Raw genomic sequence first — 144179 nt, forward strand, 5'->3', positions numbered from 1 at the left:
GTACAGCCCCGAAAAAGTACTGGAAGGATTAAGATTTTTTTTAAAGTTTATCTCTGTTTAACTTTCTGGCACCAGTTGATTAAACAAAAAAAAAAAAAAAGTTTTCCACGGGAGTACCCCTTTAAATTCAATGGGAATTCTGCACGGATATTACAAAGTTCATTATTTTCCTTTTTGGAGGACCTTCAACAGGTGTTACCTCTAGAGATGAGCGAACTTACAGTAAATTCGATTCGTCACAAACTTCTCGGCTCGGCAGTTGATGGCTTATCCTGCATAAATTAGTTCAGCTTTCAGGTGCTCCGGTGGGCTGGAAAAGGTGGATACATTCCTAGGAAAGAGTCTCCTAGGACTGTATCCACCTTTTCCAGCCCACCGGAGCACCTGAAAGCTGAACTAATTTATGCAGGATAAGCCATCAACTGCCGAGCCGAGAAGTTCGTGGCGATTGGAATTTACTGTAAGTTCGCTCATCTCTAGTTACCTCTACAGCAGTGTTTCCCAACCAAGATGCCTCCAGCTGTTGCAAAATTACAACTCCCAGCATGCCCGGACAGCCGAAGGCTGTCTGGGCATGCTGGGTGTTGTAGTTTTGCAACAGCTGGAGGCACCCTGGATGGGAAACACTGCTCTACAGATTTTACATGCTGGATTATGATATGTGGACACAAGCTGAAATGAGAACATTCCCATAAATGCGGACTCTCTGCCAATTGAATCTCATTTTAATATCTCCTGACGTCAAGCAGCACATTTTGGAATAGGTACATGAAATAAGATGAATAGAGGCGACTATGAATGTACAAGGCATCGGGTACCTCCAGTCTATGTATTCCTCCCAGTCTTAGTATCTCTCCAGACATAAATGTGAGTGAGACATGAATTATCTATCTTTGGGACCCATAATTCAGGTTTTGGCTTCGCTCATAATACCCAAATGTTGGAAGGGGTTCAGATGGTGCCAAGTGGCCGCCATCCCCCACTCATTCCTTCTCCCCTGCTCCCTGTTCTCCAGTGCAAACACAGCTGTTCACCATTGTGCAGTGCTGGACTCACTCCTGCATCTCCTTAGTCCTGGCAGGGACTACCAACCGGAGCCACAGTGGAAAACCAACCCTGAACCCTTAGGTCTTCCTAGTATAACACAGACGTTGCCGTTGAACAGGTTTCTTCATTAACACGTGGCACAAACCTTTATGATTCTTTACCAGGGTTAACCAACTTCCACAAGGGTTTCCACCCTGGTGCCTACCTTCCCAAATGCTTTGCAGCCCGCCCTACCATACCACTGTGGGTCTCTGAAGGCCTACCTTTACCACAGCCAGCCCCTCCTACAGGCCACATGCAGCCATGTACCAGTCACTTAAAGAGTACCTCTCATGATCTAGTTATATTTTATAATCCTCCCAGTTCACTGCCCCCATCAGGATAAACCACCCCCTGCCTTTATTTTTATTATTTTTTAGTTTTTTACCTTGGTCTGTATTTTCTGCAATATCTCAGTCCCAGTAAGATTCACAGACAGTAGAAGCAGCAGGCGTGAAATCATCTGAAGCCATACAGGGGAGAACTTCCTCCCTCACTCTGCTACACATAGCCCAGAGCAGTTCAGTGTGTGAGATGAGCTCTGATTGGCTAAGGCTGCACCCCCCCCCCCTCAGGATTTCCTGCTTTTGGACTTCTGCCAGGCCAGCAGGAGTCCAAAGTCTGTGCAAGAGATGGGGGGAATGTGCTCTGGACAAGTAGGGAGACACCTAGTGGCAGCTTGTTTAAACACAAATAAAACAAAGAAAACTTTGTTGTTTTTTTTAAAACAAAGTACATTAGAAATATTTTTTTTATTTACCATAAGGAGTGCAATAGCAAAAATTAGTTTTAATGAGAGTGTCCATTTAAAAAGGGAGACTGCTTTGCAGCTCAGTAGGTCCTCGTAGCTACTTCAACACTAAAACAATATGTCCCAAAGTTTTTCTGTGTGATTCTCACACAGTTCATCAGGGGACTTCATTAAAGTGAAGAGAAGAGGGTATTTAGTAACACCAGCTAAGATGCATCACTGGGTTAAATAATACCGCTCCAAAATGAATTGACCTAAAGGACGTTTGAATGCTTCCATCCCCTTAGTCATAGACACTCGTCATGTCTGTTTGACGTAGTGGCCACTATGGGGAAACGCATCGGGACATATTGCTTTACACGTTACTGACACACATCCTATCTACTAGTTTCCACAATAGGGAATATATGAGTTTGTTAGTATAGATCATATTCAGTGGTAGTAAGATATTTATAAGGGCTCCCTTAGTAAGGGTCAGTTAACCACACATCTACAAAATAGTCTTTCTTTGGTTGCACAGACTTAAAGGGGTACTCCAGTGGAAAATAAATAAAAAAACTAAAGTTTTCAAGTCAATTGATGCCAGAAAGAGGTGGCAGCAGAGAGCACTGTGGTCAGACAGGAAAGAATTACACAACTTCCTCTGTAGAATACAACAGCTGATAAGTACTGGAAGGATTAAGATTTTTAAATATAAGTAATTTATAAATCTGTATAACTTTCTGGCACCAGTTGATTTAAAAAAAAAAATTACACCGTAGTACCCCTTTAAGCCCAAGTGGATGGAATACAACCACAGCAGGGACACCATTGGACATGTTCATCAGCCATGAGAATCATGTGAGGGAGTTCTTATGTTTAATTATGAATCTATTCTACAAGTCATTTTTACTATCACGGATTATTTGTGATTTTTGGGTCTTAATGATGATCTATTAAAGGAGTTATGTTTTAGCCGGGGCCTTTTTCAGTGATAGTCCATGAAAGGTAGTGGTGAAGTAGCCACAAAGACCAACAGTGGTGCAAAGTATTCTCCCTTTGAAAGTGGCTGGTGCATGGCTGCATGTGGCCTATAGGAGGGGCTGGCTGTGGTAAAGGGAGGCCTTTAGATACCCACATGTTTTAGCCGGTGCCTTTTTCAGTGATAGGGTTTTTTTATTCAGTCTAGTGGATGTTAAGTCTGATTTTCTGTGATTATTATTTTTTAACCTTTGGACCCTGAACACTCATAGTTGTGAACTTGCATCATGCCCATCGTGTGGTCTCTGTGCCACAACCAAAAGAATAGTCCCAGGCCCAATGGGGCAGTCACAGTTCCAGTCCAAGTTCACAACACTTACCAATATAATTCTTCCATATTCTTCCATGCAATCTATTTCTAATCACTAAGCCGGAGCAGGAATGTTTTAAGAATTACCCCATGCTTCACCAGCCCTTACATTTGGAGGGTCTCCACAGTAGGGTAGCCTTACTGCCATTCCTCAGGACAGAAGTTCCCTCTGATAGCCAAAGTCTCCTCAACTACCATGGCTCCTCTGTCTACTCTCTTCAGCTCAGGAGTCTCCCTCTTACTTTTTGAGCCATCTCCTGGGGGCTAGATACTGCCTTCTACTATATTCACACTGCATGTACAAACAGTTAGAGCTGCCTTCCCACCACTGTCTCTTACCACCTCCTTAACCCCTTAAGGACTCAGCCCATTTTGGCCTTAAGGACTCAGACAATTTAATTTTTACGTTTTCATTTTTTCCTCCTCTCCTTCTAAAAATCATAACTCTTTTATATTTTCATCCACAGACTAGTATGAGGGCTTGTTTTTTGCGCGACCGGTTGTCCTTTGTAATGACATAACTCATTATATCATAAAATGTATGGCGCAACCAAAAAACACTATTTTTGTGGGGAAATTAAAACGAAAAACGCAATTTTGCTGATTTTGGAAGGTTTTGTTTTCACGCCGTACAATTTATGGTAAAAATGACGTGTGTTCTTTATTCTGAGTGTCAATACGATTAAAATGATAACCATTATTACATACTTTTATATTATTGTTGTGCTTAAAAAAAATCACAAACTTTTTAACCAAATTGGTATGTTTATAATCCCTTTATTTTGATGACCTATAACTTTTTTATTTTTCCGTATAAGCGGCGGTATGGGGGCTCATTTTTTGCGCCATGATCTGTACTTTTTTTTGATAGCACATTTGCATATAAAAAACTTTTAATACATTTTTTATAATTTTTTTTAATAAAATGTATTAAAAAAGTAGGAATTTTGGACTTTTTTTTATTTTTTTTCGTTCACGCCGTTCACCGTACGGGATCATTAACATTTTATTTTAATAGTTCGGACATTTACGCACGCGGCGATACCAAATATGTCTATAAAAATTGTTTTTTACGCTTTTTGGGGGTAAAATAGGAAAAAACGGACGTTTTACTTTTTTATTGGGGGAGGGGATTTTTCACTTTTTTTTTTACTTTTACATTTTTTAACATTTTTTTTTACACTTGAATAGTCTCCATAGGGGACTATTCATAGCAATACCATGATTGCTAATACTGATCTGTTCTATGTATAGGACATAGAACAGATCAGTATTATCGGTCATCTCCTGCTCTGGTCTACTCGATCACAGACCAGAGCAGGAGACGCCGGGAGCCGCACGGAGGAAGGAGAGGGGACCTAGGTGGGGCGTTATGAATGATCGGATCCCCGCAGCAGCGCTGCGGGCGATCCGATCGTTCATTTAAATCGCGAACTGCCGCAGATGCCGGGATCTGTATTGATCCCGGCACCTGAGGGGTTAATGGCGGACGCCTGCGAGATCGCGGGCATCGGCCATTGCCGGCGGGTCCCTGGCTGCGATCAGCAGCCGGGATCAGCCGCGCATGACACAGGCATCGCTCCGATGCCCGCGGTTATGCACAGGACGTAAATGTACGTCCTGGTGCGTTAAGTACCACCTCACCAGGACGTACATTTACGTCCTGCGTCCTTAAGGGGTTAATACCCCCTCCTAACTCCTAATTATGGCAGAGCTGCAATGCTGCCTTGGCTGTCACCGCATTGGGCTCCTAAGTGAAAGTCAGAAGACTACGAACAATGCAAGAGTTCTATGGTGACACTGTTTACACCAGCGCGACAAACAAGAAAGAGGAACATCAGACCTAAGGGGGTAAAAGATAACAATAACAAGGATAACAAGGATTACCAACCTCACAATCCCCCTTCTGCTGCCAACATGACTGTCCAGTGTTGGAGGGCACAGTACCCCTGTGACGATGGATACTGGGGTAATAATTGGGGGTTACTAAGCCCCGGCCTAGTAATGGACTCTGTCTATAAGACGGTTACCACCACTAAGCCTAAAAATTAAAGTTAAAACAACACAACACACGAAAAAAATTTTTTTATACGAACAAACGCTTAGTGGTGGTCATTAATGTAGTCCTTGAATCCAAGTTAATTCACATCATACAGTAATCCCTCAACTTACAATGGCCTCAGGTTACAATATTTTCAACATACAATGGTCTTTTCTGGACGATTGTAACTTATACCCATACTCAACATACAATGCTACGGACAGTCCAGATCTGCAAAACGTGTCAATGTCTGGAAGATCCAACTAATCAGAATGGGCATTTCACTGGTAAACCCCCTGTATTACTGAAGTGCATGCACTGACTGGCTGTCTGGTAGAGCCCCCTACAGTACAGGGAGGTATAGCATGTTCTGTATTACTCTTTACCTGTGCCAGAGGGCAGCTCCATGTTACTTTTTTAGGACATTGCGTGTACTGTACAGGACCCTGAAGAAGCTCCTGTCCTCTACATAGACAGTGATTACAGCTCCCAGCAGATCTTTATTACTTTTATATGTAAGGATTTGCTTTATCTATATTAGTAATCTACTTATTTTTCTTTAATCATCACTTTTTCCTATTTTTGATGGTGGCTGCAGGACTGGACTTTGAGGTCTCTAACACTCTGGACACACACACTAGACAAGACTGCACTGGACCTCAGCAGGAAGCAAGAGCCAAGAGAGAAGAGAGAGAAGCTCCACCCAGGGCTTATATGAGGGAGACTAGCAGGGAGCCCATAGGTCACTCTTGAGATCACCTGGTCACTGGTACCTCCTGGGTAACAATCACATGACATATCACATGGTATAACTCTTAAAGTAAAATTACATTTTATAACACTTTACATGGTAAAACATATTTATAATGGGGAAACAAGTGCAGGGGGCCTTGAGGACACTGAAGGAGGCTGCTTGACAAGACGGCAGGAGCACAGTGTAACACCTCCCGTACTGGGCCACCACACGCATAATGTAAACAGACCCATGCTTTTCACCCTCGTTCCTGTCTGTGAACTTCTGTTGTAGCTTCACCTCAAGTGAATTCATCACTTAAGGCAGAACTACGCAAGAAAAGGCCTAAGCAGGAATGAGGGTGGACGTCTCTTTTCTGTATATGTAGTATACAGGCATCTATAGATGTAGCTGTATACCCCCAGCACTAGTTAAATTGGTATTCCAGGAAAAAAGCTTTTTTTTTTTTTTATATCAACTGGCTCCAGAAAGTTAAACAGATTTGTAAATTACTTCTATTAAAAAATCTTAATCCTTTCAATAATTATCAGCTGCTGAAGTTGAGTTGTTGTTTTCTGTCTGGCAACAGTGCTCTCTGCTGACATCTCTGCTTGTCTCAGGAATTGCACAGAGTAGAATAGGTTTGCTATGGGGATTTGCTTCTAAACTGGGCAGTTCCCGAGACCCGTGTCATCAGAGAGCACTTAGACAGAAAAGAACAACTCAACTTCAGAAGCTCATAAGTACTGAAAGGATGAAGATTTTTTAATAGAAGTAATTTACAAATCTGTTTAACTTACTGGAGCCTGTTGATATATATATATATATATATATATATATATATATATATATATATATAAAAAGTTTTTTCCTGGATACCTCCTTGCAGGGCTGGGGCATAGCGCTTAGCCCAGCATGGAGTTACAGTAAAGCAGCTGTCTATATACAGATCACTGCTTTACTACACATTCTTGCTGGGCAGGAGATATACTGCGGGTACAGCTCAGTCCTGATAACAGCAAGGACAGTATCCAGCGATGCGCTATGCACTGCTACATACTGTACCACCAGCGGAGGGAAGTATTGATGCTTTGCAATGCTATAAAATATTATAAATGCTATACAAGGAAATACTTTAAGATATTCTCGGGCTCCAGCAAAATCTATAGCCAAAAAAACTGCTATTTTCAGTTCAATTGTATTTTGTCCGAAAAAATGCCCAAACACTATTTATGGCCATATAATTAAATTATGTGCAAACAAAGAGCTGTTCTCCCATTGTATTAAACACAAATACAGTTGTTTTATTGCCCAAAAAGTGGCCCAAATTACTGGCAGCATAGCCTAATAGGTGAATACAAATGACATGCGAATAGCCTAGGGCAGTGTTTGCCAACCAGTGTACCTCCAGCTGTTGCAAAACTACAACTCCTAGCATGCCCGGACAGCCTACGGCTGTCCGGGCATGCTGGGAGTTGTAATTTTGCAACAGCTGGAGGCACACTGGTTAATAAACACTAGTCTAGGATGAAAGGCCAGGGTTTCCTAGGAGCTGTGATCTGCAAACTCTGGTTCTTCCGTTCAGAGGCTACAACTTCCAGCTGGTCAGGATGGCTGCAGACTGCCAGGGCATGATGGGAATTGTAGTTCTGAAGCAGCTGGAGCCGCAGTTTGCAGACCACAGTCTTAGATGTGTAACCAGATAGCAAGTGGCCATTCAGAAAGCTACCTGCCAGTTTGACACCTGCAGGTCACTGACTGCTCCACCTGCACATTGGTCACCCGCCTGTTTCCTGCATGCCCACTAACTGCCAGTTTGCCACCTGCTGGTCTGTTTGCGTCCTTCTTTTTGTCACCCAATTTGGTTCCTGACCTGCAGTGTTTTTCAAATAATACAACCCTTCTGGTGAGTGAAAAATCGGATTTCTAATTCGCCGACAAGCTGCTCAATATCTTTATTGATGTCGCACAATACAGTATGAATTTAGCGCTAACATTGATGATATAATATAACAAGATGGGGATGTGTTTATGAACATTTCTATACCATGAGATTGGTACTTTTTTAATTTATATAAGAGATCTATCATTATATAACCATATCATGATTTAAACTGTGGCAACACTAAGATAACACATCCTAGATCTGAATGAATGAACTAATCGTATGAAATACTTTCATCTTTACATAGTTGAATGTGCTGACAACAAAATCACACAAAAATTATCAATGGAAATCAAATGTATCAACCCATGGAAGTCTGGATATGGAGTCACACTAAAAATCAACGGGTCGTGCTGGAGGATGTTGCAGGCAGCAGATCATTCTCCACAGCGTCTCCAGACTCTGTCACATGTGCTCAGTGTGAACCTGCTTTCATCTGTGAAGAGCACAGGGCGCCAGTGGTGAATTTGCCAATCTTGGTGTTTTCTGGCAAATGCCAAACGTCCTGCATGGTGTTGGGTTGTAAGCACAACCCCCCCACCTGTGGACATCAGGCCCTCATACCACCCTCATTTAGTCTGTTTCTGACCGTTTAGTGGACACATGCACATTTGTAGCCTGCTGGAAGTCATTTTGCAGGGCTCTGGCAGTGCTCCTCCTGTTTCTCCTTGCACAAAGGCTGAGGTAGCGCTCCTGCTGCTGGGTTGTTGCCCTCCTACAGCTTCCTCCACGTCTCCTGATGTACTGGCCTGTCTCCTGGTAGCGCCTCCATGCTCTGGACACTACGCTGACAGACACAGCAAACCTTCTTGCCACAGCTCGCATTGATGTGCCATCCTGGATGAGCTGCACTACCTGAGCCACTTGTGTGGGTTGTAGCCTCCATCTCATGCTACCGCTAGAGGGAAAGCACCGCCAGCATATCCCATCCTCATATCCCATCCTCATATCCTGACCTCATATTTTGCCCTCATATGCCTTCCTCATATCCCTTCTTCATATCCTGTCCACATATCCCATCGTCATGTCCCGCCCTCATATCCCGTCCTCATATCTCGTCGTCATATTTCATCCTCATATCCGTCTTCATATCCCGTCCTCATATATCATCCTCATATCTAATTCTCATATCCCGTCCTCATTTCTCGTCCTCACATCCCGTCCTCATATCCCGGCCTCATATCCCGTCCCCATATCCCGACCCCATATCCCGTCCCCATATCCCGTCCTTATATCCCGTCCTCACATCCCGTCCTCATATTTCATCCTCATATCCCATTCTGAGTTATGATAAAGATATTGTAAGCCGAAAATAGAAGGGGATATGGCTTTGTGGGAGTGAGCGTGATTTGCAAGCCAGACCGGTACACAAAAAGGGTTTATGATAAAAGGGTGTGGCTTGATTTGTAGGTGTGGCTCTGCAAGATGGGGTGTGGCAATGCTTTGTCTGTATTATCCAATAGAGACAAAGCATTGGGTGAAAACTTTAACAAACTATAAGAAGCAGTAATCCAAAGATTAAGGTATTAAAAGTTATCCTCTATCCACGAGTTAGGGGATAACTAGCTGATTGTAAGGGGTCCACCGCATGGGAACGAAGGTCAGTTGTCCCCTGAGTAAATGGAGTAGCAGCGTGCATACTCAACTACTGCTCCATTCACTGTCTATGGGTTTTGGTCAATGTTCAAAAGTCCCAAAGAGATTAATGGCCGAGCATACACATTGCTGCTATTCACTCTAGAGATAATTGACCTTCATTCTCATCATGGTCAATTGTAGTCATGTGAAAAAGCTAGTCCTGTGGAAAAGGGTAACTTTTAATTTTGGAATTTCCCCTTAAAGGGGTACTCCGCTCCTGGACATCTTATCCCCTATCCAAAGGATAGGGGATAAGATCTCTGATCACGGGGGTCCCGCCGCTGGGACCACCGCGATCTCTGTGCAGCACCCAGCGTTTGTTGAAAAGGCTGGGTGCGGTCGTGACATCAATGCAATGCTCCTCAAGACATCTTACCACGCCCCCTCAATTAAAGTCTATTTGGAATAAGATGAAAATGTTCTGAACACTGGGGCAGCAGAGTGTCCCTTTAAAGGTTCTTCTTACATGAGCTTACAGTTTTCCAAATAGTAGGCAGCAATATACATGGAAGAAAGAGGCCCCATAGCAAAGACCAAAATGGGCCCCCATTATGGTGTTGGGTTTTAAGCTTCTGGACTGAAGGTCAATTTCCAACCCACTTTCGTTCTAATAATGTAAAGGAGATGGAACCAACCAGGGCTGCGCCTCCTTTCTCCAAAAGCCCCATAGGCAGTAGAGTGAGGTTAGGTTTACACTAAAGGATATCAACATATATTGTGATGTACTTTAATAGGCCCCTTCTTTTTCAATAGTCTGACCATAGTCACTTAGTGACTATGTTCAGGCTGTTTGCCGCTGGTATATGATTAATTACTCGGACACAATAGTACAGCAGGCCACACTATTAAATGCCAATAAATTATGGTATACTAGAGGGAAGCCTGAACATAGTCACTAGCTGACTACTTTTAGGGTAGGGTCACACATAACGGATCAGCAACATATTTTACACTGTAGATCCGTCAATGACCCAACCCTATATTGCGCCTCCAGCTGTTCCCTCAGCTCCGAGAAGCCACCAGGGGACTTACGAGTCACCACGTGCATATGCAGTGTACTCAGACATCATGGCCACTTTAAGATGTCTGTGAGTACACTGCGAGTATGCACAAGCCTGTGTGGCTGCTCAGAGTAGCGCATTGCTGTTGAGCGCAGGACATGGAGGGAACAGCTGGAGGCATAATATAGGGCCATTGGCGGATCCGCATCGTTTCCGTTCTGTGTGACCCTACCCTAACAGGCCACACTATTGAGTCCCCATAAATTAGCATATGCTGGCAGAAAGCCTGAACATAGTCACTAGCTGACTACTTTTAAACTATTGAAACAAGTGGGGCCTACTGCAGCACACCACAGTATATGTCAGCATCTCGGCCTTTTGGCTAAGATCAAGTGTAGTATCTGTTCTTATCAGTTTAATGCTGGTGGCAGGCGATGCCAGTATGGAGCTGGTGGGGATGGGTGCTGCATCGTAGGGAGCAGGTGTACCAGGGCGTTCCGGGGCTGGTTCTGAGGAATCAGCTTGACGGCTGCCCCGATGTGACCTGCTGACTCCGGGTCTCAGCATGAGGCTGAGAGGGTCTAGAGCCGAGGTGCTGAAACTCACTGGGAGGATAGACTCACTGAGTTGAAGCACGGGCACCATGATCTCTTCACCTTGTGGCACTCACCTCTTGATTCCCGGCCTTCTGGCTAGGATCAGAGAAATTTTTATAGATCCAGCCGGATGTCCGGCCAGTATACCTGCACATTCACTTATTTATTTCTTTTTGTCTCACTGTCACTTTTTGCGTGTTGTGTGTCCACAGGATTTGTCAGGATGCGGTAGCCCTTCTGGGTGTCCCTCCTGGCGGTCTAGGGGAGGTGTGTGTGTGGCCATTAGGTTCCGCACCTACCTGCAAACACCCTGGGTACTCCTGCTTAGGCAGGGTACCAACCGTTATCGGCTATGCGGGCAGATACCTTGGCTAACGCCAAGGGGGATGCCGGGAGCATTTGTGGTCCCTTAGTAGCTTCGGCGAAAAGGGACATCGAACCTGGAACCTCGCAGGTACCTTTTGGTCCGGAAGCTAAGGGTAAGGTTTGTTTGGGGGCCTCTCTCCTATCGGAGAAGGGCTTGCGATAGACCGCATCCTTTGTGCACGTTTTTTTTTTTTGTAACACGTTTGCACTTTTTCTTGCACTTTGGGTGACTCGAGAGCACGTTCCTCGGCTCTTAGATAAAACAGTATATGTCAGCATCCTGCAAAGAAAGGGATAACTGTGGAGTATTGCTTAAATGCAGTGTGAACCTACCCTACATAGTTCCAGGACTGTTTTGTATGGATTTGTTCACATAACATTTTTAACCAGTTTCTTAACCAGGGTGCCTCCAGTTGTTGCAAAACTACAACAGCTGAAGGCATCCTGGTTGTCAAACACTGAGCTAAACAGAGACCAATAATGTAATGTGAACAAGGCCTAAGAACTTTTCACAGTATGAAAACATCAACGCTTACAAATTCTCAACCATGCAAAGTGCAGCATCGCCATCTGCAGTGCAAATGCAGTACTGCATTTTCTTTATCAGAATAAATGTGGTGAACAGTTCCCCTCAGAAGGAAAGAAAAGACAAATGGAGAGCAAAGTCACTTAAAGGGGTACTCCGGTAGAAAATTAAAAAGAATTGTCAATTACTTCAATATAAAAATCTTCATCCTTCCAGTACTTATCAGCTGCTGTATGCTACAGAAGAAGTTGTGTTGTACTTTTCTGTCTGACCACAGTGCTCTCTGCTGCCACCTCTGTACCTGTCAGGAACTGTCCAGAGTTGGAGTAAATCCCCATAGCAAACCTCTCCTGCTCTGGACAGTTCCTGACACGGACAGAGGTGTCAGCAGAGAGCAATGCCATCAATCACTTCCCTCCCTGTCCAGACAGTCTAAGGCAGTGTTTCCCAACCAGTGTGCCTCCAGCTGTTGAAAAACTACAGCTCAAAGTATGCCCAGACAGCCTTTGGCTTTTCAGGCATGCTGGGAGTTGTAGTTTTGCTACAGCTGCAGGCACCCTGGTCGGGAAACACAGCCATAGTGCAATGTTCCCCCAACCTGTTGCTTTCCAGCTTCAATTCCCAGCATGCCAAGATAGCCTTTGCTTGGGAGTTGTAGTTTTGCAACAGCTAGACGCTCACAGGATGGGAATCACTGGTCTAAGGAACCTATCAGTATGTTTACGGAGCGTGTGAGGATAGTGGAAAACTTGCAGGAAACCATTAAAATATATTGAAACAACATACAAACTGTATAGTGAATGTTACCAAACCCAAGATCCCAGTTCTGCAAGGCCATGATGCTGATCACTTATCCACCCTGCTTAAAGCGCAACTGTCACCAATGTATTCTCCCCAGACTACTACTATGATATTACTGTTGAAAACAAATTCAGTGGTCCCTCAACATATGATGGTAATGCGTTCCAAATGGACCATCGTTTGTTGAAACCATCGTATGTTGAGGGATCCGTGCAATGTAAAGTATAGGACAGTGGTCTTCAACCTGCGGACCTCCAAATGATGCAAAACTACAACACCCAGCATGCCCGGACAGCCAACGGCTGTCCGGGCATGCTGGGAGTTGTAGTTTTGCAACATCTGGAGGTCCGCAGGTTGAAGACCACTGTTAGAGGAAGTTGTACTCACCTGTCCCCACCGCTCCGGACCGTCACCGCTCGTCACCGCCGCCCTGGATGTCGCCTTCCATCGCTGTCGCCGCATCCCCGGGGTGTCCCCGACGCTCCGGCAAGGCCTCTGCTTCCCTGGCATCCTCGCTCTCCGTCGCCGCCATCACGTCGCTATGCACGCCGCTCCTATTGGATGACGGGACGGCGTGTGCAGCGATGCGCCGGAGCCCCGAGGACAGGTAAGTGATCGTCAGCGGAGCACACGGGGCACCGTAAACGGCTATCCGGTGGCAGCTGAAGCAGTCTGCGCTGCCGGATAGCCGTTTATGCGATGGCCCCGACATACAAAAGCATCGTATGTTGATGCTGCCTTCAACATGCGATGGCCTCTGAGAGACCACTGTATGTTGAAATGATCATATGTCGGGGCCATCGTAGGTCAGGGGGTCACTGTACAATGCATCTACACCTTTAGCTGCGCTTTTTCCATACTTTTTTAGGCTGATAATGTATGGAAAAGCGCAGCTAAAGGTGTGGCTGCATTGTATTTGTATTCAACAGTAATATCATAGCAGTAGTCTGGGGGGAATAGATTGGTGACAGTTGCGCTTTAAGGGTACATTCACACGTATTTGATGCGCAGGATTTTCTGCTGCAGATTTCAATGTAAACTAAATGACTGAGCACAGCTTCTAATCTGCAGTTACAAATCCTGCGCATCAAATCTGCGCAGGATCCTGTACGTGTGAACGTACCCTAAACGAAGACGGTCATCCTGTTCACCCACACTAAACTCAATACACCGGGTTATAGTGCGGGTGAGCAGGAGACCGATGTAGGGTCTCTGACCAAGATACCTACCTGCAGCCTGAAGCAGTATCCCTCTGAAGGTCCGCTTTATTTTATTTTTTGGTGAATTGCGCACAGAAGGAGGGCCCGCCTGGTGAATTTGAATATTCATGGGAACTGGTCACGTGAGCACTCAGTAGGCACAAGCACTCACGTGAACAGTGCCCATGAATATTCAAATTCAGCCGGCGGGCCCGCCTTCTGTGCGCAATTCACCAAAGAAAGAAGCGGACCCCACTCCGGGCTGCAGGTACGTTTTTTAGTCAGAGACCCCGCATTGGTCTCCTGTTCACCACACTATTGAGTTTAGTGTGGGGGGACAAGCTGACAGTTGTCCTTTAGGGTACGTTCACACGTACAGGATCCTGCACAGATTTGATGCGCAGGATTTGTAACTGCAGATTAGAAGCTGTGCTCAGTCATTTAGTTTACATTGCGCATCAAATCTGTGTACGTGTGAACGTACCCTTAAAGAGGATATCCACCAGTGACAGTGGGGAAGATTTATCAAGACCTGTGCTGAGGAAAAGTTGACCAGTTGCCCATAAGAGCCAATCAGCTTGCTTTAATTTTTCAGAGGCCTTTTCAAAAATGAAAGAAGCAATCTGATTGGTTCTTATGGGCAACTGGTCAACTGGTCAATGACCTTAAATGGGAACTCTCATGAACTTTTTTTTCTATTGCACTCCTTTTGGTAAATAAAAAAATCTTTCTAATATACTTTGTTTAAAAAAAAAAGAAGTTTTCTTTATTTGTGTTTAAAAAAGTTGCCACTAGTTCAGAGCACATTTCCCCCCCATCTCTTGCACAGACTTTGGACTCCTGCTGGCCTGGCAGAAGTCCAAACACAGGGAGTGCAGCCTGGAGTGCTGAGGGGGGTGTGTCCAGCCTTATCCAATCATAGCTACTCTCACACTTAACTGCTGTTTGCTATTGGTTGCAGAGTAAGGGAGGAAGTTCTCCCCTGTATGGCTTCAGATGATGTCACACCTGCTGGGGAACGCCCCTTCCCAGTCTGTGAACCTGAACCTGAGGCTGAGCAGAAAATACAGAGCAATATCAAGGTGGAAAACTAAAAAAATAATAAAAATAAAGGCAGGGGGTGGTTTATCATGATGGGGGCAGTGAACTGGGAGGATTATAAAATTTGGCAAGTTAATGAGAGGTGCTCTTTAAATGTGTCCTAAATAGCTCCACCTATGGTGAATTGATGTCTAGTGGGTCAGCTATATGGGGGAGATTTATCAAAACCTGTGTACAGGAAGAGGGGAACAGTTGCCCATAGCAACCAATCTGCATCTACAGTACCAGGCGTCCTTAAAGGGGGATAGGGGATAAGATGTCTGATCGCAGGGGTTCCGCTGTTGGGGATCCCCACAATCTCTCCCGCAGCACCCACATGTCCTTAGCTGCACGGAGTGAAGATCGCTCCGTGCCTGATGACTCAGGATACAGGGGCCGGAGTATTGTGACATCACGGCTCCGCCCCTCATGATGTCACGCCCCGCCCCCTCAATGCAAGTCTGTGAGAGGGGACGTGGCGCTGTTTTTTTGGGGAAAAACAAACAAATAAACACAAAACAATCATTTGGCTGCAAACCTTAGAAACACGCAAGCAATTTTAGATGACGTTTTTGAGCCAAAGCCAAAAGTGGATCAAGCAGGAAGAAGTGTATCACTTACTTTATACAGGTGTAGCCACCAGCAGGAACATTAGCAGCACACTCCTTTAGGTGGTGCTCCACGCTATTGTGCGTCATGCAAAGTATGTACAGTACAATGTACTATCTATTGCCAGACTCCCTGCTCCTGTAGGTACCGTACAGGACTGTAGTAAGTGTTGGTGCATGCACACGACTGCATGTATCCCCCCAGTATATTCAATGAATAGGTGGGAAAGCGCCCAGCCTGGTGATTGTAGTAAGCGGCAATGGACACTATATAAATAATGCACTGCAACTCACATCAACTTGTTTATATCGCCTCTTTACACTAGGTGGCGCACCGTGCATTGTGGTTCCATCATGTTGCGCTGCCACCATGTGTGTTGGCGGTAGCTATATCCGTTTTTCCCACACTTTTTGAATCATCCGAATTATTCATTAATGTGTTACATTTGCATAGTTTTGCACCTGTGTAATATGCCTAAATGTACTTTTCTGCCTTTTTTTTAGTGGCCGACCATGTGTAGGACAATACATCACATACTATTACGGATCATTGGGGGTCCACAAAGTCGGAATTTCTGAACAAAAGCAACTTGGGGACCAGATAAGACAACATAACACTGTCCCCTGCATTGTTTCTCAGCGTCTACCTCCTGATACCCCTTTTTAAGAATCCGTGCTCAGTGTTAGTAGAAGCCACAGCCCGGAAAATTGCTGCAACTATATGTTTCTACATTTGGATTTTACTACAGTATTACTGCTTATACTTTGATGTGGTCATGTAGTTAGATGTTTCACCAGATCGACAGTAGTTCTGTGGTTTATCCTGGGTTCTAATATAACATTAGACTGGAAAAGACCTGAGCTTAACAAAAAGGGTCTGTAATTATTCCACAAAGAAATCTAAATTTGTTGCTTTCAGTAAGGCTAAGTTCACATGGCAATTGTGCTCTGACCCGTTCAGTGTCTATGCACAACTGGCGCTGTCATGTGATATTGACTTGAATGGGATCCGTTGGATGTCTGGTATTTTACAGGAATTGAGTGAAGAAGAAAATAGGACGTGCAGTATTTGTATCTTTGCTCACCCCCCGTCCTTCCGATGGACTCAGTGACTGAGCTCCATTTAGCGAAGTAGTGTAATCAAGTCCTAACTATAGGGTACAGCAAGCGTGCTTGACCAGCGCTTGACACATTCTAGAGTTGGGGATACCTCCTTATATAGTTACGTATAGTTGGAAGACAACCCATACAATTTTCGGCTTCTCGACCATCACCAGTGGCCACCACCACACGAGGATTCATATGGATCATGTTTTTTTGTTTTTTTTGTGAATAAAGGTCAATGGCAAAAGGATAGGCATCCTGCCAGCTATATTTACTGCTCAGGGCTGTAGACACTGTTGGATAGCTGTGAGGGTATAAAAACAAACTACACTTTTCCGGGAGCTAATAGTGATTATCAAACTTATAAAGTCACCTTTTTTATTTCACAGCCAAGTGTGAAGGAGGCAGAGCCGAAATGCTTAATAAGCCTCCTCACTTGCCTTCTCACTTGCCTCCTCACTTGCCCTGGCATGCCTTCTCACTTGCCTCTTCACTTGCCTCCTCACTTGCCTTCTCACTTGCCTCCTCACTTGCCCTGGCATGCCTTCTCACTTGCCTCTTCACTTGCCTCCTCACTTGCCTTCTCACTTGCCCTGGCATGCCTTCTCACTTGCCTCTTCACTTGCCTCCTCACTTGCCCTGGCATGCCTTCTCACTTGCCTCTTCACTTGCCTCCTCACTTGCCTTCTCACTTGCCCTGGCATGCCTTCTCACTTGCCTCTTCACTTGCCTCCTCACTTGCCCTGGCATGCCTTTTCACTTGCCTCCTCACTTGCCTCCTCACTTGCCTCTTCACTTGCCTCTTCACTTGCCTCCTCACTTGCCTCCTCACTTGCCCTGGCATGCCTTCTCACTTGCCTCCTCACTTGCCTCCTCACTTGCCTCCTCACTTGCCCTGGCATGCCTTCTCACTTGCCTATAGGGGACAGCATGTTTACTAGAAGATTTTGTCTCTGTTTTACCAGCCACATGGTGACTCTTTTGGGTTAATAGGACTTTTGTTTCCTCAGCTCAGTTACAATCATGAATACTACCGCAAATGTCAAAGCCCTGCACACATTAAGGCAGAACCCATCATTTACTACAAGGAAAAGAGCACATCTCATCCCCAGAAAGAGAAAAACGCCAAACACTGTGGAATATCTCCCGATGGTGCTGCTACCGCCACCTCAAGCTGAGTCTGTCCAACAATATGCCATTCCTCTAAATGGGTCCGGAAGGGTGGGTAATTCTGATGACTCTGCAAGGGAAATTATTCAGATCTGCAGCAAAATTGATCAGGTGGGTAAATGGTACGAATCAATGTAAATATACAGTAGATATATATACACACATACAGAACAAACTTTCATATGATGAAACTTGTTTTTCCACTATCCAAATAGATACTCTAGAGAGAGTTCAGAGAAGATACTAAACTATGCAAAGGAGATATGAATGTTCAGTTGGCCATATAGGATGGGTTCCCCTAATACAATATTTTTTAAGATACATTGGACATGGAAAGTTGTTTTAAATTATTGGAATGATTTTCCATGTTCAACAGGAAATAGTCCAGAGGACCAGTGGCATACACAAAAAAGAGGGGCAAAAATAAATAAATAAATAAAAATGGGCCCAATTTTACAGTAGGGCAAAAAAGTATTTAGTCAGCCACCAATTGTGCAAGTTCTCCCACTTAAAAAGATGAGAGAGGCCTGTAATTTTTTATCATAGGTATACCTCAACTATGAGAGACAGAATAAGAAAAAAAAAAAAACATAAAATCACATTGTCTGATTTTTAAAGAATTTATTTGCAAATGATGGTGGAAAATAAGTATTTGGTCAATAACAAAAGTTCATCTCAATACTTTGTTATATACCCTTTGTTGGCAATGACAGAGGTCAAACGTTTTCTGTAAGTCTTCACAAGGTTTTCACACACTGTTGCTGGTACTTTGGCCTATTCCTCCATGCAGATCTCCTCTAGAGCAGTGATGTTTTGGGGCTGGTGCTGGGCAACACAGACTTTGAACTCCCTCCAAAGGTTTTCTATGGGGTTGAGATCTGGAGACTGGCTAGGCCACTCCAGGACCTTGAAATGCTTCATACGATGCCACTCCTTCGTTGCCTGGGCAGTGTGTTTGGGATCATTGTCATGCTGAAAGACCCAGCCACGTTTCATCTTCAATGCCCTTGCTGATGGAAGGAGGTTTTCACTCAAAATCTCATGATACATGGCTCCATTCATTCTTTCCTTTATACGGATCAGTCATCCTGGTCCCTTTGCTGAAAAACAGCCCCAAAGCATGATGTTTCTACCCTCATGCTTCACAGTTGGTATGGTGTTCTTTGGATGCAACTCATTCTTTCTCCTACAAACATGACGAGTTGAGTTTTTACCAAAAAGTTCTGCTTTGGTTTCATCTGACCATATGACATTCTCCCAATCCTCTTCTGGATCATCCAAATGCTCTCTAGCAAACTTCAGACGGGCCCGGACATGTACTGGCTTAAGCAGGAGGACATGTCTGACACTGCATGATTTGAGTCCCTGGCGGTGTAGCGTGTTACTGATGGTAGCCTTTGTTACTATTGTCCCAGCTCTCTGCAGGTCATTCACTAGGTCCCCCATGTGGTTCTGTTTTTTTTTTGCTCACCGTTCTTATGATCATTTTGACACCACGGGGTGAGATCTTGCGTGGAGCCCCAGATGGAGAGAGATTATCAGTGGTCTTGTATGTCTTCCATTTTCTTATAATTGCTCCCACAGTTGATTTCTTCACATCAAGCTGCTTGCCTATTGCAGATTCAGTCTTCCCAGCTTGGTGCAGGTCTACAATTTTGTTTCTGGTGTCCTTTGACAGCTCTTTGGTCTTGGCCATAGTGGAGTTTGGAGTGTGACTGTTTGAGGTTGTGGACAGGTGTCTTTTATACTGATAACAAGTATTAACAGGTGCCATTAATACAGGTAACTAGTGGAGGACAGAGGAGACTCAGACTATGTTCACACTACGGAATTTCCGCCTGCAATTCCGCTTTGAAATTGCAGACAGAAATTACGCTTCCTAAAATGTATAGTATAGTGAATGGGTTTCAGTTTACAAATTCACACTTCGGAATTTGTGAACGGAAAATACGCTTGATCATTTCCGCCTGAAGAATGGCGTTGCTCATTCTTCAGGCGGAAATACTCGCAGAACACATCGCAATCTATTGGAGACTGCAGTGTCCACGCGATCCTTGCGCCGACTGATTTAGTAAGCGCTGGCCACACTCGGAATCTCTGGGCGGAAATTTTCTTAAAGAAGTTACAGGTCTCTGAGAGCCAGAAACCTTGCTTGTTTGTAGGTGACTAAATTGGTAACACGCTATGCGTGCAAGACGCAATGACGAGTGACGCCAGGGGGGGAGAAGGGGCAGTGGCGCCAATAGCAGGGGGAGAGGAGCCGGCAGCGACGGCAGGTCTCTGCACCTGCAAAAGCCGCTGCAGTTCATTGATTTAAAAATCATTGAACTGCAGCGGCTTATCGGCGTATAACACGCACATAGACTTTAGGCTAAAAATTTTAGCCTAAAAAATGCGTGTTATACGCCGATAAATACGGTATTTTCTACCACAATTTGCAAATAAATTCGTAAAAAATCAGACAATGTGATTTTATGGATTTTTTTTCTCATTATATCTCTCATAGTTGAGGTATACCTATGATGAAAATTACAGAACTTTCTTCTTTTTCCAAACCTGTGTGTCCCCATAACACGAAGGGTGATATCACACAGGTCTGAAACAACATTCCACACAAAAAAATAAAATTAAAAAAACACTCTTAATAAATCAGGGCCAATGTATTTTATCCCCTCTTTTATGGCCCTTTCCATTCCCTTTTGGTAGTTTCCAAGTTAAAACTACTGGGAATGCTGTCGAACCCACAAATAAAGGGACTGAGATCTTTTAATCTTCAAGCAGATACCAGGCCTACTGGGAGTTGGAGGTACGCTGGTTGGGAAACACTGCTCTATATGGGTGCACATCTACAGGAGCATCTATAGGAGCTTGTATAGGAGCCACATACAGGCCATCTAGTGGCCACACTAGTCAACCAAGATTTTACATTTAACTTAAAGGGGTATTTCATTTTTTTTTTTTATTTGAATGTGCTACAGGGAATCTAAAGTTAGTGTAGTTCATAATATAGTGTCTGTACCTGTGTGTGACGGTTTCCCAGGTTGCAATGCCACCAAGACCTGACTCACTAGTCAGCTGATGAAAGGGAGCCTGTCTGCTTCAATGGGTGGTGCGATCGCTTGGTGGGAGAGAGATCAATCTGCAACTAATGCAACAGCTGTAGGCACCCTGAATGAAAACCACAGGTCTTTTGATGGATGCAGCTCATTTATGTTTCAATGGGTGGGGTGGCTGATGTGTGGGAGGGAGGAAAATGGAATTATGGGATTTGTAGGCGGAAGAAAAGTCAAACAGGAAATACCAGTTAACAAAAAGCTAGCCACAGTGTTATGGTAATCTCACAACATAGCCATTTAGCTCCAAGACAAACACAGATCCTTCCTAAGCATGCCCATTACTGTCTGCCAGGTACGTACTAAAATCACCTTATGGTGGATAACCCCTTTCAAGGGGTACTCCAGTGGAAAACATTTTTTGTTAAATCAACTGGTGCAAGAAAGTTAAACAGATTCATAAATAACTTCTATTTAAAAATCTTCATCCTTTCAGTCCATATCAGCTGCTGTATACTACAGAGGAAGTTCTTTTCTTTTTCAATTTCTTTTATGTCTGACCACAGTGCTCTCTGCTGACACCTCTGTCCATGTCAGGAACTGTCCGGAGCAGAATAGGTGTGCTATGGGGATTTTCTCCTGCTCTGGACAGTTTTTGACATGGACAAAGGTATCAGCAGAGAGCACTGTGGTCAGACTGGAAAGAAATTCAAAAAGAAAATAACTTCCTGTGGAGCATACAGCAGCTGATAAGTACTGGAAGGATTACGATTTTTAAAGCAAAGTAATTTACAAATCTGTTTAACTTTCTGGCACCAGTTGATAAAAAAAAATGCTTTCCAATGGAGTACCCCTTTAATCATAGAATTCTCTAGAAAGTTAAGTAATTTGTGAATGTTTATTGCAAAATATACAGTGCATAGTGAAAGTATTCGGCCCCCTTAAACTTTTCGACCTTTTGCCACATTTCAGGCTTCAAACATAAAGATATAAAACTGTAGTTTTACAACAAGTGGGACACAATCATGAAGTGGAACGAAATTTATTGGATATTTCAAACTTTTTTAACAAATAAAAAACTGAAAAATTGGGCGTGCAAAATTATTCATACTTTGTTACGCCAACTTTTGATGCGATTACAGCTGTAAGTCGCTTTGGGTAGGTCTCTATCAGTTTTGCACATCGAGAGACTGACATTTTTGCCCATTCCTCCTTGCAGAACAGCTGGAGCTCAGTGCGGTTGGATGGAGAGCGTTTGTGAACAGCTGGAGCTCAGTGAGGTTGGATGGAGAGCGTTTGTGAACAGCTGGAGCTCAGTGAGGTTGGATGGAGAGCATTTGTGAACAGCTGGAGCTCAGTGAGGTTGGATGGAGAGCGTTTGTGAACAGCTGGAGCTCAGTGAGGTTGGATGGAGAGCATTTGTGAACAGCTGGAGCTCAGTGAGGTTGGATGGAGAGCGTTTGTGAACAGCTGGAGCTCAGTGAGGTTGGATGGAGAGTGTTTGTGAACAGCTGGAGCTCAGTGAGGTTGGATGGAGAGCATTTGTGAACAGCTGGAGCTCAGTGAGGTTGGATGGAGAGCGTTTGTGAACAGCTGGAGCTCAGTGAGGTTGGATGGAGAGCGTTTGTGAACAGCTGGAGCTCAGTGAGGTTGGATGGAGAGCGTTTGTGAACAGCTGGAGCTCAGTGAGGTTGGATGGAGAGCGTTTGTGAACAGCTGGAGCTCAGTGAGGTTGGATGGAGAGCGTTTGTGAACAGCTGGAGCTCAGTGAGGTTGGATGGAGAGCATTTGTGAACAGCAGGAGCTCAGTGAGGTTGGATGGAGAGCGTTTGTGAACGGCAGTTTTCGGTTCTTTCCACAGATTCTCGATTGGATTCAGGTCTGGACTTTGACTTGGCCATTCTAACACCTGGATGTGTTTATTTGTGAACCATTGCATTGCAGATTTTGCTTTATGTTTTGGATCATTGTCTTGTTGGAAGACAAATCTCCGTCCCAGTCTCAGGTCTTTTGCAGACTCCATCAGGTTTTCTTCCAGAATGGTCCTGTATTTGGCTCCATCCATCTTCCTATCAATTTTAACCATCTTCCCTGTCCCTGCTGAAGAAAAGCAGGCCCAAACCATGATGCTGCCACCACCATGTTTGACAGTGGGGATGGTGTGTTCAGGGTGATGAGCTGTGTTGCTTTTACACCAAACATAATGTTTTGCATTGTTGCCAAAAAGTTCGATTTTGGTTTCTTCTGACCAGAGCACCTTCTTCCACATGTTTGGTGTGTCTCCTAGGTGGCTTGTGGCAAACTTTAAACAACACTTTTTATGGATATCTTTAAGAAATGGCTTTCTTCTTACCACTCTTCCATAAAGGCCAGATTTGTGCAGTATACGACTGATTGTTGTCCTATGGACAGAGTCTCCCACCTCAGCTGTAGATCTCTGCAGTTCATCCAGAGTGATCATGGGCCTCTTGGCTGCATCTCTGATAAGTCTTCTCCTTGTATGAGCTGAAAGTTTAGAGGGAAATGCCAGGTCTTCGTAGATTTGCAGTGGTCTGATACTCCTTCCATTTCAATATTATTGCTTGCACAGTGCTCCATGGGATGTTTAAAGCTTGGGAAATCTTTTTGTATCCAAATCCGGCTTTAAACTTCTCCACAACAGTATCTCGGACCTGCCTGGTGTGTTCCTTGTTCTTGATGATGCTCTCTGCGCTTTAAACGGACCTCTGAGACCATCACATTGCAGGTGCATTTATACGGAGACTTGATTACACACAGGTGGATTCTATTTATCATCAATAGTCATTTAGGTCAACATTGAATCATTCAGAAATCCTCACTGAACTTCTGGAGAGAGTTTGCTGCTCTGAAAGTAAAGGGGCTGAATAATTTTGCACGCCCAATTTTTCAGTTTTTTATTTGTTAACAAAGTTTGAAATATCCAATAAATTGCGTCCCATTTCATGATTGTGTCCCACTTGTTGTTGATTCTTCACAAAAAATTACAGTTTTATATCTTTATGTTTGAAGCCTGAAATGTGGCAAAAGGTCGAAAAGTTCAAAGGGGCCAAATACTTTCACTATGCACTGTATTTTCTGGGCCATGAATACCACTATTTCATTGGTTACTAGGGTCCATTATTTTAACCAGCTTAGAAGTATTGGAGTATTTTTGAGTATTTTTTTTATGATTCTTCTTTCTAGTACACTATAGATTTGGAAAATATATATGGAAAAAAGAAAGGTGAGGTGCCTGAAGACTCTTCCCATGTGGTAAGAATGAAAATTAGCGTGTTTCTTGGAAACTTTATTTTAAGTAAATTAAAGAAGTACTGTGATGCCTAGGGGATAAGTGTCTGATTGCGCCTGAGACGCCCCCTCCATGTATCTCTATGGGACCCATCAATGCCCATCGATATTATGCCAGCCCCAACCTTGAACATTTGCCTGCTGTGCTTACATAATGTCCCTATAAATGCCACATCATCACCTATTGCCACCACAGTACTCCTTTAATTCTGTGAAATTTACTTTCATGGTGGCTATAGGTGATGATGTGGCATTTATAGGGACATCATGTAAGCAGGCAAATGTTCAAGGTTAAGGTTGGCATAATATCACTTGGCTACTGCTACTACTACTAATAATCATATTGATTGGTCACTATTGATGTGACCTCAGCACCTCAAAATAATAACACTGGGTATATGAGGACTGAGCTGAAATAAATGAAGCCGAATTTCAATGGAATGTGCGTTCAAATGCTTGTAACTAGCTGCGGTCTCCTGCTGTGGGAAATCCACTGCAAGTTACTCTACCATTCACTTCTTTGGGTCCGCCGAGAGGCCACAACAGCAACAGATTTACAGATTGTCGGAGGACCTGAGAAAGTGAATGGTAGTGGAGCTCGCAGCAGATTTCCCACAGCTGTTAACCATGGTGTGAATGTACCCTCAGGGTGTTAGTAGAAGGGCGGAGCTTGTAAAATTGTTAGCAACATTTGTATGTCACTTCTTGGTTGACAAAGTAAAATTGTTCGACAAAATTTCTTTCCACTGTCAGGGGCGGCAATTTTCCGCCTTCCTGTCCACCTGTGATTCTGCCGCAACTGAACTGGACACTACAATCAATGTAGAACATAAAGTAAGAAAAACATAATTCTTATGGCTTTATTCATATAATAGAAATGATCAGCTATTAGGATATATTAGGTAAAATATGATATAAATGGCATTTAGACCAGTGATAGTCTGACATTTGTTTTCTGCTTGTTACCGCTAAAAAATTCTTCTTCCCTGTACTGTCCCTCAATCATTTTGCTATAAGTTGATAATATATATTATATAATTAATTATGTATATTGTATTTATACTGTCTAATATTGTATATTAAATTGGATTCATAAATTATTCTCTTAAATTTTTTTCTCAGATTTTGGAATCTTTGTTTGAGGTATGCACATCAATATACATTGTGAATATGTAGTATAGCAGCTCTGTATTGGACAATTCTTTCTGTGTTGGCCAAGAGGAGGATTGGTGGAGTAGTTCAGGGCAGATAGGGGGTAGCAGTCCCTCTAGAAAAGTCTCTTGTATGATTATGGTAGCTTTGTGGCTGGCTAATCCTAAATCTCCCCCTGTGGACCTACAACTTTTGCAAATGGGTGTCTGCACAGTAATGAAGTCCTTGACTACCTGTGTAGTGTCTCGGGGGGTGTATTCATGTTGGTATGTGCAATAGACTCAGCCCAGACATGTGGATAAGAGTACATTCACACCACAATTAGTCAATAAAGGGCCTGGATCCAGCTGGGGGGAGTGAAAACCAGACGCTCCTATACCCCTGCCAGACCCGGTCCCCATCTCATCCATTTGAATCAGCCAAATGGAGTCAGATAGTGACTCCAATATGGTCAGATAGTGACTCCGGTTGGCTCATTTTTGCCCTATATCCGGTTTTGTGACAGGACTCATAAAACAGGAGTAAACTTTTCTGACAATCCACTGTGCACAACCATACAGCATATACTCCTTACAGCAGTGTTTTTGCCTGTCAGGGCATGCTGCCTTACAACACAGAGTAGTGAAGTTACAGTCTTTTGGATTCTTGAGATTGGGTCCCAGTTTCCTTTAGCTGCTTCGTAAGTCTGAATATGCTATTTGCACTTTTAGTGTTGATAAATCCAAATAGAATAATCCTTACTAAGAAATGTCCTCAAAGCTTAACTGGGGTGAATATTCTTAGAAGACTTTTACTCATGGTTAGTGGGTTTACGATACCCTGTTGTAGGGTGTAAGACAAAATCAGTCATTGCATGTAAGCCACCCTGTACTAACTCCAGCTGAAAGCCCACAAAGAGTTCAGTGTTGTCAGAAGAGTCCTTGCACAGCTGTTTCCTCTTCTGGCTAAACAATTCTCCCTCTCGGAGCAGTAACATATTGTAGAAACAGATATCCTCTCAGCATTGACTGGCTATCTGAAACCTCCTGAAACACCGCATAGTGCCGTGATCACTGTGACCGATCCAGAGCTGACTCAGCTTAGACAGAGCAAGTGCTAAGTTAAGTTGCTTCAAAGCAGGATTTTCTGGTAGGAAACTGTAAACTAGGTATAGACCTCCTTTCCTCACATGGCATAGTGGGACACAGATATGATTTGTCTGCTTACTAGCCTAGTATCAGAATGGGAGACACAACCTTACATTCCTCTGGCCAGAGCCAGACTAACTCGTTTCAACTGGTTCCGCCCTTTGGGGAGAGGGTTGGACTTGGGAGAACATTCTAGTAGCTTCTAGCAAAAGCTTGTCTGAGGGAAATTTATGTAAACAAACCTCATCCATCCTTAAAGGGGTTATCCAGGAATTTTTTATTTTTTTTTTATATATATCAACTGGCTCTAGAAAGTTAAACAGATTTGTTAATTACTTCTATTAAAAAATGTTAATCCTTTCAGTACTTATGAGCTTCTGAAGTTAAGGTTATTCTTTTCTGTCGAAGTGCTCTCTGATGACACGTGTCTCGGGAAATGCCCAGTTTAGAAACAAATCCCCATAGCAAACCTCTTCTAAACTGGGCGTTTCCCAAGGCATGTGTCATCAGAGAGCACTTAGACAGAAAAGAACAACCTTAACTTCAGAAGCTCATAAGTACTGAAAGGATTAAGATTTTTTTCATAGAAGTAATTTACAAATCTGTTTAACTTTCTGGAGCCAGTTGATATATAAAAAAAAGTTTTTCCCTGGAATACTCCTTTAACATGACATCTATCAGTGGTGGCAGTATAGAGAAAACTCTTATCCTAATACCTCAGTGTATGCAGGGATAGCAGAATAACAAACAATATGACAGATTATACACTTTGAACTCACAATATCCAGACAAATATTTAGTTATTTGCAAAGATTCCACATCTATATGACAACTAGTGTTGAGCGGCATAGGCCATATTCGAATTCGCGAATATTCGCGAATATATGGACGAATATTCGTCATATATTCGCGAATATTCGCATATTCGTTATATTTTCGTTTTATTTTCGCATATGCGAAATTTCGCGTATGCGAAAATTAACATATGTGAAAATTAGCATATAGGAAATTCGCATACTCTACAATTCGCATATGTGAAAATTAACATACACTAATTTTCGCATATGCGAAATTTCGCACGCCAGTCTCGCACAGTAGTATTAGAGCCTTCTTTACACCACACAAGCTGGAAGCAGAGAGGGGGTGATCACTGTGATGTGTACTGTGAAGAAAAAAAAAAAAAAAAAATGAAAATTCGTAATTACGAATATATAGCGCTATATTCGCGAAATTCGCGAATTCGCGAATATGCGATATTCGCGAATAATATTCGAATTGCGAATATTCGCGAGCAACACTAATGACAACCAGTAGACTACAGCAGCTTGGAGATTGGTACAAGGACACTACAATTCTATCAAAATATGCATGTATACATATGTGTATTATATAGTCACTAACTATCATATCATCTCTGTGTTAAAGGGTTACCAGAAAGAGGTGCAGCTTTTAGAACAGGTGATTGTTTTCCATTATATTATCTTTATTTTTCATCTTGTGTATTATAGTTATATAAGCATATATAACATTTCTAAGCCCTCATATGCAGTTTAATATGGTTTTATTTTATATGAAGCCATAATAGGGCACCAGTCGAGGTTGGGCAGGGATAAGTGCAGCCCTGGACTGACACACTGGACTGGTGCCTTTTGGGGTGCCCACTTCCTTAATAGGGTGGCCCCAACCACAGAGCTGGTTCCTACACTACTAAGGTGCAGGACGTAGCAAAGTCAAAGTAACGAACAGAATACATAATTCAGGAAACAGGCCGAGGCACAAAAGGGTTAGCCAACAATAGTACAGCAAAAGGACGGGAAAAGCACAAACAAAGGTATAATCAGAGTCAAACAAGCCATCTTGGTAATGGAGAGAGTGTTGCAGTACAGATACAATAAGCAACAGAGGAGTCAGAGTATGAGCCAAGAAAACATATAGATACACAGGAAATAGCAAAAACCTCAGCAAGGGAAAAGGAAGAATCCTTCATTTTAGGCAAGTGTCTGAAGTGCAGCTGAAATAGACCAACTCAGGAGGTGTGGTCACTAAGGACAGACACAATGGACTTGACTAGTCCACAACTCCTCCTGCTTGGCACTGGCATCGTCACGGCAATGGGCAATGCTACAGCTGTCAGAGCAAGAGACAGGCAAACCTGTTACAAGAAGTGCCTAGGACCTCTACTGTACCCTCATATCCCAGCTCTGTCATAAGGAGTAAAAAAAAAAGGGCCATAGAGGTACTTTCTTTTGGCAGGAATCATTCCAGCATACTGCAGAGCATTGTACAGCAGCTCTGATATGTGCATGTGGTCTAATTCTATTACATAGTATATTCTATTATATCCTTCCACACCCACAAATAAAAGATATCAGCCCCTGAGGGACATTTTCACAGACACACTTTCCCCTTATTACACATGCACAGAATGCTTTCATAATTTAGTTCCCATTGCTTACATATTCCATAGCGCCCTACAGAGATGGTCACCACTTACATACATCCCTGTCCCCAATGCGGTTTACAATCTAATTCCCCTATCTTAGATATACATGCATTAGGGCCTGTTTCATACAAAGTCAATGAACGTATGGGTATGTATTTGGGAGGAACCTGGAGGAAACCAAAATAAAGATAGCAAAAAAATGGCTTTAAATTCAATTAAGGACTACATTTGTTGGTTCTGTTTGAGGGCATTAAATTAGATATACTGAGACAACTTATTTAGGGCAAGTTTACAGGGGCCTCCCCTCAGATTACGGCTATTCTGCATCCTGACTACCTGATGTGGTTTCTGCATGGAATTTATGTCAATGATAATTTTGCACAACATGGATTTTAAAGGTGTATTCCAGGAGAAAACTTGAGTTGTTCTTTTCTGTCTGGCAACAGTGCTCTCTGCTGACATCTCTGCTTGTATCTGGAACTGCGCAGAGTAGAAGAGGTTTGCTATGGGGATTTGCTTCTACTCTGGACAGTTCACAAGACACGTGTCATCAGAGAGCACTTTGACAGGAAAGAACAACTCAACTTCAGCAGCTCATAAGTACTGAAAGGATTAAGATTTTTTCAAATAGAAATCATTTACAAATCTGTTTAACTTTCTGGAGCCAGTTGATATATATATATATATATATATATATATATATATATATATACATTTTTTCCTGGATAACCCCTTTAAATCTCCAAAGTTTCCCATTGAAAAATGCGGCTTGCAGGTGAAATTCTCATTGACTTCAATAACACGACTGTTCTCTCTCTGTATAGTTTACCAGAAAGAACAACACAGTCTTACAGAGGGAAGTTAGGGAATTGTAACTTTGGAAAATGTTTCCTTTTTGGAAATTTAATAAAATACAAAAAATAGAACATGTACACTTGCCCTCTTTGTGCATATTTTTGACTCTCTGATGTGTCATGGCTGCTCTTGGGGCCCCAGCGATGTATACGATGACCACAAGTGATCCGTGCTGTATTTAATGCGTGAAAAGCAAAAATGGGAGTCATTACTGGTGGTTGTCAATTATTACCCAGTCTGTAAATCATTATTGCTTATCTGAAGTCCCTGTTACTTTTTGCTATATTACAGCTAGGTAATAAAGTTATTCCAGCATATAGTGATATTCCGACATCTCAAGACAGTGTAACAGCGCTTATTTCTAGACTGATGGAAATTCTCAAGAAATTTGAGGAAATGAAACATTTATTTCCATACCTTCCGAAAACACATCCCCAGGGACATTTTCTTTCGTCTCCTCCAGTCAGTGCGTAAGTACAAGATATGTGGAGCGGCTATCGGTGCTGTTTTCCAATATTTTTGTCACATTGTTGGTAAATGTGGTAAAATCTTTTCCTGAAATAAAAAAAAATCAATAAACATAACAAAACCATGGTAATAAGAGGACTGTGATAGTTCTTTCAGTGGCAATTTATTAGCATTTTTCCTGTAGCAAAAAGAGATGATTTCTCTATATTTATTATTAATGGAGTTTCACGTTGAATGAATACCTCCCACATCACAGGGTTTGGGGGTTCTGGAAAATCCACATACATTTTCCCTGGTGCACTGCGCACATAGAATACATAATAGTATGTACAGGAGCAAGGAATCCTTTCTTGTATACAGGCTTCCAGCTCCTGTATAGTAGTGATCGATGACACATTCACTGTATACATCACCGTTCACCTGTATAGCACAGTAGGTTTATTGGGATACAAGAGCACCCGGCCCACAATGGCTGCTCACATACACTCATGCCTGGTAGTAGGGGTTGATGCTGACCCACATGAAATCAAAACCACGATCTGAAAAGTTGAGATGTGGGAGGAGCAAGTGTAGGCAGGGAATGGATGCTTCGAAATTCTTCTGTCATACTATACATTATGCGATATGGGTTACACTGTAGATGGGAGACCATTTTTCCGATTGCCGCAACTGGAGCTGCAATACCAGGCTCTTCATCCCTTACCCAGCACAGCTCTATTTATTTGCTAGCGGCTGTACCAGATTATCCCACTCACTGCAATACCAGGTATAGCCACTAAAGCATGTATGGCGCTGTGTCTGCTAAGTGATGAACAGGCTGCGGCTCTCATGGGAGAACTGTGACCCCATCAATCAGCAATACAATATTGATGGACTGTCCTTAGTAAGTTTCACCTATATAGATGTCTAAACAATCTTTTTACATCGAGCTTAGATGATTTGGTTGTTGTAATAAATGTGAAGTCAATTCTTAATCAGATTAGTGAAAATTGAGTTGAACTGTACATAAAAATATTTTATTTTTTGTTAGAGAGGAGAAGAGAGGAGCTCATATCTTTGGACCAGATTTACAGTCTGGATGGGAAGGTAAGATGGAGAAAAAATAAATAATAAACTGCTCCTTCTTAACGCATTGTGTTTACATTACTAACTTTGTAGGGTTCAAATAACGGTTTGTATGTACGTTAATTAAAGAATTCCAGCACTCACGGTTAGAAGATTCATCTTTTTTCGTTTATTCTGAAACTTCTGTAGTTTTAAGCTGTTTACAGATGGTATGCCAGCAAATCTATTGGATGTTTGCCGACATACCATCTGTAAACTGCTTAAAAGTACAGAAGTTTCCTAATAAACGAAAAAAGATGAATCTTCTAACCATGAGTGCTGGAATTCTATAATGAACGTATATACAGCCCATGCTCTTGTATTTGTATGATTCTAATGTGGAATTGGTGAATATCCACACCTGGGCGATAACAAGTGTCTACACAGAGACTTTCACTGTTTGGAGTTCAAATAACGGTTGTGTCGCCCGTCTCAAGTGTATGTCATATGCATGGAAGGACAAGCATGGGTCACTTTGACTTTAGTGGCCCAAACATAGTCAACGCCAAAACGTAGGTCCACCACTTCCGGAGGACCTGGGGCAGAGAGGGGGCCTGCCCGACATAGGAGCACACTCGTTTGCTAATGGGAAATCCAGGACACTTGTCCAGGATCCCCAGGTGAGCCAGCAGCGCTTTTAGCTCTATGCGTATATACAGTTGAGAGCTTCCGCTCAGTGTGAGTCCCAAGACCTGCAGCCTATCCTGAGAGGAGATCATGACTTCTGTCCCAACACAGTGAAGGCCTGATAGTATCACTCATCGGTGCCTGCACTGTGAAGAAAGCAAGGTGCGGCCAGGCTGTACTGCGGAGGAGATTGCTGCATGGGACATTAGATGAGCATAACTTTAGTTTTTTCCCCATTTTATCCTGGCATCTTGGGGATTGGGGGGGGGGGGGGGAGAGATATTTGACTACCTACCTGGATAGATTCCTGGCTACAAACCTAGCTACTTGGCTACCTACATGGCTACCTACCTGGCTACCCATCAACATAGCTACCTGCTTACCTACCTGGCTACTAACCTACTTACCTAGCTAGCTACCTACCTGGCTACCTACCTTCCTGGCCACCTACCTAGCTACCAACATATTTATACAGCACGTCTCCATAGGCACAAGGAGCACTAGGTACGCCACTGTGTATATATGTATTTCATTGGACTCAACATATTAATTTAGTAATGGTTGTACCAGATTTTCCCACTCACTTACATCCTGTGTAGTCAGTGGTGTACCTAGTAGCTTCTGGGCCCCAGTGCAAAATCTGTAATCTGTAACAGGGCCCCATGTGTGTATAGCAAATTGGCCTATATAGTGATGTTAAAGGGGTATTCCAGGAAAAAAAAACATTTTTAATATCAACTGGCTCCAGCACGTTAAACAGATTTGTAAATGACTTCTATTAAAAAAATCTTAATCCTTCCAATAATTATCAGCTGCTGAAGTTGAGTTCTTTTCTGTCTGGCAATAGTGCTCTCTGCTGATATCTGCCTCAGGAACGGCACTGAGTAGAAGAGGTTTGCTATGGGATGTGCTTCTACTCTGGACAGTTCCCGAGACAGGTGTCATCAGAGAGCACTTAGACAGAAAAGAACAACTCAACTTCAGCAGCTCAAGATTAAGGATTAAGATTTTTTAATAGAAGTAATTTACAAATCTGTAGCCAGTTGATATATATATATATATATATATATATATATATATATATATAAAAAAAAGTTATATATATATATATATATATATATATATATATATATATATATATAAAAAGTTTTTTCTTGGATAACCCCTTTAATGTAAAAATAAACAGCCATGGCTGTTATATAGAGGCATGTAGGATGACAGAGGAAAAAAACAGGTAATCTGAACAAGTACAACATCCATATTTTCCAGCCATTTAGAGGTTAAATTATACAATTTATGGCACACAGCTGCATCTCTCCTTCATAGGGTATAGTAAAAATAGAATATATACTGTATTTATGTCATTTAAAAGATGAAGAAAAAAAAAACTATCAAGACACAAAAAGTCTGCAAAAAACTGACAAAAAATGTTGCATGTATATAGTAAACTGGGTAAATGAAAGATATTAAGGTGTGATCACTCAAGGGCCCATATAACCCTGAAGCCAGCCCTGGGTGTATACAGAGGGATGGCCTCTCTACTCATCACCATATATATGTACAGTCATAAGAGGTCACTACTTATGTTGTTTTTAGATCACAAAGAAGACTCAGAAAGTTTGGTTAAGGCACTTCAGGGACTAATGACTGATACAGATACTCGTAAGTTTTTCTTTGTTTGTATTTTAAGATTTATTTGGCATGTTGAGTGTTGATTGTAAAATTAATCTTTAGTTTTTTTTTGTTTTTTTCTTAGAGTAAAATTAACACCTGGGTAAAATTCACATATAATCAGATTTCCAACCCTTTTACCACTGGGAAACCTCAGAATATTTCCTCCATTACTTCTCCTACACCAAAGAACCATGGTGTAGTAGGATTACGGAAAAGTGTACATAATACTCAGTCAGTACTATGTGCAGGAGATTTTGTCTAAGGCAAAGGAAAGGTTTTTTTTTACACTAAGAACAGTAAGGATGTGGAATCCTCTGCCTGCAGATGTGGTTTTATTAGAGTCTGTACAGATATTTAAACAGCAAATGGATGAATACTTGCAAAAACATAACATTAAGGGATATAGGCCCTGTTTTTTTTAGCATGTTGTGATGCCCGCGCTGTAGCATGTTGCAGAAAATTATTTCCAGTATAATAATCAAATATACCAATTACCACAGAATGGGAAAGGGCTAAAGAAGTTTTTACCTTTTAAAACTACAGCTCCCAGTATGATCTTAAGTATGTGGTAAGGTTATGCTGGGAGTTGTTTTTCCACCCATCATTACTGCAAAACTTACAAATGACTCCAGCTCTGATGGGACAGCCAGGCAGCATACACAAAGATATCAGTGACTACAGGTGACGTCTTCTCTATAGTGAGGAGAATACACAATGATATCAGTGACTACAGGTGACGTCTTCTCTATAGAGTGGAAAATACACACTGATATCATTGACTACAGCTGATGTCTTCTCTATAGTGAGGAGAATACACAATAATATCAGTAATTACAGGTGACGTCTTCTCTATAGTGAGGAGAATACACAATATCATCAGTGACTACAGGTGACGTCTTCTCTATAGTGAGGAGAATACACAATGATATCAGTGATTACAGGTGACGTCTTCCCTATAGTGAGGAGAATACACAATAATATCAGTGACTACAGGTGAAGTCTTCTCTATAGTGAGGAGAATACACAATGATATCAGTGACTACAGGTGACGTCTTCTCTATAGTGAGGAGAATACACAATGATATCAGTGACTACAGGTGACATCTTCTCTATAGTGAGGAGAATACACAATGATATCAGTGACTACAGGTGACGTCTTCTCTATAGTGAGAATACACAATGATATCAGTGATTACAGGTGACGTCTTCTCTATAGTGAGAATACACAGTGATATCAGTGACTACAGGTGACGTCTTCTCTATAGTGAGGAGAATACACAATGATATCAGTGATTACAGGTGACGTCTTCCCTATAGTGAGGAGAATACACATTGATATCAGTGACTACAGGTGACGACTTCTCTATAGTGAGGAGAATACCCAATGAAATCAGTGACTACAGGTGACGTCTTTTTTATAGTGAGGAAATGTATGTGCCCCTCATATAGAATAATAATGACCCATCTTGTGCCCCTACATATAATTATGACCCTTTCTGTTCCCCCCCACAAAATAATAATGCCCCCCTGTGCTGTGCCCCACACATATAATGCCCCCTGTGCTGTGCACCTCATATATAATGCCCCCTGTCCTGCCCCCTCAGGGGGCATTATTTTTGAGGTACACAGCACAGGGGGCATTATATGTGAGGGGCACAGGACATGGGGCATTATAAGTGAGGGGCTAATGTCAGTGGGGCATTATATGTGGGGGGCACATGACAGGCTGATGGCGTCCCCACCTGCAGTGGATGGCGTCCTCTCTGCTCACATGCTGACAGTTCCCGCTCCACCATGCTATAGTACAGGAGGGGCAGCAATCTCGGGGGGGGGGGGGGGTGCAAACAGATATCTTATCCCCTATCCTTTGTATAAGATGTCTGTGGGCAGAGTTCCCCTTTAAGGGTGTGCCTTAGATCTTTGCCACATAATTTTTTCCACCATGTTTTCATATTTTGACAGCAAGTACAGGGCAACCTTAATTAAAGTCAATGAGGTCTGTTGGTCAGTCTTACACCAGATCTGGCACAATGTCATGGTTTCTATGATAAATGGAACCTATGGCACCAGGCTGCACAGAGCCTTATAGAGGTGTTTCCCACCGCAGCCAGATGAGGTCTTGAAAAAATGTGTTTTAAGGTTTGCTACCAAACATTTTTTTTCTACTTCTATATATTATCTATGGCACCAGCTGTTAAGTATAGGTTATATGGAGATCTGTCACAAAAACATCAGAGCATATAAAAAGCAGATAAGGACATAACTACTCCTCATCATCCATCTACCTTACAGCTGAATTTTATCAATCCTTTTTATGTATAATTGTATATAAAATATCGGTTCATTTTTGAGCTATAAATGCAATAGTCTCTAAGGGAGATTGATCAAAATCTGTGCAAAGGAAAGGTTGACCAGTTGCCCAGTTGCCCATAGAAACCAATCAGATCACTTCTTAAATTTTTCAGAAGCCTTTAAAAATAAAACAATCGATTTGATTGTTTGCTATGGGCAACTGGTCAAATTTTCCTCTGCACAGGTTTTGATCTCCCCCTCTAATTCTATACCGTAGGTTCAAAAGAAGTATTGGAAAAGATTATTCTTGATGTTGGTCAACTATTTGATGCCCAAGCCATGGAACTACAGAAGTAAGTAGGCAGAGTTACCCTGCACTAGTTCATTCTGCTATACTTGTGGTTTCCCCCCTGGTGCAGTGTTCCACCCTTTTACAACAATAGCCCAAAAAAACTATAAAATATGATGTTAGCTCAGTGACGATGAAACTAAAATTACTGATTAACAAACAAATTGATCACAATTGATTAAAAACCAACAAAGATCAGAAAATAACCATATGTTTTGGAATTGTCAATATTCAGCATCTATAGTGTTTGATCTTAGATTAAAACACAAACCTACAGGTATAATAGAAATAATAGGTTGTCACCCCGATCACTGTCTGCAGGAGTCATACTAATAACGCTATTATTGCATATACACATTGAGCTGCAGGTCCATGCCATCTTGTTATGGTATGGCCACATGGAGGAGGACCTACATTCTCTATGTCCTTTGTGAACAATGACCTCACATGTCACAACCCATGATCCCATGGTAGGATACCAGATTGCCATGGTCACAACCAAGAAGAAGGCTCCAGGCTAAACCAGTCGTGTGGCCCCTTCTTTCTCAGGATTGGTAGAGGTCCCAGAGGCCGGACCCCCATTGAACATAAAGGGGAGGGGGAGGGGGAATTTATTAAAGGGGTTGTCCTACAATTACAAGTTAATTGTCCCACTAGGCTCAAAGTAATGATTTTCATTGTACTATATTTTTGTTCTGCACAGTATAATTTTTTTGTGTATCATTTTATTTTTTGATCTAGGCTTGGAAAGGACCACAAAGAAACTGAAAATGTAAGACTCAAATGTCATAATATAAGTTCTATGTGTACATTAAAGGGGTACTCCACTGCTAGACATCTTATCCCCTATCCAAGGGATAGGGGAAAAGATGTCTGATTGCGGGGGTCCCGCCGCTGGGACTCCACGCGATCTCCCACAGTACCCGCCGTTCAGAACAAACTCCGGGTTCTGGATGTAGTGGTCGTGATGTCACAGGCACGCCCCCTTATGATGTCACACCACGCCCCCTCCATTCATGCCCCCTCCCATAGACATTAATGAAGGGTGTGTGTCGCGATGTCACGAGAGGGCGTAGGCCATGACATCACGATCATGGTTGCCCGCTCCTCGCGTTTCGAACAAAGTTTTCAGAACGCTGGGGCACCGGAGTACCCCTTTAAGGCTTTTCCTACTGAAGACACCTAAAAGTGCCACCTACATAGATGTCATTTTCTCATTCCATATGTAGATGTTCATAGATATTTGATTTGCCAAATAAATTTGAATTATTATTATTTATTTGTATAGTGTCCTTTGTTGCTGTTACAAAACATGAACTGACAAAGTAAATGGCAGCCTGATGTAGAGGAAGGGAGGGCCCTGCCCGCATGAACTTACAAAATACAAGGGAGGAAGACAGCTGATCATCTGTGAGACGTTAGAGACGCGGACTTTCACAGGGAAATACAGTGGCAGCAGGGTTATTGTTTGGTGTAGCCTGTCCTGAAGAGATGGGTCTTCACGTTTTCTTTGAAGGTCTTGATGGTGGGTGTGAACTGGAGATGTCAGGGTAGCGAGTTCCAGTGCATGGAAGAAGCGTAGGAGAAATCTTAGAAATAGTTGCGTGAAGTTCACAAGGGGAGAGCGCAGGTGGAGGTCTGGAGAAGTTTGTAGGTTACTTTAAACTGAATTATTTTTTTAAGAACCGAGGCAAGTGCTCTCTATCACCCAAAGTGCAAGAAGAAGTGCAAACGTGTCACACTTAAAAAAGTGCACAAAGGATGCGGTCTATCTCTAAGCCCTTCTCCAACAGGAGAGAGGCCCCCCAACAAACCTCCCCTTCACCTCCGGGCCAAAAGGCACCTGCAAGGATCCAGGTTTGATGCCCCTTTTTGCCGAAGCTACTAAGGGGCCACAAATGCCCCTGGCTTCAACCTAGGCGTTAACCAGGGTATCAGCCATGGAGCCGTATACTGATGGCATCTCGACCGAAGCCAAGATGCCCAGGGGTTGCAGGGAGGTGAGGAACCTGATGGCCACACATACCTCCCCTAGACCGCCAGGAGGGACACCCAGAAGGGCCATCGCATCCTGACAAATCCTGTGTACAAACAAACACGTAAAAGTGGCACAGTGACAAACAAAAAATAAATAAGTGGATGAGTGCAGATATACTGCCCGGTAATCCGGCCGGATCTATAAAGATTTCCCTGATCCTAGCCAGAAGGCCGGGATACCAAGGGTGAGTGCCAAAGGTGAAGAGTGTGTGGTGCAGTGCATTCACTCAGTGAGTTATAACACCCATTGAGTTTCGGCACCTCAGGGTCACCACTCCCCAAGGCACAAAAGTACCTCGGCTCTAGACCCTTCCAGCCTCATGGCGAGACCCGGAGGGAACAGGTCACATCAGGGCAGCCGTTGAGCTGGTTACATTGCACCAGCGCCAGAATGTCCCGGTACACCTGCTCCTCCATGTAGCCATCCATTCCTACCAGTGGACTGCCTGATAAGAACAGATACTACACTTGATCCGGGCCAAAAGGCTGAGAAGCAACTTAAAACTGAATTCTTTGTGCAATTGGTAGACAGATAAGGGATTGTTAGAGGGGGAAGTAGATTAGAAGCGAGGGGACAGGTGGATTGTTAGGCATTAGAGTTGAGGAGAGATTGGAAGGGAGCACAAGTGTTTAATAGAAGTCCACAGAGGAGGATGTTGCAGTAGTCCAAGCAGGAGATGATGACGACATGTACCAGAAGTTTAGATGAGTCAACGTTCAGGAATGAGTGGACACTGGGATCCTAGATGGAAGGGAAATTACATCTGGAATAGAGAGGTAGATTTGAGTGTCATCGGCATAGAAGTGAAACTTGAAACAATGGGATTCTATTCCAGGCCAAAGTATAGATGGAGAAGAGTAGGGGCCCTAGGACAGAGCTTTGGGGACTCCAACCGAGAGAGGGTTGAGTGGGGAAGGGGTGTCAGCATGGGAGACGCTGAATCTGTTATATGCAGCTATAGTGTCATTACTGTGTGATTATCCATCATAAACCATCTAAATGCAAGACATTTACTTAGAAAGATAACAAGTTATATTAAAAATTATCATTGCCCAGTCAAATTGACCCGGTGACTCCTAAAGGAGCACTCTAATACCCTATGGGCTGCCTAGTGCAGGATCTGAGGGGATAGCACTTGATATAAGAGTTTATAAAGCACCAAAGTGATGTCATGTGTTCTTTTACTGATTATTTTTCTGTAATTTGTTATTAATTGAGTGTTGTATATACGGTAGATTACGTTCTGTTCATTATCAAGATTTGTACTTATCATGGTCATGTATAAGTAATATTTGTTTATTCTCATAGAAATATATCAAGGTAAAGGCAAACTACCAAGCTCTCCTGCAAGAGAAAAGCATGTTAGAAATGGAACTAAAAAAACGACTTACTTGGCAGGTATGCTTTTAAGCAGTTATAATGCAGTAATAAGTGGTAAGGGTGTGATTGAGAGCAGATTTTATAACCCATGGGGCAGATGGCTTTAACCCCTTGTATTCGTGACGCCAGGGCGTGGTTTAACCTCTGCACCACCCAAAGGTATGCCGCTGGATCCTGGGCTAGGCATGGGGCAAATAATGACTCAGACGCCAAGTTACGGAACAACGGCAGCTTTACTAAGGTAGACAGGTGTAATAGTCTTGACAGCTCAGTTAGGCCCAAGGAGGTGACCAGTAACTTCAGAGACTTGCGGGTTCACTGGGACTTGTAGTGGATTTGGACAATTTGCTGCAGGCCCACGCTGACTTTATGCAGACTGATCTTGACTGACTTGACTAGGACTGACTAGACAGACTTCACCCCATATGTAGCTTACCAGGTTTTAACGTTCACCTGTGGGGTACTGGATTGGTAGAAGCGTGGCTGTGTGGTCAGCCTTGGGTTTGCTCAGGACACCAGACACTTTCTCAGGACTTGACTCTTCCTCAGCATCTTCTAAACTGAATCTATCTAGCTCCACCCCTGTATAAATGGGGGAGACTTTGGAGGGGTCCTATAGGTCACCCACAAGTCATCTGGTCACTGACACCTTCCCTGGTTACAAGACTTAGTAACAACATTTAAAGATGCATAACATTATACATACATTGCCGTAGATAATACAATCGGTCTGGCTTCAAGGAGAATGCTGGCTCCACGTGGCGCAGGATACAAACGGAATGAAAATCAGATCAAATCGAAGTAATTTATTTCCCAAGATGCAACGTGTTTCGCTGCGGGAAAGCAGCTTCATCAGGCATGACAGGGAATGGTTATTTTATAGGAGTGGAAGTTTGTCATGTCGGTACAAGGAAGGGAGAAACGCTTTGCATCTTGGGAAATAACTTACTTCGATTTTATCTGATTTCCATTCCGTTTGTATCCTGCACCACGTGGAGCCGGCGTTCTCCTTGAAGCCAGACCGATTGAATACCTTGCTAGCCAGAGGGCTGTGAATACACTACCCCTTGATGCGCTTACCATTGTTGTGTATGATGCCACACAACCACATCTGGTGAGCTGCTGTCTTATTTCACTTTTATACTGATTATCTCTCTTTTATCACACCAAGAAGCGCTCTCCTTTTTCTCCCCTTTAGACCATTTATACTACTATTGTTAACCATTTATACTACTCAGCTTATGGGGGGGGGGGGGGGGGGGGGGGCTTAGGGGACACTGCAATAGAGTCTGCCAGATAGGACAGCAAGGTTACAGGGGTACAACTCCTGCACTGGGCCACCAGAAATACATCTTGTTTCTTGGGACATATGATCCACTATCGATCTATCTATTTATCTAATAACTATATAATGGCCCTGATTACTAAGAATGTTGTGTAGGTTTCTTTGTGGGTTTTAATTCCCTACAATTTTTTTTCCACCGTTTTTTCTAAGGTTTCCCTACATTGCACTTTTTCCTACATTTTGCTTTTTTTACACATGCTCTGATCTGTAGGGTTTTCCTCAGCCGAAATCCACCACATTTTTAGTGGAAACCTTAGTAAATATGTTGTGTTTTTGTGAAAATGTCAGGGACACGCCCCCTTTTCCCAACGGCCATGCCCCTTTTTCGCGTTTTCTCAGTAAAATGGAGAATTGGTCGGGTTTTTTTCATTTTTGGCGCAATGAAACAGAATTCTGCCGCAATGAGACAGAAATTTGGGCGCAATGAGAGCATTTTGGCACAATGAGACAGAATTTGGCGCACAACCCGACAAAACATGTCAGGTTTACAATAGTATATCAGGGCCAGTATGTCTTCTATTTTATCTATCTATCTCATATCTGTCTATCGGGAAGCTGCTGCATCAGAATCCCGGCCAAATTTTCTGTAGTGTGCACATACCTTTACTTTTGGACACTGGGAAGATTCACTTTTGTACAATTATTTTCTTATTTTTGTACGAATAAATATTTGACATATCAATGTGAACAGATTTTACAGACAAATATTTTTAAATGATCATTTTTTTTGGCAATTATATTTATTTTTGTCATCTTTTAGGCGAACCAGAAGTCTTCCCCTATAGTCAGCACACGTTTGGAAGAACGAATAGAAAAGGATACAGAACCAGTTCCATCTACTGTGACAGCCAGTGACATAAACCATGAGTAAGAGTTTATATCTCATCTAGAATTGTTATCAATCTCTATTGGAAGTAGATGTGACGGCCATCAGCCTTAGTGAAGGCCATCCATCGCTGATCGGCATTGACTTCAAAGGGAGCTGAATTGCTGTAATGTGGCATTAGCACTATACAATGAATGGTGCATGGCTTACGGCCCTGATTAGTGTATGGTGTTGGCCCCCAAACAGCTAATTGTGGGGGTGCTGGGTGTCGGTACCCGTCCAAATAGCAATTAATAGGCCCTCAGTCATTTAAGTCTGAAAAAACCCCTAAAGTAACCAAATATTTTCATTCTGACATTACATAAATCCAGGATAACCATAAAAGTCTTATTATTATTATTATCTATTATTTATTTTTAAAACACTCTTGGTTCCATGGTGCTGTACATATAAATACAATTAAAATACATATTATATCATTAAATCAATGGACATGAACAAAGTAAATCACAGACTGATACAGAAGGAGAAAGAACACTCCCATTGAGGGCTTACAGTCTACAAGGTGAGGCGAGGGATACAGTAGGTAGGGGAAGTGGCCATTTACAGTGCAGTACAGTGGCAGTATGGTTATTGTAGGTTGTGGGCTGTTCTGAAGAAATGGGTTTTTGTGTTGCTTTTGGAGGTTATGATGGTGGCTGAGTAATGGGTTTGTTGGGGTACTGAGTTCCAGAGTATGGGGGAAGCTCTGGAGGAACATTGACGGTTGTGTGAGGAGTGAATAAGAGAAGAGCACAGGCAGAAGTCTTGAGAGGATCGGAGATTATGTGATGGGCGGTATCGGGAGATGTATGGAGGTGACAGGTTGTGGATGGCCTTCTATGTCATTGTTAACAGTGTAAAGCTGGGGACCCCCACGATCTTGGCAGCGGCACCCCAGACATCCGGTGCACGGAGCGAACTTCTGGTGACTGGTGATGCGGGGCGGAGGCTCGTGATGTCACGGTCACGCCCCGCTCAGGATGTCACGGCCATGCCCCCTCAATGCAAGTCTATGGGAGGGGGCGTGATGTCCGTCACGCCCCCTCCCATAGATTTGCATTGAGGGGGCATGGCCATGATGTCACGAGCGGGGTGTGACCGTGACATCACGAGCCTCCGCCCCGCATCACCAGTCACCAGAAGTTTGCTCAATGCACCGGAGCGTGACTTCATGAGCCTCCAGCGCTGAACCCGATGCTCTAAAGGAACGCCGGGTGCAGCATGGAGATCGCTGGGGTCCCCAGCGGCGGGACCCCCGGGATCAGGCAACTTATCCCCTACCTTTTGGATAGGGGATAAGATGTCTAGGGGCAGAGTACCACTTTAATCTAAATTCACTGGGCAATGAGTAGTCCGTGAAGAGACTGGCAGAGGGGAGAGGCAGAGAAGAAACGAGGGGTCATTAGGCAGCAGAGTTAAGGATGGATTGGAGGGGAGAAAAGGTGTTAGGCCACAGATGAAAATGTTACAGTAGTCTGAGCAGAGGATGATGAGGGCATGTACCAGGAGTTTTGTTCAGAAATTCAGGCGGAGGCGGCAGGAAGTGGTAAGGGTTTGCATGTTCGAAAGACAGAGCAGAACTGAAGGTTATTCTGAGGTTTATGGTTTATGAAATCATCGAAATAATCCAGCCTGGTGACTATATTACAAATGGCAATAGTCACTTGTTTGTTTGTCTTTATTTTCAGATCAGAAAGAGATATCATTTTTAGCTGTGGATCAGAAGACCATAAAGAAGCTGAAGAATGTACAAAACTATCTGACAGTCAAGACAAAGCTGAAGTACAGGTAGTCATTAATGCAGCTTTACAACATTGTTGGCTTATCAATACTGTTCATACATATACAACCTCAGAAGTGTAACATGAAGCTCTCTCCTGAACCCCTAAAAATTGGTAATAGATCCACTTATCATGTGCAAAGGGACCTTTTGGGTTCCCCTTAAACCCAATGGCCTGGATATGACTGAAACCTCTCCACCAAAGCTACACCCCTATATCACATTTGTCAGACATTACTCTTTAATTTAGAAAATTAAAACTATCATGCAGATTTTATAATGTATTTACACCAATTTTTGGGCATACCTCCATTGAAAATGATCTTGTTCAGGTCGAAAATCATATCTGTGGACTCTGTCCAACAACAGATTTTTGACAGGTGTCATATAGCTTATAAGGTATCTGTAAACTATATTCTGCTAGGAAAATATGGAAAATTCAATTATTTGACCTCACATACTTTTGTAGTCCTGTTGAGCTGTGTGTCAGGAAATTTTACTTAGGTGTGAATGAATCTAAGGGGTGTTCTTGTCTTTGAATGTATTTAAATGGGAACTCTCATTAAAACTAATTTTTGCTATTGCACTCCTCATGGTAAATATAAAATCTTTCTAATGTACTTTGTTTTAAAAAAACAAATGAAGTTTTCTATGTTTTATTTGTGTTAAAAAAAAGCTGCCACGAGGTGTCTCCCTACTTTTCCAGAGCCCATTTACCCCCATCTCTTGCACAGACTTTGTAGTCCTGCTGGCCTGGCAGAAGTCCAAAATCAGGAAATGCAGTCTGGAGTTCTGAGGGGTGTGTGCAGCCTTAGCCAATTATAGCTCATCTCACCCTGAATTGCTCTGGGCTGTGTGTAGCAGAGTGAGGGAGGAAGTTCTCCCCTGTATGGTTTCAGATGATGTCACGCCTGCTGGGGAACACCCCTTTCCAGTCTGTGAATCTGGCAGAAAACACAGAGCAATATCAAGGTAGAAAACTAGCAAATAATAAAAATAAAGGTGGGGGGTGGTTTATCATGATGGGGGCAGTGAACTGAGAGGATTATAAAATTAAACAAGATCATGACAGGTCCTCTTTAAAGGAAAATGGTCACCTGTTCACCCGCACTAGAACCTGATAACCGGGTTATAGTCTCGGACTGCTATATCTACCTGCAGTCCGGAACCCAGATCCTCCAAAGGTTCCCCTTTTTCCTGCGCTCACTTACGCACTGAGGCAGTCCCGTAGTTCATAAGCACCGGCACATCACCGGTCACATGAGCGCTCGTGCCTACTGATGACGAAGGCTGAAAGCAATATACAGCTGGTGATTTTCATAAGTGCAAGGATGTGGTTGAGAGTTCGGACAAAAGCACAGTTTTATTGCAGTTTCATCCTCTGGGTGCTTTTACTGATAGTTTTCTTGCTGGATCAGGCTTTGCTTTCACAGAGGTCACTTACTCCCACACAGTAGTGAAGAATGAATGCTCCACTTGTGTACGCAATTCGTCACATAAAAATGTACTTGACTGGCACCACTGTTAGTAATGTGGATTATGAGACGTCGTTCTCGCATTACATTATAGTGACTACATTTAATAAAATTTCCAAGGATATTTTACTTAATTTCACACATGCATCTTCAATGTAGCTGTCAGGTGACTTGGTTGCATATCTTTTTTCCCCCAAAAAGATCTTTTTTAAGCAAGGGCTGAACTGTAACATATCACTCACTGTACCACAATGAGAGCTTAAAGCGGTTATCCAGGAAAAAAACCTTTTTTATATATATCAACTGGCTCCAGAAAGTTAAACAGATTTGTAAATTTCTTCTATTAAAAAACTTAATCCTTTCAGTACTTATGAGCTTCTGAAGTTAAGGTTATTCTTTTCTGTCTAAGTGCTCTCTGATGACACGTGTCTCGGGAACTGCCCAGTTTAGAAGAGGTTTGCTATGGGGATTTGCTTCTAAACTGGGCGGTTCCCGAGACACGTGTCATCAGAGAGCACTTAGACAGAAAAGTACAACCTTAACTTCAGAAGCTCATAAGTACTGAAAGGATTAAGATTTTTTAATAGAAGGAATTTACAAATCGGTTTAACTTTCTGGAGCCAGTTGATATGTATAAAAAAAAGTTTTTTCCTGGAATACCCCTTTAAGTGAGATTGCAATATTCTACCTGCAATAGCATTGGGCAGGGTAAGGGTATTTAGTTGTGTTTGTGCAATTTTTGCATAAAAATGCACCACTGTTTCCCAGATATGTTATTATATCTGTTTTATCCTCATAAAACTGTGCCTTAAAGGGGTACTCCGTTGCTCAGCGTTTGGAACAAACTGTTCCAAATGCTGGAGCCGGGAGCTCGTGACATCATAGCACTGCCTCCTCATGACGTCCCGCCCCTCCCCCTCAATGCAAGTCTATGGAAGGGTGCGTGACATCCGTCACGCCCCCTCCCATAGACTTGCATTGAGGGGGCGGGGCATGATGTCATGAGGGGGCATTGCTATGATGTCACAAGCTCCCGGCACTGGCTCCAGCATTTGGAACAGTTTGTTCCGAACGCTGAGCAGTGGAGTACCCCTTTAAGGTTAAAGTATTAGTGTATCTGTGTAGCAGAAGAGTTGCACATGTTGTGTCTTGAAATGAATGAGATCCTAATCGCATGTGCAAGTATCAAAAGTGTCAATCACTATATTGTTATGCAACAGTCATGTGAACTGAACTGTCTTAGGTCTCTTCCTACTAAACTCGATTTCGGGCTGACACATTTTATGGGCATTTATATTGATGATTTCTGAAGGGGTAAAAGGCAACAAGTCCAATTACCATTGCATCTAATATATGATTTGTACTTTAATATTGTTATTGTAATTTATGCTACTACTTCAGGATTCATGATTGTTTTGAAATAGCTTTTTATTATCCATCTAGGAAAAAGCAGCTTCCCCTACAGGTTCTTCTGTATCTACACTTCACAAAAATAGTGAAATACAGGAAGAAAAGGACACAGAATTTTCTGAGATCTCATATACCTATGATCATGATGATCTGGATCAGGGGTAAGTCATTCTATGGGCATGTGGTTTTTTGTGATGCTGTTGATGCTAGGAATGTTGCAAGTAAGGAAAAAATGACAACTGTTCTTAAAAAGGTACTCCAATTTCCAGCATTCGGAGTTCCGAATGCTGGGTGCGGACTTTGGGGGGTCGCCATGCCTCCTCGTGAAGTCATGCCCTGGCCCTCATGATGTCACGTACCGCCCCTTCAATGCAAGTCCGATGTCCCGGTACCGTACCTTGTACCGTACCTTGTGTGCTACGTCCCCAAAGTCAGAGTTCCTATGTACCGGTAGGATCCTCCTGGTTGGATAACCCCTTGTCACCTCTTCCTTCTTAAATTTTATTGTGTTTGATGTATATAAATTGTATATATTTTATTATGTGTATAGTACTTCCAGGACCTTAGGTCATATGATCACTAAGTCTAATGTTAAGTTAAGCTTAAGGACCTTACAGGGCACGTGATGTGGTCACATGATGTACCATAATGCTTTGTGAAAGGACTGACAGCTGGTGGGAACCAATACGCTCTAAGCCTGCCCCTCTCCATATAAGGAGCTGTTAACCAATCATCACTCTCTTGCTCCTGGGCTGCAAAGCAAGCAGCATCTCTTGGGTTCCGGACTAGCAGAGAGAGAGGAGGTCCGTGCAAACCTACAAGACAAAACTAGGCCTGAAGACTACCAATTCAGGAATTTACTAAATGTGAGTCTACCAAATCTAAATCCCGTTAATCCTGCGTGACTGCCAGACCTAAATAATTCCCTTAAATCCAGCGGAACCCAGACTCAGAGCTTATATACTACAAGGTCCCAACCAACTGTGAGGAACTTACAGACTACTCTTCTGTATAGACTGTTTGCTGTTATCAACCTGCATAAAAGCTGCAGTAAAGTTATCTACAGTTTACTAAACCTCCGGTTGTGGACAATCCTTTATTCCACCCTATCAGAAGAACCCGCACCCTGGCGTCACGACAGTTAAGGGTTAATCCAACACCCTTTCATCACTGCACAGCTACACCCCCTACATCCTACACCCCCAAGCTACCACACAAGTCTATGGGAGGAGGAGTGACAGCCATCATGCCCCCTCCCTTAGACTTGCATTGAGGGGGCATGACCGTGACGTCACAAGCCTCCGCCGCGCATCGCCAGTCATCCGCCAGTTCGCTCCGTGCACCGGATGTCTGGGGGGCCGCAGGCGAGAACACGGGGGTCCTCAGCCATAGGACCACTCCAATCAGATATCTTATCCCCTATCCTTTGGGTAGGGGATAAGATGTCTAGGGGCGGAGAACCCCTTTAAAATGTTAACAATTACATAGAAGGCCATCCACAAACCTGTCACCTCCACACATTTCCCGATACCGCTCCTCACATAATCTCCGATCCTCTCAAGACCTCTGCCTGTGCCCCTCTCTCCCCATCCACGAGGGGGTGTGGCGACCCTGAGGCCAGCACCCAGCGTTCAGAACTAAATGTTCCGAATGCAGGGGAGTGGAGTACCCCTTTAATCGAGTGGTTCATTTTAAAAACCTTTGCATAGCGGGGAAGTCTTTCACCACAGCTAGACATAGTTTTTAGGCTTGTTCATGTTTAATAATTGCCCTCCCTCTATGGTGGTCTATGGCTTACACTGGGGGACTTAACGTAGACTTGGTCTACCAGGCTTACATCCATATTATGATGCAACATTGTTCCATATTAGGATAATAAACCCAAAATAATATTGGATAAAGGAGAACTAATGTGTGAATTTAATAACTTGAATATAAGAACAGAATTTCTTTGTCCAGAGCCAGGAGAAGGGATAAAATCAGTATGGATCTTTAAACGGGTACTCTAGTGGAAAACTATTTTTTTCAAATTACTTGGCTCCAGAAATTTAAACAGATTTGTAAATTACTTCTATTTAAAACTTGTGGTCAGGCAGAAAAGAAATTAAAAATGAAAACTTCCTGTGTATTATACAGCAGCTGATAAGTACTGGAAGGATTAAGATTTTTAAATAGAAGTAATTTACAAATCTACAAAATGAATCTAGGAAACGGGGAGGGCACTCAGGAAGCAATATCACCTCCTACGATTTCCAAAATGATCCTCGGCGACCTGTCTCAGTGTCTCCTGCGGGGTGCACATACACGAGCATAAAGCATCAAATACAAAATAAACGAAGAGCACGTGCGTGCACTTACTTATATGTCAACAACAAACATAGGATAGGTGATTTAACCCTTACTCACCCCCATTTGCCAGGGGCGGGTTTTATGTTTAAAGTCCTATACAAGTCTATGGAAAATATATGTTACTGCATAACTTCCAAACAGCTGGAGATATTTCGATAATACTTGGTCACATGTTACTTATATGTCCACTTAAAATATAGGATAGTTTATTTAACCGTTAACTACCCCCATTTGTGAGGGTCGGGGTTTTTGTTTAAAGTCCCATGCAAATCAATGGGAAATGTATGTTCCCACATAACTTCAGTACGGCTGAAGATATTTCAAAACCTGGTACACATATTACTGGTTGGGATATGAGGACGGGATGGGAGGTCGAGATAGGAGGTCGAGATAGGAGGTCAAGATAGGAGGATGGGATGGTCGGGATAGGAGGTCAGGATATGAGGACGGGATATGAGGACGGGATATGAGGACGGGATATGAGGATGGGATAGGAGGACGGGATAGGAGGACGGAATAGGAGGACGGGATAGGAGGACGGGATAGGAGGACGGGATAGGAGGTTGAGATAGGAGGTGGAGATAGGAGGACGGGATAGGAGGTGGAGATAGGAGGACGGGATAGGAGGTGGAGATAGGAGGACGGGATAGGAGGTGGAGATAGGAGGACGGGATAGGAGGTGGAGATAGGAGGACGGGATAGGAGGTTGAGATAGGAGGTCGGGATAGGAGGTCGGCATAGGAGGTGGAGATAGGAGGACGGGATAGGGAGTTGAGATAGGAGGACGGGATAGGAGGACGGGATAGGAGGACGGGATAGGAGGTCGAGATAGGAGGACGGGATATTAGGACGGGATAGTAGGTCGAAATAGGAGGATGGGATAGGAGGATGGGATAGAAGGATGGGATAGGAGGTCAAGATAGGAGGACGGGATAGGAGGACGGGATAGGAGGTCGGGATAGGAGGTTGGGGTATGAGGACGGGATATGGGGTTGGGATATGACAACAATATATGGGGATGGGATTTGAAGTCAAAAGCTTCCTCCTTTATTGATTTTCCTCCCCAACAAGGATGAGGAAGGAAAAACCGGGCAACGCCGGGTACTTCGCTAGTATATATATATATATATATATATATATGTATGGGAAATGTATACAGGTGGTGATGGCTATGCAACATGTCAAAACATGGTCCTACATTGCCCAGTTTTCTACCCAGTTGCTTGATTATTTATCTTAATTTATGCATTTTTTTTCCAAACATGTTTATTATCTCAATAAATTTTAATTATGTGGTGTCCCAGCACCAAAGGCTGTCCTGTGGGCTAAAGATCGTCTCAGGCATCCCTGCTGTCTATATGTTGTGCCACTGCTCCATTGTCTGACCTGTTATAATGTGATCTATAGTTGTGTTATGTTATGAATTTATTTATGCACTGTACCTTAAGGGATTGTGGCAGAGGGACCAGGTGACCCTGATGCTCCAATGGGAGACCCCCAAACCTTGCCCTTATGTAGTGTAGGGAGGAGAGGAGCTGTTCAGTGTGTGTATGAGGAACAGAGTTGAGAGAGGGAGTTTGGTGTGAGACGAGAGTGTGTTCCAGCTAGTGAGCTGAGATACAGAGGTGAAGCATAGGGAGAAGAAATCTACTAAGTTCCACAGCCACACCAAATCTCAGGAATAGACCCCGGCGCTCAGGGGAATTGTCAAAGCCTGGCATTAAGCATAGCTCTTGGGGAAAATCTCTACTTCAGTCAGTCAAGTTATGTCTATCAAGTCAGCATGTGCAGCTAATAATCTTAAAGCTGCATTCAACAGCAACTACAACTCCCAGCAAGGCAACAGGCTCCCCGGGTTCCACTCTGCCCATCCCTCTGCACCAGAGACTGTATTGTTTGAGATCTGCTACCTCCAGCAAAGTAAAGATAGTTATCCCTAACCTTGCATCCGTTTATTCATTACCCTGCACCTGGCCCAGGAGAAGCTATCTAAACCTCGGACCCTGTAAGTTAACAGTGCCCTGGTGTCACAAACTGACAATTATACCTTACACCCCGTGACTACTACATTTAGCTATTCTGCACTTTATCCTGTATTGTCTTTTGATGCTGTTCAATACGTATGTTACATCTATTACTTGCAGGGACATATCTATGTCTACTTCTGCAGAGCCAAGTGATCCTGATGTGGTGGAATCCGAGGTAAGAGAAACAGAGAAACCAAGAAAAATGTGTGCAAAAATCTTCATGTGGATTGACTGCCATCATCCTTGGCATCTACTTACTGTAATGGACACATAGCTACAAACGTTTAAATGTGGTTGTCCCCCAGCACACCCCTAGCAATGATGCTATCTCAGTCTATTCCAGACAAATCCACAAGTATAGAGATGGGACAAGGAAGGTTGAGAACTGGTTTATAAAAATTACACAGTGAAATACAAAGGAGAATGTCACATAGAATTTACAATCTACAATGGTGATATAATAAAAAAAATAAAAAAAACTTTACAAAAGTTTCTACTGTTGCCAGCCACATACCCCACAGCCGGTAGTAAAAGGTGGCTTGTAGATACAGTCGGAAGAATATACAGTTTGGGCAACTACAATACTGGAAGACACTGCTAGTACTGGTTGCCAACATGGATGGCTAAGGCGTATATATGAGTATATATGAAACAAATTATGGGATAAGATTAGGAGGAAGTAGATCCTGTTGTGTGAAATCCAATATTGAACCGACAGGGTACTGGTGGCAGGTGAGTACAATTTTTTTTTTCACCCCATCGTAAACACATACAAATATAACCCCTGACAACTCTGTAACCTTTTAGATGAAGAGGTCATTCACCAACAAATAGCATTAATAAAATGATCCCGTCTCTGTTCTCGGCTCAGTGAGTATATTTTGTGTTATACAGGAAAAGGGGCAGCCAGATGATAAAACTGTGTTGTCTTCACTAAATCAAAAGGAAGTTACAGAGGAAGGTGACAATAAAGTAATAATGAAAAAACAAAAATTTAAGTCTCTAAAGAGCAGAGGAGGAAGGAGGGTCAGCAAAGTCTCTACTAAAGCAAAGGGCGCCGGTCAAGCTGGTAGAAAATCTAGCAGGATCACATCTACATCTACTCCAAGTGGGAAACCAGAGGATGAGTCATTCTCAAAAACCAAAAACCGTCAGGATCCAGAAGTGTTCACCAGTGTTTCTAACCAAAGAAAAACCGGGTCAAAGTTATCTAAAATCCCATCATCCTCAGGGAAAGAAAAGGCTAAGCTTAATGGAAAAGATGCTATAGTGACCACTGAGGCTGTTGTTCAGTCTCATAGGGCAAAGGAGCCAGCAGATCATGAACAGAAGGGAATACGAGGAGGACGAGAGTCAAGGTCTGCAGGCCAGCAGCAAGGTAGACAACAGGGCCTCAGCTCCAAATCAAGACGCCTCTCTGAAATCAAAGATAAAAAGTTAGAAAATGGTAAACATAAGGATCCTACAGGAAAGCGGCAGGTTAGTTCTAAGTTATTGAGTTGCTGTCATTTTTCAACTTTTAGTTCCTTGCTTTTTTCAATATGAATTATTGGAATAAGTCACATTAAAGGGGTATTCCAGGCAAAAACATTTTATCCCCTATCCGCTGCTGAGACCCCCCGCGATCTCCCTGCAGCACCCGCATTCTATGCGGGTGCTGAATCTCCAGTTTCGGAAACCTCCGTGTTTCCGGGACTGGGGACGTGACGTCACGCCACGCCCCCTCCATTGATGTCTATGGGAGGGGGCGTGACGGCCATCACGCCCCCCTCCCATAGACATGAATGGAGGGGGCGTGGCGTGATGTCACGTCCCCAGTTCCACAAACCCGGAGGTTTCCGAAACTGGAGATTTAGCGCCCATAATATATAATTTGATATCCCATAATATCCCATAATTTGAATGGAGGGGGCGTGACGTGATGGCCGCCACGCCCCCTCCCATAGACATGAATGGAGGGGGCGTGGCGTGACGTCACGTCTCCAGTCCCGGAAACTCGGAGGCTTCCGATACTGGAGATTCAGCACCCGCATAGAATGTGGGTGCTGCAGGGAGATCGCGGGGGGTCTCAGCAGTGGACCCCCCGCGATCAGACATCTTATCCCCTATGCTTTGGATAGGGGATAAAATGTTTTTGGCCAGAATACCCCTTTAAATAGTGTACAAGCAAAATAAAATGCTCATGTCCAGTTTCGGAAACCTCCGTGTTTCCTGGACTGGGGACGTGACGTCAAGCCATGCCCCCTCCATTCATGTCTATGGGAGGGGGCGTGACGGCCATCACGCCCCCTCCCATAGACATGAATGGAGGGGGGCGTGGCGTGATGTCACGTCCCCAGTCCCGGAAACCAGGAGGTTTCCGAAACTGGAGATTCAGCACCCATAATATATAATTTGATATCCCATAATATCCCATCATTTGAATGGAGGGGGCATGACGTGATGGCCGCCACGCCCCCTCCCATAGACATGAATGGAGGGGGCGTGGCGTGACGTCACGTCTCCAGTCCCGGAAACTCGGAGGCTTCCGATACTGGAGATTCAGCACCCGCATAGAATGTGGGTGCTGCAGGGAGATCGCGGGGAGTCTCAGCAGTGGACCCCCAGCGATCAGACATCTTATCCCCTATCCTTTGGATAGGGGATAAAATGTTTTTGGCCAGAATACCCCTTTAAATAGTGTACAAGCAAAATAAAATGCTCATGTCGCTGCTGAGATTTCTTGCTATTGACCAATAGAATTCTGCCTTCCTGTATGGCAGAACATTGAATTTGCTTCTATGAGTGGACAATGCTGTTAGAGTTGCCTATCACTAATCCCTCATCAAGGCACAGAGCTGCAATGATGAAGAGTTAAAGACTATGAACACTACATTTCTGAACACTTTAATTATTGCATTGTGCTTATTGGTGTAAGCAACAGTTTTGAATGAGACGCGCCTGCAATATCCTGCACAACCACTATAGGTTAAATCTGATTTATAATGTGTTACGCCCTTCTATTTACCTCTGTATATGGGAAGAAGTGGAATAGAAAGGGGCGTAACACATGACTGCGGATTCGGGATGTTCGTAGTCTGTTACAATGAAAACACTATGGGGGAGATTTATCAAAACCTGTGCAGAGGAAGAGTGGTGCTGTTGCCCATAGCAACCAATCAGATAGCTTCTTTCATTTTCCACAGGCCTCTTTAGAGGCCTGTGGAAAATGAAAGAAGCAATCTGATTGGTTGCTATGGGCAACTGCACCACTCTTCCTCTGCACAGGTTTTGATAAATCTCCCCCCTATGTTTTTCTTTTTTTCCCACTTAAATAGATAATGAAAGTTATTCCAGAATATCAGCCAGAAAAACAGATGACAAGCAAGAAAGTGGATGCCGATAGGTAACTTTTTTTTTTTTTTAATCACGACTCACACAATTGGAAATAGTACCTTATTTATCTAACATTTTGTTACTCCTATAGGACAGGACCTGCATATACTGTCCTAATGCTGTAAACCACTAGTGTTTAACCTACATTATGGGGGCCACCCTCAAATTCACAATAAAGGCCACACTGTAGGAGCTCACACCTCTTTGCTGCAAATGTGACACAACACAGAGAGGGTCTCATACCAATAAAAAATGTATTGAAGATTCTATTAAAGGGGTATTCCAGGAAAACTTTATATATATATATATATATATATATATATATATATATATATATATATATATCAACTGGCTCCAGAAAGTTAAACAGATTTGTAAATTACTTCTATTAAAAAATCTTAATCCTTTCAGTACTTATGAGCTTCTGAAGTTAAGGTTGTTCTTTTCTGTCTAAGTGCTCTCTGATGACACGTGTCTCGGGAACCGCCCAGTTTAGAAGCAAATCCCCATAGCAAACCTCTTCTAAACTGGGTGGTTCCCGAGACACGTGTCATAAGTCAGGTGCTGAAAGGGGGCTTGGCAGCTTCGTCTGTTATGTGTGAAGCCAGCCCCCCGATGACACTACCAGCACATATTTGCGTGCATTCATAATCAGGCAGATCCGCAGCTTGTGTATCAGGTGATTTTAGGCAAGTCATGTGATCAAAGAGAGCATGGCTGTGCTGCAATGACCTATGTGTGGGAGAAAAATAAGTCACCTCCCACCTTGAAACAAATGATCGTGGGGATTGTAGTCTGAGAAAGGCCACAGAAACAGGAAGTAGCAACAAGCCAGCAGCATGATGGGGGACACAGGACAGGGACATTTACCACCAACACAAGCACAGATCCTTGATAAGCATGTCCATTTCTGTATGGCACTTAATTACTAAATTCACCTTATGTTGTTATATAACACATAGGTGTTATATCTTTAATGTATATAATATATTCAATGGTTAATTGTCCAGAGGATACATTTCCACCGCACCTTACTGATGCAATTTTTCATATAACAAAGAAAAAGTAGAGCAATGTACTTGATGTATTCAATGGGTTACTACCTATGAATATCCCTTGATTCCAAGTCTGTCATACAGTGGTATTCAGTCCATATTCATTTTCCTGCATTGATCAAATCCTCACATTCCTGCACCTAATTCTGATCAATATGTTCTTCAGTGCTCAGTACAGATAACTTAGTGAGTTCATATCAATCAATATCCGCCCTGATCTTCAGTGCAGACACTTGAATAGTTGGTTATACAGTGGTCCCTCAACTTACGATGGTAATCCGTTCCAAATGAACCATCGTTTGTTGAAACCATCGTATGTTGAGGGATCCGTGCAATGTAAATTATAGGAAGCTGTACTTACCTTTCCCCGACGCTCCGGACTTCTCTGCTTCCCCGGGATCCTCGCTCTCCGCTCTCCGTCATCACATCACTACGCACGCCGCTCCTATTGGGTGATGGGACGGAGTGCGCGCGACGTGATGACGACGATGGAGAGCGCCGGCGATGGAGGGGATCGTGAAGATGATGCTCCGGAGCCCCGAGGACAGGTAGGAGACCATCACCGGAGCACACGGGGCACCGTAAACGGCTATCCGGCAGCTATACCCCGCAGGAAGCCGCGGCCAGCACATCCCCTCCATGTATCTCTATGGGGTACATGGGGGGGCGTGACGACCGGCGCTCCGTGCGGGGTACAGCATGCCCCCCTTCCAGCCGTGCAGGAGATAGCAGGGGGCCCAATGCTCGGACCCCGCTATCTATAACTTATCCCCTGTCCTTGGATAGGAGATAAGTTATTTTTTACCAGACAACTCCTTTAATAGCACAGTGTTATTCAACACCGCACTCTGCTCTAATCTAATTAGAAATATATAATAAGAAAAGAAAATAATATTGGGGGCAGGCCGCGGGGGGGGGGGGGGTGCAAGGCATTGAGCTGTGTGAGGGGCCTCGAAATTTCTGATGGCAGCCCTGAGCATACAGCAGCTGATAAGTACTGGAAGGATTAAGATTTTTAAATAGAAGTAATTTAGAAATCTGTTTAACTTTCTGGCGCCAGTTGATTTAGAAAAAAAAAGTTTTACTCTTTAGTTTAAATTCTTCTCACTTTCTAGAATCTTAAGAGGGACCTCAGGTGATCGCTGCATGTCAGCAAGGTGCTAGATTTCGGGTGATCACCATAGGAGGGTTATACACAGGTCATGTGCAATAATTGGTCATTTCCAGGCCAAAATAGGCACTTTTGGAGGTCCTGTAAATGCATGTGTAATTATTGAAAAGGCTGCATTATATAGTATATGTTTTAATGAAATCAGATTATATTATAAGATGTTCTTTTTTTATTTATTTAATGTAGCTTCCCAAAACGACGTGTTGTTAACATGGAGGGGAACAGATACCATTTTACTGGACATAGTGTTTCCAAGGTCTCAGGTCCTGACCAAGAGGGTTCATTTAAAGACATTTCAGAGGATGGGAGAAGTATAGAAGAGTACAGAAGGCTTCAGCCATCTACTGCCGTGGTCACTACAAACTTACCAACACATCCTAACATCCCCAAACCACATCCTGATGACATGGATGACACCCGCTCAAGATTTCTCTCATCAGAAAAGGTATAAAGGGAAAATGTGTGAAAATTCAAAAAGCATTCTGCAGATCAAGACAGTAAAGAATGCCCATTATAATATGTTAATCTGACCGGACTTCAATTATCTAAAAATAAGACTAAGGTGGTCATAAAATCTAAAATATGGTCACAGTAAAACATATCTAATCCTTAAAAGGTCACTGTCAATATGCTGACACATCATAAATGATGAAGGTCACAGTAGTACTCCCACCCTTGACATCTTATCCCCTATCCAAAGGATAGGGGATAAGATGTTTGACCGCGGGGGTCCCGCCGCTGGGGACCCCCGCAATGTTACATGCGGCACCCACCTGTTTCTTGTCCGGAAGCGCTGGAGGTCCATGATGTCAGGACTTCGCCCCCGTGTGACATCACGCCCCATCCCCTCAATGCAAGTCTATGGGAGGGGGCGTGAAGCCCCCTCCCATAGACTTGCATTGAGGGGGCGGAGTCATGACATCACAAACTTCCGTTCCCGTGGTTGGGTCCCTGACCCTCCAGCGCTTCCGGACAAGAAACAGGTGGGTGCCGCATGCAACATTGCCCAGTGGCGGGACCCCCGCGGTCAGACATCTTATCCCCTATCCTTTGGATAGGAGATAAGATGTCTAGGGTGGGAGTACCCCTTTAAGACATCATCACAATATGCATCATAATACTCATCATAATACCTTATTTTCGGTATGCGCCAATTGATCTGTCATAGAGGGCAGGTCCCAGATCTCTAACCCAATGCAGACCAGGGGAAACGCTTTCATTTAATGCAAACCGTATCCTATTAAGTGGACCCTTGCCTAGCCCCACTTTAATATCATCTGGACTTACAATAGATATATTGGGGGAGATTTATCAAAACCTGTGCAGAGGCAAAGTTGCCCAGTTGCCCATAGCAACCAATCAGATCGCTTCTTTCATTTTTCACAGGCCTTGTTAGGAATGTGAGAAGCAAGCTGATTGGTTGCTATGGGCAACTGGGCAACTTTGCCTCTGCACAGGTTTTGATAAATCTCCCCCATTATCTTTTTTTCAATTATATTTTCTAGATGGCAAATTACAGAAAAAGATTAGAACAATAAATGATAAAATATTAAATTTATGTGATTTTAATTTCAATAAATGGAATTGCAATGTGATTGTACTCACCCCCCCCCCCCTCTAACCACCATCATAATACTGCTACCAACCCCACAGCCAACCCCCAGCTGCCATATTGCTTGTGGAAATTACACTGGTATATGGCAGCTACAGGGGAGGGAAGTGTCCCAGATATCTGAGTGATAACAACAGGTCATAAATAGAGATTTGTGTTGTCACCCAATGCTTCCATGAACTCACCGCTTACTCACTGTTCTGGAAATATTAGGAGATACTCAGATTTTTCGCTTTTATCTTTGACACCAAGTCATTCCCAGCAGTGAGCCCTCTATTTTTGGGGGTCTGGCCATAAGTAAACTGTTGTGATACATGACAAGTTATATATACACAGATAGAGAATGACCCATCTCTCAAGACTGGGGAGGTGGGGAATGTTTGCGGGGACTACCCCCATGACTACTTACCTGAATCCCCAGATTTTTTTTATTTTATTTATAATTTTGCTACAATGCTTAAAGGGGTACTCCGCCCCAAGACATTTTATCCCCTATCCAAAGGATTGCGATCTCCCTGCTGCACCCAGCATTCGTTTAGAGCTCTCGGGTGCAGCGCCGTAGGCTCATGACGTCATGGCCACGCCCCGCTTGTGCAATCACGGCCACGCCCCCTTAATGCAAGTCTATGGGAGGGGGTGTGACGGCCGTCACGCCCCCTCTCATAGACTCGCATTGAGGGGGCGTGGCCGTGATTGCATGAGCGGGGTGTGGCCGTGACATTACGGGCCTCCGCATAGCCAGTCATCCGCTCCGCGCATCGGATGTCTAGAATTCTGCAGCCAAGATCGGGGTGGGAACCCCACGATCAGACATCTTATCCCCTATCATTTGGATAGGGGATAAGATGTCTAGGGGCGGAGTACCCCTTTAAGGCTTTCAGAGTGAGTCATAGTGTTCCATTCAGCTCACTGTACCTGTTTTTATGCTGTCCGTGGTTTAGGCAGCATTAAACAGGTGACAGGTTCCCTTTAAGTGTAATGCAGTATTGCTTTAACAGACTGGAGGATTCCGGTATTTGTCTTTAAGCTTTGCTGGCCCCTTTCCTTAAAGATACTTTTTCTTATTTAGTTGCTAACCACATATTTCCTGTGTAAATTTCAGATACCAGACAAGGAAACAGCACAAGGTGGAAATCAGCTGGAGCCATCAGAGATGGTACAGTATAATCCTGAACAATGCATATTTGTGTAAAAGGCTTCCTTTCTCGGGGGCTTCTGTACAACTCCTTTGTGTTAACTGTCAGGAAGAAAAATAAAAACTTTACTCCTAAAGAAACAGATCTCTTCCATCCCATATCCAAAACAAGGAGCTTAAAGGGGTACTCCACTGGAAAACATTTTCTTTTAAATCAACAGCTGCCAGAAAGTTAAACAGATTTATAAATTACTTCGATTAAAAAAATCTTAATCCTTCCAGTACTTGTCAGCTGCTGTATACTACAGAGGAAGTTCCAGTATTTATCAGCTGCTGTATGCACCACAGGAAGTTATTTTCTTTTTGAATTTCCTTTCTGCCTGACCACAGTGCCCTCTGCTGACACCTCTGTCCATTTTAGGAACTGTCCAGAATAGGAGCAAATTCCTATAGCAAACCTATCCTGCTCTGGACAGTTCCAGACATGGACAGAGGTGTCAGCAGAGAGAACTGTGGTCACAAAGAAAAGAAATTCAAAAAGAAAAGAACTTCCTCTGTAGTTTACAACAGCTGATAAGTACTGGGAGGATTAAGATTTTTTAATAGAAGTAATTTACAAATCTGTTTAACTTTCTGGCACCAGTTGATTTAAAAGAAAATGTTTTCCAGTGGAGTACCCCTTTAATCTCATTCTAAGAGAACACTGATGGTCTGCCTGGCCTATGTTACTGTCACTTTAAAAAACCTTTAAAAGCTTTAGTCGGTCTTGGTCTGGGTGTTCAGCTCCTCACTGATCAGTAGATAGAGGTGGGAGAAGTGTGCTGCTGAACGCTTTACTCCCTAACTTCTATAGTTTACTAAGAATAGGTTCTATAGTTTACTAAGAATAGCATTTCACACCCCAGTCTTTAGTAAAGCCCGAGCAGCCATAGCATTTTGCCAATGCATTAAAGGGGTACTCCGCCCCTAGACATCTTATCCCCTATTCAATGGATAGGGGATAAGATGTCTGATCACAGGGATCCGCTTCCCATAGACTTGCATTGAGGGGGGGCGTGGCCATGACATCATGAGCCTCCGGCGCGGCATCGCTAGTAATCCGGCACAGAGTTCGCTTCGTGCACCCGATGACTGGGGTGTGGCAGCAGGGATCGTGGGGGTCCCCCTCTTTAGATAGGGGATAAAATGTCTAGGGGCAGAGTACCCCTTTAAGCTGGCTGGTGTATACTGTAATAAATTAGATGTAGGGTTAGGCAACGTCCACTTGTACCACAGGTCATGCCCAGGGGCGAGTGGTGGTAAAGAGCAAAAAGTCTCAGATTTTTGAGCAAACGAGAGCTTGTCCATAAAATGTGTGACTTTTCTACAAAATAATTCACCCCTAAGTCTGTGGGCCCGTCATCTGCAAGGAGTTAGATAGAGCAGCAAGCTGGGGAGTGATCTAGTGATTGGGGGAGTCTGAACACCCAGATCCAGAATGATACCGAAATTTTCACAAGTCTATGTGAATAAAAGTTATAGTGATCAGAATACGAGAATAGAAATCATTTTCTTATGTTTTATTGCCTTAAAAAAACACTAACAAAAAGGATATAAATAATATAAATGATTAACCAGAGAATTCAGATACTAAGTTGTTATTTATTATGCATATTAAACATCTATAAAAAAAAAAAAACACTAAATAAATAATATTTTTTTCGAAATATTTTGTATAGTAATTGTGCCATTGAAAGAAAAACTACTCATCCCATAAAAAATAAAATAAAATAATTTAAAAATTAAATTAAAAAAAGTTATGACTCTTGGAAGGAGGAAATGTGAAAAAAAATACCATTCCCAAAAGAGGCTAAACTCTGCTCAATACTGGTTTGTCATTCAAGTGATAATATAACCAGGTGACAATCTGTAGAAGATGTTATGGTTTCATATTGGTAAATTAAGAATTTGTATTTACTGGTGACTATTGTTATTTCAGAAGGAGATATAAATAAATATGTATGTATGTATGTATGTATGTATATATATATATATATATATATATATATATATATATATATATACAAAAGAAAACTTAGCACGTTGAAAGATTTATACACAACATTGTTAATTTCTGGATTTTATTTAAAGGAAAACTCCTTTAAAGGGATACTCCGGTGGAAAACTATTTTTTTCAAATCAACTGGTGCCAGAAAGTTAAGTAAAAACTCTTAATTCTTCCAGTATTTATCGGCTGCTGTATATTCCACAGGAAGTTGTGTAGTTCTTTTCTGTCTGACCACATTGCTCTCTGCTGACACCTCTGTCCATGTCAGGAACTGTCCAGAGTACAAGCCAATTTCCATAGCAAACCTCTCCTGCTCTGGACAGTTCCTGACATGGACAGAAGTGTCAGCAGAGAGCACTGTGCTCAGACAGAAAAGAACTCCAAGATATACAACCAAAGAAATACAACTTCCAGTGGAGCATACAGCAGCTGATAAGTAATGGAAGTATTAAGATTTTTAAATTGAAATAATTTTCAAATCTATTCCAAATGGAGAAAGGACTGGGCACTGCCTGTGTGGACAATATTAGAGAGCAATAATATGACAGGGGCTAAGCCGGGGTGAAATGTCCTTAGCAGTCCAAGAACATATATGGTGCTACATGAGCATGAGTATTAAAATATGATATCAAACTTGGAGAAAGGAAAGTCGGAGCACACACCTGAATGTCCTGCTGCAACGATTTATTCAGCGTTCATGAATGGAACATAGACATTACTTTACCCTGTGTCATGAGCAGAACTGGGAAGGCAGGAGCGTGCACCCGGGTGACAGCTGCTGTTTCACGCTGTAAGACATTTCATCAGGCCACCGGTGTTAAATCTACAGAGTACCCCTTTAAAATTGTTTTGCTATAAATGGGCGGAGCATGGCAGATATTGAAAGTGAACTAACTAGAGATGTCATGTACCCTCCCCTTAGGACCTGTGATAGGTTTAAAGGGGTACTCCGCCCCTAGACATCTTATCCCCCCTATCCAAAGGATAGGGGATAAGATGTCTGATTGCAGGGGTGCCGCCGCTGGGGACCCCAACGATCTCTCCTGTAGCACCCCCGTTCCTCAGCTGCATAGAGCGAGGATCGCTCCGTGGCTTATGACAGGCGATACAGGTGACGTAGTATCGTGATGTCATTGCCCCGCCCCTCATGATGTCATGCCACTCCCCCTCAATGCAAGTCTATGGGAGGGTGCTTGGCGGCAATCACACCATATTGGATAGGGGATAAGATCTCTAGGGGCGGAGTACCCCTTTAAGGTCTCATGCACACTGAGGAAATTCATCAAGGAATTTCCTTGCAGAATCAGCAATGCCCAGAATTGATTCTGACAAATGAATGAACGTGCTTGTTCTTTCGGTGCAATCCGCATCCTTGTCAGAAGTCCCACTATGGGACTTCCGTAGTATGAACCGAGCATCAGAATCCCATCGATCTCAATTTTATTATTCCGCCGGGGTAAATATATGTATTATTATTATTATTATTTTTTTTTACCTTCTAGAGTGATCTCCATTTTCAGTTCTATGTTCAGACGGGTAAATATCAGCTTCCTCCATTGGAACACAGAAGACAGCAGGTATATTGCAAGATACTATTCATTTTACCCTCATATTAGATTGGATAATATTTAGTAAAATTAGAAATTCGAGGGGAATACTATCTGGAGAACATTTGTCTTTTCATAACTAGGTGTAGTTCATTATAACAGAATCACCATAAAGGTGTTTTTAGCTGTTGTAAAACTACAACTCCCAGCATGCCCGGACAGCCGTTGGCTGCTGGGAGTTGTAGTTTTACAACAGCTGGAGGCACACTGTTTGGAAAATACTTGGCTAAAGTTTGAGACTCCAAGCCTGGTAAAAGAAACGTCACCGATGTAGTAAGAAGGGAATTGGTGCATTTTCGGAGCGGTAAGTAGATTACTGATTTGCTTTTTTGTTTTGGAAAGTGAGGGAGAAATCGTAAAGAGTAAAAAAAGTAGCAAGCTCCGATGTCCGTCATTACCGGCAGATGTCAGCTGATGATAGCAGCGGGGATCTGCTGGTTATGATGCGCGCCTGCGCCATATTCCCCTCACCCGACCCATGATGTTACCGGTACATCATGGGTTGGGAAGGGGTTAAAAATCTTCTCAGTGGGACCCATTGTAGGGCCAGTCCTGGCACCACATGAATATCATAGGGGTGCTACATCCTATTTCAATATACACGAGCTACACCAAAAAGACAGAACCAAGGAATGGATGAACACACACCATAAGAAAACATTTCATGGATAATAGATTAATTAACAAAAACAACAACATGTAATTAAGCAGCTTAAAAACAGTAATACACAACCCCAATTAAATAAACGTGGTCATCACCACTAGCACCAATAGAGTATGAACCAATAAATATACCTAAATAAAGAATAGATAAACACACCCATATAGTCCAATTGTACAAAGAACATGTTACCCTACCACAAACATTGTAATAATAATGTGCATCAGTGCCACACATGAAAAGAGGCAAACATAGACTTGTGCAAAAGAGTAATAAGACCTGGTCTTTTCAGCAATGAAGCGATTGTGCAAATATTTGCAACAAATTTACACAAAACACCATTTGTAAATGTTTGATAAATTCCCCCCAAGATCCATAGTGCCATCTAATGGACAGTGATGTATTGCATCATCCTGGCAAGAGTTGAGCGGATCTACTGAAAGATTTTTGACACTTGATTCCAAAAAAACGGACGTCGATTCTTGTGATCTTGTAAAAATTGCTCTGCTTTCCAGTTCCTCAAATAAGTCATTTTGGACGTCTCCGGGAATTCAGAATGCTTGGAACGTGAAATGATTTGACTACACTACACAAATCGAAAACCGAGTCATTGAATTCAGGTTAATCTTTTTGTAGATTTGCTCAACTCAAGTCCTAGTGTGGTGTCCACAGGGTGTTAGTCCTGTTAATGGGAATGGTATACCTGATCAATTCGTGATGCCAGGGCACAGTTATCCTATACACGGTCCAAGGTATGATGCAGCTTCTCCTGGGCCAGACATAGGGAGTAAATGAACACATCGATGTCAGGTTACGGATAACTGTCTTTACTGAGCTGGTGCAGATGGTAATATATGGACAGCTGGCTTTAGGTGAGAGAGTGCCTTGCTGAGACTCGTGGTTCTTACACCAAACAGATTAAAGGGGTACTACCGTGCTGACAACTTATCCCCTTTCTAAAGTATAGGGGATAAGTTACCTGATCGCACAGGGTCCCGCCGCTGGGGACCCCTGTGATCTCGCATGCAGCACCCCGCTCTCATCAGGCCCCGGAGCGAACATCCGCTCCGGGTCTGATGACAGGGCAGGTGATCATGACATCACAGCTCCGCCCCCTGTGATGTCACACTCCGCCCCCTCAATGCAAGTCTATGGCAGGGGGCGAGACAGCATCAGACCCATAGCGATGTTCGCTGATGAGAACGGGGTGCTGCGTGCGAGATCGCGGGGGTCCCCAGCGGCGGGACCCCGCGCGATCAGGCAACTTATCCCCTATACTTTAGATAGGGGATAAGCTGTCAGCACGGTAGTACCCCTTTAATACTGACTTGTGAGATGGAAGATTGATTCCTGGTAGCTAGGGTCCTGTCAAGGTACTGAAGACTTGTCCGCAGAGGCATGAATTTCCTCCTTGCAAGTAATCCTTGCAGGATGACCAGTTGAGAGATTAGATTTAAAGTAGGCCTCTCCTCAGAGCACACAACACACAGCACACCCGAGCTAAGCTGTTGCTCACAAGCCACACTAGGGTGAACTGACTAACTCCTCCCCTGCACCTCACTATACAGGTGAGATTTTTGGGGGTTCTCATTGGCAGGCAGGGTCACATGCTCACAATTTAAAAGGTAGAGTTCACATATAAAACATATATACATATAACAATAATGGAGTTAATTTAAGAAGCTATATTATCTCACATTATAGTACATACATCATTAATTTAACTGTAGAACTCTAGTGGGCCCAACAACTTGTGCTGCCAAGCTGCCCGAGACAGTCCAAAGCCACAGGACAGCTATTGGTGCTGGGACACCACACTGGCAAGAATTATGCACTCATAATGCCAGGTTCCCACAGTGCAGTTTGGGGCAGCTTTTGGTGCCATGAATGTATCCTGAGAGGAGGACATACACCAGGGCTCAAGTCCTGCAGGAATGCATGGAAATGGAGTTCCTACAATTTTTTCACAGCAGGTACACCGTTCCCATTAGCAGGAGTCCTGTCGGACCAGCCCTCGAGTGCACATCTGGGTTTCCACACTTTTTCCCCAGCACATGACCCCTGGATATAATATAGAAAGTAATAGCAATTATCCTCTGGTTGAACAAAGTGATAGTATTTGGTGTTAAAGGGGTATTCCCCAACATATTCATTAATTGTGTATCTACAGGCTATGCCATAAAGGGCTAATAGACATAGTCCCGCTGCTGCTCAGATATTTCTCTAACTCCCATACAAGTAAACAGAGAGAGCTAAGGCACAATCAGTCACCTCTGGAGGTGGGTCTGGGGGACCCCACTTCTCAATGAAGGTGCAGGTCCCAGAGATGGGAGCAGCATCCATCAGATATTTATGGATATGCCTTAAATAACCCTATAACATTTTATTTTGTACTTACTTTCTGAGGGTTTCTGTACGATTGCACGATGGACACACTTTGGGGGTTACCATGAATTATTGCAATGGTTGCATCACTCCACCCCAAGGAAACACCGAGGTTGTGCGACTGTAATAGTAAACCATGATTGTATTGACATACTTGCATGCTTGGAAGTTGCCTTGAAGCCCCAGTTACTATGTACAGTATCTGCCTATCCATCTATCTATCTCTCATATCTATCTCTCATATCTATCTATCTATTTATCTATCTAAAGAAGTGTAAGACAGCACTGGGGATCGACCTCTGTGCAGGTGATTACCCGAGCAACCAGCCCAGGATCAATTAGAAAGAGTCCCAGAAAACACAGCACAAGTCAGATGGATCATGATAAAAGCTGGAAATCTTTATTGTCCTCTTCTCAAATGCAACGTTTCGGCGGTAATAGCCATTATCAAGCATAGTGCAAATGGATTAAGTGCACATATAAATACACCTCAGATACATTTAATTGGATAAAAAACAAGTGATACAAATATGCAATTAAGTATAAACATACCTCCTATACATACAGTGGGGATCAAAAGTTTGGGCACTCCAGGTAAAAATTTGTATTAATGTGCATAAAGAAGACAAGGAAAGATGGAAAAATCTCCAAAAGGCATCAAATTACAGATTAGACATTCTTATAATATGTCAACAAAAGTTAGATTTTATTTCCATCATTTACACTTTCAAAATAACAGAAAACAAAAAAAAAATGGCATCTGCAAAAGTTTGGGCACCCTGCAGAATTTATAGCATGCACTGCCCCCTTTGCAAAGCTGAGACCTGCCAGTGTCATGGATTGTTCTCAATCATCATCTGGGAAGACCAGCTGATGTCAATCTCAAAGGTTTTAAATGCCCAGACTCATCTGACCTTCCCCCAACAATCAGCACCATGGGTTCTTCTAAGCAGTTGTCTAGAAATCTGAAACTGAAAATAGTTGACGCTCACAAAGCTGGAGAAGGCTAAAAGAAGATAGCAAAACGTTTTCAGATGTCAATATCCTCTGTTCAGAATGTAATTACGAAATGGCAGTCATCAGGAACAGAGGAAGTTAAAGCAAGATCTGGAAGACCAAGAAAAATATCAGACAGAACAGCTCGCAGGATTGTGAGAAAAACAATTCAAAGCCCACGTTTGACTGCACAATCCCTCCAGAAAGATCTGGCAGACACTGGAGTTGTGGTACACTATTCCACTATAAAGAGATACTTGTAAAAATATGGCCTTCATGTAAGAGTCATCAGAAGAAAACCTCTTCTATGTCCTCACTACAAAAATTAGCGTTTGAACTTTGCAAATGAACATGTAGACAAGCCTGATGCATTTTGGAAACAAGTTCTGTGGACCGATGAGGTTAAAATTGAACTTTTTGGCTGGAATGAGAAAAGGTATGTTTGGAGAAGCAGGGGAACAGAATTTAACCTCTTAAGGACCCAGGACGTATGGGTAAGTCCTGGGTCCCGGTCCTGCGATGTAACGCGGGGTCACACGGTGACCCCGCATCATATCGCGGCGGACCGGCGTCATAGTGAAGACGGGATCCGCCTCTAATAGCGCACGGCACTGATCGCTGCGCCGCGCGCTATTAACCCTTTAGCCGCGCGCTCAAAGCTGAGCCGCGCGGCTAAAAACAAAAGTGAAAGTTGCCGGTTAGCTCAGGGAGCTGTTCGGGATCGCCGCGGTATAATCGCGGCATCCCGAACAGCAGTAGCACAGGAGGAAGTCTTCTTACCTTCTCCTGTGCTGTCCTATCGCCGAATGAATGCTTCAAGCCTGAGATCCAGGCTTGAGCATTCAATCGCCGAAAACACTGATTGATCTATTCCTATGGAGATGGATCAATCAGTGTAAAAGATCAGTAATTGCAATGTTATAGCCCCCCCTATAGGAGCTATAATATTGCATAAGAAAAGTGTAAAAAAAAATCATTAACCCTTTCAATTATCCCTTCCCCTAATAAAAGTTTGAATCACCCGGCATTTCCAAGAATAAAAAAAAAAACAGTGTAAATAATAATAAAAATAAACACATGTGGTATCGCCGCGTGCGGGAATGTCCGAATTATAAAAATATACCGCTTTTTTAACCACTCGTTCAATGGCGTATGCGCAAAAAAATTCCAAAGTCCAAAATAGCGCATTTTTGATCACTTTTTATACCACAAAAAAGTGAATAAAAAGTGATCAAAAAGTCTGATCAGACCAAAAATGGTACCGCTAAAAACTTCAGATCACGGCGCAAAAAATTAGCCCTCATAGCGCCCTGAACACAGAAAAATAAAAAAATTTATAGGGGTCAGAAGATGACCATTTTAAACGTATACATTTTCCTGCACGTATTCATGATTTTTTTCTGAAGTGATACAAATTCAAACCTATATAAGTAGGGTATCATTTTAACCGTATGGACCTACAGAAAAAAGATAAGGTATCATGTTTGCCGAAAAATGTACTGCGTAAAAACGGAAGCCCCCAAAACTTACAAAATAGTGTTTTTTCATCAATTTTGTCGCACATCGATTTTTTTTTACCGTTTCACCGTAGATTTTTGGGTAAAATGACTAATGTCATTACAAAGTAGAATTAGTGACGCAAAAAATAAGCCATCATATCGAATTTTAGGTGAAAATTTTTAAGAGTTATGATTTTTTAAAGTTAAGGAGGAAAAATTGAAAATTAAAAAACGGAAAAAGCCCGGGTCCTTAACCCCTTAAGGACCGGAGGTTTTTCCGTTTTTGCATTTTCGTTTTTTGCTCCTTGCCTTTAAAAAATCATAACTCTTTCAAATTTACACCTAAAAATCCATATGATGGCTTATTTTTTGTGCCACCAATTCTACTTTGTAATGACGTCAGTCATTTTGCCCAAAAATCTATGGTGAAGCGGGAAAAAAAATCATTGTGCGACAAAATTGAAAAAAAAAAACGCTGTTTTGTAACTTTTGGGGGCTTCCGTTTCTACGTAGTACATTTTTCGGTAAAAATGACACCTGATATGTATTCTGTAGGTCCATACGATTAAAATGATACCCTACTTATATAGGTTTGATTTTGTCGGACTTCTGGAAAAAATCATAACTACATGCAGGAAAATTAATACGTTTAAAATTGTCATCTTCTGACCCCTATAACGTTTTTATTTTTCCGTGTATGGGGCGGTATGAGGGCTCATTTTTTGCGCCGTGATCTGAAGTTTTTAACGGTACCATTTTTGCATTGATAGGACTTATTGATCACTTTTTATTCATTTTTAAATGATATAAAAAGTGACCAAAAATGCACTATTTTGGACTTTGGAATTTTTTTGCGCGCACGCCATTGACCGAGCGGTTTAATTAATGATATATTTTTATAATTCGGACATTTCCGCACGCGGTGATACCACATATGTTTATTTTTATTTTTATTTACACTGTGTTTTTTTTTTTATTGGAAAAGGGGGGTGATTCAAACTTTTAATAGGGGAGGAGTTAAATGATCTTTATTCACTTTTTTTTTTCACTTTTTTTTTGCAGTGTTATAGGTCCCATAGGGACCTATAACACTGCACACACTGATCTTCTATGTTGATCACTGGTTTCTCATAAGAAACCAGTGATCAACGATTCTGCCGGATGACTGCTCATGCCTGGATCTCAGGCACTGAGCAGTCATTCGGCGATCGGACAGCGAGGAGGCAGGAAGGGGCCCTCCCGCTGTCCTGTCAGCTGTTCGGGATGCCGCGATTTCACCGCGGATATCCCGAACAGCCCACTGAGCTAGCCGGGATGCTTTCGGTTTCACTTTAGACGCGGCGTTCAACTTTGAACGCCGCGTCTAAAGGGTTAATAGCGCGCGGCACAGCGATCAATGCCGCGCGCTATTAGCCACGGGTCCCGGCCGTTGTTAGAGGCCGGGCCCGACCCGCTATGACGCGGGGCCACGCCGTGGCCCCGCGTTATAGATCGGGAGTGGACACATGACGTTCCAGTACGTCATGTGTCCTTAAGGGGTTAAGGGGTTAATGAAAAGAGCCTCTGTCCAACTGTTAAGCATGGGGGTGGATCAATCATGCTTTGGGGTTGTATTGCAGCCAGTGGCACAGGGAACATCTCACGAGTAGAAGGAAAAATGTATTCAATAAAATTTCAGCAAATTTTGGATGCTAACTTGATGCCATCTGTGAAAAAGCTGAAGTTTAAGAGAGGATGGCTTCTACAAATGGATAATGATCCTAAACACACCTCGAAATCCATGGGGGATTACATCAAGAGGCGTAAACTGAAGGTTTTGTCATGGCCTTCACAATCTCCTGACCTCAACATAATTGAAAATCTATGGATAGACCTTAAAAGAGCAGTGCGTGACAGGCAGCCCAGAAATCTCAAAGAACTGGAAGACTTTTGTAAGGAAGAATGGGCAAAGATACCTCAAACACGAATTGAAAGATACTTGGCTGGCTACAAAAAGCGTTTGCAAGCTGTGATACTTGCCAAAGGGGGTACAAGATATTAACTCTGCAGGGTGCCCAAACTTTTGCAGTAGCTACTTTTTTGTTTTCTGTTATTTTGAAAGTGTAAATGATGGAAATAAAATCTAACTTTTGTTGACATATTATACGAATGTCTAATCTGTAATTTGATGCCTTTTGGAGAATTTTCCATCTTTCCTTGGCTTCTTTATGCACATTAATACACATTTTGACCTGGGGTGCTCAAACTTTTGATCCCCACTGTACATAGGATCTAAAATCCTGATATATGCAAAACAATATAACAAGAATAAAGTGCTCAGTATAATCAAACATGTAAACACAGCATATAGATTTCAGATACCTTTATTGTCAGCCATATATAGCAATTGGATTGCCCGTCCATTCAGCCGATCACCTATAACTTCCACCGAAGGGTTTGTAAACAACAAAATTGACACATTAGCGTACCGTCCTCCAATAGTAGCGTTTACTCGGCTCAAAATAAAACATCCATTCTGTACCAAGTCTGCGCTGGCAACAGTGCTAGTCATATTGAACACATTTGCCCTGATTTACTAGGATAGAAGTGTTTATTCTGGAGTAATTTCAATATCACTCGTCTTTTTTTTTTTCAGGCTTATTTACTATTCGCACTTTTTTTTGTGTCGCACTAGTCAATTGTATCGCACAAACTCAGAGCTAAAGAAATTAGTTGTGTGAGTCAAAATGGTTTAGACTTGTTTGTTTAAAAGTATTCATGTGTTATAATTTTTCAAACATTACAACAATTATCCTTGTTTATCAGCTTTGGTGTTAAATTGATTTAAACCTAATACAGTGACCCCCCGACCTACGATGGCCCCGACATATGATCAAATCGACATACGATACTTTTTTATGTCGGGGCCATCGCATTAAGTGCTATCCAGCAGCGCCAAATGCTTAAGCTGCTGCCGGATAGCAGCTTAATGTTCCCCGTGTGGTGCGGTAAGTATTACTTACCCCTCCACGATGCTCCGGGGTGCCCTCCGGGTCCAGCGCTGGTCTTCCGGTGTCTTCTCGGCCCTCTCCGATGACGTCAATACGCTGCTGCGCACGTCATCCAATAGGAATGGCGTACGTAGCGGCGTAATGACGTCGCTACGCATGCCCAGTAAGGCCTTGCGGAAGACAGCAGAGGACCGGAGAAGACAGCAGAGGACCAGAGAAGACAGCAGAGGACCGGAGAAGACAGCAGAGGACCGGAGAAGACAGCGGAGGACCGGAGAAGACAGCGGAGGACCGGAGAAGACAGCGGAGGACCGGAGAAGACAGAAGAGGACCAGAGAAGACAGCGGAGGACCGGAGAAGACAGCAGAGGACCGGAGAAGGCAGCGGAGGACCGGAGAAGACAGCAGAGGACTGGAGAAGACAGCAGAGGACCGGAGAAGACAGCAGAGGACCGTAGAAGACGGCGGAGGACAGGAGAAGACAGCGGAGGACCGGAGAAGACAGAAGAGGACCGGAGAAGACAGCGGAGGACCGGAGAAGACAGCAGAGGACCGGAGAAGGCAGCGGAGGACCGGAGAAGACAGCGGAGAGCCAAGCGGAGGCTCGGGGACACCATCTCGAGCAGCGGGAACAGGTGAGTACAGCTTCCTATACTTTACATTGCACGAATTCCTCAACATACGATGGATTTGACAAACCATGGCTTGTTTGGAACGAATTACCATCGTATGTTGAGGGACCACTGTATTGTAAATATGTTAAAAAGAAAAAAAATTAAACATTAACTATCACAAAAGCATTCAATATTTTATTCATAAAATTGTTGAACTGTACAAAATGTTTTCTGGTTAGAAAACAAGTTACTTGAACACACCACAATGGTAAACAGTCCCTTGTTACAAATCACAACATTTTTTGATTTTCGCTCGTCCTCTTGGTTGTCGGTTATTCTGTGAGCCAAACTCACGCTTATTCTGGAGTGATTTTTGAAGTACTTCGAGTATTTTCAGCTTTTTGTCGGGAACACGCCCATTTTTGGTTTAACCACGCCCATTTCAGAGTAAAAAAACAACACTGAGTGTTTTCAAAAGTGTAGGTTGTGCAGCGTAAAATTTGGGCGCAGAAATAGCTGCACAGACGGTGCGACAAAAAATGTAGGCGAATAAACCGAGAAAAAAAGTTGGGTGGACTTTAGTTAATCAGGCCCATTGTGCCTGCGCCAGTAAAGCACGCAGGCGCATAGCTCCCTGCTCATTGTACCCGATCTAATCACATTGATAGCATTGCGCCTCATGCGGACTCTATTACGGTGTCCCCTGAGTCCCTCTTTAATCTATGTTATGTAAATGGTTAATTATACATTGTGTTGTCTATTATAATGTCTTTATACTGTTATGTGCCTTTAAATACTGTTACCAAGTGCTGTAACCAAGGAAGGTACCAGTGATCATGTGACTAATAGGGTGACCTGTGGGACCCCTCCAGAGTCTCCCCCATATAAACCCTGGGAGGAGCTAGTTCAGTCTCTTGAGTTCTGAGGTGAGTAAAATCAAGTCATGAGAGAGTGTCTGGTGTCCTAAGGAGGCCCAAGGTCTACCAAGCAGCCACGCTTCTACTAATCCAGTGCCTAACAGGGGAATGTCAAAACCAGGTAAGCCACATATGGGGTGAAGTCAGTCTAGTCATGTAAGTCAAGATCAGTCTGTACCAAGTCAGCATGGCCCTGCAACAAATTGTCCAAATCCACTATAAGTCCCAGCGAGCCCTAGAGTCTCTGAAGTCACTGGTCCCCTCCTTGAGCCTTACTGAGCTGTCAAGACTATTACACCTGTCTACCTCAGTAAAGTTGCCGTTGTTCCGTAACTTGGCGTTGGAGTCATTATTTGCCCCGTGCCTAGCCCAGGATCCAGCGGCATACCTTTGGGTGGTGCAGAGGTTAAACCATGCCCTGGCATCACGAATACAAGGGGATAATGCCATCTGCCCTTAGGGTAATAACATCTGCCCTCATCATACCCTCACCACACATCTATCTATCTGTCTCTAGCCTTCCATTGAAGACTTGTCTCTACTATTGTTGTTGTACTTTACTTTCCATAATCTTCTTCCCTGCAGCGGTTCGGTCAGGACTCGGCACCTTTGCTGATCAGACAGTCTCCTGGGACATTTGACGTTGCTGCCCTGATAAACTGGATGAACACACATTATGTTAGTAATATTAGTTCTATTAGTTAGTACTAATATATAGTTTTTAACAATCTTATCCTTTAGTTATTTGCAGCAAACTATAACAAACTGTCCCCATCTGTGTACTGTCGTGTGTTTGCTCCATTTCCTTCACACAATAGGGGGAAGGTGCGGTTCACTTCCACTGAGGTGAGAGATGAATATGTCAGATGTAAATCACAGGATGGACAAGTTATCTGACATTTATTCCAGTCCCTCCAGGCTACAAACACCATTACATTATGTGATACATGTTCTTCACTATTGTAACGGTTTGTTTTCCACATTCATTGTAGACTATTTTATTGAAGCAATTCTGCCCAGTGTTTATTTGAGGGCAGCATACAGAGGAGAAGACACTGGGCTCGGGGATATATAGATTCCTATGGTTTCTGTGGGTTTAGTATTGTCATGGAGAAGCCTGGTGCCAGGAGGGAGGGTGTCTGTGAGTCCTTCTTCATCCCGCCCCCACAGAGTGATTGACAGCTCTCATGTAGGAGTCTCTATATGTTTTTACAAAAGCCAGAAGTGGAACCAATACACTTATAATGGAATATATAAATATATATATATATATATATATATATATATATATTGTAAGGAACCGTCCTCGGGGATAGCTCTGGGATTGTCCTGGTCACTGCCAATGTTTCCTCGCAATAACTCGGCAGACAACAGTTCAGGATACAAGTCTGGCACCTCGCCAGCTTTATTTATACAGGATGCAGGCAAAAACAAAACATAATACAGGAACAAAATAAAGTCCTAGACGGTCTGGTCACTGATTACAACTCTCAGCATGCCCTGTCTAGTAACTGGTGAGCTAGCAAAACATATGATGCCTGCAAGCTCCAGCTGTGTGTCTCCCCCTTACAGCGGCTTACTGCTTCCAAGGGAGAGTCAAGACTACACTGGATCTCCTCCTTATATACACCACCCATTTCTGCTGCCTCATTCATTAAGCCACAGGTGAAGGTTTCTCCAGGGTGAGCCAAGGAAATGCACCCTTTCCTTGCCACTTTATCACATATCTCCCCCCCCCCCCTTTGCTCAGACCACCGGGCACACAGAGCACCTGTGCCTGGAAGGCAGAGTCCACCTGCCTTTCCTTTTTCTTGGACATTTATTGTCCCACAGACACCGAAGACCTTACATTTTTTCTTCCGCACTCTTATTAGCCCCTACGTACACGTCTCTGCTTCAGTGGATTTCCCACCTGGTTTTAGCTTCAGGGGACTTCTCAAATAGCTTCTCCTCAATCTTAGCTTAAGAGGACTTCTTACAGGGCTTCACCTCAATCTTAGCTTCAGAGGACTTCTTACAGGGCTTCTCCTCAATCTTAGCTTCAGAGGACTTCTCTACTTTCCGAGAAAGCATCCCTGTATCCAGTAGCTTTTGCCCAAGAAGCCTTTCGTGAGCCAATTCAACCATAGCTTGGTCTCGGCTCTTTTCATATTTTCGCTGCTTACTCTGGAGCTTAGTGGACTTCACTAGCGTGCAACTCTGTCAAGTCCCTGATAGTATCTTCCGAAGATAACAATTGTTTTCTCAACTGCTCATTGTCCGCCAGCAGAGCCTCTTGCTCATAGAGTTGTGCTCCCAGCAAATCCAAGGCATCCGCATAGTACCTACTGCGCATTTCGTTCTGCGCTTCCAGGCTCTGCACTTTGTGTGCCAACAGCACTTTCTCTCGCTCTAGATCTTCTATGGCTACCAGCCTAGCCTTGTAGTCACACCGTAGAGCATGATATGCTCTATGCAGAAGACTCACTTCTTCCGTCAGGAAGGTAACCTGCTTGGCCAGTATCTCGACTTTATTCTTCTGGCAGGTCACCAGACTCTGGGAGCAGTACAGTTCATCCTGCAAAGCTACAATGTCACTTTTGTGGTGCTCCGTGACTTTTTCCAGTTGAAGCTTCGCTTTGTGCTCACTCTGAAAGTCTGCAAGCACTTTGTCCCTCTCCTCTGTCATACACTGTACCTCTTATTCTTTTTCTGACAACTTCATAGAAACCAACTGCAGGGTTTCTTCCAGAACCTGGATCTGCTCCAGTTTCATCCCCAGGTCAGCTCTTCGTTTCCGAGACTTTTTACTGACAGTGGTCCCCTCACTCTCGCTGTTGGGCCTTGAGTCATTCTCTTGTCCTCTGTCAGACACTCGAGGTGACTCTTCTCCATCTCCTTTACTTAGGACTCCGTCTGTGACTGTAAATGCAGCATCCACCTCCACCTTCCTCAATTTTGGCTTTTCCATAGCCCTCTCCGTAACCTGACTTGCAGACTGCTCTTTAGCTCCCCTAGTGGTCTGGCACACTCCCACCTGACAAACACCTAGGATCTGCGTACACTCCCCATCCTCAGCCTCTGCTGAGTTTCTTTCCCCTGCTGTATGGTGCAAGTCAAGTGTTGTGACCCTATCAGGTGTTCCTGCTCTAGTCACCTGACTATCTTCCCACAACTGTCAGAAAAACTGAAAATCCTTCCCCAGTACTACCTCATACTACCTCATCTATTGCAACCTTGTGATCTATAGTACCATAGGAAGAAGAAATACATACATCAATCATTTTATAACCCCAAATTCCAGCTTGCATAGACATTACAGTGTCTTTACATTACATTACAGTCTGGCTTTCTGCAGCTGGTCTTTGCCAAACTGATCACACTTTTATGGTCTAACAAAACCATCAACTTGTTACCATCTATTGCCAGCTCACACAGGTTTTCTTTTGTCCTGCTAGAGGTGGGAATAGAACTCTTTACATCGGAACACATCATCACAATTTTTTCAACAAAAACATTATTTTCCTGCATGGGTTCACAATTTATGGCACCATTCACACAGTCCATCAAAGACACCTCAGTCTTCACTACTTCTGGCACCTTCGGGTGCAAAGTTTCTGGTGCACTCTTGGCATCCCACAATGGCCAAAACTACGGAAAGTCTCTGCCCAGGACAATTTCCACAGTAAGTCCCGCACAAACCTCCATCACATGGTTCACTGTCCCAAAAGATGTAAAAAAATTAATTTGAACCATCTTACCGGGCTCCGGTCGGGACTTCACACACGGAATTACCTCAGGGATGATCCGAGACACAGTCTGATGACAGTCCAAGTCCACCCACAGTGGGATTCCGCCCACAAACAACTCGCAGGTCCTCGGCTGCACCCTGGCGACCACCGGTTGTGGCCCACGTCGGTTGCTCCCGGCAACAGCCTGCTGAAGTCCTCCCATTTCCAAAAATCGTGATCCGTTGCCCCTAGCAACGTTCCACCATAGACTCCATCTCATGCTTGTATTCCTCTGCTGGGCTCCTCTGACTTGCAATCATGCAGGGGGTTGCTAGCAATGGCTCAACTCCAACACGACCGTTGGTTGCCCTTGGCAACGTGATGCCCGCATCCTCCACCAAATGTAAGGAACCGTCCTCGGGGAAGGCTCTGGGATCTTCCTGGTCACTGCCACGGGACACGTTTCCTTGCAATAATTTGGCAGACAACAGTTCAGGATACAAGTCTGGCACCCTGCCATCTCTATTTACACAGGTTGCAGGCAAAAACAAAACATAACACAGGAACAAAATAAAGTCCTAGACCGTCTGGTCACTGACTGCAACTCTCAGCATGCCCTGTCTAGTAGCTGGTGAGCTACCCTCATCCAGTAAAACATACTGTATGACACCTGCAACCTGATTACTCACAGTTCACACTTCACTTGGGCCACTCACAGCTCCGGCTGTGTGCTTCCCCCAGCAGGGTCCGTGTCTCCCCCTTAGGCTAAGTTTCTACTTGTTTTATTGTGCTGCAATTTTTGGGTAGAAAAAAACGCATGAAAAAAACGCCTGAAAAAGTGCCAGTGCAATTTCCTGCGTCTGGCGTTTTTACATTTGTGTGGAAACTGCAACTTGGCAGGTTTTTTTTGGTACCCAAAATTTGTTGGGTACCAAAAAGAAAAAAAAAGGATGCAGCAGTGATGACAAAAAATTTATTAAACGAAATGTATATATTTTATAACAACATTTTTATTATTTTTTAATAAAGTGTGTGTTTCACTTTTTTTCTCTATTATTTACATTTTTAGGTAGTACTACTACTCCCAGCATGGAACAGACTGTTCCATGATGGGAGTAGTAGTACTACCTCAAAAAACATTAAAAAAAAAGAAAAAAAGTGAAAAACACACAAACTACATTTTTATTATTGTCGGCTACATTTATAGGTCCCCGCCCGGCCACATAAATTGATCCCTGTTTAAAAAGTAATAAAAATTTTGTTACAAAAAAGATAAATTTCGTTAGATACAATTTTTTCCTTCACTACTGTATTTTTTTTTTTTTAATGGTACCCTACGAAATTTTATTAAAAAAAGGTATCTCCATCACTTTTTTGGAGTGCAAGTCCAAAAAAGAATAAAAAACGCCTGCAAAAACGCCAAAGTTAAAACCCACATATTGTTTTTTATAGACTTCTATGGGAGAAAAATGCCACGATTTTGACTAAAAAAAACGCCAGTCGCTCAACATGCTGCGATTCCCGAGGATCTGAAAAACATGAAAAAAAGAGTTAAAAAACGCCAAAAGGATTAGAAAAATGCCAAAGTGAAAAACGCCAAGTGAAATAAGAATTTAGCGATTTCGCATTGATTTGCAGCTAACATCTGTCCGCAGCGTTTTTGGCGGAAAAACTGCCATGCGGCAGAACTTGCGTTTTTCTTGGCGTTCCCCCCCCCCCCCCCAAAAAAAAAAACAAGTAGAAATTTAGCCTAACAGCGGATTACTGTTTCCAAGGGAGAGCCAAGACTACACTGGATAGACCTCCCATTTCTGCTGGCTCATAAACTAGGCCCCAGGTGGAGGTTTCTCCAGGATGAGCCAAGGAAATGCACCCTTTCCTTGCCACTTTATCGTAATATATATATATGTAGATAGATAGATAGATAGATATAATAATAATGTTATAATATAATGAATGTAAGTAAAACTATTTTGTGTGTTTGGCCCCCTCCTAGTTTTGGTAAAATACTGGCCAAAAATGAGGCTCAAAAAATGTCTAAGAAAACTGTGGGATCAAAGCCTTAAAGGGGTTCTCCAGTGCTTAGACATCTTATCCCCTATCCAAAGGATAGGGGATAAGATGCCTGATCACGGGAGTCCCACCGCTGGGGACCCCCGTGATCTTGCACGCAGCACCCCGTTTGTAATCAGTCCCCGGAGCACGTTCGCTCCGGGTCTGATTACCGGCGACCACAGGACCGGCGACACCTCCGCTCCCGTGTGACGCCACGCTCCGCCCCTCAATGCAAGCCTACAGGAGGGGGCGTGATAGTGTGACATCACACGGGGGCGGAGGCGTGACGTCACATGCCGCCGGCCCTGTGGTCGGGGTAATTAGACCCGGAGCGAACACGCTCCGGGGACTGATTACAAACGGGGTGCTGCGTGCAAGATCACGGGGGTCCCCAGCGGTGGGACTCCCGCGATCAGGCAACTTTCCCTTATGCTTTGGATAGGGGATAAGATGTCTAAGCACCGGAGAACCCCTTTAAAACATTTGAAGGGAATATAGAATTGGAGAATGACAATGTTTGAATCAAGTTTTAGTGTTAAACTTATTTCAGAATGTCTAATTTTGTGAGTATATGTGTGTGTGTATATATATATATATATATATATATATATATATATATATTTAGCAAATTCTAAAATCTTGCAGTATTCTTTTTGGCCAGTAAGCCTGATAATAAGCTGACACTTCCTGTTCTGTAGAGATAACTTTTTGTCGATCTCCTTATGGGTGTGTTCACACTAGAGTAATTCCTCTTGAATTCTCCGCTCCATATTAATGCTCATCTCCTCTGCCCATTGACTTCAATGTTTTTTCCAATGTCCTATTCAAACTGTGGAAATTCTGCTAGCAGAATTCCGACGCTGAATTCCTTTCCGCTTGAAGAAAGAACATGTTCATTCTTCAAGCGGAATCCGCGAGCAGAATCCAATAGAAGTCAATGGTAAAAAAATATTCTGCCCAACATCGTTTTCGAGCGGAATTCGAGCGGAATTCAGAAAAGTAGATTAAATAGCCTCCTCCTTCAAGATATGTCGGGTTTACAATAGTAAATAAGGGCAACTGTCTTAGTCACATGTATTCAGTTAGGACAGTGTTTCCCAACCAGGGTACCTCCAGCTGTTGCAAAACTACAACTCCCAGCATGCCTGGACAGCCTTCAGCTGTCCAGGCATGCTGGGAGTTGTAGTTTTGCAACATTTGGATGTACCCTGGTTGGGAAACTCTGATCTAGAATAGACATATGTCGACAGGCAATGCCATATTGAGGTGAACATTTACTTTTCTTCTCTTTTTACAGAAGTTTGGATCTTGCCCGAATATAGGTTCTACAACACAAGAGAAAATATTACCAGTATGTACAAACCCTAAGAATTTGTATCAGGAATATCAGAAATAGTTTTTATAAAAAAAGACACCTGAGTTTTAAAAAACTTTTGAGGTGTCCAAGGATATGTCAAAAATGTTAATTGTCAGGGTCTGGGTGTTAGGACCCCTACTGATCACTAGAACAAGCAGGAAGTGGGGCACATACAATCTCTGTGAAGGCCCGTGGCTTGTGATTCAGCCTGCTGTGTAAAGGGGGGGGGGGGGGGGGGTCACAGAGCCTCAGTGTACAGAATATGTACATAAAATATGTCAGCATGGAAGCAGCCTTAAATGAGCACAGTCAGATTAAAAAAACTTTTTATATATTGTACATCTTGGCAAAACATGAACCTTTCTAATATACTTCATAAGAAAATGTTATTTCCTTTTTATAGAAATCATGGCTTTGTCCAAGCTGAAGCACAGGTATAGACAAAGTGCAGTAAGTGAGGGTGGGCTAGCACTCCTCTGTGCCCTCTCTTGCCTGATAGCACTCCTCTGTGCTCTCTCATGTCTGATAGCACTCCTCTGTGCCCTTTCTTGCCTGATAGGACTCCTCTGTGCTCTATCCTGTCTGATAGCACTCCTCTGTGCTCTCTCCTCTCTGATAGTACTCCTCTGTGCTCTCTCCTGTCTGATAGCACTCCTCTGTGCTCTCTCTCCTGTCTGATAGCACTCCTCTGTGCTCTCTCCTGTCTGATAGCACTCCTCTGTGCTCTCTCTCCTGTCTGATAGCACTCCTCTGTGCTCTCTCTCCTGTCTGATAGCACTCCTCTGTGCTCTCTCCTGTCTGATATTACTCCTCTGTGCTCTCTCCTGTCTGATAGCACTCCTCTGTGCTCTCTCATGTCTGAGAGCACTCCTCTGTGCTCTCTCATGTCTGATAGGACTCTTCTGTGCTCTCTCCTGTCTGATAGTACTCCTCTGTGCTCTCTCCTGTCTGATAGTACTCCTCTGTGCTCTCTCCTATCTGATAGCACTCCTCTGTGCTCTCTCCTGTCTGATAGCACTCCTCTGTGCTCTCTCCTGTCTGATAGCACTCCTCTATGCTCTCTCATGTCTGATAGGACTCTTCTGTGCTCTCTCCTGTCTGATAGTACTCCTCTGTGCTCTCTCCTGTCTGATAGTACTCCTCTGTGCTCTCTCCTGTCTGATAGTACTCCTCTGTGCTCTCTCCTGTCTGATAGGACTCCTCTGTGCTCTCTCCTGTCTGATAGCACTCCTCTGTGCTCTCTCCTGTCTGATAGGACTCCTCTGTGCTCTCTCCTGTCTGATAGCACTCCTATGTGCTCTCTCCTGTCTGATAGCACTCCTCTGTGCTCTCTCCTGTCCTATCAGACAGAGGAGTGCAAACACACCCTCACTTACTGGACTTTGTCTGTGCCTATGCTTCAGCTTGGACAAAGCCATGATTTTATAAGCCATGATTTCTATAAAAAAGGAAGTATATTAGAAAGGTTAATGTTTTGCCAAGATGTACAACATATAAAAAGTTTTTGTATCTGACAGTGCCCATTTAAAAATATGATCATGTTAGTAGGGCAGCATGAGACCACCTGCTATTTTCCCATAATCAGTCTCTGTTATAAGTAGATACCCTTGCTTATAGGGTTTTTCCGATGGTGTCCACATTGCTACCTCTCCATTGTTGGAGAGGCTTTTGCTAATGAATCAGGCAGATCTCCATAACTCCATGGACATCTGTCTGCATCAACCAACAGCCGTAATGCCAAAGATACAATCATTTGCAACAACCCAACGTGTGGACCTTACAGCAAATATAAGATATTGTTAAGAGCATCTTGCATCTTTAGCTGTCACATTTCTGATGGCCAACATGGATAGTTGGGAATTTCTGAGTTTGTCTCTTACCTGGTTGGCACAATGTCAGTAAAGAGAAAATAAACACATAGTATAAATTCCTTTTTCTCTGCAGCCGCTACTTGGGAAAAATATTAAACTACAGACAAAGAGCTTGAAATGTCATTCACCCAGGACACTCATACAGCGACACAAAGTAGTAAGTGCTCATAGTAATAAGTGTTCATAGTAGCAGTGGTAGTAGTTAATAATTAAATTTGCACTGTAGTTTCAAACAACTTTCCCTTTATTTAACGGCTAATGTGATTCCCAATACATTTATAAATCACTTTATCAATCAAAAATGACTCCTTACCCCAGAAAAGTAGTAAAGTCTTGGCCACAGGGTTTCTCTGTTGCCTGCAATCTGCTGCCTGTTGTCAGGAGAATTCTGTCTATAGTAACAGCTAGATTAGGATAAATTACAGGAAGTGGGGGATGTGGTTTACTGTGTGTTTTGTGCAGAAGAATGAGAGCCTGAGAAAGTCCTGTCTGTAACACTGGGCTAGTCTGCCTGCTTAAGATGATGCACACTGTGCCTGAAAGGTAAATCAAGGCTTCCTGTCATCTCTGACCACCCATAAAGCTCAGGAAATCTGTTCCTTATGTAAATATGAGGGTACCTACTGCTGTATGTCCATAGCGCCGCATTATAAACTCCCCCTCCCCTTAGCTTCTCAAGAGTAGCAGCTCAGTGCTTAGTGTAACTATTTCCTTGCTGTGATCCTGCTTCTGTTTCTTTCCTCTTTGCTCACATAGCACATTACCAATCCCATGCATCTAATACTGTACTGTGTAAATCAGCTCAGCACAGTGCCAGCTTGTTCAGATCCAGTGCACATACTCCAGCACAATGTTATGGCATGGCAGTGAGGAGTATGTGCCTTGATTGGCCAGAGAAGTAAGGGAAAGGAAGTACCTGTTTGTGTGTATTACTGGCAAACTGCCCAGCTCTGGTCCTGCCCTATGAAATGGAATGAAAAATAGATGTACATCGAGGAGGGTATCAAAGGCTCAATACCAGCAATGAAAGCCCAAACATCACATTGTCACCAGAGTTAATGCAGGTTTTTTTTAAATCTTTGAAAACAACAGTTAAACTTTTAGAATCCTTATGTTACACAATATAGTAAACAGTTAGGTCAGTATAAACTGCAATAGTAATATCTAGTATGGGATCTGAAAGTAAAGGGGTACTCCACTGGAAAACATTTTCTTTTAAATCAACTGGTGCCAGAAAGTTAAACAGAATTGTAAATCATTTCTATAAAAAAAAAAATCCCAATCCACTTTTCAGCTGCTGTATAATACACAGGAAGTTCTTTTCTTTTTGAATTTCCTTTCTGCCTGACCACAGTGCTCTCTCCTGATACCTCTTTCTATGTCAGGAACTGTCCAGAGTAGGAGCAAATCCCCATAGCAAACCTCTCCTGCTCTGGACAGTTCCTGACACAGACAGAGGTGTCAGCAGAGAGCACTGTGGTCAGGCAGAAAGGAAATTCAAAAAGAACTTCCTGTGTATTATACAGCAGATAAAAAGTACTGGAAGGGTTGGGATATTTTAATAGAAATAATTTACAAATCTGTTTAAGTTTCTGGCACCAGTTGATTTAAAAGAAAATGTTTTCCAGTGGAGTACCCCTTTAACACTGTAGACAATCATACACCCCATTCACCAAATGATATACTCAATAATGTGAAGATCTTGGGGGTCTTCTGATCTGCTTGACACTTTCAGTACCTACAAAGATTATTGTCATCATCCCAACCTCTATGAAATAACATTTTATACACAGAACAGAGTAGATCACAAGTACAAATGTGAACAGCCATGGTTTAAGGTTTCTTCATTGAAGAACCTCAGATAAACAATATATTGGGGATATATCATAAACCCTATCCTTGATTTTCAGTGTGATGTTTTGATTGTGATTTTTATGACTGCAGAGGTGGCAATTGCATCCGGCCTTGGTCAGAGCGTAGATAAAACCTACACAACGGCTGAGGAGCAGCGCCAAATCCTCTTTGCTGATACAATTTACATACATGTTGTTATATTTTCTCCCTTGGCCCAGATATGCCTAGATTTGTGAATCAGTAGACCATTCACATCTCGATTTTGCTACACAGTTTCCGTATACGTTTTTAATCTGAAAACCGTCTGCAACCGTATAGAAAACCTTATACATTGACCTACCATACAAAAACTTACACAACTAGATGTATCCGGTTGTGTAAGTATTTGTACGTGTATGTTTTTTTTTATTTTTTCCCGTGCACAAAACCGTGGTAGATTATGCTCTTTTGCACAGGAAAAAAATAAATTAAAAAAATTTAAAAAACTTACAGTTCTGTACTGTTTTTTTAAATTTTTGTATAGTTCACTCTGCAGCCGCCTGGAACTCCTGCATTGCTGCGGTACTACTACTACTCCCATCATGAAAAAGACTATTTTCCATTATGGGAGTAATAGTTCCTCCTGCTGCAGGAGTCTGCGGGCAGCTGGGGATACTACAGTAGTGCTTGTACTACTACTCCAATCACAAAGCAGAGTCTGTTCCATGTTGGGGATGGTATAACAAGGGCTGAGGGATTGATCTCATCGGGTCTCACTTCTAAGACTCGCTGCCATCATAAGTTATAAACAAGGGGAGTGGGCGGCATGCTTGCCGCTCCCCTGGTTTATAACTTATGATTGCAGTGGGTCTCAGAAGTGAGATGATGCAATGTAATCAATCGCTCATCCCCTGTACTGCTACCCCCAACATGGAACAGACTATTCCCCATGATCATGGTAGTACTACAAGAACTATTGTAGTCTTCCCAGCTGCTGGCTGGGGGCCACATCTGCACAGGAGTGTAATGATCCTTTGTTACCACCTGTACTTCTGCCATGTTACTAAGGTAAGACTAGACCATATATGGCTCAGCAAGAACTGGTTAAAGGTGTACTCTCCCCCCCCCCCCTCCCCCAGACATCTTATCCCCAATCCAAAGGATAGGGGATAAGATGTCTGATCACGGGGGTCCTGCCACTGGGGAACCCTGCGATCTCCTTGCTGCACCCGGTCTTCGTTTAGAGCGTTGGGTGCAGCGCCAGAGGCTCGTGACATCACGGCCATGCCCCCTCAATGCATCTGTCCATCACGCCACCTCCCATAGACTTGCATTGAGGGGCATGGCCGTGATGTCAAGGATCGGCTCATGTCCGTGACGTCACGAGCCTCCGCCCCGCATCGCCAGTCATCCGGCACGAAGCGAAGTTCGCTCCATGCACCGGATTTCTGGGGTGCTGCAGCAAAGTTCGCAGGGATCCCCAGCGGCAGGACCACCACGATCAGACATCTTATCCCCTTTCCTTTGGATAGGGGACAACATGTCTAGCGGAGTACCCCTTTAAAGATTATCGGACTCGGAAAGACTCCTTATAAAACCATTATAAGTCACACGATTTCTCAAAGTAGTTCTTCTTAAGACATGTCTTTGACTTCATGGTTGGCTGACAGAACAAATACTGGGAACGTATTTCCTGCGTGAATAATAGGTCTCTCTGTGCTTTTCAGAGTAAGGTTCAGGCTGATGAGTTTCCTTTATATGACAAAACCTTCTCACAAAGTTTCAGTACAGGACTATTCATCCAAGGTAACAACCATATTAATGTTCTGAGATACAGGGGTTCTCAATCAGGGTGATTTGTTCCTTAGAAACTAGTTACTGCAGTGTTTCCCAACCACAGTGTCTCCAGGTGTTGCAAAACTACTACTCCCAGCATGCCCAGACAGCCAAACTCATAGAGCAATATCCCCTCTGGAAAAATTTGTCTAGAGGTTAGCATCAAAAGATATGTAAAGTCTTACAAACCATACAATGCCCCACTATGAAAATAGATATTGAAACCCTATCCTGAATTCATAAGGTAGCTTCCTGTCTGGAACATTTTTCCTTAAAGGGGTACTCCACCCCTGGCATCTTATCACCTATCCAAAGGATAGGGGATAAGATGTTAGATCGCCGCGGTCCCGCTGCTGGGGACCCCGGGGATCGCCGCTGCAGCACCCCGCCATCATTACTGTGCAGAGTGAGCTCGCTCTGTGCGTAATGACGGGCAATACAGGGGTCGGAGCATCGTTACGTCATGGCTCCGCCCCTCATGACATCACGGCCCGTCCCCTTAATGCAAGTCTATGGCGGGGGGCGTAACGACCGCCACGCCCCCTCCCATAGACTTGTATTGACGGGGCGGAGCCATGACGTAATGATGCTCCGACCCCTGTATTGCCCGTCATTACGTGCAGAGCGATAGCGGGGTGCTGCAGCGGGGATCCCAGGGGTCCCCAGCAGCGGGACCGCGGTGATCTAACATCTTATCCCCTATCCTTTGGATAGGGGATAAGATGTCTAGGGGCGGAGTACCCCTTTAAAGGGGTTGTCCAGGAATAAAAAAACAGGCCTTTTTTCTTTCAAAGACCTCTCCTTGTCTGTCTCCAGGTTGGGTGTGGTTTTGCAACTTGGCTCCATTCACTTCAATGGAACTGAGCTGCAGAACCACACCCAACCTGGAGACAGACAGGGAGAGGTCTTTGAAAGAAAAAAGGTTTTTGAAACCTGGACAACCCCTTTAAGGGGAGCTCCAAAAGACATGTAACATCCTATAGGCTATGCAATGCTCCACTGGGAAAATAAATATAAATGTCATAACCTATTAACTCTACATAGGGCAGCTGCCTCTTTTTGAAGAGAGAGCGAAAAGACATGTAAAGTCTTATAGGCTTTACAATGCTCCAAACACATACCCTAACCCCCTAATAAGGAGCGCCAAAAGACTTGCAAAATCTTATATGCTATGCTCCACTGGAAAAGTAAATATGCAAACTCTAACCTATAGGGTAACTCCATCTGGAACATGTCTCCTTGAGGAGAACACCAAAAGACTTGTAATATCTTATGTGCTATGCAATGCTCCAATGAGAAAATAAATATGCGATTCCAAACCATAATACATAGTTACATAGTTACATAGTTAGTACGGTCGAAAAAAGACATATGTCCATCAAGTTCAACCAGGGAATTAAGGGGTAGGGGTGTGGCGCGATATTGGGGAAGGGATGAGATTTTATATTTCTTCATAAGCATTAATCTTATTTTGTTCCAGGAATGTATCTAATCCTGTTTTAAAGCTGTTAATTGTTCCTGCTGTGACCAGTTCCTGAGGTAGACCGTTCCATAAATTCACAGTCCTCACGGTAAAGAAGGCGTGTCGCCCCTTGAGACTAAACTTTTTCTTCTCCAGACGGAGGGAGTGCCCCCTCGTCCTTTGGGGGGGTTTAACCTGGTTTAACAGTTTTTCTCCATATTTTTTGTATGGGCCATTAATATACTTATATACGTTTATCATATCCCCCCTTAAACGTCTCTTCTCAAGACTAAACAATTGTAACTCCTTTAATCGCTCCTCATAGCTAAGATGTTCCATGCCCCATATTAGTTTAGTCGCGCGTCTCTGCACCCTTTCCAACTCCGCAGTGTCCCTTTTATGGACAGGTGACCAAAACTGAACAGGATATTCCAGGTGAGGCCGTACCAATGCTTTATAAAGGGGGAGTATTATGTCCCTGTCCCTTGAGTCCATGCCTCTTTTGATACATGACAATATCCTGCCGGCTTTGGAAGCAGCAGCCTGACATTGCATGCTATTCTGTAGTCTGTGATCTACAAGTACACCCAGATCCTTCTCTACCAGTGACTCTGCCAGTTTAATCCCCCCTAAGACATACGACGCATGCAGGTTATTAGTACCCAGATGCATAACTTTACATTTATCCACATTGAACCTCATTTGCCAAGTGGATGCCCAGACACTTAGTCTATCCAAGTCATCTTGTAACATATACACATCCTCTATAGACTGTACCGTGCTACAAAGCTTGGTGTCATCTGCAAAGATAGAAACAGAGCTGTTAATACCATCCTCTATATCATTGATAAATAAATTAAACAACAGCGGGCCCAGTACTGAACCTTGGGGTGCACCACTAATAACCGGGGACCAATCAGAGTACGAATCATTGACCACCACTCTCTGGGTACGATCCATGAGCCAGTGTTCAATCCAGTTACAAACTAAAATTTCCAAACCCAAAGACCTTAACTTACCTGTCAGACGTCTATGAGGGACAGTATCAAATGCTTTAGCAAAATCCAGAAACACTATATCCACAGCCATTCCTCTGTCAAGGCTTCTACTCACCTCTTCATAAAAGCAAATTAGATTGGTTTGACAACTTCTATCCTTAGTAAACCCATGCTGGCTATCACTTATAATACAATTATCCCCTATGTATTCCTGTATGTAATCCCTTATAAGTCCTTCAAACAATTTACCCACAATGCACGTTAAACTTACCGGTCTATAGTTTCCTGGGGAAGACCTAGAGCCCTTTTTGAAGATTGGCACCACATTCGCCTTGCGCCAGTCCCTTGGCACAATACCAGACACCAGAGAATCTCTAAATATCATGAACAGGGGTACAGATATTACTGAACTTACCTCTCTAAGAACTCTTGGGTGTAGTCCATCTGGCCCTGGAGATTTGCTTACATTTATATCACTTAACTTACCTTGTACCATCTCTACATTAAGCCAGTTCAGTACATTACATGATGTGTTACCAGCACTGACCTGGCCAATGTCAGATCCTTTTTCCATAGTGTATACAGAACTAAAGAACCCATTCAGTAGCTCCGCCTTCTCTTGATCGCCCGTGACAACCTCCCCATTATCATTATTAAGGGGTCCTACATGCTCTGTCCTTGGTTTTTTTGCATTTATATATCTAAAAAAATATTTAGGATTAGTTTTGCTTTCTTTGGCCACCTGTCTCTCATTTTGAATTTTTGCTGTTTTTATTACATTTTTACAGATTTTATTAAGCTCCTTGTACTGTTTAAATGTTATAGCTGACCCATCAGATTTGTATTTTTTGAAGGCTATTTTTTTGTTGTTTATTGCTCTTTTAACATCATGTGTCAGCCATGTAGGATTTAGTTTTAATCGTTTATATTTGTTCCCCTTTGGTATATATTTAGATGTATAGTTATTTAGAGTTGATTTAAAGATGTCCCATTTACCTTCTGTATCAGTATTTGACAACACCTCCCCCCAGTCTATGTCCTGTAGTGCAGCCCTCAGCCCAGGGAAATTTGCCTTTTTAAAGTTATGTTTTTGCCTTCCCCGCCTGTCTTAGTTTTCTACATTTTAAGTCAAAAGTAACTATATTGTGGTCGCTATTACCAAGGTTTTCCCGCACAGTTACATTACCAACCAGCTCTGCGTTGTTGGAAATGATCAGATCCAACAAGGCATCACTTCTTGTTGGGTCCTCCACAAACTGGCCCAGAAAATTATCCTGCAATAAATTTAGGAATTGTCGCCCCTTTGTAGTTTTAGCCAGCCCCCGACCCCAATCTATATCTGGATAGTTAAAATCTCCCATTATTACCACTGTACCTGCCCGGGCGGCCCTCTCTATTTGTTTATGAAGCCGAACTTCTATCTCTTCAGTGATATTAGGGGGTCTGTAGATTACCCCAAATATTATTTTTTCAGTATTTCCCTCCTTTTGTAATTCTACCCACAGTGATTCCACCTCCTCAGAATCATCACACACTATGGCATCGTTCACACTGACTTTCATACCACTTCTTACATACAGACAGACTCCACCACCTTTTCTGTTCATTCTATCCTTGCGAAACAATGTAAACCCCTGCAGATTGACAGCCCAGTCATGCGAGGAGTCCAGCCATGTCTCAGTGACCCCAACTATATCAATACATAGGGCAGTTCCCTATCTAGATCACTTCTCCTTAATGGTCTATTCACACGTACAGTATTCTGTGCAGATTTGATGTGCAGGATTTATTGCTGCAGATTTCACTGTAAACTGAATGACCGAATACATCAAATCTGCCCAGAATACTGTATGTGTGAATAGACCCTAAAGGGGTATTTCGCCCGTAGACATTTGAACCCCTATTCAAAGGATAGGGGATAAGATGTCTGATCGCTGGGGTCCTGCCACTGGGGACCCGTGCGATCTGGGCTGCACCCGGCTTGTGACGTCACGGCCATGCTCCCTCAATGCAAGTCTATGGGAAGGGGCGTGACATCAAGCGGGGTGCGGCTGTGACATCAAGAGCCTCCTCTCGCATCGCCAGTCATCTGGCACAGAGCGAAGTTCGCTCCATGAATCGGATGTCTGGGGTGCCGCAGCCGAGATCGCAGGGGTCCCCAGTGATGGGACCCCCGTGATCAGACATTTTATCCCCTATCCTTTGGATAGGGGATAAGATATCAAGGGGGCGGAGTACCCCTTTTAAGGAGAGTGCCAAAAGCCATGTAACATCTTATAGGCGATGCAAAGCCCCAATAGGAAAGTAAATATGCAATCCCTAACCCTAACCCCTCTGGCACATTTCTCCTTGAGGAGAGCACCAAAAAACTTGTAACATCTTATAGGCTTTACAATGCTTCAATGGGAAAATAACAAGCTGTCTCTTTTTACAGTATTGATATTGTGTAGAAACCAGCAGGGTAGAAATATTTTCTAATAGGAAGATTGCGAATGACAGCTGTAAAGTGCAGGTTTCCCTTTATAGACAGGATAGGGGAAGGATAGGGAATAAGATGTATGATCGCAGGGGTCCCGCCACTGGGGACCCCTCGGATCTCGGTGCATTCTGTGCCAGGTGCTGCCTCCGAGACGGGGACGTGATATCATGACCACGCCCCCTAGTGATGTCATGCCCCGCCCCTCCATTCATGTCTATGGGAGGGGCAGTCATCATACCCCTCCCATAGACATGAATGGAGGGGCGTGGCATGACATCACTAGGAGGATAGGGGATAAGATGTATAAACCCAGAATACCCCTTTAACATAAAAACTAAATCTTTTGTGGATGTATATACAGAGACCCAGAAGTGCAGCTTGACGCTTTCCAATGCAAAGTCTGTAGCCAAGGTGGTCCAGGCTCCTCCTTTAATCTGGCCTACGGTCAAATTTAGAGTTCACTTAATTCAAAGTTGTTTGGTAGTAGAAGCCTAAAGGGTTAAAGTCGGTCTATACTTTCCGGCACAAACAGCAGCACAATGTGATATATGAATAACCGTGTTGGCAGGCGGCCGGTTACTCATTGCAATGTTTAGACTGCTGAAGAAGTCATTGTTCCCTTGTTACAAAATGTACTGTCCAGCCAGAAACATCATTACTCAAAGACGGATCCCGGGTATCAGTATAGTGGGCAGCGGAGACAATACTTATTACTTATGTCTTATATAGCCTATAGTCCTTCGGCTGTCGGGCATGCTTGGAGTTGTAGTTTTGCAACAGCTGGAGGCACACTGTTAGGAAAACACTGATTCTAAAGGCTCATGTCCACAAGCATCAGTATATCGGTTCATAATACAGTTTGCTTTTTGGAGCTGTATTTTTTCCCACGTTATGGCCTCTTCGTTCTCGGTGAAATACATGACGTCATGGAGCATGCTGTTTATTTTTACCACCATGGTTTTATGCATTGACCCACTGAAATATACTGACGGAATATTCTGGTTCTGTGAAAATTAGATGCCAAAGGTTTGTGTGCATGAAGCATTAGAGAAATTGTCAGGTCCCTGGGACCTCACACACCGACCCCCGGACCTGACAGGGTAGTCCGGGGAGCAGAAAAAATCCTACCAGTTCTGCTATCTGGTGTTTATATCATCATTGCATAGAGGAGAGCAGTGTCGCTGTTCTCCTCACCTTTTAGGTCCTGGGGCTGATGTGTGGGGCCCCAGGGACCTGACAGGTTGTTCTTAAAGGGGTACTCTACCCCTAGGCATCTTATCCCCTATCCAAAGGGGATAAGATGTCTGATCGCGTGGGTCCTGCCGCTGGGGACCCCCGCGATCTCCCTGCTGCACCCAGCATTCTTTAGAGGTCGGGTAATGCAGAGGCTCGTAATGCCACGGCCGCACCCCGCTTGTGACGTCATGGCCATGCCCCCTCAATTTAAGTCTATGGGAGGGGGCGTGGTGGCCGTCACGTCCCCTCCCATAGACTTGCATTGAGGGGGCGTGGCCATGACGTCACGAGCCTCCGCCCCACATCCGCTCCGTGCACCGGATGTCTGGGGTGCCGCAGCCGAGATTGTAGGGGTTCCTAGTGGCGGGACCCCCACGATCAGACATCTTATCCCCTATCCTTTGGATAGGGGATAAGATGTCTAGGGGCGGAATACCCCTTTAAGCTCATTACAGACATAACAAGTGAGTAGAAACCATTGATGTGCCCGAGGCCCTGCCTGTAGACCATCCCCTAGGAAAAGGAGGGACGGGATGCTAGATGCTCAGTTTTTTGTTCCAGCAGATGAAAAAAAAAAAAAGTGTCTGGCAGCGGTTTATTTCTGTCTCTCCTTCTAAACTTGACATATTATTATTGCAGGACGCCATATTTCGATCACACGTTCTCTACCTACTGAGATCTCATCCAGAATACCTTCTCCAACCCACCCCAGACAGAGAGCAGGTGAGCACATATGTTCATTACACACTTCTATACAGTGAACTGTCATATCTGTTTGCCATGGCAATGCATACATTAAAGGGGTACTCCGCCCCTAGACAACTTATCCCCTATCCAAAGGATAGGGGATAAGATGTCTGATCGCAGGGGTCCTCCCTACTGCACCCGGCGTTCGTTTAGAGCGTCGGGTGCAGCTTGTGATGTCACAGCCACGCCCCCTCAATACAAGTCTATGGGAGGGGGAGTGACGGGTGTCACGCCCCCTCCCATAGACTTGCATTGAGAGGGTGTGGCCGTGACGTCATGAGCCTCCGCCCGGCATCGCCAGTCATGCGGCACAGAGCGACGTTTGCTCCGTGCACCGGATGTCTGGGGTGCTGCAGCTGAGATTGCGGGGTTCCCCAGCGGTGGGACCCCTGCAATCAGATATCTTATCCCCTATCCTTTGGGTGGATGATAAGATGTCTAGGGGCAGAGAACCCCTTTAAGGAATACAATAAATGTGGGGTGGGGGTAGGGGGGGGGGGAGAAACTCAACAATACAAAGCTGAGGTTCCTGCCACAATATTGACAGCTGCACATAGCCTCACTGAAAGATGCACAGACTAAAACATGCACAGGTCTGAGGTCTTCTATTCATCACAGCTCGGCAACCATGTGAGGGTGGAAGTGGTCCCCCAGCAGGCTTCAGTGATGTCATGCTCAATGGGAAACGCCCACTTTTCCTGCTGGGAGATTGCACTATGTGAGTAAGAATAAAGTTAAGATACACAGCTTTTTAAAGCTCAGAAAAGGGCAGGAGGGGTGTTAGGAGTAGTTAGGGAACATAGTCAGAGGTAGGTTAGAACAGTTTATTTGGTGACAGGACTGATCTCTTCTTACATTAAAAAGTACCTAATTCCCACATTTTAAAGTGTTCTATGACCAGTCTGAGGCCTGTCGGTCATCTCTATAGAAGGCTTTATTCTTTAATGATCACTTTTCTACTTCTCTGGAGAAAGTGGATGGTCACCGGCAGTGATAAATCAATGCTGAGCGTCTATTGATGGACACACTCTCGAGATGCTTTCATTGTAAAATTCAGTTCATTTGAATCCAAACCTTTCCACTAAACATACAACATTAAAGGAGGAATCGATTTCACAGCGCTCAGAGATCATACATTATAAATGGTTTCTAAACCAAGTTAGCGCTTCAGACAACTTTAAGGGTTTACCATTGTGTGACCCTATACATTATTATAGCATTTCTGTCTTAAAGGCTTTACACATTACACTGAAGAGTCATAACCCCACAGATACAATTACTGCCGGGAAAATCTTTTCAAGTCTTTACTCTATATTTCATAGGCTGTATATATAATAGGAGAGAGTACATGGACATTTGCTGATCTTAAAGGGGTTCTCTACCATAAGGTGATTTTAGTACACACCTGACAGACAGTAATGGGCATGCTTAGGAAGGATCTGCGCTTGTCTTGGGGCTAAATGGCTATGTTGTGAGATTACCATAACACTGTGGCTATCCTTTTGTGAACTGGCTATTTCCTATTGGAGTTTGTTCTCTCAAACTAACGTCCCATGATTTTTTGGTTGAAAGTGTGAGGTCACTTTTCTCCCTCCCACACATCAGCCACTTCACCCTTTGAAACACACCTGTGATCCATTCCTTTCCATGGAATAGACTAGTGTTTTCTGACCAGGGTGCCTCCAGCTGTTACAGAACTACAATTCTTGCAGAATGATCTCCCTCCCACCCAGTCGCTCCACCCATGGAAGCAAAGACAGGCTCCCTCTGAACACATAACTAGTGATGTAATGTCTCAGGCCGCACTGCAACCTGGAAAAACCTGAGACAACACTCATTTCATATGCTGTTAAAAATAAATGTGAGACCACTATAAACATTCGTACAGACACTATATTATGAACTACGCTAACTTTACAGTCCCTGTAGCATAGTCAAATAAGAAAAATTTATGAATTTAAAGGGGTATTCCAGGAAAAGTACAGTGATCCCTAAACTCACAATGGCCCCAGGTGACAATATTTTGAACATACAATGGTCTTTTCTGAACCATTGTAACTTGAAACCAAACTCAACATACAATACTATGTACAGTCCAGATCTGCGAAATGTGTCAATGGCTGAAAGAACTGACCAATCAGAATGGGCATTCACTGGTAAAACCCCTGTATTACTGAAGCGTATGCACTGACTGGTGTCTGGTAGCACCTCCCTACAGTACGGTGAGGTATTACATGTTCTGTACTCTTCACCTGTACCAGGGTTAGCTGCTCCTTTGGACACCAGGTGAGGGCGGCTCCATGTTACTTTTTTAGGACACTGTGTACTGTACAGGACCCTGAAGAAGCTCCTGTCCTCTATATAGTCAGTGATTTACAGGGTTTCAATAGAGTTATGGTCTCAACATACAATGGTTGTCCTGGAAGATTATTACTGTAACTTGAGGGACCTCTGTATTATTTCTGACAAATGTGATGTGTCTTATCAATGTGGTAGGGGATTTGCAGAAAATCTGCAGAACAGTCTTTGGCTGTCCGGGCATGCTGGAAGTTGTAGTTTTGCAACACCTGGAGGCACCCTGGTTAGGAAACACTGCTGTAGACCATTCCTTCCTATAAGGACATCATAGAGGGAGCTCATTCTTTTAGGACTTCCCTCTACCAGCCAGATCAGAAAGATGCTGCACGGAGAAGCTTCTGCTATAGGGGACTCATTGTGACCATGGATTACCTTGAGGCCCACTTATTCTATTGGGCAGTCTATCCTGTATACGTGTCCTCCATTTATGATCTGTCCCTGCCCTTAAATTCAATAATTGCAATAAAAAATGTAAATGTGTGAACACAGCCTTGTTTGCACATTAGTTGTTATTGGTAAAATGATTTCCAGGTTATTCTACAATCTCACTGATCCCCTTACATAGACTTCTTCGCTGACCAGTCCTTCAGTACCAGCTAGTACAAGTACATACAGTATGTATACTCCGCGCTGCATATGGTGGGCAGCATAATACTATTGACGCTTTTATTGTATCCAACGCTTTATCTACAGAGAGATCAACACATCTGCTCTACGGGAAAAGAGTCAACAGAAATATTCCAATGGAATACCCCATTCTTCCAACTATGACGGTTATTGGAAGAAGGTAAAGACTTGTACAGCAAGACAACATCTTCACAAGGTTCATCAAACACAAGTAGACTCATAAATAAAGATCTGCTGACTTGTTGACTATATCAATGAAATAGGTTAAAGGGGTACTCCGGTGGAAAACTTTTTTTTTATTTTTTTTATCAACTGGTGCAAGAAAGTTAAACAGATTTGTAAATTACTTCTATTAAAAAATCGTAATCCTTCCAGTACTTATTAGCTGCTGAATACTACATAGGAAATTATTTTCTTTTTTGAACACAGTGCTCTCTGTTGACATCACAAGCACAGTGCTCTCTGCTGACATCTCTGTCCATTTTAGGAACTGTCCAGAGCAGCATATATTTGCTATGGGTATTTCCTCCTACTCTGGACAGTTCTTAAAATGGACAGAGACGTCAGCAGAGAGCACTGTGCTCATGATGTCAGCAGAGAGCTCTGTGTTCATGATGTCAGCAGACAGCTCTGTGTTCCAAAAAGAAAAGAATTTCCTCTGTAGTATTCAGCAGCTAATAAGTACTGGAAGGATTAAGATTTTTTTTTAATAGAAAACATTTACAAATTTGTTTAACGTTCTGGCTCCAGTTGATTAAAAAAAAAAAAAAAAAACGGGAGTACCCCTTTAAGTGTATGGCTCTTTATTTTTACCTATTGGCTTTCAACTAATGCACATAACAGCAGTGGTGGTAACCACGTAACTCAGAGGAAATGGCAGTGATTTATCAAAACTAGCGCTGGGGGAAACATGGAATAGTTGTGACCAGATCACAGGTTACATTTCCAAAGTACATGAAAACTTGAGAGTTAACATCAGATTGGTTGAGATTAGGAAATCGGATCTCTTGTTATAATAGCTCCCTCTCACAGAGTAAAACTGCAGCTGCATCCCCCTCCATCCCATTACATACTATACATCATTTTCAGTAAGTAGTAAAAGTCACACTCATAAACCATAGTCTGTCTTTAGTAGGTAGCGACCTCATGTCTGTAAAATGTATTTGAGATCAGGTCGTGTCACATCCATTGCATGACACTAGAGATGAGCGAACTTACAGTAAATTCGATTCGTCACAAACTTCTCGGCTCGGCGGTTTCTGACTTTTCCTGCATAAATTAGTTCAGCTTTCCGGTGCTCCGGTCGGCTGGAAAAGGTGGATACAGTCCTAGGAAAGAGTCTCCTAGGACTGTATCCACCTTTTCCAGCCCACGGGAGCACCGGAAAGCTGAACTAATTTATGCAGGATAAGTCATCAACTGCCGAGCCGAAAAGTTCGTGACAAATCGAATTTACTGTAAGTTCGCTCATCTCTAGAAGCCAGCATTAACTTCTTCAGAAATTTTTGCTACAGTAGTTTTCTTTTCGTGGGACCGGACGGCTTGCTTTTGGTGCCAACATGATGCCAACTTCGGTTTTCATTCCTTGGTACCGCGTGCTAGGTACTAACCCCTGCATACCAGGAACATCTCACAAGACCTGAAGTTTTCGAGATGCTCTGCCCCAGTAGTCCAACCTTCCTAATTTTGTCATGGACAAATGAAACAGTTGAATCCCCCACTAAAAATAATAGCCCTGATTTACTGACATTTTCCCGACAGTTTTTCCTCGGGTTGTGCGCCTTGTGTCACACACTGCATGCGACACAATTTGTGACAGTCTGCTCCCCAAAAAATCCAAGGCTTCTCAGAACCTTCCAACTTTCCACAGAAAAACTAAAAAAAGGGGCATGGCCTCTGAGGAATGGGGACGTGTCCTTGACAGTTTAGAAGAAACCCAATATTTTTACTAATGTTTCCACTTAAAATGTGGTGGATATGAGCTCTGGAAATCCAGACAGATCAGAGCATGTGTAAATAAAATAAAATAAAAAGATGTAGGGAAAAGTGCAAACATAGGGAAAATTAATAAATACTGTGGTCAAAACCCACAAAGAAAACTACACAAGACTTAGTAAATCAGGGCCAATGTGCACTAAAATTTGGGGAATTTTCGAGTGGAGTTGGCAGTCTAAAAGTTGCTTACTCATATTCCCTGCTTCCAATTTGGAGCACTGACTGTTCACTTGCCGTCTTAATTAGAGATGAGTGAACTTATGTAAATTTGATTTGTCACAAACTTCTCGGCTCGGCAGTTGATGACTTTTCCTGCATAAATGAGTTCAGCCTTCAGGTGCTCTGGTGGGCTGGAAAGGGTGGATACAGTCCTAGGAAAGAGTCTCCTAGGACTGTATCCACCTTTTCCAGCCCACCGGAGCACCTGAAAGCTGAACTAATTTACGCAGGAAAAGTCATCAACTGCCGAGCCGAGAAGTTTGTGACGAATCAAATTTACTGTAAGTTCGCTAATCTCTACTTGTCGTCTTAATATATCCCATCCTCTGACAGGGGTCATTGTCATAAGATAATCACCAGGGGGGAGATTTATCAAAACCTGTCCAGAGGAAACGTTGTCCAGTTGCCCATAGCAACCAATCAGATCACTACTTTCATTTTTAACAAGGCCTCTGCAAAATGAAAGAAGCGATCTGATTGGTTGCTATCGGCAACTCAGCAACATTTCCTTTGCACAGGTTTTGATAAATCTCCCCCATAAGATTCATTTATGTAGTAAAAAAAAAAAAAATCCTTCACTAAAAAGTATAATGTAACAGACCAAGATGATTCGACAGTAACCACATTAACTATTTGTGTCTTCTAGAAGTCCTGCATGTTTAAAAATGGAAACATCCTGCTCAGCAAAGGGGGGAGGGGGAGGCGTTAACATTACAGGTTTCTCTAAATAGACTAACATGGGTCCCGATCCAGCAAAATGATGTAAACAGAACAAATCAGATAGAGCAGTGGCTAAATTTAGTTTATAGATCAGTTGCCTAGCAAAAATATTCCCTCTCTTATAGATGAGCAAATGTACAGTATGGAGAGTGCGTGACCCTGCATCTCTGGGGGTACACTGTAAGCATCTGGGGTCAATTCATTATATCTAGTAAAAGTTTTGCTTTCCAAAGTGCTCCCATTTCCTGGTCTACTCTGACTATTCCAGGAAACTGAAGTTGGCACGCTGTTCTCCAATTCATACTGCACATTTATCATTCTGTATTATAGACATGTGGAACTATGCTCAAATGAATGGCTGACAATCTAGTCACATGTCTAAGCGGGAGAAACTCACTGCAGCATCAATGTGTTCAGAGAGCAGAACTGTGTGTATGGAGGCCTCCTCTGTGCAGATGAGGGAGAGGAAGGTCAGGCACGTTGCATTTTAACATGTCCACTCCTTTTGCTGTTGGGAGAAAAGATATCCCTGCTGGCAGCTTTCTCCTCTTACTCATTCAAAACACTCACCAAGCAGAGCATGCAGGTGTATACGGGCCTCAGGAGAGATATCAGTCGACTGAATACTTAAAGAGTACCTGTCACTAAATAAACTCTCTCAGGCTGTTCCCTAACTACACCCAACACCTATAAAAAAAGAAAAGAAAATTCAGAGCTCTAAAAAGCTCTATCGTTCGTACCTTTATTCTTGCTCACATAGAACAATCTCCCAGAAGGAGAAAGTAGGTGTGACATCACTGGAGCCTGCTGGGGGACCACTTTCCGCCCTCACATGGTTGCACTGCTGTGATGAATAGAAGACCTCAGGCTCTGTGTATCATTCAGTGAGGCTCTGTGCAGCTTTCAATCAAACTCAGTGCAGAGAAACACTTCCTGAGTTCAGACTCCTGCCAGGCCGGGAGGAGACCAAACTCACTGAATAAATTGAAGTAGGGGAAAGAACAGAGCCACCTAGTAAGCGTTTTTTCTATTACATTTTAAACATATTTATGTGATAATTGTAAAAGCAAGTGAATGGGACAGTGTCTGCTAATTACACAAGGAACACTTAAAATTATTTGGTGACAGGTATTCTTTAAGGCTATGTTCACATGTTGAAAATTCCGTGCGGAATTTCACAGCAGCAGAGTCCCATTGTATTCAGTGGGATTCTGCTGTGCTGTCCGCAGAAAAGAAAAAAAAAATGAACCTGTATTCTTTCTGCAGACTCCTCACAGAATGCATTGTAGTCTATGAGATGGCGCATTCCCGTGAGGTCTCAGCACACAGTCTGCGGAATGCCCGTGCAGACATTCCGATGCATGAACATAACAGGTACAGGGCAGCCTTCAGGATCCCACACCAACCTTATGCGGTCATGTTCACTCTAACACTGATATGTATTGTAATAAACAAGAACATTTGGTTACTACACTCCTCCTAAGGGCCATTCAGATGGTGGAATATCTGCCTGGAAAAGTTCTGCGTGGACATTCCATGTGCTGCTGATTCAATCAATCAGTCTATGCTAGGACATGGGTCATCTCCATAGACTGCAATGCATGTCCAAGTTGATTTCGCTCATTCATTCCAGAATTTTAATTTCTGTGCGAATGATGGAGGCTGCATCACCAGAATTTCCAAGCTTTATTACGCTCGGTAATTAGGCCTTGTGAATATACACACACACACACACACACACACACACACACACACACTAGTGCTGGGCGGTATACCGGTATGAACCGGATAGTTTTTTTTTTTACCCACAGTATGGATTTTTGCCCATACTGCTATACCGGTCGGGCCCCTCCCCCACCCTCCGGATGAATTGTAGAGCCCAGCGCAGCACCCTCCCTTGTCCCGGTGAAGCTAATCCATTTACTGTGTCCCCCCGCTGTGCCTGTCAGCCAGTGTCCCCGCGAGCACGATCAATGCCCCACCGCTAGCGGGATCCATGTGCCCACTAGCGGTGTCACAAGAATGCCTCCCGCGAGCGCTATCATCACCGCTAGCGGGGTCCCTGTGCCCACTAGCGGTGTCAAATGTGCCCCCCGAGAGCGAGATCGCTACCAGGGTCCCTGTGCCCACTAGCGGTGTCACAAGAATGCCGAGCACGGCTCTGTTCCCCGTCCCCGTCAGCTCTCGGGGTACGGGAACAGATTTAAAAGCCTCGTGCGCGGCTAACATAGTACTGCGCAGGCGCAGCACTATGCAAATAGCGTAGGGCTAACGTAGGCAGCGCTAGGAGCCTAGCGTTAGCCTTACGCTATTTGCGTAGTACTGCGCATGCGCAGTACTACGTTAGCTGCGCGCGAGGCTTTTAAATCTGTTCCAGTACCCTGAGAGCTGACAGGGAACAGAGCCGCGCTCGGCATTCTTGCGACACCACTAGTGGGCACAGGGACCCCGCTAGCGGTGATGGTAGCAATCGCGCTCGCGGGGGGCACATTTGACACCGCTAGTGGGCACAGGGACCCCACTCGCGGGGTGGGGGACAGGCAGTAATACTGTGATAAAAAAAAAAATAAAAAAAAAAGATACCGTGATATTAATTTTAGGCCATACCGCCCAGCACTAATACACACACAGGCATGCCTGTAAATGCTGGCACCCCTGAAATTTTTTAAGAAAATGAAGTATTTCTCACAGAAAAGGATTGCAGTAACACATGTTTTCCTATACACATGTTTATTCCCTTTGTGTGTATTGGAGCTAAACCAAAAAAGGGAAGAGAAAAATAAATAAATAAAGCAAATTGGACAATGTTACACCAAACAAAAAATGGCCTGGACAAAATTATTGGCACCCTTTCAAAATTGTGGAAAAATAAGATTGTTTCAAGCTTGTTCAAAATAAGATTGTTTCATGCTTCTTCAAACTCACCTGGGGCAAGTAATTGGTGTGGGCAATATAAAAATTACACCTGAAAGCAGATATAAAGGAGAGAAGTTCACTTAGTCTTCGCAATGTGTGTGCCACACTAAGCATGGACAACAGAAAGGAGAAGAGAACTGTCTGAGGATTTAAGAACCAAAATTGTGGAAAAATATCAACAATCTCAAGGTTACAAGTCCATCTCAGGAGATCTAGATTTACCTTTGTCCACAGTTCACAACATTATAAAGAAGTTTACAACCCATGGCACTGTAGCTAATCTCCCTGGGCATGGACAGAAGAGAAATATTGATGAAAGGTGTCAACACAGGATAGTGCGGATGGTTGATAAGCAGCCCCAAACAAGTTCCAAAGATATTCAAGCCGTCCTGTAGGCTCAGGGAGCATCAGTGTCAGCATGAACTATCCTTCGACATTTAAATGAAAAAAAAAAAAAACCTCTATGGCAGGAGACCCAGGAGGACTCCAATGCTGACAGAGACCTAAAAAAGCCTACATTTTGCCAAAATGAACTTGAGTAAGCCAAAATCCTTCTGGGAAAAGATCTTATGGACAGATGAGACCAAGATAGAGCTTTTTGGTAAAGCTCTACTGTTTACCAAACACAGAATGAGGCCTACAAAGAAAAGAACACAGTACCTACAGTGAAATATGGAGGAGGTTCAATGATGTTTTGGGGTTGTTTTGCTGCCTCTGGCACGGGTGCCTTGAATGTGTGCAAGGAATCATGAAATATGAGGATTACCAATGGATTTTGGGTCGCACTGTACAGCCCAGTGTAAGAAAGCTGGGTTTGTGTCTGAGATCTTGGGTCTTCCAGCAGTACAATGACTCCAAACATATGGAAAAAAAGCCCCCAGAAATGGATGGCAACAAAGCGCTGGAGAGTTCTGAAGTGGCAGCAATGAGTCCAGATCTAAATCCCATTGAACACCTGGAGCAGTTTGCACAGGAAGAGTGGTCCAATGTTCCGGCTGAGAGGTGTAAGAAGCTTATTGATGGTTATAGGAAGCGACTGATTTCAGTTATTTTTTCCAAAGGGTGTGCAACCAAATATTAAGTTAAGGGTGCCAATAATTTTGTCCAGCCCATTTTCGGAGTTTGGTGACATTATGTCCAATTTGCTTTTTTTCCTCCTATTTTGGTTTAGTTCCAATACATACAAAGGGAATAAACATGTGTATAGCAAAACGTGTGTTACTGCAATCCTTTTCTGTGAGAAATACTTCATTTTATTGAAAAATGTTAGAGAGGGGGGGTCAACATTTACAGCCATTACTGTATATATCTCGCTATGAAAATGTATAGAAAGAGGTATCAGATGCTCACTGGAGACTGCAGGAGAAGGAAATGGTGGAGTATACTGACCTGTGTGTATAAAACTGCATATACATTTGCTGCATGCACACCCTACATAAAGAATTAAAACAAAAATCCCATTTTAGGTCATTTTATTTAATAAATAAGTTCAGTTAACAGTACTGTAAAAAGTGAAGAACTGCTAAAATAAAAAGGCACTTAAAAACAAGTAATGTGACAAACATGAAATCCGAGGCAAAGCAAAATGGTCCGGGAGAGGGGGGGGGGGGGGGGGAGGAAGACAATATACAATGAATCCGTATGGCACAATTTTAGAACAAATCATAATGTAACAAAAAAAAAAGGCAGTATATGTATACACACTGAAGAGAGTCAAGTTGTCTGGAACCAAGCTTTACAGATTCAGGTGAAATCCCAATGATAGATGTCAAGACAGAATATAAACAGGAAGAATAAGGAAGCACCAGATTTAGAAAAAACTAAAAGAATTTAAAAAGGGAAAAAAAACCCTGCACCCTGTCTGTCCATAGGCTGTATATCAGATACCTCAGCTTAGCCCTACTTGACCTGGAGCAAGAGCTGCAATACTCGACACAACCTATTCACAAGAGTGGAGCAGTTACCGAAAAAAAAAAAAACCACCAACAGCTTTATTTATTTATTTTTTTTTAAAGAAACATAGGCACGCTCTTAAGATTTAAGGCCTTTAAAGAAATAATGCACTGTGATTTTTTTTTTGGCTAGGTTAAGTCAGGCAGCAATTGGTTCAGAGCTGGAATTTACCGAAACGTTCAAAGACCATTTTCCAAAATTCTATACAAGGGTAAGGATTTACTGTAAAGAGTGCACACCACAGGATCAATATTCATATAAGTAACATATTTTATTTTATTAAATATCATATAAAGATGCAAAAAAGACAGAAAGGGCTAAAATCAGTTAAAAGGCTCTTAATCGAGCAACCTCTACAACATGGGAGAGGGGCCATGAACCCCCTTCTCACCAAAGTCCCGTCCCTCTGTAATGCAATACAATGGCTCAGGCAGTGGTGCTAACTAATGAGATAATACACATGCAGCATCAAACTATGTAACCGAATAGTTTGATGCTGCATGTGTATTATCTCATTAGTTAGCACCACTGCCTGAGCCATTGTATTGCATTACAGAGGGACGGGACTTTGGTGAGAAGGGGGTTCATGGCCCCTCTCCCATGTTGTAGAGGTTGCTCGATTAAGAGCCTTTTAACTGATTTTAGCCCTGTCTTTTTTGCATCTTTATATGATATTTAATAAAATATGTTACTTATATGAATATTGATCCTGTGGTGTGCACTCTTTACAGTAAATCCTTACCCTTGTATAGAAAGTTCTTTGCTTACTGAGTAGTAGCACCCACTGTATGATTTGGTGAGCCCCCCTATTTTTGTACCATTTTCCAAAATTTTCGGCACCTTGCTTTTTCTGCTCACTTTCGATTTTTTGGTATTCACAATACAATATATATATATCACAATACAAACCCAATCTACCTCGCTGCACCTTCTAAACCGTCTGAGGTACGCCTCACGTATACGTTTGCTTGTCTGTAAATTCCAGCCCTGCCGTTCCCTGTGAAGCAGACCTAAAAAATCGTAATACTCTGATCGGAAAAGCCTTCTGTGATCACCCTCCGTCCCCATAGAACAGTGGTCTCAAAACTACAGACCTCCAGATGTTGCAAAACTACAACTCCCAGCATGCCCGGACAGCCAACGGCTGTCCGGGCATTCTGGGATTTGTAGTTTTGAAACATCTGGAGGTCCGCAGTTTGCAGACCACTGCTACAGAACAAAAATCTCCACTTACACAAAAGGTCAAAAAGGCACAAAGTGACCTTCAATGACTTAAAGGTTGAGCATTCAATGTGGTTTTTATAGTCCAATGGCACCCATTGCTTTTTCTTGCAAACCAAGTATTGCAAAAAAAAACATTTTTTTTTTTCTTTTTACATAAACTGTACAAGTGAAAATCTAAACATCAAACACTGTTATGCTTTAGTAAATCGTTGCAGTACAGCCCATCTGATCCCAGCGGGTGGGTATGAAAAAAAAAAAAATAAAATAAAAAATTGCTACTCTTGCATACACAGTGTAGTAAAATGTACACAAAAAAAAAAAAAAAAAAAACATTTTTCATTTTCCCTCATATTTCGGATTCACCACCGTTGTCACCGCGCTCTTGTAGATGGGATTTTCACCCTAGAAAAAAAAATCAAAGAGGAATAGACAAAAATGAATACAATGAAAACGAGTGGGGAAAGTGTAGAATAAAATCACGGCAGAAAAGAGAAAAAGAGTGAATGGGATATTAAATCATTCCTGCTGAACACACAAGGACAACAGCACACAGTGCACTCACAGCACGAGGCACGCAGAGCCGCCATAACTGTTAGCACAACCGGATATATATACGGGCAATAGTTGAACCACTTAAGCACCCAATTCCACTCATGGGCGAGCCAAGTCCGTGGAGAGTTAATAGGGACCGCTTTTTAAACTAACGTAACCGAACTTGGAGAAAGCTCCCTCCCCCACCATTTATATTCTTCTACTCTATGAGGGGAATTCATCAAGCCGTTTAGACCATTTTTCTTTTAATCCAAATTTGTAGATTTTTCTATGACATTTCACTTTTTGACAGTTAAAGGGGTACTCCGGTGAGATTTTTTTCATCCTCCATCCTCATCCGAGATGAGCGAATTTACAGTAAATTCAATTCGTCACAAACTTCTCGGCTCGGCAGTTGATGACTTATCCTGCATAAATTAGTTCAGCTTTCAGGTGCTCCGGAGGGCTGGAAAAGGTGGATACAGTCCTAGGAGACTCTTTCCTAGGACTGTATCTACCTTTTCCAGCCCACCGGAGCACCTGAAAGCTGAACTAATTTATGCAGAATAAGTCATCAACTGCCGAGCTGAGAAATTCGTGACGAATCGAATTTACTGTAAATTCGCTCATGTCTAATTATTATCATCATCATTATTATTATCTGGTGCCAGAGAGTTTAACAGATTTGTATATTACTTCTATCTATAACAATCTTAATCCTTCCAGTACTTAGCTGCTGTATACTACAGAGGAAGGGCTTCTCTTTTTGAATTTCTTTTCCGTCTGACCACAGTGCTCTCTGCCGACATCTCTGTCCATGTCGGGAACTGTCCAAAAGCAGGAGGAGAAAAATCCCCATAGCAAACATATTCTGCTCTGACAGTTCCTAAAATGGACAGAGGTGTCAGCAGAGAGCAGTGTGTCATTGACAGATGAGAAATCCAAAAAGAAAAGTATTTCCTCTGTAGTATACAGCTGCTAATATGTACTGGAAGAGTTAAGATTTTTTTTAATAGAAGTAATTTACAAATCTGTAACTTTCTGGCACCAGTTGATTAAAAAAATAAAATAAAAAATGTTTTCCACCAGAGTACCCCTTTAAAGGTCTTTGTGTATTTGCCTAGGAATAGTTCACAGATAATACATACAAACTAAACCAAGGCAGACGGTGATATTATCATGGAAAACCGAACCACTGTCCTATAGGGTAATGAAATCACAGAAATGAAAAGTTCAAGTGCTGAAGTTATGTAACTTCAGTAAAGGAAAAGCATGAGTAATGAGAAGCCTCCCTTAAATAAGGGGCTTCCAGGGAGAAGTCAATGTAATAAACAGATGGAGACTTTTTACTTGTTATAAGATATAGGCGAAAAGTCAACTAGACTAGATAGTGGGCTTGTGAATTCAGGTCGAGGGTGTAAAATAGAGATGAGCGAATTTACAGTAAATTCGATTCGTCACGAACTTCTCGGCTCGGCAGTTGATGACTTTTCCTACATAAATTAGTTCAGCTTTCAGGTGCTCCGGTGGGCTGGAAAAGGTGGACACAGTCCTAGGAAAGAGTCTCCTAGGACTGTATCCACCTTTTCCAGCCCACAGGAGCACCTGAAAGCTGAACTAATTCTGCAGGATAAGTCATCAACTGCCGAGCTGAGAAGTTCGTGACGAATCGAATTTACTGTAAATTCGCTCATCTCTAGTGTAGAACAGTGTCTCAAACAGAATGCCTCCAGCTGTTGCAAAAACTACAACTCCTAGCATGCCCGGACAGCCTTCGGCTGTCCGGGCATGCTGGGAGTTGTAGTTTTGTAACAGCTGGAGGCACACAGGTTGGGAAACACTGCTTGTGCTCCCCCTGAGAAGCTCCTTAGGCAGTCCTGGATGTTTTACCATATGCAATTCCACACTGCACAGCTGGGTTACAGGATGCAGAAATTCAATTTTAACTTACCAAAAAACCTAATAAAACTTCAAGCCACTTGCAGTTTTGCCATAAAAAAAAACAGCAACATCCCCACTCACCACCACCAATACACACCCACTGGTCTAACACAGTGTTAAGAGTGAGAAGAGTGCAAGGTGCATGCATGAAAAAAGGCACAAGAAAACAGAGAGGAGATACAAACTGAGGTTTAGAGAGCGGCTTTACGTCCGTAATTTGGATTCTTGAAATTATTTATAGGACTCTTGTAAATGGGATTCTCTTGCTGGAGAAAGGAATCCACAGAGAAAGAGGTTCACATGGACATAATAGACACAAGACAATGTATGGAAAGTAAAATTAGAGGAACATTCCAGAAAATGCAGTTTGTTCAGTGAATGCTGTAGCATTAATAATTCTCTGGATTACTAGGCTGTTCGTTAAGCTGCGTTTCCAGTCACCTATATAGCAGTCTAATGTAATATGGCAGATTCCTTCCTATATGGCAGAGGGGTCTTTAGGCATGAGAAGCCGTGTGTGACTGTTACCATAGACCCCCTATCACTGGGGCTTCCCTGGTGGCCTTGATTAATAGAGCTTTCCCTATATCTAAACAGTGAGAGTTCTATCAAAGTTGGTGGGGTTGGGAGAAGCCACCAGAGAACCCCTCCGATGACACAGTTTCCTTTTAGGCCAAGGCTGCATTCACACCACGATTTGACCTACCGGTGCACAGATACGATTTCGGAAGGTCAAATCGTCTGAAATTATATTCGTGAACGGACAGATATGGAGCCATTAACTACTGTATTATGGGGCTGCGGACCCGATTTTAGTCAGCTAGTGACTACGATCTGGTCATTTTCTCAGGGGATCCGATTTTTGACTCGATCTGCCACAATTTTCAGTCCAAGTCAAAAATCTGATCCAATTGTTGTCACTAGCTGATGCGCAGCCTCGTAATAGTTAATGGCTCTGTATCTGTCCGTGCACGGATACAATTTCAGGCGATTTGAGCTTCCGAGATCGTATCTGTGCATAGGAAGGTCAAATTGTGGTATGAATGCTGCCCAAGTTCACAGTGAGCAAGCTCCAGAGCAGGGGTCTCAAACTGGTGGCCCTCCAGATGTTGCAAAACTTCAACTCTAAGCATGCCTGGACAGCAGTTTGCTGCAGCTAATGGCTGTTGGGAACGCTGGGAGTAGAAGTTTTGCAACATCTGGAGGGCCACCAGTTTGAGAGCCCTGCTCCAGAGAGAAGAGTTCCGTCCGGAATACACCCAGTGCCGACTGAATCAGTCAGCGCTAGGACCGCACGGCCATTGACATCCTCTTAGACTGCAATGTCTTTGGCACAGATTCTGCCTAAGGGTATGTTCACACTGAGTATTTTGACCTAAATCTCTGCTCGCAGAATTCTGCTTGTGAAGATTCCATCTGGCGACCGCCATAATGACGGCAATGCAGGGCGGTCCGCCGCTGAAATACCTCAGTGTGAACGGGTCTGGCGGAAGACCCATTCACACTGATGATAATGTTCACTGCGCGTAAAGATACAACGAAAATGTACTAGTTAAAGGGATTTTCTTGGAAAATCCTTTATATCCACCATATTGGGGAATTTTAATAGTAGGGGAGGTCCCTGTTCAATCTGACCAAAAGATTTAGATACTGAAGAGAAGTTCCCTATTTCACTGGCCATTATCGGCTGAACAGACCAGTCTGCCTGTGTACTGGGGCTAATAATAAGCAGATGAATAAGAAAACCCTTATTTTGACCTGCGCTATTGTTTTGTGTGGCACTCACTGCACTATGCCTTGTAATAGGCTCTGTATGTAAGTGCCAATCTACTGGAGCGGCACTTGTTTACGGAGGGCTCTCATAGGGCTCTTACACACAACATATTTGGCTATGGAGGACCTGTCCTGTATCACAGGGACAACCTATTGATTTGAATTGGCACTATATAAAAATGATTCACTAACTCTGCAGGGAAACACACTCTTACAGTTTTCTCCCTAGAATACAGCTGATCACTATTTAATGTTACATTAGGCCTGTAAAAATAATCATAATATGCACTTTCTACCCAGCGGAGCTAGTTCAGTACCTTCATACAGAGTATAGCAACATGGTTGCTGTATTCCACATGATGATACATATGTGCCTATACAGGAAGCATACAGTCATGGCTGTAAATGTTAGCACCCTTTAAGTTTTTCTGGAAAATTTAATATTTCTCACAGAAAAAGGATTGCAGTAACATGTTTTGCTGTACACATGTTTATTCCTTTGTGTGTATTGGAACTTAACCAAAAAAGGGAGGAAAAAAAGCAAATTGGACATAATGTCACAGCAAACTCCAAAAATGGGCTGGACAAAATTATTGGCACCCTTAACTTAATATTTGGTTGCACACCCTTTGGAAAAAGTAACTGAAATCAGTTGCTTCCTATAACCATCAATAAGCTTCTTACACCTCTCAGTCGGAATGTGGGACCACTCTTCCTTTGCAAACTGCTCCAGGTCTCTCTTATTGGAAGGCGCCTTTTCCCAACAGCAATTTTGAGATCTCTCCACGGGTGTTCAATGGGATTTAGATCTGGACTCACTGCTGCCACTTCAGAACTCTCCAGCGCTTTGTTGCCATCCATTTCTGGGTGCTTTTTTTTCCATATGTTTGGGGTCATTGTCCTGCTGGAAGACCCAAGATCTCAGATGCAAACCCAGCTTTCTGACATTGGGCTGTACAGTGCGACCCAAAATCCATTGGTAATCCTCAGATTTCATGATGCCTTGTACACATTCAAGGCACCCAGTGCCAGAGGCAGCAAAACAACCCCAAATCCTCATTGATCCTCCGGCATATTTCACTGTAGGTACTGTGTTCTTTTCTTTGTAGGCTTCATTCCATTTTTGGTAAACAGTAGAACGATGTACTTAACCAAAAAGCTCTATCTTGGTCTCATCTGTCCACAAGACGTTTTCCCCGAAGGATTTTGGCAAAATGTAGTCTTGCTCTTTTATGTCTCTGTGTCAGCAGTGGGGTCCTCCTGGGTCTCCTGCCATAGCATTTCATTTTATTTAAATGTAGACTGATGGTTCGCACTGACACTGATGCTCCCTGAGCCTGCAGGACAACTTGAATATCTTTGGAACTTGTTTGGGGCTGCTTATCCACCATCCAGACTATCCTGCATTGACACCTTTCATCAATTTTCCTCTTCCGTCCACGTCCAGGGAGATTAGCTACAGTGCCATGGGTTGCAAACTTCTTGATAATACTGCACACTGTGGACAAAGGCAAATCTAGATCTCTGGAGAAGGACCTGTAACCTTGAGATTGTTTATATTTTTCCACAATTTCGGTTCTCAAGTCCTCAGACAGTTCTCTTCTTTTTCTGTTGTCCATGCTTCGTGTGGCACACACAGACAACCAATGCAAAGACTAAGTGAACTTCTCTCCTTTTTATTTGCTTTCAGGTGTGATTTTTATATTGCCCACACCTGTTACTTGCCCCAGATGAGTTTAAAGAAGCATTACATGCTTAAAACAATCTCATTTTTCCACAATTTTGAAAGGGTGACAATTTTGTCCAGCCCATTTTTGGAGTTTGGTGACATTATGTCCAATTTGCTTTTTTTCCTCCTTTTTTGGTTTAGTTCCAATACACACAAAGGGAATAAACATGTGTATAGCAAAACATGTGTTACTGCAATCCTTTTCTGTGAGAAATACTTCATTTTCTTGAAAATTTTCAGGGGTGCCAACATTTACGGCCATGACTGTACATGAGTGGTCACATACCAGTGTTTACCAAACAGTGTGTCCAGCTGTTAAAAACTACAACTCCCAGCATGCCTGGACAGCCATGCAGTTTATTCTGAGCCAGAATTTAAAGGGGTATTCCAGGCAAAAAAAAAATGTTTTTATATATCAACTGGCTACGGAAAGTTAAACAGATTTGTAAATTACTTCTATTAAAAAAATCTTAATCCTTCCAATAGTTATTAGCTTCTGAAGTTTTCTGTCTAACTGCTTAATAATGATGTCACGTCCCGGGAGCTGTGCATGATGGGAGAATATCCCCATAGGAGCTGCACAGCTCCTGGGACGTGAGTCCTCAGAGAGCAGTTAGACAGAAAACAGCAACTCAACTTCAGAAGCTAATAACTATTGGAAGGAGTAAGATTTTTTAATAGAAGTAATTTACAAATCTGTTTAACTTTCCGGAGCCAGTTGATATATAAAAAAAAATTTTGGCCTGGAATACCCATTTAACCAAACCAAGTTTATAGCTTTTTCAGCATTACTTTTACCCATGACAGTCAGAGGGGAAACTTTAGCAGATAGAAATGAAAGTGTTAACAGATTAACAAGGAAGTAAATGGAACAAAATCAGAGATCGGGAGAATTACTGAAAATATGCATGAAAGACATAGAATAGATGAAGAGAAAAAAATCCCTAACTGTCTGAAAAACAAAAAAATAAATGTAGTGATTTGCTGGTGACTAGTACAGATGAAATCTCTGCCCAGAATGTCTGTGGGAAAAAAATCTGCAGTGTCAATGAGCCCTAACAGACAGTTTTATTGCTGGCAGTAACCAACCAGAGCGGCAGATTTTACAATTCCACGACAATTGCAGAATTCAGCGCGACATGCCGATTGGTCGGTTTGGACAACCAAGTCAATTTCTGTTAAGACGATCAACTTTCTGATAGACAGTTCCTATTAATTAAGTACAGGGCCATTCAGTACTTACAGCATCCCATTTGGCATTCATTTTTTCCTTTTCGAATTTAGCGAATTCTCTTCTGTCATGGATAATCATGAGAAGCTTCCATATAAGCAGGAGGGCCAGCCCAATAAGGACGATTCCAGCGACCACACCGGCAACAATTGGTATTATGTCAGGGCCGCTGGGACATTCTTAAAAGAATAAAACATTTAATTTAAATATATTTTTATTATATTATAAATTAATTTATCAAAATACATAATATATTAAAAAGGAAAACGGTCATCCTGTTCACCCACACTAAATCGGTTGATATACATACCGTCTGGTGCCCGGTCCCTCTAAAGATCGGCTTTTATCTGTGCTGAAAGCGAGCTCGCTGGCTGGATATGAATATTCATTGTCGCTGGTCACATGAGTGCTCAGTAGGCACAAGCTCTCATGTGACCAACGACCATGAATAGTCAAATCCAGCCGACGGGTCCGCCTCCAGTGTGCAATTCAGATATAAGCCGATCTTCAGAGGGACTGAAGGTAGGTATATTAGTCTGAGACCCCGCATCGGTCTCCCATTCACCCACACTATAACCACATGTATTGGGTTTATTGGGTGAACAAGATGACCGTTTTACTTTAAATGAATAAAAAACAAATAAAAAAGACACACACAAGTAATCACAATCAATGAAAGTAGCAGCCAAGCCAACAAAACTTGATTTAAACTGATTACCTGGATCCTTCACCACATGTACATGAATCTCAGAGTTTGCATTGACAGAGTAGGTAAAGTAGAACCAGCAGTCATCGGCGTCCTTCTCTTTGCAATGTGTTAGAGCATCAGCCTGTCCTGGCTGAGGTAACTTATCACGGCTATCCACCATGGTGTAGTTGAAATGGAAGCACTGACTATCACATACTTTTTGCTTCTCTCCTTTTTGGAAAGCTCTACATTGAACGCATTCCCTGAAAAACAAAAACAAAAAAATTTAAAAACGAACAAACATTGGTGTCTATTTTAAGAGGTGTACTCTAGAGAACAAGATGAAATAAGTGCACGTGTGTAGCTAAAGGGGTTAATCTATATCCAAAGTATAGCCGATGGGTCAAGTCCAAACACTGGGATCGCCACTGATCAAAAGAACCGAGATTGGTCAGTGTTTCCCAACCAGGGTGCCTTCAGCTGTTGCAAAACTACAACTCCCAGCATGCTCGGACAGCAGAAGGATGTCCAGTGATGCTGGGAGTTGTAGTTTTGCAACAGCTGAAGCCACCCTGGTTGGGAAACACTGACCAATCCTATAGAAAGGGGCATAAGCTTTCAATCTTGGGATAACACCTTTAATTTAATAGATGTTTTAAAGTTAGTCTACTGCAATAAGTTATCAAAGAAGGCAATCACTAGTTATATAAAGCACAGGGAAGTGCAGTATCTCACTGTAATACTTACTTGTGCTCAGTGCAAACGCCTGCACAGGTCTGACACATCTCACAAGTCTGTCCTTGGAATTTAGGATCAGTACATTTACACCTTCCACATTCACAGTCGCCTCTTCCGTTGCACAGCTGGCCATTTGACGCCATACATGTCGACTTGTCCTCTGAACAATCACATGCGCTTCCGGAGAAGTTGGGGAAGCACTCGCATACTCTGCATTTGCAAATTCCATTACCTAGTGCAGGGGAAAAAATGTATTTGAAAAAAAATAAAAATAAAAAAAAAAATTATATAATATATATATATATATATATATATATATATATTTATATTATTTTAATATATAAATATATTACACTGCTCAAAAAAATTAAGGGAACACTAAGATAACGCATCCTAGATCTGAATGAATCGTATGAAATACTTTCATCTTTACATAGTTGAATATGATGAAAACAAAATCACAAAAATTATCAATGGAAATCTAATTTATGAACCCATGGAGGTCTGGATATGGAGTCACACTCAAAATCAAAGTGGAAAACCACACTACAGGCTGATCCAACTTTATGTAATGTCCTTATAACAAGTCACAATGAGGCTCAGTAGTGTGTGTGGCCTCCACGTGCCTGTATGTGACCTCCCTACAATGCCTGGGCATGCTCCTGATGAGGTGGTGGATGGTCTGCTGAGGGATGTCCTCCCAGACCTGGACTAAAGCATCCACCAACTCCTGGACAGTCTGTGGTGCAACGTGGCGTTGGTGGATGGAGCGAGACATGATGTCCCAGATGTGCTCAATCGGATTCAGCTCTGGGGAACGGGTGGGCCAGTCCATAGCATCAATGCCTTCCTCTTGCAGGCACTGCTGACACACTCCAGTCACATGAGGTCCCAGGGCCAACCGCACCAGCATATGGTCTCACAAGGGGTCTGAGGATCTCATCTTGGTACCTAATGGCAGTCAGGCACCTCTGGCAAGCACATGGAGGGCTGTGCGGCTCCCCAGAGAAATGCCACCCCACACCATTACTGACCCACCGCCAAACCGGTCATGCCGGAGGATGTTGCAGGCAGCAAAACGTTCTCCACGGTGTCTCCGGACTGTCATATGTGCTCAGTGTGAACCTGCTTTCATCTGTGAAGAGCACAGGGCGCCAGTGGCAAATTTGCCAATCTTTGTGTTCTCTGGCAAATGCCAAACGTCCTGCACGTGTTGGGCTGTAAGCACAACCCCCTCATACCACCCTCATTGAGTCTGTTTCTGACCGTCTGAGTGGACAGAAGTAAATTTGTGGCCTGCTGGAGGTCATTTTGCAGGGCTCTGGCAGTGCTCCTCCTTGCACAAAGGCAGAGGTAGCGGTCCTGCTGCTGGGTTGTTGCCCTCCTATGGCCTCCTCCACGTCTCCTGATGTACTGGCCTGTCTTCTGGTAGTGCCTCCATGCTCTGGACACTACGCTGACAGACACAGCAAACCTTCTTGCCACAGTTCGCATTGATGTGCCATCCTGGGTGAGCTGCACTACCTGAGCCACTTGTGTGGGTTATAGATTCTGTCTCATGCTACCAACTAGAGTGAAAGCACCACCAGTATTCAAAAGTGACCAAAATATGAGCCAAGAAGCATAGGAACTGAGAAGTGGTCTGTGGTCACCACCTGCAGAACCACTCCTTTTTATTGGGGGTGTCTTGCTAATTGCCTAGAATTTCCACCTGTTGTCTGCTCCATTTGCACAACAGCATGTGAAATTGATTGTCAATCAGTGTTGCTTCCTGAGTGGACAGTGGGATTTCACAGAAGGGTCATTGACTTGGAGTTATTTTGTGTCGTTTAAGTGTTCCCTTTATTTTTTTGAGCATTGTATCTATCCCAATTGTACTGTGGGGGGGGGGGGGGGGGGGGGGAAGCGCAGGTCACAGATGGGGCAGAAAACATTACGTGGATCACGCTTACCTCCACAGATCTGTCCATTAGATCGGTCACAGTTGAAATTGTCGCAGTCGCAGTATTTGCCAGAATACACCTCATTGGGGTTGTCCCTCTTCTTGCACACACATTGCCCACAGATACAATCACCGTTGTTGCTGCAGATCTCCGAGCTATTCTCCTTCCGGCACTGAGCGTCCATATCTTCATTGCTGACCTGCTCGGTGCTGCACTCGCATTGTTTTCCTATACGACCATCATTACACCTGCACAGAAAACAGATTTCCAGTGTAGAGTATATGCACAAATTGCAATTTATACTTGCATAGGGAACCTGTCACGTTGAGTATGCAGGCCGATCTACAGGCAGCATGATTTGGAACAGGAGAAGCTTTATATACTTGGTAGGAAAAAAATTCACACAACTTTTAATATGTATTCATCAAGCCTCTGCTTATTCTGGGTTTAGGAGTCCAGTGGGAAGTCCTACACAATGATAAGCAGTGTGCACACGTGGATGTCAATCGCTGATTAGGACTGACCGCTGGACTCAAGCCCAGAGTGAGACGAGATTTGGATAAATAATGAATTAGTTCTACTGAATCTTGCCACAATTTAGCTCATTTTGCTCTATAACATGCATCGTCAGACAGGAGTGTGTATTCAACTAGACAGGTTCCAATTGACAACTATTCATTTATCGGCTGAAGCTAGTCACAAGGGACCCTGCACCATTGCCAGAACAGTCCCAGCTCTCAGTATAGCATCTCCAGTGCTCCCATACAAATGAATGCAGTGCGCACCATGGTCTTAGAGCCGGGACCTGGGTTGGAGAGCCAGGGGTGCCCTGCAGTCGCTCCCTCCGCTATCAGATCCTTATCCCCTATCCTGTGGAAAGGGGAGGAGATATTTTTCACTGGGCAACCACTTTAAAAAGAGGATAGGAGGCAGGAGAAAGTTGGCAGGACGCAATGATCTGCTGAAAACTAAAAGAACACGTGATTCTATTGTTTGCCAAACCTTACGTGCATCCAATTCCAAAATTGAAGGTCACAGCACAGTCCATGGTCCAATATCTGCATACCGGACTGCACTGGCCCTTCTATTTATAACCAAGATGAACACAATGACATGACTATACCTGCATGCTCCACATTCGAAAGTTCCATTTCCAAAGTGGCATTCTGGGCTGTCGGGTGTGCCAGACTGTTGGCAGTCACATTCACAGATAAATTTCAGAAGGATCTCTACTTCTTCGGTAAAACCCAAAGGCTTGATTTTAATAGATTCAGTCTGGTCTTTCTTGGGGCACTTGTGAGCGGTTACACTGATCTCAAACTCAACCTAAAACATTAATCACTGGTTAGCAAGAACATTATTTCAGCGCATAACGCTTTAAAAGTTGAGTGCACACAAGGTGGAAACTTTCCTCTATAGAATTTAAAGTGGTTGAAGAATCAAGAAATCAGAAAAAAAGCCGTTTTCTCCCATAAAAATAGTGCCACACCTGTGTTCAGGTTATGTGCGTATTACAACTCAGCCCCATTCATTTCAATAGAACAGAGCTGCAATACTGTGCACAAACTGAGGACAGTTGTTTCTGGGGCAAAGCAGCTATTTATTTAATTTTTTCTAAATCCTGGATAACCCCTTAAAGTGTTACAAGTGGCTACAAATGTGATTCCTGCTATAATGAAATCTGGTAAAAATGTGCGACATATCTGTAGAAGAATGAGAATTGTATTGGCCTGAATATTCACACCAGGCTCGTGGTTCCATGTGGAAAAAGTCTGTAGAGTGAGACAGAAGAGAAGAGAACCACTCGGTGCTTTTATCTGAGGCGGATTTTACCTGCATTATTATTGCAGGTGAAGTCAGCAGCAAATCTGTCCTGTGTGAATTCACACTTATGGTACAATAAACATTAAGAAAAGGTAAAAAGATCCTCCACATTAACCCTTACCTGATCTCCCAGTGAGATGTTGGAGCATTTCCTTCCATTCTCTCCTGTACCAACTACTCCGTTCTTGCAGAATGACTTGTAGCTGATCGTGACGCCTTCTGGTAATTTGCTGTTTTCCAAAATTAGTTCTGAAGACAGAGACTGGAAAAATAAAATATAATATATGACCGATTGCTTAGAATTCACCTGACACCAGCTGGATGGAGCTACGAAATATACTCACATTATAGGAGTCAATGATCAACTGAATTACATTGCTGGAGTTTGAGGACAGAGTCCCTACGGCTGATTTGGGTATCAGGTTCTTCAATTCCTATAAAAGTGACAGCAGAAGAGATGTCGTATTAACCCCCAGTAGTCTGGATTATTTATCTACTGAAAAGGCTTGAAGATCACGCAGATACTGTACCTTGTAAACTGGCTGGAAATCCTCAGTGACGGCAAAGATAGTCTGGATGTTATTTTCACTAAGTTTCTGTACTATATGAGCAATGGATGGATAGTCCTGTGAGGGAGATACGGAGAAAGAAATAGGAGTTAAACATGACATCGATGTCATCAAATTACAACATGTTTAGCCAGGCATATGTGACATCTCATCGACAAAAACTGTCTAAGGCTGCATTCACACCACGTTTTTGCAATACAGTTCCCGTATACGGTTTCAATGTCAAAACTGTACAGAACCGCATTGAAAACCGTATGCCAAACGATGCATCAGGTTGTGTCCGTTTTGCATCCTGTACGGTTTTGTCAGTTTTTTTCCCCCGTACCCAAAACCGTAGCCTACCACGGTTCTTGGTCCGGGTGAAAACCCGTATTAAACAGTATACAATTATTTTTATTTTATTTTAATTTTTTTACATCGGAGTTAATAAGAACCGTATATAACCGTATGTGCATACAGTTCCATCCGGTTTGCACCATCCGGTTTTTCACTCTGCACAGTTTTATTTATTTTTATCAAACAAGTGAAACTTTATTCATAATGGAGTAAAAAAGTTAAAAACATACTTTTTGCCATTAAAAAAATAAATAAATACATACAACCGGATATCATTTTTCAAACAGTATACGGGTTAAAATTTGTGCACAACTTTTGATACAGTTTAGTCAGGTTTTGAGGAATCAGTTTTTCATTAAAAACCTGATAAGGGACTGTGTTGCAAAATTGTGGTGTAAATGTAGCCTAAGAAATCTGTTGGTTTCTGCACATTTATACACCAAATGCATAAAGCAGTAGTCTCTAACCTTGTGGCTCCATAGTAACAGCCACAAGTTGGAGAAATAAAAAATAAATCAAGTACTACAAAAAACACATTGCATTTTCCGTGCAAAGTAGACCCTTAAAATTGATAACAAATTTGTCCCCATGAAAAACAAATATGTGGCACAAGGAGGAAAGCCAACAATCAAAGTGTAATAATAAATAAGACTGCAACTATTTTGATAATGATTAAGTTCACAGATTAGTATTTCAAGTAACCACATAAAAATAAAGATAATAGTTTTTATAATTACCAATTTGGCTTAGATTGGACTTTTTTGATCTCTGTGATCAAAAAAATGCAAGTCTGGTGTTTTATTTTTACTTTTCGCCATTTACTACGAGGGATCAATGATGTTATATTTTAATACATCCAACTATGCAGCACACAGTGATGTCAAATATAAATTTTTTTGTGAAATGGTGTGATTTTAATTATGGGACAGGAGTTATATATTTATTCTTTTAGTCTTCTTAGGGGAATTGTATAAGCAATCATTTGATGGTTCATACAGATCAATGCAGTACTTCTCTACTGCATTGATCCGTGAGATCTGCACTCTAATGATAAAGCCTGCCAACTAAATAGACCAACTAATCAATAATAAAAATTGTTGACTGTGATTTTCCATATCGATTAGTTGTTTCAGCCTTAGTTATATTGGGTTAGCATGGTGCAGACAAAACACTTCTGCCTCGGTGTGTGGCCATTTTCAGGTTACCGTAATATGAACAGATTTTGGTGCCCTGGACCGATTGTGGGTCTATTGACCAGAACAGATAGAGAAACAGCGCCTCAGTGCAAATAAAAAAAATATTGGAGTACTGTCCAGTTCCTGACAGGAAGTTTATTGGGGAAACTGTTTCAGATCATTAGACATAGTAATAGGGGGGGGGGGGGGAAGAGCTCCATATACAGACTCACATAGTAATGGCTCATTGTGTACATATTATCAGTCATGTGACATTTTCCGTCGTTTGGCAGCACGATTCCTCCTAATTTCCCATCTCCGGCAAAGTGAAACCCGGCGTCAGTGGAGAAGACCAACAAGCGGGTGACATTCCTCCAACCAATTTGTTCCTAAAAAATAAAAGGTCGCAGCATGAAGGAAACACACTTTGGTGACAGGAGCATACTGCAATGATGTATCTAACTTTCAATTGTAACTAATCTGGAAAAACCTATTGACTATTCTCATTATAGTGAACTTTTCTAAATGTTTGATTCATTTCAGTTTAAACACCTCTTCATACATCTTCAAGACAATACGGCAAAGAAATTGCACATATACACAACTACTTTAGGGAAATTCTTTTTAAAAAGCAATTGGTTGCTTAAAACATTTTTTCAGGATCTTGGATATTAATGGTCTATCCTTAGACTAGTTGTCTCCAAACTGTGACCCTGCAGCTGTTGCAAAACTACAGCTTCCAGCATGTTGGCTGTCTGGGCATGCTGGGAGGGTTGCAACAGCTGGAGAGCCAGTTTGGAGACCACTGGACCAGGCCAGTATTACTAGTAAGTATTCGATCCTCAAACGCTCACCAATCAACAGAATGAAAATGCTTCAAGTGACTGTTGGAGCTACAACATAATGCACAGCTGCCCATAAGTGACTGTATAAACTAGGGATGTCCCAATACAGATACTGGTACAGGGGTGTGGAAATTTTATAAAAAACTACTTGTCCACAGGACTAAAATGGAGCAAAATCTACTTGCCCCTCATGATGATCCTCTTGTCCCGGCCAATTTTCGCTTTTACGCACTCATTTTTTCCTCCTCGCCCTATAATAGCCATAATTACCTACTATAATGACACCTTTTAATTTTTCAATAACATATTCTCTGAACCAATATATATTATATATATATATATATATATATATATATATATATATATATATATATATATATATATATATATATATATATATATATATATATATATATATATATATATATATATATATTTTTAAGGGAAGTGAAATTGAAATAGTAAAAGATAATTTTGGTGGTTTTTCTTTTCTGCGCCATTTACCTTGTGGTTGAGGTAACATGTTCGTTTTATACTTTAGGCGCCTGATTACAGCGATATCAGATTTGTATCGTTTACGTCATGTTTTACTAATTCTGAACTTTTTCTAATTTTTTAATTGCCATTTTTTAACCCCTGTAGCTTTATTTTTTTTGCCGCATACCAGGCTGTATGAGGGCTCATTTTTTGCGCCATAATCTGTTTTTTGTATCGGTACTATTTTGGTATTGATCTGACTTTTTAATCGCTTTTTAACTTTTTTTTCTGGGATATTATAAAAATTGCAAATCTGTGGTTTGGTATTTTTTTACATTTACCGTACGGGATACATAATATTATATTTTATTAGGTTGTACAATTACGCACGAAGCGATACCAAATATGTTTATTTTTATTATGTTTGCATGTTTTTATATAGGAAAAGGGGGTGATTTGAACTTTTAACATGGAAGGGGTTAATGCAGCGGTCTTCAAACTGTGGCCCTCCAGATGTTGCAAAACTACAAATCCCAGCATGCCCGGACAGCCAACGGCTGTCCTGGCATGCTAGGAATTGTAGTTTTGTAACATCTGGAGGGGCACAGTTTGAAGACCACTGGGTGTCTTTCAAACTTTTATTAAAACTTTTTTTTTTCTTTTACACTTTATTACACTTATAGGAGGAATCATTAGATTCCTCAGACAGATGAATAGAGTTCTATTGAACTCTATTAATCTGTGTGCTCTGTGATCCATTGATAGAGTCTGGTCCAGCCAGGATCTATCAATGACAGAGCGGGACAGGAGGAAGCAGAGGTAAGTCCTCCGGCTACCTCTATAGTGGATCGCCCCCCTGCGATCGCGCTGCGGAGGGGGGGGGGTAATCCACCCCACTAGCCCACCAGGGAGCATTCACATGTCCCTTTAGACCAGTGGTTCTCAACCTTTTCGGCGACCGTACCCCCAAGGCCTGAAAGTATGTCCACGGGTACCCCCTCACGCGGAACTTGCGAGCGAGGGGTACCCGCAGACAAAAGGCGTGTTCTTACCTTTATACTAATGCATCCCTTCTCCATCTTAATCCCCTTGTGCTATTATTCCCCCTCCGTCTTACTCCCCCTGTCCCACAATTCCCACCTCCCTCTGATTCCCTTTTGCCATTATTCCCCCTCCATCTTTATCCCCTTGTGCCATTATTATCCAATATGGAACAAGGGGATTAAGATGGAGGAGGGGGAATAATGATACAGGGGGATTAATATGGAGGGTTTGATAATTCCCCCCTCCCTCTGATCCCCTTTTGCCATATCGGATAATAATAGCACAAGGGGATTAAGATGGAGGGGGGGGGGGATAATCAACCCCCCCCCCTCCTCCATATTAATCCCCTTGTGTCATTATTCCCCCCTCCCTCTGATCCCCTTTTGCCATTTCCCCCCCCTCCATATTAATCCCCTTGTGCCATTATTATTGGATAGGGCAAAAGGGGGATCAGAGGAAGGGGGAATGGTGCAAGGGGATTAAGATGGAAGGGGAGAGGGATAATGGCGGAGGGGGGGGGGTAATAAAGCACAAGACATAAAATTTCAATGCCTTGTGCTTTATTACTCCCCACCCCCCCCTCCGCCATTATCCCTCTCCCCCTCCATCTTAATGCCTTGTGCTCCGTCCCATACAGTTCCCCCCCCTGTCCCCTCTGTGCCATACAGTTCCCCCCCCCCCCCCTCCGTGCCATACAGTTGTTTACCTGGCGTCCTGTGGTCCCGTTGCCTGCTGCTTCACGGGATGTTCCACAGGGCCGCACTGACGTGTGACGTCCCCCTGCGCTGTGCGGCAACTCCGCGCAACGTCAGGGGAGGCCACATGTCTCCCTGGCAACCACGCAGCTCACTTACAGTAGCCCCGGCCGCATCTCTGGCCGCACTACTGTACGGTGAGCTGCCGCGGCTATGCGCTGACAAATACTGGCCAATGCATGGCCGGTATTTGTCATCGTTTTCGCTTACCCCCGACAGCCCCTGGCGTACCGCTAGGGATACGCGTACCCCAGGTTGAGAACCCAGGCTTTAGACGCCGCTGTCAGCTTTGACAGCGGCGATCTAAAGGGTTAATAGCCAGCCGCGGCGATCGCCGCATGCTGGCTATTAGCGGCGGCCCCCGGCTACTGAGAACAGCCGGGGGCTGCAGAGTATGGAGCGGGCAGGAATCCCGAGCCCACTCCATACTCCCCTGTGAGCGCCGCATACAGTCTCCCCGTGCAGACGTGCGGGGAGTGAAGGCAGAGGACGCAGGTCTGCACGGGGAGCAAGAAGCCACGCCCCCTCATCTCCCCCCGCACGTCTGCAGAGCAGGGGAGAGAAGACAAATACACAGCTTCTCATCTCCCCTGCTCTGCTTTTGAGGACACAGGCTGCAGAGTATGGAGCTGGCAGGAGTCGGGAGCCCGCTCCATACAGACTGCAGATCCGCCGCACTTGTCAGGTCCGGCCCTGCTTGCCCGAAGCCGGGCTAAGGGCCGGACAAATTCACCTGCCCGGCGCCCAAAACTGCTAGTCCCGGGCGTCGGGCGATAGAAATTCCACATCCCTGTGGTATCTGTACCGATACTGGACATTTGCACGAGTACTTGTACTCCTGAAATGTCCCAGATACCTAATTAGATTCCCAAGGAGACGCGCATTTACAATTTAAACCCTGCAATTAAAGTTAATCGCAGCTTCTAAAAGTCCTGAGATTAACTGCTGGGTAGCTAAGGGATGCCGATTGGGATCACCGCAATGAAATTGTGGTGTCCCGATCAGCCGAGATGACGGCTGGAGGTCCCTTACTGTGCTCCATGCCATCCGATGGTTGCTCCTTTACTGCAGCCAGCCATGGCAGGCAGTAGTAAAGGAGCGCTGATAACTGTTGGCATAGCATTGATCAGTGTATGCAATCTACATACTGCATGTAATAGTCCCATATGGGGACTAAAAAAAAAAAAAGGTAACAAAATTTGAATAAATGTGAATTAACCCCTTCTCTATCATTCAAATTTATTTGTTTATTTTTTAAATTTAATTACAGCAAAACTTTACCATCTCACTAAACCTCCCCGCTCTACTTAAAAACAAAAAAACACGACCCAAAACAGCAGGGGCAAATGTTATATGTGCCCAAATATGGCACTTTTCTACTGTTCTAAATGTGTTAACAAACACCCCTTAATATTTCTTTATTTATAAAGTGCACATATATTCCACAGCGCTGTACACTCCAAATTGGTTCTGAACATATTCACACACCGTACTTACCCCACACACAGCAACTTGCATTATTGCATCAAAACCACCTTCCGGAGAATCCAGGTTACCAGAGATTTGCTGTTTGCCTACGAGGGTGTTGAAGAGTTCGCCGTTGCTTGTAAGATTAAGGACATTTTTAAAGCTAAATGGACTAGTACAGTTCTGCTCTGTGGTGCAGGGATTGATGAGTTTGGCAGGAGTAGTGCTAATGTAAGGCATTACTGTCTTCTCCACAAAAGATCCGAAACCTAGATTGAAACAAGAAAACACACATAAGTAACAGAAGCAAAAAAACAAAAAAACATTCTACATAGTTAGGCACAAAGCTGTAAACCATTCTTTACTTCAGCACCTAAAGAGATTTCCTCTACTTTGCCCAAGTACAGCCCTATTGTTGCCGGTGAGCATTTATGAGAAGCTCATAGGAAAATGCCACTGTTATAGAAGTTTACACAGTACGACATGGCGCATCATCGGCGCTCCCAATCTAGCGATAGACGACACGTGCTACTCACTGAGAGCACTGGGGTCCCGTCCCGATGATCGCAGGGGGCCCCAGTGGTCAGATCCCCCGTAATCAGCTACTTATTCCCTTATCCTCTGGATAGGGTATAAGTATTTTTTTTTATTACCAGAGAGCTCCTTTAAGGTTGCCACTGAACCCTTTAAACCCTTATTGACTGCTGACATGTTTTTACAGCAGTTAGTAATGGGCTTCATTCTAGCGTGCCACAATACCAGCCACAGAGGACATCATACTGCCTGTCGGATGCCTGGATGTTAGAGACAGCCAGACATAAAGGCACAATCTGTATGTATTTTACCATTTCTGTCTTCCCAACATTTATGTACAGAGCTCAATGAGCACCATATGTACAAAGGACGCAGTGTCATACATTAAAGGCATCATGTGACCCCCTGGGTGACTGTTCACATGACCAGGCTGGTGGGTCTGAGACATAACATAGGGCACAATTTCAAATATAAAGAACACCTGCCACTAGCAGTGATCTAAAGTAGAGCAATGGTGGAAGGGATAAAGTTTTCACTCACACATTAAAGAACATTCTAACCTGCTGATAGGAGAGGTTATACTAAGGATTATGTAACCTTTAAGATGGTGGTCTGGTGCAGTTATTGATATGCAAATGATAGGAGGAGTAGTAGTGTCTTGTCTTAACCGGTCACTGGCTGAGCAGACAAGGTCCTGTTTCGACACTCCGCAGTAGCTACATGCAGACCAGGAGCCAAGAAGTATTTTTTTTTTTTTTTTTTACAGTACTTTTAGCAAATAAAAACAAAAAAAAACCCACATGAAAGCCAATTCTTTAGTCGAAGACAAATGAAAGTGAATTCACACCCATACATGATACAAATATAAAGAGGAAAAAACTGACAAAGGAGGAAATTGACTAAAAAACTCAGTCAGACCTATAGACATAAGAGGAAGTACAGATAAGTAGCCCTACAAACCCTGTCTACGCATCTAAACTCAGAAGCACAAAGCGTAACAGTTCAATCTTAAAATTATCCCCTATGTTATACAGTATAGCAACAACATATTCCACATGGCTATAGAGACAGTCTTCACTTATAGTCCCTGTGAGCAGTGGGGATCAAAATCTGAAATTTTTAAAATCTCAAACACACAAGGGTTAATATCACAAGAAGCATATTCTAGGTACCCGACACCCTGCTCTGTACTCCAGAACAGCTGCCCTCAGATGGGCACTTCATTGTTCTAGAGGAGACACTGGTTTCGCTGGCAAGAGATTTTGTTTCTTCATGTTTTCCCTGAAGAATAAGTCACCATACCATTACCCTCTTCAGGTGAGAACCAATACTATCTTCTTGAGATATCTACGAAATGTAAAAAGGCTCATATACATAAGGTAAAGGCTGGCATGCCGGATTTTACCACCACTTAGTCCATGCAAAAAGACAAGCATAAGATGAATGGTCTTCCCCTCCCAATTAAAAATACAAAAACCATGTGCACGGCTGATCACGCACAGTTCACAAACTAAGGATTCGGTAGGAATGGCTGTTCATAGCGTGAGGGGGGGAGAAACCAGAGTATGCAGGAAAGCCACACGAACACAGAGAGAACATATGTGCATGTTATCATTGGTCAGATTAAAACCAAGGACACCATCTCTCCAAGACAACAATGCTGACCTCGAATAGTAATTCACATAATGCACACAGATTCCTCAGCGCTGTAAACCCAAAGTTGTCCTCGTCCTCACAATCTAAATTTCCCTGTAAGTATAAAACAAAAATAGAGAAAAAGAAAGAAACAGCCGCACATCCACAATTTGTATTTTGATCTACTTGCTTCTCAGCATAAATTCAAAAACAGGTTGTTAGTATACATTTTGATCAAAAACTACAAGCCCACTAGCCACGTCAAGGCCACCTATTCAGAGTGGGTCCCTAACCCAACATTGGTGTAGCGCTGGAGGCGGCGGGCACCACCACCACAACACTATGCCCACAGGTGGAGCGTCCCAGTGGCCAGGCAGCCCCACTGCTGCTATGCCAATGTCTGGTTAGGGAACCACTCTAAATAGGTGGCCTTGACGTGGCGAGTGGGCTTGTAGTTTTTGATCAAAATGTATAACAACCTGTTTGTGTTTGAATTTATGCTGAGAAGCAAGTAGATAAAAATACAAGTTGTTGATGTGCAGCTGTGTGTCTTCTCTATTTTTGTTTCACTTATAAGTATGTTTTGGATTGTGGAAGGAAACCCATGCAAACAAAGGGAGAACGTACAAAATCTTTGCAGATGTTGTCCATGGCAGAGCTAACCACTCACCGTGCTGCCCACACATATAGGGCGAGATTTATCAAAACCTGTCCAGAGGAAAAGTTGCTGAGTTGCCAATTGCAACCAATCAGATCACTTCTTTCAGTTTTCAAAGACTCTTAAAAGGGGTAGTCCAGTGGTGAAAAACTTATCCCCTATCCTAAGGATAGGGGATAAGTTTGAGATCGCAGGGGGGTCCGACCGCTGGGGCCCCCTGCGATCTCTCTGTACGGGGGCCAGGCTCTCCGGCCAGATAGCGGGTGTCAACCCCCGCACGAAGCGGCAGCTGACACGCCCCCTCAATACATCGCTATGGCAGAGCCGGAGATTGCCGAAGGCAGCGCTCCGGCTCTGCAACAGAGTTGTATTGAGGGGGCATGTCGGCCGCCGCTTCGTGCGGGGGTCGACGCGCCCCCTTCGCGCGGGCTGTCGGGGCCCCGTACAGGAGATCGCGAGGGGCCCCAGCGGTCGGACCCCCCGCGATCTGCAACTCATCCCCCTATCCTTAGGATAGGGGATAAGTTGTTCACCACTTGTTCACTACTGGACTACTTCTTTAAAAAAAAAAAAAAAAAATTAAGCGATCTGATTGGTTGCTATGGGCAACTCAGCAACTTTTCCTCTGGACGGGTTTTGATAAATCTCCCCCATAGTATCTAACCCTTATACCTAGATGCAGGTTGATAATCTGTTCTCCATTTACATGTGCTTAGGGTTTGTTTTCACCTCCATCAGAATTTGTGTTGGTTTTAGGTCTTACTCAGCCATTACCTATCCTGAAATCCGATGTAATTTTTTCCATTTCTCTCATAAGTTCGGTGCCGAGCTTTTTCACATTTTCCAAGTCGTCCTTCATGGAGTATGAGAGGTCCATAAGATAGTACAGGTCAATAGGATAATCTTCGGCTCTTCTGAAGGTTAAATTAAATGTCTGGGGCTCACCTACAGAGGGAAATAAAATAGGTTTGAATTAGAAAGCCTGGACGGACGCTGTCATCCCTTTTGTTGGATGAAATTTGCACCCTACAAGGAGACAGTACATTAAGTCCACAGATAGGATACAAAGAAAGACTCACACAGAGTGGATACATTGTACTTTGTGTACTGGTCTCCAAACTGAAGCCCCCCAGTCGTTGCAAAACTACAACCCCCAGCATGCACGGACAGCCGATGGCTGTCCGGGCATGCTGGGAGTTGTAGTTTTGCAACAACTGGAGACCACTGCTCAAATATAATGTTGAAACATTCACACACACAGGTTGACCCAGGGGGCCCAAACCTGACAAAGAAAATAAACTGCACAAACATGGGGATGAAAATTTCACCCATAAAAGAAAATTTTTAAAAAAGCCTCCTCAAGCTACGTACCAGATCTTAGCTCGAATTTGAGTTGCTGGGGGCGGAGCTGGGTGATGTTTACAGGGTCCATACGTTCTCCTTTGGCCTTGTTTGTTATGGGATTATCCTTTAGCGTTCCCTTGCTTCCTCTGGGGTTCTGAATACTTTCCTGAGGGCATCCTTTACTTTTTAGTGCAGCCAATTCATCACAGCGCGCAGATGTGGGTTCACCTTCTTGCAAAAAGTCCTAGAACAGAAAAGGACTGTTAACCACACATTCTGCACGTAAAAGAGGGGACAGAATCCCTAATGGGTGAATTCGGGTAGAAAACAGACATGGTGCACATCTACAGTCTTGAATAATGATCTGACTGCTTCTCAGCAGAATATCAAAAACTAACAGGTTGTTAGTATACATTTTTGATCAAAAAGTACAAGCCCACTCGCCACGTCAAGGCCAACTATTTAGAGTGGGTCCCTAACGTCCCTAGCATAAAATGGCGCAGCACCGGGTGGCGACCACCACCACCGCGACACCAGTGCCCATGGGGGGGGGGGGGGGGGGGGCGGGGGAGAACGACCCACTGGCAGAGCGGCCCCAATGCCACTCAAACCAGTCTATGGGTCGCACCTCCACGCAGACACGGCAGCAACGGATGCCGCACAGCACCACACCAGTGTGAACAAGGTATAATAGCTCACTTACCATGCTCTCCCAGTCAGACTGGGAGGCTGCTAGGAAAGAAATGGCCCTTATGTAGCTAACTACTACTAATATAGGGTTGGGCTGAGGGGGTGGGGAAGAGTGCAGCACATGTTCAAACAAAAAAAAGGAGGGGATAGAGAACAGTGTGAATTCGGGTAGAAAACAGACATGGTGCACATCTACAATCTTGTATAATGATCTGATTGCTTCTCAGCATAATATCAAAAACTAACAGGTTGTTAGTATACATTTTGATTTTGATCAAAAATGTATACTAACAACCTGTTAGTTTTTGATATTATGCTGAGAAGCAATCAGATCATTATACAAGATTGTAGATGTGCACCATGTCTGTTTTCTACCCGAATTCACAGAATCCCTAATGGGACATGACCTATATGTTGCAATCTCTTCTGTTTCTCCTATAGACTTGACTTCACACAGAATTTGCTACTCTGACTCCATTCCACAGAATCTTTATATTTAGCAAAACCACCATTGCCATGTAAATCTTCTGACCACAAAAAACAAACTACTAACGAAATGTTCAATTCTGCAGAAGTTAAATTAGCACTGTCATTTGCAAAAACATTGTAAAAAAAACAACATTAGATGTATATTTGTAATATACATTGGTTAAAAAAAAGTTTATATTTGTGGATAAAAAAGGGGGTGCTTCCACTGTCCAGAACACGGTCTTGTCCCTGCAGCTATTGCCTGTGTGTCTTGGCTGGGACTGTGCAGGCTCCTGACTTGTCAAGCTGTTTGAGCAGAGAGCAGCCAGTTGTCAGCACTGAGGAGTCAGATAGCAAGTTCCTACATGAGATGTGAGGGCAAGCAAGGGAACACCCCCTCCTCCTCAGCGAACTGCACCAGTTAAAGAGTAAGCCTGGATATTTATTTATTTTTAATCTCATGACAGTTACACTTTAAAACATTGCCTAAACAGGATGGCAAACAGATCTTTGTTTTGTGGAACAATGCTGCTCTGGACTCGCTTTACTACAGTACAATGAAATTTTGTCACTCTATATCTGTCTCAAAGCATTTAAGACACCTATAAAACATTAGTGAACTCTGCTTAACCCACCGGGTGTGGTAGGAATAGCTGACCGTATAATGAAACCTCGTAACTCTTCCCTGACTGATGTCGCAGGAGAGAAGGATGGAGCATGCTGTATTTTAACCACCCAACCCTTTTGTTTTTGGAAAGATTTCTGGCAATGCTTTCACTTAGCCCTCCCCATTTAGAACAGAGGAATGCTCAGTTGAGCCGAATTTTTATGTGTATAAGGTAAACTGGAGAGATAGCTGTGGGTAAACAACTATTAAAGGTGTATGGGCCCCTGTAGGGAGGCTGACAGTACTAATGTTTAGAGGGTTCATGCATCTCATGTAGTTCATTTATCTCCAAATCATTTGTTCTGGAAAAGATAAAGCGCAGTAAACTACATGCACCACACTCCATGCTCATCATGGAAGATTTATCAAAACCTGTGGAGGAAAAGTTGCCCAGTTTCCCATAGCAACCAATTGCTTCTTTCATTCTAAACAAGGCCTCAAAAATAAAATCAGCAATCTGATTATTTGTTATGGGTAACTGGTCAAATTTTCCTTTACACAGGTTTTGATTAATCTCCCCCATAGTCACTACTGGCGCCACCACTACAGCTTGGTCATGCTTCTATCTACTTACCACTTTGGTGCACCACCCACAGTTTGGTCCAGCTTGTATGCATTCTCCACATGATTTGGCATTGGCTTTTAAACATTCAGTTCCACCTATAGAAACAATTAGTCTTATTTAATATAATGCAAAAAGATTAAATCACAAGCAGAGCCTGTAGTAAAGGCCCCTTATTAGGATTCCCTACTTTAAGTGATTGGTCATAGCTGGCCGCCATAAATATCTGTCATTGACATTCGCAAATGTGTCACTTACGGCAATATTAATAATGGACATTGTGGCCTAGCTTATGGCCACCATGAGGACTGTCAGTAGGCAAAAATGATAAAGAGAGGATTGTAATGATAGAAGAGACTTCTAGATCCTTATTGCATCATTTTTACAGTTGGGGGGGGGGGGGGGGAATGATGTTAAAGAAAAATGCTAAAGTCTTCGGCTGTCCAGACATGCTGGCAGTTGTAGTTTTGCAACAGCTGAAGGCACTCTGTTTGGAAAGCACTTTGTTAACAGAAGAGAAAAATTAATGTTGCTGTATGCTATGCAGCATAATCTGTTTCCCATTGCGTTACAAATATATATATATATATATATATATATATATATATATATATATAATTATAAAAAGGATTGCAATAGGGCTGGTTCATACCGAATACTGAAATTTTTTGGGCTGCACGATATGAATTTTAACCCATACCGCAATACCGGTTTGGCCCCTCCCCCACGGGAAAGAATGAATGAATTAGCCCAGTGCTGCGCTGTCCCCACATCAGGGAACTAATCATATGTTGCCCACGAGCGCTGTTCTGCCCCCCCCCCCCCCCCAATTATCAGCCCAGCGCAGTCCCCATCGGGGGAAATACTCATATGTCACCTGCAAGCGCTGCCCTCCTCATCCTCTTTGTTGCGGCCCCCGGCGCTGACACTCTATACCAGTGGTCTTCAACTTGCAGACCTCCAGATGTTGCAAAACTACAACTCTCTGCAGCATGTATGGGTGGAGGAGGAAATACAGTTCTATACCATGGAACCGCCAAAAGGTACAAAAGTACCATGATACACACATTTGGTCATACCGCCCAGTCCTAGATTGCAACCACTTTGCTGTACAAATAGTGATTTAACTACCATTTTCATACAGCAAAAGTAAATACAAAAACTGGAGGGGAAAAAAGGCGCAGGGTGAACCCACCCAACTCTTGACTAAAAGTTTATGACTTTTTTCTGTTAAGTTTTTAAGATATTTTTGCCTGTCGCTTAGCAATGCCGAGCTTTTAAGAAAATAGACATAATTAAAATAGTCGCCCATCACCACCCCAGATTCTTAATGTATGCAAAATTTGGAAAGAATCACATTCAGACCGATTAGACATCCAAAATGGAATCTTTTCTGTACGGGAGTCTTTTTCAATGGAATTTTCCAGAAAGTACAGTGGAGGCCTTATAAATAGACCGGCTTCCTCAAGTGTTCGACTTAAGGACAAGTGAAAGCTAGAGGTTACATCCAGGACAAACAATAGACTTACCTTGTTGTGCGCTGGTGTATCCCAGTGAATACAAACACAGCCCCACGATGAATAGGATACGCGCCATCTACAAGACAAAGTATACAAGCTTTATTATTAGAATTATGCATTCAAGGACCGGAAAAGCCAACTGGTAAAATATACTATGCATCAGCAATTTTTTTTATTTTGTGGCATCTTTAAATTTTACATACATTTTCTATGTACATCAAGCACAACAGTGCTATCAACTAAGGATGCGTTCACACGGTAGTCTGTCCCATTTTTTTTATCCCTGTTCCGGTTCTGTTCTTGCAGGCTATAAAGGGATTAAAAACGGTTTTTAAAAAATGTCAATGGGATTTATTTACAATCCGTTTACATCCGTTTGTACCCATTTCCTTTTTTTGATGGCAGAAAAAACGGCAAATGCAGTATTTTTTTTTCTTCCGTCAAAAAAAAAAAATAAAAAAAAAAAGGATACAGTAAATTTAACATTGCAGTCTATGGAAAATGGACGGCATTTAATGTCATCCATTATTTTGGCTTATTAACTGAACAATAACTGATCCAAATGGATAATGGTTCGGGTCTACACGGCCGTGTGAACGCAGCCTAAGAGTGTCCACCAGGGGGCATGTGCCCAAGATTTTTGGTGCCCTGCATCTCTTGACATAAGCAATTGTATCTGTACTCGGGATCGACCAATATCGATTTTTTGGGGCCTATACCGATACTCTGTGGAGGTTAGGGCCGATAACTTATACCGGAATATCGGTATAAGTTATCGGCTATTTATCTATCCCCGCCCCCAGCGACACTGCTACAGATCATTGATTTAAAGCGGGCGCTTTAAATCAATTAACTGCAGTGGCTTTTGCGGTACCAGAGACCGCTGCCGCCACACGCTTCTCCCCCCCTACCTGTCCTGGGGTCCTCCTGAGTCCTATCACCACCACCGCACCGCACCACCCTGGCCAGAGACTGCCACTGCCCCTTTGCCTCCCCCATTCCCGGTTTTATAATTACCTGTTCCCGGGGTCCACGCTACTTCTGGCGGCATCCTCCTGAGCGGTCACTGTGCGCACCGACGGTGACGTCGCTCGTCATTGCGCAGCGCACAGCGTAACACAGGATGCCGCAGGAGCCAGGACCCTGGGAACAGGTAATTATAAAACCGGGAATGGGCGAGGCAATCGGGCAGCAGCGGCGGCGATCTCTGGCCGGTGCGGGCGATGAGGGGCATTATCAGATTATCGGCAAGGTAATTGCAGATACTGATAATGTCCAAAATCATGAACATCGGCTGATAATATCGGCCAAACCGATAATCGGTCGATCCCTAATCTGTACCCCATTGTGCCCAGGTATCCATCTATATAATTTACACATAACTCATCTTAATTTGAGGCTGAATTCCGCAAGCGGAAATTCTGCCGTGTAAATAGACCCCAAGACTTATAATGGAGTTCGTCGGGCTTCACTATTCGTACGCTAAAATGTGATGAAATCTGCAAGGCCAGCTCTGAGCGTAGAACTAAGGAGGAAAAGAAGAGTGGCCGAGTCCACCATTTTTAGCGGGACTGACCAATGTGTACGGGAACAAATAAAAAGCAAGGAGAGAAGGAGCTGCTGCCGGAAGAGTCTGGCAGAAACTTAAACCCCCCCCCCCCTTTATCTGAGCACACGGTCACTCACCAGAGCCGAGCATGCACATGTATAGAGGGATTAGAAGAGTTAGCCGTCAGCGGAGTGTTTTCCAACCAAAGTGTCTCTAGTTGTTGCAAAACTACAACTCCCAGCATGCCCGGAGAGCCTTTAGTTTTGCAACAGCTGGAAATATACTGTTTGCTGAACTTCATTCAGCTAACAGTGTTTGCCAGACAGTCACATTTGTATGGGTATCTTTAGGCAGGCCATATGTGTGAGACAGCCATTTGCCTAACAGCATTATCCCTATGCCCACATGCGTGCATGGATGGCTGCCAGACGCCTCTACCGGCAGCTTAAAAAGGTACTCCAGTGGAAATTTTTTTTTTTTTGTTTTTAAATCAACTCGTGCCAGATCTGTAAATTACTTCTATTTAAAAATATTAATCCTTCCAGTACTTAGCTGCTATACGCTCCACAGGAAGTTATTTTCTTTTTGAATTTCTTTTCTGTCATGACCACAGTGCTCTGTGCTGACACATCTGTCCATGTCAGGAACTGTCCAGAGCATGAGAGGTTTGCTATGGGGATTTGCTCCAACTCTGGACAGTCCCTGAAATAGACAGAGGTGTCAGCGAGAGCCCTGTCAGACAGAAAAGAAATTCAAAGAGAAAAACTTCCTGTGGAGCATAAAGCAGCTGATAAGTACTGGAAGGATTAAGATTTTTAAATAGAAGTAATTTACAGATCTGTTTAACTTTCTGGCACCAGTTGATTTAAAAACAAAACAAAAAATTTACACTGGGCAATTTAAAATCCAATATGTGCGACGCTTCTCTACCCCAACATCTGCTGTGGTAGAGAGGCCTCCATGTGTGTTAGATATGGAGCTTAACCGGTGTGTTCATTTACATCTAAAAAAAGGAAATTAAAACCACAAAACATAACATTGTTTAAGAGTATCCCACAAACCCATACGTCAGAACTTTCTGAAATTTTTCATAACTGGAAATAGGTCTTTAAGGAATGATCATGGGGCCAGATAATGTTCTAGACTTCCTGTCTCATCTCGTGGATGGGGGACTGATAATATGGTAAGGTTCTGTATTACTCATGTTCTATACTTCTCTGCATGAGAACAATTCTAGTATCTCACACCAGGAGTTTTACCTAACCCTTTGCCATCCTATGAAGTAAAGTCAAGTCATGGGAGTGAATATGTTAAAGTGAAATTTCGTATATTTACGTAATTTAGCGTTAAAAGTGTCGCTTCATAGATGGTGAGAAATGGCTGCTATCAGCAGCCAGGACTCACCGCTAATGCCAGGCACCAATGCGCACAGGGGGACCTGATTGGGACAGAGGCTAGTGGGGTGATTGCAGGGTCCCTACCTGCCTCTGTGCTGCCTGTTTGACAATCCAAGTACACAGGCAGCCTGTATAAGCAGAGCACCTATCACACTCATCAATGTAACGCCTATGGCACAGCACTAAACAGTGATAATGGTGAGTTTGCAGGCAATAGTGAAAAATAATAATGTTGTAATAAGTATAACCCTTTCACCCCCAAAGAAGTTAAACCCCCCCCCCCCCTTTTCCATATTTTAAATAATATAAAAAAAATAAAGATTTGGTATAGTGCAGGAATGTCCGAACAAATAGAACATAATTGTGTAAATGTAAAAAAAAAAATTACAGTCCAGAAATGCAGATTTTTGGTCACTTTATATACCAGAAAAATCAAAACAGATAAACTACAGATCATGGTGCAAAAAAATTAGCCCTCATATATCCCTGCATGCAGATAAATAAAACAAACATTTTAGGGGTTAGAAGTAGAGATGAGCGAACTTACAGTAAATTCGATTCGTCACGAACTTCTCGTCTCGGCAGTTGATGACTTATCCTGCATAAATTAGTTCAGCTTTCAGGTGCTCCGGTGGGCTGGAAAAGGTGGATACAGTCCTAGGAAAGAGTCTCCTAGGACTGTATCCACCTTTTCCAGCCCACGGGAGCACCTGAAAGCTGAACTAATTTATGCAGGAAAAGTCATCAACTGCCGAGCCAAGAAGTTCGTTACAAATCAAATTTACTGTAAGTTCGCTCATCTCTAGTTAGAAGAGGACAATTTTTAGAATACTTCATTTTCTTACAAAAAGTGAATAGAATGCTGTTATCCAGAACTGAAGGAAAAAAAAATATATATATATATATTTTCTATATCAAACATAACCGATTCCACATGTGCTCAGGTCATGTGTAGTATTGCAGGAAGGTTCCAGTATTACCGCACACATTCTGAAGATAGGTGCAATGCTCTTTTTTTGAAGAAATCAGCTACGCTTTTTTTGTGCAGTTTAAAACAAGAACAAAGAAAACGAGAACAATAAGAACCACAGAAAAAGAAAACCACAGAAACATATCTCCTGCTTTAGCAACTTGCAGCGCACAGCAGAAGTGGAGACCAGGCCCGGGATCCGTGTACCGCAAGAACCAGCACAAAGTTTGTTAGCCAGTCCCCATTTTTGGTAATTCCTAAAGCAGATGTAAGGCAGACCCCTGACAAGTAACACTAGCATTCTTCAGTAAATGCATCTGTGAAGAGAGGAAGCCGGACGGATTCCTGCCCCATAACGTTCCCATATATGGGCCGAGCACTGCCCGCACAACACACGCTCCTAGGGGAAAGGCTTTGTAGTGTCAGTCGGCTCTGCTACATTGTGTTATTCTCATCACAACTAGTATGAAAAGTAACGCAGGATATAGGGAAAGAACCAGAAGTCGTGTACGTTAGATAGGCTTTGTATTACACTTCACGTCTTCACTATTCTTGCTGCGCTGTAAGTGTTGGTTGTTTATATGGACGCCCTATGGAGAATTCTAAAAATGTGCTGAAAGTCAGTGTATGGAAATATTGTCCTGCAATGTTTAGACTGCTGCATACAGAAGAGTGCTGGCCCTGGTAAAGTGGGAGTTAAGCAGCTGGATAACCACTCCTTATAACAGCTATTGCAAAACTACAACCCCCAGCATGCTGTTGGCTGTCCGGGCAAGCTGGAAGTTGTAGTTCTGCAACAGCTGGAGGCACACTGATTTGGAAGCAGTGTAATATACTTTACTAATAGCAAAGCCCAATCACAAGGGAGCAGGTTAATATAGCGCAGGTATTGCTGCAAGAATATCAGACATGAAAGCTAAAAAGTCAACATACTAATTCCTATATCCCCCCCCCGACATCGGCGGGAGAATTAAGAGGCCCCCATATCCATTAAATGATGCCCAACTACAGTTGCTCTCTAAGGGCCTGAGCTTTTGCCCAGATAACAACAGACTGGTTTCTACTTGAACTTCATTGTTAGCAGTTTTTTTCACAGGTTAAAGTAAAAAATATGGTTTGATTCTAACCCTGTAACTAATATTGTCTCTGAATGTAACAATGATGTGGGATTTAGGGCTGCTCAATATAACCTCAGGGTCAGCAGCAGCTTTAACCCCCAAATCAATTCATGTGGGTTTGACACATATTGTATGTTAGTCAAAAAAGACATTGAAAAACTCAGATGTAATGACATTGGCAATAAACCCTCCAACCTGACACGGGCACAACTGATGGCAATTGAGGAACTGATCCATGACCACAACCTTATCATAAAGCCAGCTGATAAAGGTGGTAGGGTTGTGGTCATGGATCAGTCCAAATATCTGACAGGGGCTCTTAGACAGCTCTCAGATGCCTCTACAGTGACCCCCCCCCCCCCCCCCCGACCTACGATGGCCTCTCAGAGGTCATCGCATTTTGAAGGCAGCAACCACCTACGATGCTTTTGTATGTCGGGGCCATCGCATAAACTGCTATCCGGCAGCGCAGACTGCTTCAGCTGCCACCGGATAGCCGTTTACGGTGCCCCATGCCCTGTGCTGATGATCACTTACCTGTCCTCGGGGCTCCGGCACGTCCTCCTCAGGATCCTCTGCATTGTCGGTGCTCTCCATTGACGTCATCCAATAGGAGCGGCGTGCGTAGCAACGTGATGGCGGCGACCGAGCGTGCGGATGCCGGGGAAGCAGAGGCCTTGCCAGAGCGTAGGGGACACCCCGGGGACGCGGCGACATCCCGGGGAGCGGTGACGGTCCGGAGCGGCGGGGACAGGTGAGTACAACTTCCTCTAACAGTGATCTACAACCTGCGTACCTCCAGATGTTGCAAAACTACAACACCCAGCATGCCCGGACAGCCAACGGCTGTCCGGGCATGCTGGGTGTTGTAGTTTTGCAACATCTGGAGGTACGCAGGTTGTAGACCACTGTCCTATACTTTACATTGCATGGATCCCTTAACATGCAATGGTTTCAACAAACGTTGGTCCGTTTGGAACGGATTACCATCATATGTTGAGGGACCACTGTATTTACAAAATTCTAAAAAAGGGGACCCTACTGTGGAAATCTCAAACAGGATAAATGCTGACCTTAAATGTGCTTTAGAGCACAAACTTATGAAAAATTGATTGATTTTCTTACAGTTCTGCACCCAGTAATACCCACCATGTATTTTCTACCGAAAATACATAAAAATAAAAAACCCTGGGAGACCCATCGTCTCTGGGCGGGGTTCTATCATGCCGCCGGTGATTAAGGAGTGCGCTTATTGTGGCGCTCGGTATCCATTGTTGGTACAAGGCGGGCATGAGATAGTGTTTCTTCTTTGGAGATGCAGTACAATAGACTGTCCATAATTTATCGGCCAAGAGAGTGGTGTCAATCAAGTTATGGCACCTACTGCATCAGAGACAATCTAAAAACAGAGAAGTTATTTTTATGACTGTTGATTGTATCCTATTAGTTCCTTGAGAAACCCCACAAGTTGGGGGGAAACGCGTCGGAACGGATACCAAATTGTAACATTTTATCTTATCACCTTTCTCACGTGGTGTGGGGAGAGGTCCTAGATTATGAGTAGCACCATTGAATATATATGAGAATTTATTTAATTGTACCACTGACATATCCGCAGTGACTGACAGTTGTGGTACATTATCTCTCTCACAGGGTGCTGTCTATCTAACAATAGGACCTGTGTCTCGTTATTTGATATATTTTTTTCACCTATAGGTAACAAATTATAGTTTATTTTTGCTTTAGTTATTCTCATTTTAAAGCATACCATTAAAGTATATATGTTTTAGAAAAAGGTTATTTTCAGCTGCTGTGATACATAGAGAGGAACCTTTAATCTGATAGTTTTTTGTTGCCGTGAAAAAAGGGGTTCTATCACAAGCCAAATTTCAATTTTCCTCGTTCAGGTGTTACGACCATATGCCACAAATTCACGCTCCTACATTAAAGACACTACCGACTTTTTACTTAAACTAGAGTCAGTGGATCTACCGGAGGGTGCCATTTTGGCCTCCTTTGATGTGATCTCATTATACATATCTATTCCTCACATACTGTTCTTACCAATAATTACTTTCAATGACATTTTTTATTTACAGATAGCAGGTACCGCCATGGTCACTAATGTGGTGCCAACTTACGCCAATGTGCTCATGGCGGACCTCGAGGAGACGTTTATGTGTACCACCACTTCGGCCATGTGCTGAAGTGGTGGAGATACATAGATGACGTCTTCCTCATGTGGACAGGTTCTCAACAACTACAGGACTTAGATTTTTTGAACCACATTGACAGACACATTCAATTCACTTGCACATCTTCGAGTAATTGTTTACAATTTTTGGATACACTAGTTATAGTGAAAAATGGCAAATTGGAGACAGAAATACATTAAACCTACCGACTGCAATTCCTGTTTGAGATATGACAGCCATCATCACCGATCAATTATAAAATCACTACCTACAAACCAAATGCTACGTGCACGACGCATTATCAGTATGGAGGACAGGGTTGAACCAGCATTAACAACCCTCATTTTCAAGAAAAGGGGTTACCCTAGGGAACTCATACCCCACAGTATGACACATGTACAGACAACCAAAAGGAGGGACTTGCTACTACCCAAGCTTAGGAATGAGGTACCAAGAATAGCCTTTGTATCCACCTATAACTATAAGGCTGGGTTCACATCACGTTTTCTTAAATACGGCTCCCGTATACGGTTGGGAGGGGGCGGGGCTTAATCGCGGCACCCGCACTCAGCCGTATTCGGGAACCGTATTTAATGTATGTCTATGAGCAGACCGGAGTGAACCGCAGCCTCCGGTCGGCTTCGTTTTTGTCCGTATGCGGTTTCCCGACCGAAAGCAAAAACGGGGTCGACCACGTTTTTGCCTGCGGTCGGGAAACCGCATACGGCCGAAAACGAAGCCGACCGGAGGCTGCGGTTCACTCCTGTCGGCTCATAGACATACATTAAATACGGTTCCCGAATACGGCTGAGTGCGGGCGCCGCTATTAAGCCCCGTCCCTTCTCCCAACCGTATATGGGAGCCGTATTTAACAAAACGTGGTGTGAACCCAGCCTAACTCAGGTGCCATAGCAAACATTTTGAATAAACATTGGTCTATTCTACAAGAAACATTCACCAATATCTCGGAATTTAAATGTAAACCATTGATGTCCTACAGACGACCGCCGAATCTAAGGGACAGGTTAGTAAGGGCCGATGTTTCTTTAAAAAAACAACAGGTGGTTCTCAAAAATATCTAACAGTGGCCAGTAAGGGGTCATACCCATGCAGAAATTGTGTGAGTTGCACATATATGGATAAGGGACAGAGCTTTAAACATCTGACTACAGGGAGGGAATACAATATCAATTTTACTTGAATTGTGTCTCCTCCTTTGTCCATGTCAACTGATCTATGTCGGCGAAACCACCCTTGAGTTCAAGGTAAGGTTGAACCAACATAGATACAGTATACGGAAAAAGCGCCTCGACCTACCCGTATCGAAGCACTTTCGTGAAGCAGGCCACGGCGAAGAGGATTTCCAGTGTAAAATCATTGATTTTCTTGTACCAGTATCAAAGAAAGGAGGAGATAGGATCAGTTTATTAAAAAAGTGAGAACTCTATTGGATTTATGAATTAGGATCATTGAAACCAAGGGGCCTAAATGTTGATTTCATTATTACTCCAGGCATAGGAAAATTTAGATAATTTTCTCTATACTTATATTTTCAATTTTTTACTTTATTATTTTTCATAATTTTATTTCTTTATTTTTTATTTATTTATACTTTATTTTTACGTGTATTAATTATCATAAATTTTTTATTGATCTATTCTATAATTATACGATTTCTCTATATAAATTTTTTCATTACACTCTATACTGTTCTATTCTACTATGTCTATTAGTTGAGTATCTCTAATGTGATGAAGTGTCTAACTATTGTTCATTTGTATGTGTATTCACAGATCAAGCAGAAGTCTTAGAACGGACCACACTCACCGCAAACCCCATGTGAAAATTGATAATAAATACGATACATTCATTATACTGTTTGCCTTCATATTCTATTGTCTGTATCAATTATCTAGTAAAAAAAATCTCTATATGTTATGTATGACTTGTGGGCATTCTTTTCCCTCTACCAAGATGGCCACCGTCTGTGCCGTGCTGCACTGCGCATGCGCGCCGTTCACATGGTGCAGAGAGCGAGTGCGCCATTGGACATACAGGTTTCCAAGACAACACAGTGTTTGACAAGCATGGAACGCCGTAATGGCGGCGGAATAGCGGTGAATGTGATGTCCCTCCCCTTTTAAATGTTTTTTTATCCTACACCCGTTTGCACAATTATATAATTTGTACTGTCTCATGCCTTTTTGCACATGTATATATCTTTATATGAAGATCGGCACTTTGACTACTAAAGTTTAAATGGAACACTGCATATTCGGGATCGACCGATTGGTTTGGCCGATATTAATCGGCCGAAATTCACGATTTTGGACGTTATCGGTATCGGCAAGGTTAATCCGGTAATCTGATAATGCCCCGCACCGCACCCCCACCCCACCCCACCCAGAGATCGCCGCCGCTGCCCCTATTGCCTCCCCCATCCCCGGTTTTATAATTACCTGTTCCCGGGGTCCACGCTACTTCTGGCTCCTGCGGCGTCCTGTGTTATGCTGCGCGCTACGCAATGATGAGTGACATCCTCAACGCGATGTCACTGTCAGTGCACACAGTGACAGCTCAGGAGAACGCTGCAGGAGCCATAAGTAGAGTGGACCCCGGGCCCCGTGAACAGGTAATTATAAAACCAGGAATGGGGGAGGCAATGGGACAGCGGCGGTCTCTGGCCAGGGCGGTGCGGTGGTGGGGAGGGGGCAGTCCCAGTGATAGGACTCAGAAGGACCCCAGGACAGGCAGGGGAGAGAAGCGGGTGGCGGCGGCAGTCTCTGGCACCGCAAAAGCAGCTGCAGTTCATTGATTTAAAGCGCCTGCTTTAAGTCAATGATCTGCAGCGGCGCTGCCTTGGGGGGAGAGGAGATAAATAGCTGATAACTTATACTGGAATATTGGTATAAGTTATTGGCTATCGGCCCTGACCTCCACAGAGTATCGGCCCTTAAAAAAAAAAAAAAAAATAATCGATATCGGTCGATCCCTACTGCATATTGCACTTTACTGTTGCTTCATTGTACTGTATTATCACTGTATTTTTGCATTTTTTTCATCTTAATTATGATATCACTTCATAACGGACTACCTCCTTTCCACATAAATATGTGGCACTTCTCACTGTTTGTATGCTTGAAAAAGCCGGTGGGAGACCGGTGAAACGTTGTATCACTGTTTTTGCAAGGGTCAATAAATCACTTTTGAATTGTTCCTGAAGTGCTGTGTATGCATGGTCTGGAAGTGCCGTGACCAGGCCCTCTCTGCTGGCACCCATCCATCACCACTTATACTTCAGGGTTGTGCTGCCAACAACAAGTCCTTTTACCAGCTATTGCAAAACTACAACCCCCAGGGACGGTGGGTAGACATGAAATTTTAGGGGTACAAACCTAAAATGATTTCACCATTTGCTCATTATATTGCAGATTTACCTCCATATTTGTAATATGACATTTCCCCAAATCGTGCAGCTCTAGTACATTACATGCCCAGGGAAACAGCACTACATGCACTGAAGCACTAAGTCCTGACCAAAGGTTATACCAAATGAAACTTACAATTCATCCTGCAAAAAAAACAAGCCCTCACATAGCCAAGTTGACATAAAAAGAACAAAATAAAAAGTTATGGCTAAGCAAAAGGTATCCCTGCAGTGTTTAAAGTCAAAACAGGCCAAGTTTTGTAGTGGTTTATTTAATAAACAAAAAAAAAACAAAAAAAAAAAAAAAAGTAATTATATAATTTTTTTTTTAATTTTTTTTGCAGTTCAGCCCTATTGAAGTACAAAGGAGATGGTCTGCAATACCAGTCAAGGCCCTTGAGATATCAAGTAGTACTAAAAACTACTCAAACATAATTCTCCATATCATGAGGAAACACAGGTTTCTGCTTGTAACTAATGATTCTGCTGACAGCTGTGCGAGAGAATGACGACATCTCATGAAAAGCGGCTAAAAGCAAAAACAAACCACAGCGACCACCGAATGTGGGGGGAGACAGCTGCAGTAATGTGTGGTGGAGCTCAATGACTAAAGTAAAAGGAAGAATAAGTGTCACTACCAAAGGCCAAAGCTTATAAGACGTCTTCCCCTTTACATAAGCCACGTTCTGCAGTTCACAGGAACAATGGGTTTCATCTCTTTATAAGTAATTCTTAAAGGGGTACTCCGGTGAAAACCTTTTTTCTTTTAAATAAACTGGTGCCAGAAAGTTAAACAGATTTGTAAATTACTTCTATTAAAAAATCTTAATCCTTCCTGTACTTATTAGCTGCTAAATACTACAGAGGAAATTCTTTTCTTATTGGAATGCTCTCTGATGACATCATGACCACAGTTCTCTCTGCTGATGTAATAATAATAATAATAATAATAATAATAATAATAATAATAATGCTTTATTTATTGTTGTCCTTCGTGGGATTTGAACCCAAGTCCCCAGCACTGCAAGGCTGCAGTGCTAACCACTGAGCCACCATGCTGCCCTTAGCATACATCTGCTATGCATGGTTACTAAAATGGACACAGATGTCAGCAGAGAGCACTGTGCTCGTGATGTCATCAGTGTTCCAAAAAGAAAGGAATTTCCTCTGTAGCATTCAGCAGCTAATAAGTACTGGAAGGATTAAGATTTTTTAATAGAAGTAATTTACAAATAAGTTTCACTTTCTGGCACCAGTTGATTTAAAAGAAAAAAGGTTTTCACCAGAGTACCCCTTTAATATAACAGCGATTGTAAGGGATGAGGAGAATAGGTGCACTCACTAGTAACAAGGACTTACAGCCTGTAGAAGGTAAACACAGTGCTATGTATTTGCCTCTTTCCAGATTTCCCCTCTTTTAGCAATTAATCATTTTTGATCTAAACAGGGAAATCTGCCTCTTGTAGCATCACAGGTACCTCTACTGCCATCCCCAGGAGGGGGATCTTAGACAAGTATCTAGAGCAGTGGTCTTCAACCTGCGCACCTCCAGATGTTGCAAAACTACAACTCCCAGCATGCCCGGACAGCCGATGGCTGTCCGGGCATCCTGGGAGTTGT

At 43.1% G+C, this 144179-nt stretch overlaps 2 protein-coding genes and 2 pseudogenes across 13 annotated transcripts in view; 2 read left to right on the forward strand and 2 right to left on the reverse strand.

Annotated features, from left to right (window-relative positions):
• The first annotated feature begins 7709 nt into the window (after positions 1 to 7709).
• On the forward strand, positions 7710 to 96031 carry CCDC7 (coiled-coil domain containing 7). Of its 11 annotated transcripts, XM_056519459.1 has the most exons (29): positions 7710 to 7847; positions 16206 to 16383; positions 17816 to 18086; positions 24233 to 24301; positions 25091 to 25171; positions 25460 to 25480; positions 28042 to 28074; positions 30206 to 30384; positions 31413 to 31468; positions 33710 to 33775; positions 36357 to 36432; positions 37170 to 37200; positions 39775 to 39864; positions 41952 to 42058; positions 43748 to 43847; positions 46758 to 46885; positions 51218 to 51275; positions 51995 to 52579; positions 54418 to 54485; positions 56888 to 57146; positions 59416 to 59469; positions 62998 to 63072; positions 73749 to 73841; positions 80226 to 80279; positions 82230 to 82313; positions 85717 to 85795; positions 92640 to 92723; positions 95637 to 95719; positions 95799 to 95871. In XM_056519459.1, exons 3-28 carry the CDS (start codon positions 17829 to 17831, stop codon positions 95681 to 95683), a joined length of 2835 nt encoding a protein of 944 aa, XP_056375434.1. In that variant the 5' UTR covers positions 7710 to 7847; positions 16206 to 16383; positions 17816 to 17828; the 3' UTR covers positions 95684 to 95719; positions 95799 to 95871. The 11 variants fall into 11 exon arrangements, 10 of the variants coding, with proteins under 10 accessions (XP_056375434.1, XP_056375431.1, XP_056375429.1 ...); XR_008843883.1 differs by lacking the exon at positions 85717 to 85795 and having other exon boundaries at positions 95799 to 95869; XM_056519456.1 differs by lacking the exon at positions 95637 to 95719 and having other exon boundaries at positions 16206 to 16449; positions 95799 to 96031.
• Positions 10888 to 10978, forward strand: LOC130275239 (U2 spliceosomal RNA; annotated as a pseudogene).
• On the reverse strand, positions 38854 to 38963 carry LOC130274695 (U2 spliceosomal RNA; annotated as a pseudogene).
• An 8207-nt stretch (positions 96032 to 104238) lies between the features above and the next one.
• ITGB1 (integrin subunit beta 1) overlaps positions 104239 to 144179 on the reverse strand; it is a 51507-nt gene continuing 11566 nt past the window's right edge. The window contains exons 2-16 of one of the 2 annotated variants that reach the window (XM_056519465.1): positions 131913 to 131979; positions 130396 to 130481; positions 128024 to 128240; positions 127427 to 127597; positions 123856 to 124094; positions 119471 to 119626; positions 117688 to 117783; positions 117502 to 117591; positions 117279 to 117419; positions 116457 to 116659; positions 115343 to 115581; positions 113400 to 113622; positions 112683 to 112915; positions 111977 to 112143; positions 104239 to 105161 (exon numbers count right to left, since the gene is read on the reverse strand). In XM_056519465.1, coding sequence (XP_056375440.1) covers positions 105096 to 105161; positions 111977 to 112143; positions 112683 to 112915; positions 113400 to 113622; positions 115343 to 115581; positions 116457 to 116659; positions 117279 to 117419; positions 117502 to 117591; positions 117688 to 117783; positions 119471 to 119626; positions 123856 to 124094; positions 127427 to 127597; positions 128024 to 128240; positions 130396 to 130481; positions 131913 to 131979 — 2394 coding nt within the window. In that variant the 3' untranslated portion in view covers positions 104239 to 105095. The remainder of the gene's footprint in view (positions 105162 to 111976; positions 112144 to 112682; positions 112916 to 113399; positions 113623 to 115342; positions 115582 to 116456; positions 116660 to 117278; positions 117420 to 117501; positions 117592 to 117687; positions 117784 to 119470; positions 119627 to 123855; positions 124095 to 127426; positions 127598 to 128023; positions 128241 to 130395; positions 130482 to 131912; positions 131980 to 144179) is intronic. The other variant, XM_056519466.1, reaches the window with a different exon arrangement.

This window comes from Hyla sarda, chromosome 5 (assembly GCF_029499605.1).
Source record: "Hyla sarda isolate aHylSar1 chromosome 5, aHylSar1.hap1, whole genome shotgun sequence".
NCBI lineage: Eukaryota > Metazoa > Chordata > Amphibia > Anura > Hylidae > Hyla > Hyla sarda.

Excerpts from the sequence above, each read along its gene's own strand:
- CCDC7 (XM_056519456.1), top strand. The coding sequence starts at position 17,829 with ATGAATACTACCGCAAATGTCAAAGCCCTGCACACATTAAGGCAGAAC. Across the intron at positions 30,385-31,412 it reads TCGTCTCCTCCAGTCAGTGC|AGAGGAGAAGAGAGGAGCTC; the intron begins GTAAGTACAAGA and ends ATTTTTTGTTAG. Across the intron at positions 37,201-39,774 it reads ACCACAAAGAAACTGAAAAT|AAATATATCAAGGTAAAGGC; the intron begins GTAAGACTCAAA and ends TTATTCTCATAG.